This window comes from Prunus persica, chromosome G6 (genome assembly GCF_000346465.2).
Source record: "Prunus persica cultivar Lovell chromosome G6, Prunus_persica_NCBIv2, whole genome shotgun sequence".
NCBI classification, from domain to species: Eukaryota; Viridiplantae; Streptophyta; class Magnoliopsida; order Rosales; family Rosaceae; genus Prunus; species Prunus persica.
In genome coordinates, this window is record NC_034014.1 from 23517415 (window position 1) to 23654779 (window position 137365).

The 137365-nt window shown below is 37.1% G+C and overlaps 22 protein-coding genes and 1 long non-coding RNA gene across 38 annotated transcripts in view; 9 read left to right on the plus strand and 14 right to left on the minus strand.

Annotated features, from left to right (window-relative positions):
- LOC18774963 (UDP-glycosyltransferase 86A1) lies at nucleotides 15007–16900 on the minus strand. Its single transcript, XM_007206524.2, has 2 exons — nucleotides 16244–16900; nucleotides 15007–16131 (listed from the first exon to the last, which is right to left on the minus strand). Exons 1-2 carry the CDS (start codon nucleotides 16767–16769, stop codon nucleotides 15212–15214), a joined length of 1446 nt encoding a protein of 481 aa, XP_007206586.1. The 5' UTR covers nucleotides 16770–16900; the 3' UTR covers nucleotides 15007–15211.
- On the minus strand, nucleotides 16967–25117 carry LOC18773501 (UDP-glycosyltransferase 86A1). Of its 2 annotated transcripts, XM_020565200.1 has the most exons (3): nucleotides 24858–25117; nucleotides 18248–18640; nucleotides 16967–18034 (listed from the first exon to the last, which is right to left on the minus strand). In XM_020565200.1, the coding sequence occupies exons 1-3, from the start codon at nucleotides 25006–25008 to the stop codon at nucleotides 17124–17126; spliced, it is 1455 nt and encodes a 484-aa protein (XP_020420789.1). In that variant the 5' UTR covers nucleotides 25009–25117; the 3' UTR covers nucleotides 16967–17123. The 2 variants fall into 2 exon arrangements, with proteins under 2 accessions (XP_020420789.1, XP_007207842.1); XM_007207780.2 differs by lacking the exon at nucleotides 24858–25117 and having other exon boundaries at nucleotides 18248–19075.
- Nucleotides 19171–20864, minus strand: LOC18774731 (UDP-glycosyltransferase 86A1). Its single transcript, XM_007206646.2, has 2 exons — nucleotides 20300–20864; nucleotides 19171–20098 (listed from the first exon to the last, which is right to left on the minus strand). The coding sequence occupies exons 1-2, from the start codon at nucleotides 20829–20831 to the stop codon at nucleotides 19188–19190; spliced, it is 1443 nt and encodes a 480-aa protein (XP_007206708.1). The 5' UTR covers nucleotides 20832–20864; the 3' UTR covers nucleotides 19171–19187.
- Nucleotides 22107–24197, plus strand: LOC18773623 (UDP-glycosyltransferase 86A1). The gene is made up of 2 exons (XM_007205055.2): nucleotides 22107–22822; nucleotides 23036–24197. The coding sequence occupies exons 1-2, from the start codon at nucleotides 22297–22299 to the stop codon at nucleotides 23980–23982; spliced, it is 1473 nt and encodes a 490-aa protein (XP_007205117.1). The 5' UTR covers nucleotides 22107–22296; the 3' UTR covers nucleotides 23983–24197.
- On the minus strand, nucleotides 25221–27281 carry LOC109949495 (UDP-glycosyltransferase 86A1-like). Its single transcript, XM_020565201.1, has 2 exons — nucleotides 26540–27281; nucleotides 25221–26309 (listed from the first exon to the last, which is right to left on the minus strand). Exons 1-2 carry the CDS (start codon nucleotides 27069–27071, stop codon nucleotides 25399–25401), a joined length of 1443 nt encoding a protein of 480 aa, XP_020420790.1. The 5' UTR covers nucleotides 27072–27281; the 3' UTR covers nucleotides 25221–25398.
- Nucleotides 28376–31160, plus strand: LOC18772115 (UDP-glycosyltransferase 86A1). Of its 2 annotated transcripts, none has more exons than XM_007205053.2 (2): nucleotides 28376–29797; nucleotides 30007–31160. In XM_007205053.2, exons 1-2 carry the CDS (start codon nucleotides 29272–29274, stop codon nucleotides 30951–30953), a joined length of 1473 nt encoding a protein of 490 aa, XP_007205115.1. In that variant the 5' UTR covers nucleotides 28376–29271; the 3' UTR covers nucleotides 30954–31160. The 2 variants fall into 2 exon arrangements, with proteins under 2 accessions (XP_007205115.1, XP_020420788.1); XM_020565199.1 differs by having other exon boundaries at nucleotides 28377–29797; nucleotides 30043–31160.
- On the plus strand, nucleotides 33853–38930 carry LOC18772113 (cell division control protein 48 homolog D). The gene is made up of 9 exons (XM_007207226.2): nucleotides 33853–34132; nucleotides 34260–34425; nucleotides 35006–35234; nucleotides 35831–36597; nucleotides 36689–36910; nucleotides 37013–37084; nucleotides 37183–37464; nucleotides 37911–38270; nucleotides 38387–38930. The coding sequence occupies exons 1-9, from the start codon at nucleotides 34104–34106 to the stop codon at nucleotides 38678–38680; spliced, it is 2421 nt and encodes an 806-aa protein (XP_007207288.2). The 5' UTR covers nucleotides 33853–34103; the 3' UTR covers nucleotides 38681–38930.
- LOC18774189 lies at nucleotides 45456–46703 on the minus strand. Its single transcript, XM_020566919.1, has one exon. The coding sequence runs from the start codon at nucleotides 46679–46681 to the stop codon at nucleotides 46313–46315; it is 369 nt and encodes a 122-aa protein (XP_020422508.1). The 5' UTR covers nucleotides 46682–46703; the 3' UTR covers nucleotides 45456–46312.
- LOC18774805 (pentatricopeptide repeat-containing protein At2g32630) lies at nucleotides 50729–52725 on the plus strand. The gene has a single exon (XM_007207623.2). The coding sequence runs from the start codon at nucleotides 50801–50803 to the stop codon at nucleotides 52646–52648; it is 1848 nt and encodes a 615-aa protein (XP_007207685.2). The 5' UTR covers nucleotides 50729–50800; the 3' UTR covers nucleotides 52649–52725.
- Nucleotides 52850–57729, minus strand: LOC18774574 (RNA polymerase sigma factor sigF, chloroplastic). 2 transcript variants are annotated; one of them, XM_020566650.1, is made up of 9 exons: nucleotides 57209–57729; nucleotides 56417–56568; nucleotides 55944–56068; nucleotides 55618–55824; nucleotides 55256–55520; nucleotides 54933–55163; nucleotides 54310–54450; nucleotides 53748–53948; nucleotides 52850–53533 (listed from the first exon to the last, which is right to left on the minus strand). In XM_020566650.1, exons 1-9 carry the CDS (start codon nucleotides 57303–57305, stop codon nucleotides 53246–53248), a joined length of 1707 nt encoding a protein of 568 aa, XP_020422239.1. In that variant the 5' UTR covers nucleotides 57306–57729; the 3' UTR covers nucleotides 52850–53245. The 2 variants fall into 2 exon arrangements, with proteins under 2 accessions (XP_020422239.1, XP_020422238.1); XM_020566649.1 differs by having other exon boundaries at nucleotides 55256–55535; nucleotides 57209–57726.
- On the plus strand, nucleotides 58604–60373 carry LOC18771995 (transcription factor TCP11). Its single transcript, XM_020566352.1, has one exon. It carries the CDS (start codon nucleotides 59312–59314, stop codon nucleotides 59993–59995), a length of 684 nt encoding a protein of 227 aa, XP_020421941.1. The 5' UTR covers nucleotides 58604–59311; the 3' UTR covers nucleotides 59996–60373.
- Nucleotides 61057–66527, minus strand: LOC18774544 (OTU domain-containing protein DDB_G0284757). Of its 4 annotated transcripts, none has more exons than XR_002272112.1 (12): nucleotides 66347–66526; nucleotides 64456–64890; nucleotides 64236–64354; nucleotides 63774–63847; nucleotides 63588–63642; nucleotides 63351–63425; nucleotides 63166–63239; nucleotides 63030–63078; nucleotides 62867–62951; nucleotides 62470–62526; nucleotides 61807–62008; nucleotides 61057–61650 (listed from the first exon to the last, which is right to left on the minus strand). XR_002272112.1 is itself a non-coding variant. In XM_007205481.2 (11 exons), exons 2-11 carry the CDS (start codon nucleotides 64784–64786, stop codon nucleotides 61947–61949), a joined length of 981 nt encoding a protein of 326 aa, XP_007205543.1. In that variant the 5' UTR covers nucleotides 64787–64879; nucleotides 66347–66527; the 3' UTR covers nucleotides 61118–61946. The 4 variants fall into 4 exon arrangements, 1 of the variants encoding a protein (XP_007205543.1); XR_002272113.1 differs by having other exon boundaries at nucleotides 61057–61296; nucleotides 61801–62008; XR_002272111.1 differs by having other exon boundaries at nucleotides 61801–62008.
- Nucleotides 70621–74965, minus strand: LOC18772508 (probable serine/threonine-protein kinase PBL19). 2 transcript variants are annotated; one of them, XM_007205130.2, is made up of 5 exons: nucleotides 74633–74965; nucleotides 73576–73981; nucleotides 72861–73118; nucleotides 72503–72625; nucleotides 70621–71758 (listed from the first exon to the last, which is right to left on the minus strand). In XM_007205130.2, exons 2-5 carry the CDS (start codon nucleotides 73930–73932, stop codon nucleotides 71150–71152), a joined length of 1347 nt encoding a protein of 448 aa, XP_007205192.1. In that variant the 5' UTR covers nucleotides 73933–73981; nucleotides 74633–74965; the 3' UTR covers nucleotides 70621–71149. The 2 variants fall into 2 exon arrangements, with proteins under 2 accessions (XP_007205192.1, XP_020421835.1); XM_020566246.1 differs by having other exon boundaries at nucleotides 73576–73993.
- LOC18772187 (putative white-brown complex homolog protein 30) lies at nucleotides 79879–89098 on the plus strand. The gene is made up of 14 exons (XM_007207753.2): nucleotides 79879–80982; nucleotides 81070–81146; nucleotides 81467–81739; nucleotides 82319–82382; nucleotides 82489–82635; nucleotides 82881–82915; nucleotides 83491–83564; nucleotides 84123–85048; nucleotides 86007–86303; nucleotides 86738–87202; nucleotides 87613–87761; nucleotides 87974–88263; nucleotides 88364–88497; nucleotides 88635–89098. The coding sequence occupies exons 1-14, from the start codon at nucleotides 80750–80752 to the stop codon at nucleotides 88789–88791; spliced, it is 3321 nt and encodes a 1106-aa protein (XP_007207815.1). The 5' UTR covers nucleotides 79879–80749; the 3' UTR covers nucleotides 88792–89098.
- Nucleotides 89674–92418, plus strand: LOC18774704 (translin). Of its 2 annotated transcripts, none has more exons than XM_007205596.2 (7): nucleotides 89674–90107; nucleotides 90199–90295; nucleotides 90383–90498; nucleotides 91016–91060; nucleotides 91420–91445; nucleotides 91783–91918; nucleotides 92051–92418. In XM_007205596.2, the coding sequence occupies exons 1-7, from the start codon at nucleotides 89750–89752 to the stop codon at nucleotides 92155–92157; spliced, it is 885 nt and encodes a 294-aa protein (XP_007205658.1). In that variant the 5' UTR covers nucleotides 89674–89749; the 3' UTR covers nucleotides 92158–92418. The 2 variants fall into 2 exon arrangements, with proteins under 2 accessions (XP_007205658.1, XP_020422891.1); XM_020567302.1 differs by having other exon boundaries at nucleotides 89682–90107; nucleotides 91856–91918; nucleotides 92051–92148.
- On the plus strand, nucleotides 93337–98608 carry LOC18772612. 5 transcript variants are annotated; one of them, XM_020567300.1, is made up of 11 exons: nucleotides 93337–93514; nucleotides 93594–93639; nucleotides 94191–94341; nucleotides 94595–94674; nucleotides 94951–95140; nucleotides 95628–95680; nucleotides 95890–95980; nucleotides 96080–96729; nucleotides 97450–97674; nucleotides 97943–97996; nucleotides 98087–98608. In XM_020567300.1, exons 4-11 carry the CDS (start codon nucleotides 94621–94623, stop codon nucleotides 98270–98272), a joined length of 1503 nt encoding a protein of 500 aa, XP_020422889.1. In that variant the 5' UTR covers nucleotides 93337–93514; nucleotides 93594–93639; nucleotides 94191–94341; nucleotides 94595–94620; the 3' UTR covers nucleotides 98273–98608. The 5 variants fall into 5 exon arrangements, with proteins under 5 accessions (XP_020422889.1, XP_020422890.1, XP_020422886.1 ...); XM_020567297.1 differs by having other exon boundaries at nucleotides 93339–93514; nucleotides 94951–95143; XM_020567301.1 differs by lacking the exon at nucleotides 94191–94341.
- LOC18775576 lies at nucleotides 105653–106664 on the plus strand. The gene has a single exon (XM_007206658.2). The coding sequence runs from the start codon at nucleotides 105924–105926 to the stop codon at nucleotides 106467–106469; it is 546 nt and encodes a 181-aa protein (XP_007206720.2). The 5' UTR covers nucleotides 105653–105923; the 3' UTR covers nucleotides 106470–106664.
- LOC18773635 lies at nucleotides 108184–110274 on the minus strand. The gene has a single exon (XM_007205097.2). It carries the CDS (start codon nucleotides 109962–109964, stop codon nucleotides 108579–108581), a length of 1386 nt encoding a protein of 461 aa, XP_007205159.1. The 5' UTR covers nucleotides 109965–110274; the 3' UTR covers nucleotides 108184–108578.
- LOC18772157 (adenosine kinase 2) lies at nucleotides 110604–113732 on the minus strand. Its single transcript, XM_007206406.2, has 12 exons — nucleotides 113426–113732; nucleotides 113146–113199; nucleotides 112717–112763; nucleotides 112575–112606; nucleotides 112379–112480; nucleotides 112154–112221; nucleotides 111931–112007; nucleotides 111738–111835; nucleotides 111575–111645; nucleotides 111422–111488; nucleotides 111162–111345; nucleotides 110604–110989 (listed from the first exon to the last, which is right to left on the minus strand). Exons 1-12 carry the CDS (start codon nucleotides 113506–113508, stop codon nucleotides 110847–110849), a joined length of 1026 nt encoding a protein of 341 aa, XP_007206468.2. The 5' UTR covers nucleotides 113509–113732; the 3' UTR covers nucleotides 110604–110846.
- On the minus strand, nucleotides 114734–117624 carry LOC18773383 (isocitrate dehydrogenase [NAD] catalytic subunit 5, mitochondrial). Its single transcript, XM_020566436.1, has 8 exons — nucleotides 117332–117624; nucleotides 116462–116782; nucleotides 116214–116375; nucleotides 116064–116138; nucleotides 115783–115892; nucleotides 115628–115700; nucleotides 115110–115315; nucleotides 114734–115017 (listed from the first exon to the last, which is right to left on the minus strand). Exons 1-7 carry the CDS (start codon nucleotides 117536–117538, stop codon nucleotides 115124–115126), a joined length of 1140 nt encoding a protein of 379 aa, XP_020422025.1. The 5' UTR covers nucleotides 117539–117624; the 3' UTR covers nucleotides 114734–115017; nucleotides 115110–115123.
- On the minus strand, nucleotides 121886–125194 carry LOC18772065 (phenylalanine ammonia-lyase 1). The gene is made up of 2 exons (XM_007208370.2): nucleotides 124653–125194; nucleotides 121886–123949 (listed from the first exon to the last, which is right to left on the minus strand). The coding sequence occupies exons 1-2, from the start codon at nucleotides 125054–125056 to the stop codon at nucleotides 122200–122202; spliced, it is 2154 nt and encodes a 717-aa protein (XP_007208432.1). The 5' UTR covers nucleotides 125057–125194; the 3' UTR covers nucleotides 121886–122199.
- Nucleotides 133813–134697, minus strand: LOC18775310. The gene is made up of 2 exons (XR_002272157.1): nucleotides 134536–134697; nucleotides 133813–134147 (listed from the first exon to the last, which is right to left on the minus strand). It is a non-coding gene; the product is annotated as an uncharacterized LOC18775310 (long non-coding RNA).
- The window catches only part of LOC18773117 (ethylene-insensitive protein 2), a 9319-nt gene continuing 7417 nt past the window's right edge, over nucleotides 135464–137365 (minus strand). For 3 of the 4 annotated variants that reach the window (XM_007208074.2, XM_020567021.1, XM_020567020.1), the window contains exon 8: nucleotides 135522–136138. In XM_007208074.2, coding sequence (XP_007208136.1) covers nucleotides 135764–136138 — 375 coding nt within the window. In that variant the 3' untranslated portion in view covers nucleotides 135522–135763. Of the gene's footprint in view, nucleotides 136139–137365 lie in introns of all 4 variants that reach the window. The other variant, XM_020567018.1, reaches the window with a different exon arrangement.

Consider the following 137365-nt stretch of genomic DNA (forward strand, 5'->3'; position numbering starts at 1 on the left):
AATTTTTACAAAGTTAAATTTTTAAAAAACTGATCAGTGTTGTAAACTAAATAGATTATGGAGAGAATTGAGATGGAGAGAAGGCATAGAAGCCTAATATTTTCATTGAATGTTTTCTCTGTACATTACAAGTGAGGATGAAGTCTTATTTTATAGGCAACAAAATCTGGTAGTGTTATTGCCTCCTGTGGATATGTGATTGGCTCTCAAGCGATGATGGCAAACAAGCTTCATCATTTCTCTTCAATCAATTAGGTAGTGGGCTCTACCATTTTGGGATCCATCCTTGACTTTACAACACTCCCCCTTGGAGACCACAAATGGTATGGAATATGCCTCGTTAAAAAACCCTGCCAGTAAAAACCCAGTGGGACAAAAACTGGTCGAAGAGAAAAAGAGTACATAACCATGTGTAACATAAAATTCTGTGCATATTGACACGCGTGCGACACTGCCTCGTTAAAACCTTGCCAGAAAAAATCCAATGGGATAAAAACCTAGACGAAGGAAAAAGAGTACAGTGTGTGAAGATCTTTATTGACAGCACGCTCCCCCTGATGCTTGGCAAAATATCTTTAAGCCATACTGTTGATCATCTTTCTTAATATCAGAGTTGACACTGCTTCTGTGAGTCAATCTTGAGCGACACTGCCTCGTCAAAACTTTACCAAGAAAAATCAAGTGGGATAAAAAACTGGATGAAGGAAAAAGAGTACAGTGTGTGAAGGTCTTTATTAATACCACGCTCCCTCTGATGAATATCTCCCCCTAAAAACTTCATGATTAGCTTTTCCAGTAAGCGACCATAGAAATTTCCAGAGTCCGCATATCTAATTACACTTGGGCTATTTGTAAGTTCACTCAAAAATATGCTCGTATATGGTGTTATGCTGAGATAGCATCAAATATGCCTCACATCATCCCAAAATGATGGTGATGAAGTTGAGCTCTATCTGGAAAATACGATGTCCGGTCCAATATACTTCCAGAAAATCCTTAAAGTGTCCAACGAATAATCCTCATAAAAATGCTTCAATACTTTCTTCGTATAAGCAAGAATCTCGTTGGCATAATGCTCGATTTTTAAGTCGAGACAAATATTTTTTGAACTCTTCAAAAGCTTTAATGTGTTGCAAACACATTATAATCAATATACTTACTGAGGCAATTTATGCACATTAACATTGAGTACAAATTTTGTGCTTCAGGCACATGTCCTTCAGGGACTTGCTTCATGCAATTTCATCCTTTCAAGGATTTTGTTTAAAGGGATTAAACTTTATGACACATTATATAGCTTTAATCCAGCTATTTATACATCTTTAGGGAATCGCTTATGGCGATAGCTTTAACCCTTAAAGATAATATGTTGGTCTCCGTAATTGTGCGGTAAGGGGGCACAATTGAATTTGTAAATATGGAAAAACCCAATATTCCTTGTTTATGCCAGAGACATTATGTCATACAAAATAGGTATATTCCCTTTTATTCCGAACACCCAAGTATAACTTTCAGTATTAACATCTTTTGGGGTTCGTACTGTGGGTTTGTTCTTTCACGTTCATTCTCATCTATAATGGAATTACCTCATTCCATTTTGGCCAATGATATTGTCGACATTTAATAATTGAACGTGGTTCCAATCAACACAGCCCATTGATGATTTGAGTAGCTACTCTAAAATCAAAAATTGTCATTCATCAATTCATGATCTCATTATTCTCATTTGCATGCGCACGCATCAATTATAAGTATTTCTTTGCTTTTGGGTACCCAAGCCACTTCAAGGGGCTTTTATTATGTGAGAATGTGGATTATAACCTCCAATGGAGCGTTATTTTACAGTAGGGCATGGATAATCTCTATTTAGGGAGTTGGAACATTTAGAACCCATATATCTGTCATGTTGCAGGCATGCCACAGATTAATACATACATGTCAATTAATTTCTGGGACTTTAACCCATACAATTTGCTACACATTAGGCGTGCACAATATCAATATTGACATGTCAAAGGTGTTGGCGTGACTTGTGGATATTGGCTTACTTTCCTTACACACAAAAAATTCCTATTATAATTGTAATTGATTTACTTTAATTCCTGATTTCCTACTGTAAATAGATTTAGGAATTTATTATTTACTTGCCCATTCAGATTTCGTTGTATTATAAATATGACCTCCTACAAGGAGAAGAATACACAGAAAATTCCCACAAACAAATATTCTATTATAGTTTTCATATTTTAGCATGGTATCAGAGCTGCGATCTTGGAATTGCTGACTCTAGTTTCAAACTCCCGCCGCCGCTATGGGGGTTGATGATTTTTTCAACCCTCGTGGAGGTAGCACCACCGACTCCTTCTCTCATTCTCAATCAACCATCGTTGAGTTGAGTGCTCAGATGGCTTCGCCCCTATAGATGTAGACTTTGACCCCGAACTCGATCCAGAATCAGGATCCTCTTTTGACGACCCCGACCTCGACCCCGACTATGACGACGACGACCCCGACCTCGAATCCGGATACGACCGCGACCCCCACTCCGATCATGACCCCAACCCCGAATTTGTCTATGATTCAGACCCCGATCCCGATTTCGACTCCGACTCCAGCCCCGACTCAGGCTCAGATTCTGATCCAAATTCCTACTCAACCTGTATCCTGTGCATCTTCCGCTGCACAGATTATGACTTCTAGACTAACGACCCAGACACATGGACCAAATTGCGCATATTATGGTGATCCGAGACACACTTGTGAGACTTGTTTTAAATCGCATGGCTACCCCGATTGGTGGGCTAGTCTTACAGATCGAGGACAATGCAATATGACCAGTAATGGTACTGGTTATGGATTTCATACTTCCGATAAGATTGATTCCAAGAGCTGGATAATTGATTCTGGTGCAACTGATCATATGACGTTTGACCCTGATGATTTTTTGAATACTACACAACCTCGACGAACCTGTATTGCAAATGCCAATGGTGTTACTTATCCTGTGACAGGGGCTGGCACTGTTGCACTCTCATCCTATCTCACCCTGTCTAATACTTTACTTGTTCCATCTTTATCCACTAAATTGTTGTCAGTTAGTCAGCTTACTGAACAATTGAATTGTTGTGTACTCATTTACCCGAGTTTTTGTTTGCTTCAGGATATTCACACTAAGGAGATTCTTGGTCGTGGTACTAAGAGAGGGGGGCTATATTATGTTGATGACTTCAGTCTCGGCGTGGCTAACAGTGTGACACATCCCTTGGATAGCAAACAAAAGCAAATCTGGTTGTGGCATCGTCGATTGGGACATCCGTCTTTTAGTTATATGAAGCATCTTATACCAGATTTATTCTCAGGTTTCAAAGACTCCGACTTCACATGTGATACTTGTATTTTGGCCAAGAGTCACCGTGTGCCCTACCCGTTGAGTACGAACAAGTGTACTACTCCATTTACGTTAATTCACTCTAATGTCTGGGGACCTTCGCCTATCACTACTCCTTCTGGTGTTCGATGGTTTGTCACATTCATCGATAATTGTACACGGATGACATGGCTTTATTTGCTGAAGAATAAAAACGAAGTGTTTTTCCGTTTTCAGTCCTTCCACAAACAGATGAAAACTCCGTTTAATGCTCAAATCCAGATTCTTCGCTCAGACAATGGTGGAGAATTTGTCAATCATGACTTTCAGACTTACTTCCAACAACATGGAATTATCCATGAGACGACTTGTCCTGAGACACCACAACAAAATGGTGTGGCTAAACGAAAGAATTGACATCTTCTTGAAACCGCCCGAGCACTTTTGATTGGCGCTCATGTTCCTTGCCATCACTGGGATGATGCTATTGTCACTGCAGTTCACCTGATTAACCGCATGCCTTCTGGTGTATTGACCTTTAAAACTCCCTTACAGGTGCTTGCGCAACACAGACCTCTGCCCTCTGTTTTGGTACTCACACCCCGAATCTTTGGATGTGTGGCTTTCGTTCATCTCCACAAAAATCAACGTAGCAAACTTGATCCCTGTGCGCTTCGTTGTGTTTTTGTGGGTTATGCCACTCATCAGAAAGGTTACCGTTGTTATCACCCTCCTACCCAACGAACCTATGTCACTTTGGATGTGACCTTTCTGGAATCTGAGCTGTTCTTTCATTACCCATCATCCAATTCTGCGCTTCAGAGGGAGATACGAAGTGAAGAGCAGAATTGGAGCAACTTGGAAAACAAAGAAATTCTCCTATGTACAGAAATGATTGATCATCCCGAGTCTGGAGCACGAGATTACTCTCTGTTGAAAAGCGACCAATCGCCCATTCATAGCGATCAATTGCCTGACCCACCTGATCCATGCGAAGATATTTCTGATCCAAGTCTCATACCTGCAGACAATACAAAACAACAAGATGAAGACCCCATTCTAACTCAACGTACCAACAGACCAATCTCCTGAGAATATCCTTGAGGTAACTACTCCTACTAGACTTGTGCATTTAGATGATAAAACTATTGGATATCAATTACCTTTCAGGCAAAATCGTGGGAAGCCACCAAACCGTTATTCACCTGATATTGGCAAGACATCCAAGTATCCAATTGCAAATCATGTATCCACTGAGAAGCTGTCTGAACCACTCAAGGCTTTTGTGCATCAGTTGTCTGCTATCCATATTCCAACCAAGGTTTCTGAAGCATTGAAAGATCCTAAGTGGGTTCAAGCTATAAAAGAGGAGATGAAAGCTCTTGAGAAAAATCAGACTTGGACATTGGAGACTATACCACGAGGAAAAAAGACTATCAGATGTAGATGGGTGTTTACTATAAAACACAATGCAGATGGATCTATCGAGTGATACAAGGCAAGACTTGTGGCAAAAGGGTACACACAGACCTATGGTATAGACTATGAAGAAACTTTTGCACCAGTTGCAAAGTTAAACACCGTCAGAGTCTTATTGTCCCTTGCAGCTAATTTGGATTGGCCACTACACCAGTTTGATGTAAAAAATGCTTTTCTACATGGCGAACTCACGGAGGAGGTGTACATGGACATTCCTCCTGGATATAATACTATTCAGACTGGAACAGTTTGCAGGTTACGAAAAGCATTGTATGGATTGAAACAGTCACCACGTGCATGGTTTGGACGGTTCATCATGGCAATGAAGAACAATGGTTTCAAACAGTGCAACTCAGATCATACTCTGTTCTTGAAACATCGAAAAGGGAAGGTAACAGCATTAATAATCTATGTTGATGATATGATTATTACTGGGAATGATAAACAGGAAATATCACAGCTACAAGACTATCTGGCTACGGAGTTTGAGATGAAGAATCTAGGTGGACTCAAGTATTTCTTGGGAATTGAGGTGGCTCGATCGCAGCAAGGCATATTTCTCTCTCAAAGGAAATATGTCTTGGACTTGTTGACAGACACAGGAATGCTAGATTGTAAACCTGCGGACACTCCTATTGTTCAGAATCATCATCTTGGAGAATATCTGGATCAAATTCCAACTAACAAAGAAAGATACCAAAGGTTAGTGGGAAGATTGATCTATTTGTCACATACTCGACCAGACATTGCTTATGCGGTGAGCGTTGTCAGTCAATTTATGCACTCTCCAAGTGAAGACCACATGAATGCAGTTCTTCGGATACTTAGATATTTGAAATCTGCACCTAGAAAAGGACTTATGTTCTCAAAGCATGGTCATCTAAATATTGATGGTTATTCAGATGCAGATTGGGCAGGTAATGTAACAGATAGAAAATCCACATCGGGTTACTTCACATTCGTGGGAGGTAATTTGGTGACATGGAGGAGCAAGAAACAGAATGTAGTAGCTTTATCCAGTGCAGAAGCCGAGTTCAGAGGCATGACTAAAGGGATTTGTGAACTTCTTTGGTTAAGAAAGTTGCTTATTGAACTCGGGTATAAACCTACATCCACAATGAATCTCTTTTGTGACAACAAGGCTGCTATAGCTATTGCACAGAATCCGATTCAGCATGATCGTACTAAACATGTTGAGGTGGATCGACACTTCATCAAACAGAAGCTTGAGGCTAAAGTGTTTCAGTTTCCTTTTGTGAAATCCGAGGATCAATTGGCAGATATTTGACAAAGGCGATTTCCAGTAAAGCATTCCACAATTCACTGGATCAGTTGGGCATTGGCGACATCTATTACACACCAAAAATTCCTATTATAATTGTAATTGATTTACTTTAATTCCTGATTTCCTACTGTAAATAGATTTAGGAATTTATTATTTACTTGCCCATTCAGGTTTCGTTGTATTATAAATATGACCTCCTACAAGGAGAAGAATACACAGAAAATTCCCACAAACAAATATTCTATTATAGTTTTCATATTTTAGTAAAAGGATTGTCCTTTCGGGACTTCAATCCACATCATTTGCTACGCAACAGGCGTGCATCATATTGATCACTGCTATACCCATATTCTGTTCTTATGGGACTTTAATCTGTGCAGTGTATTATCAATGTATCCAACTTGCAATCTGTGAAATTTGCATTAATAATTCACGGATACATACAAGCCATTCTTTTAGAACGGACTTATCTCCCCATTTGGTTACCTTTCAAGATAAAATATCAAATAAGTATAATAGCATAAAATAACACAAGTATTGCTTACATCCTTAGGGGGGAGAAACTTTTCTCAAGTATCATTCAAGCTCGTATCGGCCCAGTAAATATAATGTAGCTCTTGATGATCTAGTTATATCCTGCAAGAGCAAAAATCACAATTCTTCTCTCTGTCAAAAACAAATAACCCTCAGAGTTAGGATCACTACATGGATTCTTTCTTCGGATGTTCGTTCTAAAGAAATAAAATCCCTTATGAACAGATAGTTATAAAAAGAAAGAAAAGATACAAAAATTGTGATATTGATTGCAAGGTAAGGTAAGCAATCAGGTGAGGAAGCTGATGAGAGCAGACAACAAACTCTCATTTCTCCTAGTCTAGAAGAACTTCAGGAGATTAGAGCATGTGGTCGCCTTCACAGTTCCCCGATGTAGCAGAAACGTGATCAGGGATAGTCTTGCTTCCTGAATAGATGATCAGAGATAGTCTTGCTTCTTAAGCACATTGAGTGCTCGCTGATATGAAAAATAAGTGGATATCGCATCTCTCGATCTGCAAAGAAAATTTCGTTAGCAACACATTTATATACAAATACAAGGAATAGGTAGAACCGGTGAATTTCAAATTAACTATAGGAAAATTACGAGATTCTCGGGGTACTTTTGAAAAAGTAGCTCCGTGAAATCCATAAAGCAAGATCGGCTTTGACGAAAATAATACTTGAAAAGGCCGAAAGTGCCGACAAACATTAATGGAGGCCGCGTGAAGTTTTGGAATCTGGAAAAGAAAAAGAGAATATGGGGATCTGAGATAATATTGGGATCCTGGAAACTGTAGCCATATTTCCTCCTATAGATATTGCCTTTGCAAAACTTGATTGGAGCAACTGCGTTTCAACTCAACTTCCTTCATTTTCTGAAACTTTAGTTTTTTCTAAGACTTTCTTCTAAACCTTCTTAAAATGGCTTCCTCTTCTTCCTGCCCAAATTATTTCAATTTAAATGATGCTCCCACACCAACCAGTGACGCCAAAGTTTGGCGTCCATCCTTTGTATCCCAAAATCGTCATCCCACAGTTAATAATTCTGTGATGATGAATGATGCTACTGCTGTCATAGTAGCTAGGAATTTCATTACTCCAATGGATGAAATACTGTTAACAGGGAGGTCTGAGGAAGAGGCTATTGATGACTCAATGACTTCTAGCATTCAGAGTGCTGCTTCTGTTTCTAACATGGCTGATCGTTTGCGTGCCAGAGCAAACGAGGTTCAGAAGCTAACAACTGAAAATTCGTCTTTTCAAAGAATGCTTCATGAGTCTCAACAGGAGGTTGAGAAACTTAAAAGAGAGAATAATGCCTTGTTGAAACTGGTGAGTTCGTACTCCGTTGATACACTGAGAAGGCTAGACATGCTGCAGGTCTCCAATGAAAGAATTTTGGGAGACCACGAGAGTCTTATGGCTAAGCTTAAGAGGCGCCGTCCTCTTCCTTCAGAGGCTTCCAGAACATGATGTAATTTTATAGATTTTACAGGGCCTGCACCTTCATTGCAGGTGGAAAAAATTTATCTGTTGTATGCTCCTTTCCTGTTATAATTATTGCGCACATTCTTAAACTTACACCTGTGGTTTTTACGTCTTTTCAAAATGACGGTTTGGAACCTTGTGTCTTATAGGTTCAAGTAACCACATCAAATCTCTCAAATTACATATTTTCATGCATTTGAGCTCGGAACTTTTGGTCTGGGTTAAACACAAACTCATAATTTATTCGCCCTTTTCAAATGGACATGAAATATGGATTGAGTAAAAGCCATGATAATATCGCAATATAGTAGTGAAGAGCATTAACTACTATATACCCACAACCTCCAGTTCGGGATCTCTCATATATCTGGATCCATGGGCTTCCAGCCCAGATATAACAAAATATGTGGGGAGCCTCAATTCATCATTTGAGGTTTATACTGATATTATCCATTTCACGGTGTATTCTTAACAACCGGAATTCACAAAATATATTTCTTCCTTGAGGTGTCGATTATAACATAATCGAACTTTATTAAATTCATCATTCTCTTATGCCAAAGAAATATATGGTGTACCATAATTTGCAATAATACCTCAAGGGTTGTTCATTTAACTGTTGGAACTTTAGGTTCTCAACACTGTTAGATTTTGAACTTCAGGCCAAAATCACATATTCTCATGGTATGGACATTTTAAAAATTTTCTATACATATTTCGGGACTTCATGCCCTTACATAATTGTCCATATTTTGAGGAACTTCTAGCATCTCATTTAATTGCTCATTCATGAGTTTAAGGAACTGCAGGTTCCCTTTTGTATATAGTGACGGTTTACCCAAAATGGTTAATATTTATGCATACGTCACTATTCATGTATCCGATACTATTCATCAAGTCATAAATACGTATCTATTCATGTGTACAGTACATTTGTCAGTACAGTTATTATCCATGTGTACGGCACTATTAACCAATACGGTACTGTTACATCATTAAGGAACCCCAGGTCCTTACTTACATGTCAAGGATCAAGGACCCTCAAGTCCAATCACATGTTTTCAAATATAGTACCAGAGAGACTGTCAGCTCTCATACCAATATCATCATCAAGGATCTTCAAGTCCTGATGTAATTGTATGATGAGGATCAAGGAACTTCTGGTCATGATCTGTATACTGAAAAAACTCATCATACCACACAATTAATCCATAAAATAAATTGCTTATAAATAAATTACTGGTATGGACGATAAACCCGCACCATACTTTAAATAAATGTAAATGTGCGGTAAAATAAATTCATAAAGTATGAGGGTTAATTCCACATCATACTTTAAGTAAAAGTAAATTTGCGATAAAGTAAACGTGCTTGTATGGGCACTAATTCTGCTCTATACATTTAAATAAAAGTAAAGGCATGGACGATAAACTCACGCTACCCTTTTAAATAGATACTGTTGTATGGGTAATAAACCTACTTCATACCATAAATAAAATAAATGTGAAAATAAAATCGCCACTAAAAATATAGGAGGTGAAACCATCCATAATATTATATATATTATTATACTATATGTTCTTATACTAATATATAATAAGAAAAATAAGGAAAGTGATTAGTGGAATATCACGCATGCTCCAGGCTTTCAAATCAGTTGCTTTTATCCTGTCCCAAAGCCAATTACTTTCTTATTATTATAATATATTAAACCAAAGTAGCTTTCCAACGTAGTTTTGTGCTGGTTTGAATCCATGCCCCTCATTTTCCACTGCCACCACTGTACCTGCACCAATTGGCTTATTAAATACTGTAGAGAAATAATAAAGTAATAGAAAGCATAAGGGGCAGAGGGCTTATTGGATTTTTATTTATTTTTCTTTCTTTCGGTGGGTTTGCTGTTCTCAAAACAGGCTTTAGCACTTCTCCTTTCTGATATGGTGCTGCTCTGGGATCTCCATAGACATGGGCTCGAAGCCTCTTGTGCACCCATACTCAATTATAGTGGCTTATTGCTAGCTCACGTGGTGTTCTTTTTGCCATTCTGTTTCCACACCCATCAATATCTGGAGAAATTAAACTGATTGGTTGCTCTAATGTGCTAGGAGCTGGAGCCGCTGATACAAACTTGGGTGTTGCCGACATAGGCAAAAGCGCAGCTACCGGAATATTCCTCTGGTTCCGGACCCTCACGGCCCAAACAATGTACGGATCAGCAATTATGGTGCTCACCGGCGTCCACGAACCCAGAAAATTCTTTTGCTCGGACGAGCTCGGAGTAGCGTGGCAAGTCGGATGTTGTCAGGTTTCGGGTCGGATCCGATGAAGCCGTACCACTCCTTGGTGGCAACGAAGGTGATGAGGGGTGTGTTGTCGGGTTTCTTTGAGGATAGGAGTTTGCAGAGGTTCATCATGGGATTGATGTGGCCTCTGCCGGAATAGGGTAGCGCCACCACGTGACAGACTGAGATCAGTTCATGATGATGATGGGGAAGAAGAAAAAAGGAATAAGAGATCTGGGTTTCATCAGGGAATTCAGCTGGTATATTTGAGAGCGAATTCGTGCTGATAATGTGTTGTAAACTAAATAGATTATGGAGAGAATTGAGATGGAGAGAAGGCATAGAAGCCTAATATTTTCATTGAATGTTTTCTCTGTACATTACAAGTGAGGATGAAGTCTTATTTTATAGGCAATAAAATCTGGTAGTGTTGTTGTCTCCTGTGGATATGTGGTTGGCTCTCAAGCGATGATGGCAAACAAGCTTCATCATTTCTCTTCAATCAATTAGGTAATGGGCTCTACCATTTTGGGATCCATCCTTGACTTTACAACAATCAGCTCCTTTCTCTCTTATTTTTTTTCTCTCCTCTCCCGACTCTTGTTTCTCTCTCTTCGTGCAAACCGGCTAACCACTTTGGCTAGTGATTTCTGTCAACTCCGGTGACCGTTTCAGGCGAGACTGGTCCCAAAATCTTCATCTTGATGTCCTTTTCGAAGCTAAAAAACCCAAGAATTTTGGATTGGAACAACGTCAAGTTTCGGCTGAAACTTCCATCGTCGCCATCAACATTTCTGGCCGCCTCAGCTGCGCCTCCACCTGGATCGGGTTCGTCTCCTCTCCCTCTTGCTTTCCTAGAGGTTTCGCAACCTCATGGTTGGGCATAGAGGCTGGCCTGAGCTCAAGAAAAATGCCACTTTTTGCCCGTGATTCACCTAGTTCCGGCCACTTTTCGGCCAGGGTCCGAAAACAAAAAACGATCCCCTAGGTGTGCTGGTTCTATGGTAGAAAGATTGGTCGATAGTTTGAAGATTTTCCGTCGCCGAAAAATCTCTCAATCCACCCATCGCTGTCGACCTGCACGGCCCATAAAATTTCGGCTCGTCGAGTAAAAACCCAGCTTGCATGTCATAGCCCTGCCCATAAACTAAAGTCTCCTGCGTGAATACCCATTAAACGGGAAAATGCTAAATTCTTTATACAGGTAATAACTTTAGAAAAGTAAAAAAAATTAAAAGGGGACAATAGAGACTGGGGTAATTGCCTAATAATAATGGATAATGCTCTAAACTACTTTTATCAATAAACGAAAATCAGGGAAAAAAATAAAAATAATGAAAAAGGGGCCCAAGTATAGCCGCATGGCAATACTGTTTAAATATAATATTCAGAGAGTATAGCCGTGCGGTGGTACTATTTAAATATATTATTCATAGAGTATGGCGTGCGGCTATACTATTTAAATATAATATTTAACGATTATAGCCTTGCGGCTATACTATTTCTTTGGAAAAAAAGATTATATCAAAAAGGGAACCTCCTAGTTATTGGGCGCCCGAATCTTCTCTTTTCCCTAGCGTAATTCCAAGGACTCTTTCCATCTACAAATCCATCTTTTTCTACACCAAGGAATTTTGATATTCTCAAGTCCCAGGTACACTGACATCATCTTCATCGTACAGTTTAATAATTTTTAATATATTTAAATAATTTTTTAATAATATGTGAAAATTTTGTTAAAAACACATATATTAAACATGAAAAATGCATACATACGTGTACAATATGTATATTGTACGTTTGCTTTTTTTAAAAACGTGTATTTTATCGAGTCTTTAAGATGTGTATGGAAAATGGAAGTATTATTGAAAAATGCATACATGTATAATATAAGTATTAAACGGGAAAAATGCAAAAATCTTTATATGGATAATAACTTTGAAAAAGTAAAAAATCAAAAGGGGACAATAGATACTCGGGTAATGGCCTAATAGTAATGGATAATACTCTAAACTACTCTTATCAATAAACGAAAATCAGGAAAAAATTTTAATAAAAATGAAAAATGGACCATAGTATAGCCAGGCGGCTATACTATTTAAATATAATATTTAAAGAGTATAGTCACGCAGTTGTACTATTTAAATATAATATTCATAGCGTATAGCCGCGCAGCTGTAAAATTTAAATAGAATATTTAATGAGTATAGCCGCACTATTTAAATATAATATTTAACAAGATTATAAAAAAGAAAAAGGACCCTCCTAGCGATTGGGTGCCCGAATCTTCTCTTTTCCCTAGCGTAATTCCAAGGGCTCTTTCCATCTACAAATCTATCTTGTTCTACACCAAGAAATTTTGATATTCTCAAGTCCCAGATACACTGACATCATCTTCATACTACAATTTAATAATTTTTAATATATATAATTTTTGATTAACTACAGTAAACCCCCCAAATTATAGGGGTAATTACAAAATCATACCCAACATTTATTGACCCGTTTGACCAGTACAAAAACTTCATGGGACCTTTCAAAAGACACCCACTATTAGGAAAACCGTTAAAAATTATGTTAACTGCTGACGTGTGTACATGTACAATACGAGTATTGTACGTTTACTTTTTAAAAAACTTGAATGTTACCAAGTCTTTAAAACGTGTTCAGAACATGGATGTATTATTGAAAAATATGTACGTACGCGTATAATAGAGTGTTACACATGAAAGTGCGAAATTCTTTATACGGGTAATGACTCTGGAAAAGTAAAAAATTAAAAGGGGACAATAGAAACTCGAGTAATGGCCTAATACACGTGTCAAAAAGCGTATAGCAGTGCGGCTATACTGTTTATTTTAAAAAAAAAGAGGATCGTCTATCGATTAGGTGCCCACGTGTCAAAATAAGTATAGCCAACCGGCCAGATTATTATTTTTTTTCAATTTAAAAAACTGAGTATAGTCATGCGACTATCCTTTTTAAAACTAAAATAAGAGGGCTCCCTAGCGATTAGGCGCCCATGTGTCAAAATCGGTATAGCCGCACGGCTATACGATTTCTTTTTTAAAAAATTGTGGTATAGCCGCGCGGCTATACGACTAGACTGTTTAACTACATTATATTTAAAAGGTATAGCCGCCCGGCTATACTATTTAATTACCCAAAAAAAAAAAAAAAAAAAAAAAAAAAGGGGACCCTCCTAGTTGTTAGCAAAGAAAGGATCGGCTAAACGAAAACAAATTTTTAAATCCAAAAAAAAAAAAGAAAAAAAAAAGAGAGATAAATTGCCGATTGATTATATGTTTAAACATTGGGAAATATGATAGAAATATTGTTCTATAGCTTAGATTATCCAAGGACCCTCCTTGTTGGATTAGTTTATACTTTATAGATATTAATTTGCTATTTTCAACATATCAAAAGCAGATATTAATCGCCCACTATATAATATTTTTAATATATATTATTTTATTCAATAATATGCGAGAATTATTTGTATACTACTTTAATTTTTTTTTTTTGTCTTATTGAAAATTTAATATGAAAACTACGTATATTAAACATGAGAAATACGTACGTACATGTACAATACGAGTATTGTATGTTTGCTTTTTTAAAAACGTGAATTTTACTAGTCTTTAAGACGTGTACAGAACATGGATGTATTATTAAAAAAATATATATACATACGTGTATAATAGAGTATTAAACGTGAAAGTGCATATATAAAGCGTATAGCCGATTTATCAAAAAAAAAATTTAACAAAAAAAACGCAGTAAAGCCGGTCGGCTATACTATTTTTTAAAAAAAATTAGAAAAAAAGTCGAGTATAGCCGCCCGGCTGTACTATTATGAAAAAATATATCAGAGTAGCCGCATAGCGCCTAGTTGCCCACGTGAAAAAAGAAATCGCCTCACGGCTATACTTTTTTTTTGGAAACATGAATTTAAAAAAGTATAGCCGCGCGGCTATACGTTTAATTTTTTTTAATTTAAAAGACCCGTTTAGCGATTAGGGGCCCATGTGTCAAAAAGACCCTTTTAGCGTTAGGGGCCCATGTGGCAAAACTAGTATAGCCGCGCAGCTATACTATTTCTTTTTTAAGACATGTGGTATAGCCGCTCGGCTATACTATTTTTTAAAATTGAAGAAAAAAGGACCCTCCTAGTTGTTAGCAAAGAATGGATAAGCTAAACGAAAACAAAATTTAAAATTTTTTTTAAAAAAAAAAACAAGTAAAGAAAAATGGCCGGTTGATTATATGTTCTGTTTGGTTCACGAGAAACGCTGGGAAATATGATAGAAATATTGTTCTATAGCTTAGATTATTCGAGTTTTCTTCAGAAACCAGGGTATTAAAATGCAGTTTGATAGTCCTTGTCTCAAGCAAAAATAATTCCATGGAGCTCTGCTACTCGCTCCGACTCTGATGTTTCATTTGAGTTGAGTATGCTAGATTGGCCATGAAAAAGAAGCGGTGCCGATGTGCCCTTTCACTTGGTCACTTTGTGCTTGCTGGATTGGGAGAGCCAAAATTGTTAAGAAAGAACCTTTCATAAAAAATTGGAAGAAAGCAACGTAAGTGTTTTATTCGGCCTAATTTTAACAGGATACAACTGAAAAGTTCGGCCACTAGAATTACAATGGAAACTTCCATGCTATGTTGCTGCATTAATAAGAACCAATCTTTAATGAGATGTGTGACCAAAAAAAGTCTTTAATGAGATGATGAAGCAGAACTACTTAGTGGCAGTGGCAATATGAAAAATCAAATTCGTGTTTGAATTTTGGCCTTTACATCACTAATGAATTGACATAAGTTCTTCTGTGATGACCCATTTACAGCCAAGCCATCCTCCAATTTTTGCCTCATCTTCTTGATCTCCTTCTGCAATCCATCACCCAACCTTCCACTCATCAGACGGTTGATCTTCTCTGCTACCTCCATCCTTGTAATGGGTTTAATCCTGTCACAAAGATTGAGTCCAATCCCCCAATCATCAACTACAAGTTTCCTATTGGTGGTTTGGTCAGTCAATATAGGATAACACAACATTGGAACACCACACCACATACTTTCCAGTATGGAATTCCATCCACAATGAGTCAAGAACCCTCCTATTGCTGGATTTGAAAGCACCTCAATCTGAGAGCACCATGGCACAATCAGCCCTCTATCTTTAATCTCATCTTCAAATCCGACAGGTAGGATCGAGGTTTCAAGTTCACCATGACTTATAGTATCAGGGCGTAGCACCCAAATGAAACTCACTCTACTAAGCAAAAGCCCATGAGCTATTTCTTCTACCACATTCTTAGTAACTTGAGCGTAGCTTCCAAATGAAATATACAGAACTGAACCAGGAGGCTTGGCATTGAGCCATTCTGTACAGTCAAACTCGGAGATGAGGTTGGTTGCCACCACCACACTCTTGGTGGCTTTACTGGGGAAGACAGGGCCAATTGCATATGCGGGTTGCTTCTCTTGCAAGGCTAGAAGGGACTGGGATTCGAGTTCTTGCACTGTGTTACACAAAATAAAATTTGCATTTATAACTTGTTGGAAGGCCTTGTATAGGATTCTGTGAGCTGCTGTTGATGTATTAGTAGCTTGGAGGTGTGATACCAAGTCCTTTGGTTCAATAGCCTGCACACCAGGTATGTAATCGATCGTGTCCTCGCGATTATCTAATAAATCAACCAGGAAAATTAGATATACATAATCAAAAAATCTTCTCTTGTCTTTTTTATCGACAATCTGATAGCATAACATGTTGGATATGAGAAGGTTATTACTTACCATGAGAACCAAAATGACCATTTTTTCTGAGGAGGTCCATGTGATAGTAGATGCACAAGACGAAAGCTGTTTCAGTCCAGAAGGAAATGTGGACAAGGTTATACTTGTTGGCTATGGTTGCTGGCCAGGTGTGGAAGGTATCAGCAATCAAGCAAGTGATTGAAGGGTCAGATTGGACTAAATTTCCAACAAGTTCATCAACATGTGCAGGGAAGACATGCAATAGACCCTCAAGATATTGATCAAGATTCTGAGACCGGTTGAAGGCTAGTGGAAAACCATCACTCACTGTTCTGTAGCGAATGTCTAGACCGGACTTACGCGCTGCAGCAAAGATGTCTTCTTGACCTTCACTGCCATTGGATTCGGATTTGGTTATCTGGTGGTGAATAATTTGGGTGTTGACAAAAGTGATGGTGAAACCATTTGAGGCAAGCTTCAAGGCCAGATGGGTAAATGGGATAACATGGCCTTGGCGAGGGAGAGGCACCATGATTGCATGAGGCTTTGAATGCTTGTCCTCCATGGCTCCCTCTGTGTCTGTTTCTCTCTCTGTTTGTGAGTTTGTGGCTCTGTGTGCTTATACAAATGCACACAAAGTTTTGTTTTCTTTCTTAGGATAAGGGGTGGTGGGGCAGAAGTCTAATTTTCCACAAACTGTTTTTAAACTATAAACAAAACAGTGTCTTTCTAAACCAATAAAATGAATCACACTTTGGATTCTTGTGGACAAAAATCAAAAGATTCACCGACAATATTCTCAAAGTAGTGGAAAGACTTATTATAATTTGGTTTTGTGCTAATTTAGAGGGTGCGCTAATGACAAAGATGACAAAGAAATGAGGAAGCAGCACAGAACCACATAGTAGCAATGTGAAAGTCACACTCGTTTTTGAATTTCAGCCTTTACATCACCAATGAATTGAGATAAATTCTTTTGTGATGATCCATTTACAGCTAATGCATCCTCCAATGTTTGCTTAACCTTCTTGCTCTGCTTCTGCAATCCATCACCCAATTTTCCACTCATCAGACGGTTGATCTTCTCTGCTACCTCCACCCTTGTGATGGGTTTCACCCTATCACAGAGATTTAATCCAATCCCCCAATCATCAACGACTAGTTTCCTATTGGTCACTTGATCAGTCCACAGAGGGAAGCACAGCATGGGAACACCACACCACATACTTTCAAGTATTGAGTTCCATCCACAATGAGTCAAGAACCCTCCTGTTGCTGGATGTGAAAGCACCTCAATCTGAGAGCACCATGGCACCATCAACCCTCTATCTTTAATCTCATTCTCAAATCCAACAGGTAGGATATAGGTTTCATCATAACTTGTAGTATTAGGGCGAAGTACCCAGATGAAACTCACTTTACTAAGCAAGAGCCCATGAGCTATTTCTTCAATATCATTTTTAGTAACTAGAACATAGCTACCAAATGAAACAAACAAAACTGAACCATTAGGCTTGGTGTTGAGCCATTCTGTGCAGTCAAACTCTGACATCAGATTGGTGGCCACAATACTTTTTGTGGGATTATTGGGGGAAACAGGGCCAATTGCATATGTGTGTTGCTTCTCTTGCAAGGCTGAAAGGGTGTTTGATTCAAGTTCTTGTACTGTATTACACAAAATAAAATCTGCCCTTTGCACTTCATGGAATGCCTTGTGTAGGGCTCGGTGCATCGGTGTTGATATATCAGCTTCTTGGAGGTGTGACATCAAGTCCTTTGGTTCAATAGCCTGCACCCCCGGTATATAATCAACGGTGTCCTCTCGATTATCTAATAAATCAACCAAAAAAATTGAGATTCGTAATAGGATGTTTTCTCTTGTCAAAATGTCAATATGAAGTATTGATCAGTGAATTCTTTTAAAACTTGTGATTCTAATTGACAATCTAGCAGCATAACATGTAAGACGTGAGAACAAGACCGCCATGTAAGAATGTAATGTTATCAAAGCTCAAGCGAATTTATGTGAAAGTTATTACATACCATGTGAACCATAATGACCACGTTCTCTGAGGAGGTCCAAGTGATAGTAGATGCTTAAGACTAGAGCTGGTTCAGTCCAGAAGGAAATATTGACAAGGTTGTATTTGTTGGCTATGGTTGCTGACCATGGGTGGAAGGTATCAACAATCAAGCAAGTGACCGAGGGGTCAGATTGGACTAAATTTCCAACAAGTTCATCAACATGGGCAGGGAAGACATACAATAGGCCCTCAACAGCTTGGTTGTGGTTCTGAAATCGGTTGAAGGCTAGTGGAAAACCATCACTCACGGTCTTGTAGCGTATGTCTAGGCCGGACTTGCGTGCTGTGGCAAAGATGTCATCTTGATCTTCAGTGTCATTGGGTTGGGATTTGGATATCTGGTGGTGAATGTGTTGGGTGTTGACAAAAGTGATGGTGAAACCATTTGATGCAAGCTTCATGGCCAGATGGGTATGTGGGAGAAGATGGCCTTGGAGAGGCATAGGCACCATGATAGCATGAGGCTGTGAATGCTTGTCCTCCACGGCTCTCTCAGTGTGTGCATGCATCTCTCTATGTCTGCGAGTATGTGGTCATTTATCGGCGCGAGAGAGAGGGTAAGTGCTGAAATCACAAAAGCTAATGGACTGATGAAAGAGAAAGCACATCTTTTGCAATGTGTGGTCAGATGAGGTGAACTGCTTTTAGCACATGGTGTGGGGCTAATGTTCCAACTTCCCACAAACTATTTTTAGAATTTAAACAAACAGTATCTTCTTTCATCAGAGACTGGAACTCAGCTCAATAATATTGATTTAAAACATGATAATAGATCCTCAGATATGCCGCATTCTTGTGTATTTTGGATTTTACATTGCTAGTGAAGCGTTTTATGCTAATGATGATCTAATGACAATGAGATGATGAAGCAGAAGCACAAGATTGTGGCAATGCGGAAGTCAGTTTCGTGTCTGAACTTTGGTCTTTACATCACTTATGAATTGAAAGAAATTCTTCTGTGATGACCCATTTAAAGCCAATGCACCCTCCATTGTTTGCCTTACATTTCTTATCTCCTTCTGCAAACCATGGCCCAATTTTCCACTCATCACATGGTTGATCTTCTCTGCCACCTCCACTCTTGTGATGGGTTTTACCCCATCACAAATATTCAGTCCAATGCCCCAATCATCAACTACTAGTTTCCTATTAGTGATTTGGTCAGTCCATAGAGGAAAACACAGCATGGGAACACCACACCACATACTTTCAAGTATGGAATTCCATCCACAATGCGTTAAGAACCCTCCTACTGCCGGATGTGAAAGCACCTTAACCTGAGAGCACCATGGCACTATCATCCCGCTGTCTTTAATCTCATCGTCAAATCCAACAGGTAGGATATTGGATTCTTCATAACTTGTAGTGTCAGGACGAAGTACCCAGATGAAGCTCACTTTACTAAGCAAAAGTCCATGAGCTATTTCCTCAATATCTTTTGTAGTAACTTGAGCATAACTACCAAATGAAATAAACAAAACTGAACCATGAGGCTTGGCATTGAGCCATTGAGTACAGTCAAACTCAGACATCAGATTGGTAGCCACAATACTCTTAGTAGTTTTACTGGGGAAGACAGGGCCAATTGCATATGTGGGCTGCTTCTCATGCAAGGCTGAAAGGGTCTCAGATTCAAGTTCTTGCACTGTATTAATCAAAATAAAATCTGCTCTTTTAATTTCATGGAATGCCTTGTAAATGATTCTGAGCATTGGGGATAATAAATCAGTAGCTTGGAGATGTGACATCAAGTCTTTTGGTTCAATTGCCTGCACACCCGGTATGTAATCGATGATGTCCTCACATTTATCTAAGAAGTCAACCCAAAAAAACACAGATACATGTAGTTATATAACTTTGCTAATGTTCATGTTTAATGGCTTAGATTGACAATATGAGACTTCACGTTCTCAAATCAAATCAAAATTTCGACCAAAAAAATATTTCAACTAGAAATCATTCCATATGTAACTTAAGAAAAAGTTGTTGAGATTTATGAGAGGGTGCATACCATGAGAACCAAAATGACCATTTTGTCTGAGGAGGTCCAAGTGATAGTAGATGCTTAGGACTAAAGCTGGTTCAGTCCAAAAGGAAATGTTGACAAGGTTGTACTTGTTGGCTATGGTTTCTGGCCAGGTGTGGAAGGTATCAGCAATAAAGCAAGTGATTGAGGGGTCAGATTGGACTAAATCTCCAACCAGTTCATCAACATGGGCAGGGTAGACATGTAAATGACCCTCAAGAAATTGGTCAAGGTTCTGAAATCGGTTGAAGGCTAGTGGAAAACCATCACTCACTGTTTTATAGCGTATGTCAAGTCCGGACTTGCGCGCCGCGGCAAAGATGTCATCTTGTTTAGTTTTGTTGTTGGGTTGGGATTTGGTTATCTGGTGGTGAATATATTGAGTGTTGACAAAAGTGATGGTGAAACCATTTGAAGCAAGCTTCATTGCCAGATTGGTAAATGGGATAACATGGCCTTGGAGAGGGAGAGGTACCAAGATTGCATGAGGCTTTGTGCATTGATTGTCCTCCTCCATGGCTCTGTTTCTGTGTCTGCTTGAGGAAGTAGGCAAGCTCTAAAATCACAAAAATCTGATATGTAGCCAGATGACTCCCATTCAGTCAAGTCAACTATTTTTAGCAGATAACATGAAGTGGTGTATTATTTTTTATTTCTATATGGTAAGACAATATTCCAAATTTCTTGTAACCTCCGGTTTGCTCCATAATTCAACAAGTTGCCTCACCTCACCTCCTTTTATTCTCTTTTTTGAATAAACAACCCAATAAACAATTCAGTGGGAGACAAACTTGGACCGCTCTTTCACAAGGTTCACTAACCACCAAGGCAACTACAAAAAGAACCCAACAAAGACTTCATATATATATCCATTTAACTCCCTCATCACACATGGAACCCATCAAGATAACCCTTTTCATATGCCACTTACGTGCTAATTTGAAACACAATTTCTTTTCAAGTTACAGATTTTTTACACCTATAAATTGAAACACAATTTATTTTCAAGTTCATGTGGTTGTTTCCATCTTTCTAAAACTAAAGTGACCATGATGAGGAAGTCATATTCGTGTCTTTTGTAATTTTCCAATCATCAGATTGGTTGGTAGGCAGTACAATCATGGATTCTGTAATTAGTATAATCAGCCACTTGTAGCTAATGATATCCTCTTTACACGTACGTCTTAAATTATTAAAACTTGACATCTCATATCTGTAATTAGGCCAAAGTACGATTTTAATCCGTGTAGTTTGATTGAAACTTCACTCTAATCTATATAGTTTCAAATTTCAATTGTTGTGATTTTAATTCAAAACGGAATTCAAGAACAATGACTTATCTGGTGAATTATTTCGACATAATTACCACGCATCACTTTTCCATTGCAAAAGGGAGGGACTTGTGTTGCACCAAAATCATACTTTGGCAATCTCATTGATGAAGTTAAGGGGTGATTCACTTTGTTTCAGAAGATTTGTCTTTCTTATATTCCTAGATGTTGTAATATTGTAGCTCACAAACTTGCTGCTCATGCTATTCTGCACTGGATGAACCCCCTTGAATTTACTCAATGGAAATATTATCCTATTTTTCACCCCGAAAAAACAATATTCATACTTCCGCCTAATAATTATGCAGTAAAACTCCAAAAGTAAAATATATATGTAAGATTCCTTTTGTCTGGTTATATCATCGATGGGTCCCTTGTCATCACTGTGACTATTATTAGACATAGTAATAATTCAAGCACATCACCTAAGCTGTATAGGGATCTGGTTGCTATATAGAGCTGTTGGCTAATCTTGATGCTTCATGCCCTGCTCTGAGCTCCAAAGTGTTTGGGAAAAATCCTTTTAATCTCTTCTTTTTCTTTTCTTTTCTTTTCTCTTTGGTTTGAACCTTCTCCCAAGTTTGAGCTGCAGATATCTTGCACTTATAGGTCATCTCTCTCTTTCTCTCGCTCTCTCACTCACACCCACAGATGGAAAACAATACATCAAAACATCCTCATGCTGTCATATTTCCCTACCCTCTACAAGGCCATGTAATCCCAGCCGTCCATCTTGCCATAAAGCTTGCATCAAAAGGCATCACAGTCACCTTTGTCAACACTCAAGCAGTTCACCACCAGATAGTAAAGTCCCACGCCATGGAAGATGATAATATTTTCAATGGGGTTCGTCAATCTGGCCTAGACATACATTATGTAACAATCAATGATGGCTTCCCGGTCGACTTCGATCGATCTCTCAACCACGACCAGTTTTGGGAGAGTGTTCTACATGATTTCCCGGCTCATGTTGACGAGCTTCTAGCAAAACTAGTCCTCTCCAACCCACCAGTCAATTGCTTGATATCAGATACTTTCTTTGTGTGGCCAACAATCATAGCCAAAAAGTATAACCTAGTCACTGTCTCATTCTGGACCGAACCAGCTCTGATCTTCAACCTCTACTATCACGTAGACCTCCTCAACAAAAATGGTCATGGTCATTTTACTTCTCATGGTAAGTACCCTTTTCTCCAAGTAACTCTCTCATACATAACTATCTCTTATATCCGACAATACAATAATACTAGCTAATCATCACTGTTATTAAGGATCACTGACTACAATATTGTGGTCCAGATTGACAGTATATCAACATAACATATATATCAAATATCTAGCATGACAACATTATTTCGTATTGATGTATATTTTGTGTGTGTAATATTAGCTAATCCTCGCCAAGACACCATCGATTACATACCGGGTGTGCGTGCAATTGAACCAAAGGACTTGTCATCGTACCTTCAACCTAGTGATTACACTTCACCAGTACACCGCATCATAGTCAAGGCCTTTGAGAAAATTAAAACCGCAGATTTCATTCTTTGTAACACAGTCCAAGAGCTTGAATCTGAGACCGTTTCAGCCTTGCAAGAAAAGCAACAAATATATTCAATTGGACCAATATTTCCCACCGGGTTCACCAAGAGCCGTGTGGCCACAAGCCTGTGGTCCGAGTCAGATTGCATCCAATGGCTCAGCACTAGGTCACGTGGCTCAGTTTTGTACGTGTCATTTGGTAGCTATGCTCATGCTAGCAAAAGAGAAATCGAGGAAATAGCCAATGGGCTTTTGCTCAGCAAAGTTGGTTTTATTTGGGTACTTCGTCCTGATATAGTCAGCTCTGACGAACCCGAAATCCTACCCTTTGGATTTGAAGATGAGATAAAAGATCAAGAGCAAGGGTTGATTGTGCCATGGTGCTCTCAGATTGAGGTGATCTCACACCCTGCAATTGGAGGCTTCATAACACATTGTGGATGGAATTCAATATTGGAAAGCATATGGTGCAATCTTCCCTTGTTGTGTTTTCCTTTGTTGACTGACCAATTCACTAATAGGAAATTAGTGGTTGATGATTGGAGGGTTGGGCTTAATCTTTGTGACCAAAAACCAATCACAAAGGAGGAAGTGGCAGAGAAGATCAGCCATTTGATGAGTGGAAAATCAGCTGATGAATTGAGGAGGAATGTCAAGGAGGTCAGAAAAGCATTGGAGGGTGCATTGGCTATTGGTGGGTCATCACACAGAAATCTTGATCAGTTCATAGATGGTGTGAAGGCTAAAGTCCAAGAGAAAACTGGGTTTGGCTTCAACAACACTGAAGTTTCCTAGTTTTTCAAAAATTCCAAATACTATATTTTGTCGATTGGATTTGATCAAATTATAAATATAAAAAATTGTAAGAACATGGTCTCTAGGTTTTTGTGAAGAAAGTAGTTTTGGTTTGTTTTATCGATAAATTATGGCCTACTGTGCCTCTTACGTAAACTGTTTGTCCATCCCATCCCATGAATGGAAAGATTGCACTCGGTGTGTCGCTTTGTGGTTGCCTTCAGTCACATTTCCGTTTTAATATTGAAAAATCTCAACTTATTGATTTCATCATAACTTGTAGTATTAGGGCGAAGTACCCAGATGAAACTCACTTTGCTAAGCAAGAGCCCATGAGCTATTTCTTCAATATCATTTTTAGTAACTAGAACATAGGTACCAAATGAAACAAACAAAACTGAACCATTAGGCTTGGTGTTGAGCCATTCTGTGCAGTCAAAACTCTGACATCAGATTGGTAGCCACAGTACTTTTTGTGGGGTTATTGGGGGAAACAGAGCCAACTGCATATGTGGGTTGCTTCTCTTGCAAGGCTGAAAGGGTGTTTGATTCAAGTTCTTGTACTGTATTACACAAAATAAAATCTGCCCTTTGGACTTCATGGAATGCCTTGTGTAGGGCTCGGTGCATCGGTGTTGACATATCAGCTTCTTGGAGGAGTGACATCAAGTCCTTTGGTTCTATAGCCTGCACCCCGGTATATAATCGATGGTGTCCTCTCAATTATCTAATACATCAACCAAAAAAATTGAGATTCGTAATAGGATGTTTTCTCTTGTCAGAATGTCAATATGAAGTATTGATCAGTGAATTCTTTTAAAACTTGTGATTCTAATTGACAATCTAGCAACATAACATGTAAGACGTGAGAATATGTTGGGTGTTGACAAAAGTGATGGTGAAACCATTTGATGCAAGCTTCATGGCCAGATGGGTATGTGGGAGAAGATGGCCTTGGAGAGGCAGGCACCATGATAGCATGAGGCTGTGAATGCTTGTCCTCCATGGCTCTCTTTGTGTGTGCATCTCTCTATGTCTGCGAGTATGTGGTCATTTATCGGCGCGAGAGAGAGGGCAAGTGCCGAAATCACAAAAGCTAATGGACTGATGAAAGCGAAAGCACATCTTTTGCAATGTGTGATCAGATGAGGTGAACTGCTTTTAGCACATGGTGTAGGGCTAATGTTCCAACTTCCCACAAACTATTTTTAGAATTTAAACAAACAGTATCTTCTTTCATCAGAGACTGGAACACAACTCAATAATATTGATTTAAAACATGATAATAGATCCTCAGATATGCCACATTCATGTGTATTTTGGATTTCACATTGCTAATGAAGCGTTTTATGCTAATGATGATCTAATGACAATGAGATGATGAAGCAGAAGCACAAGATTGTGGCAATGCGGAAGTCAGTTTCGTGTCTGAACTTTGGTCTTTACATCAATTATGAATTGAAAGAAATTCTTCTGTGATGACCCATTTAAAGCCAATGCATCCTCCATTGTTTGCCTTACATTTCTTATCTCCTTCTGCAAACCATCGCCCAATTTTCCACTCATCACATGGTTGATCTTCTCTGCCACCTCCACTCTTGTGATGGGTTTTACCCCATCACAAATATTCAGTCCAATGCCCCAGTCATCAACTACTAGTTTCCTATTAGTGATTTGGTCAGTCCATAGAGGAAAACACAGCATGGGAACACCACACCACATACTTTCAAGTATGGAATTCCATCCACAATGCGTTAAGAACCCTCCTACTGCCGGATGTGAAAGCACCTTAACCTGAGAGCACCATGGCACTATCATCCCTCTGTCTTTAATCTCATCGTCAAATCCAACAGGTAGGATATTGGTTTCTTCATAACTTGTAGTGTCGGGACGAAGTACCCAGATGAAGCTCACTTTACTAAGCAAAAGTCCATGGGCTATTTCCTCAATATCTTTTGTAGTAACTTGAGCATAACTACCAAATGAAATAAACAAAACTGAACCATGAGGCTTGGCATTGAGCCATTGAGTACAGTCAAACTCAGACATCAGATTGGTAGCCACAATACTCTTAGTAGTTTTACTGGGGAAGACAGGGCCAATTGCATAAGTGGGCTGCTTCTCATGCAAGGCTGAAAGGGTCTCAGATTCAAGTTCTTGCACTGTATTAATCAAAATAAAATCTGCTCTTTTAACTTCATGGAATGCCTTGTAAATGATTCTGTGCATTGGGGATAATAAATCAGTAGCTTGGAGATGTGACATCAAGTCTTTTGGTTCAATTGCCTGCACACCCGGTATGTAATCGATGATGTCCTCACGTTTATCTAATAAGTCAATCCAAAAAAACACAGATACATGTAGTTATATAACTTTGCTAATGTTCATGTCATCATGCTGTGAATCTAGTAGACTAAACATTCGAACAAGACTCCACGCGATCAGATGGTTTAAACTTTAGATTGACAATATGAGATTTCATGTCGTCAAATTAACTAGAAACCATTCCATGTATGAGTTAAGCAAAAGTTTGGGAGATTTATGAGAGGCTGCATACCATGAAAACCAAAATGACCATTTTGTCTGAGGAGGTCCAAGTGATAGTAGATGCTTAGGACTAAAGCTGGTTCAGTCCAAAAGGAAACATTGACAAGGTTGTACTTGTTGGCTATGGTTTCTGGCCAGGTGTGGAAGGTATCAGCAATAAAGCAAGTGATTGAGGGGTCAGATTGGACTAAATCTCCAACCAGTTCATCAACATGGGCAGGGTAGACATGTAAATGACCCTCAAGACATTGGTCAAGGTTCTGAAATCGGTTGAAGGCTAGTGGAAAACCATCACTCACTGTTTTGTAGCGTATGTCCAGTCCGGACTTGCGCGCTGCGGCAAAGATGTCATCTTGTTCAGTTTTGTTGTTGGGTTGGGATTTGGTTATCTGGTGGTGAATATATTGAGTGTTGACAAAAGTGATGGTGAAACCATTTGAAGCAAGCTTCATTGCCAGATTGGTAAATGGGATAACATGGCCTTGGAGAGGGAGAGGTACCAAGATTGCATGAGGCTTTGTGCATTGATTGTCCTCCTCCATGGCTCTGTTTCTGTGTCTGCTTGAGGAAGTAGGCAAGTTCTGAAATCACAAAAATCTGATATGTGGCCAGATGACTCCCATTCAGGCAAGCAACTATTTTTAGCAGATAACATAAAGGGGTGTATTATCTTTTATTTCTATATGGTAAGACAATATTCCAAATTTCTTGTAACCTCTGGTCTGCTCCATAATTCAACAAGTTGCCCCACCACCTCACCTCCTTTTATTATCTTTTTTTGAATAAACAATTCAGTGAGAGAAACTTGGACCACTCTTTCACAAGGTTCACTAACCAACAAGGCAACTACTAAAAGAACTCGACAAAGGCTTCTTCACACATGATTGATGGAACCCATCAAGATAAACCCTTTTCATATGGTTCACTGACCAACAAGACAAACTACAAAAGGAACCCAACTCTGACCAAAAAAATACTTTATTTAATATATTCGGACAGAAAAAAAGGACTCAACAGATGAAGTAATCTTGGATTTCCTTCAGTTAAATCAATTCATTAGATAATCGATGCTGTCCTCACGATTAACTAATAAATCAACCAGTAAAAACATAAGCATGTAAATAGTATCAATAAGTTATTGTCGTCAGACTGTCAATCTAAACTAAAAAAGTCGAGCAAGACTCAACAGAATCAAGACTTAAGGAGATTTAAATAGGGATAGGTACCATGATTGCATGAGGCTTTGAATTGTCCAAGCCAAATTATGTTTTCGGTCCATCTAGGATGGGCAAAGTTTTATTTTGGTACATGTAATTTTAATTTTTGCAATTGTTGGAATGCAAATTGAAAGACATTTGGTTATTTTCATCATATTTCAACGGAATTAGCAAGTATATGAGGTTTTTTACACCTCTAAAAGTCTAATTTATCCTAACATATGCAACTTACGTGCTAATTTGAAACACAATTTCTTTTCAAGTTATAGATTTTTTACACCTATAAATTGAAACACAATTTCTTTTCAAGTTCATGTGGTTGTTTCCATCTTTCTAAAACTAAAGTGCGTGCTAGTATTGGCATCATAGAGTTGCTGGGTTGAAAGGCCACCACCGTCTCTTCAGGGAGTGTCGGAAGCGGATGGTCTTCCAGGACCACCAAACTATTAAACTAATGTTCTTATCTATATTTTGTACTAAGTTAGCCTCTCCACTTGCTTGCTTTGGCTGAGTGTGTGCTGGCTTAAGGAAGTTCCTTTTCGTCCCAAAAAAAAAAGTGACCGTGATGAGGAAGTCATATTCATGTCTTTTGTAATTTTCCAATTATCGGATTGGTTGGTAGGCAGTACAATCATGTCTTTGGTGGGAGAAAGACTTTAATGCAATGGGAATATCCTTTTTTGCTATTCCAGTCAATGACGCAATGATACGTGAGATAACTTTTTCACGTGTCATTGTGTTTTTGGCCAAGGATAGCAAAACAGTGATATCTCTTATGCAAGTAAATTTTTTTGCTTTGGTGGGGTTTATTGGTGAAGTGACATGCCTTGAATTCTCGACTATCCCCACTAGAATCATCCATCCAATGAAATAAAAAGGGTTAATTAGTATAATTACACATCATACTTTGGCAATCTCATTGATGAAGTTAAGGTGATTCACTTTGTTTCAGAACATTTTCATCTCTTATATTCCTAGATGTTGTAATATTGTAGCTCACAAACTTGCTGCTCATGCTATTAAATATTAGGATGTTGTAATATGGGATGAAGACGTCCTCCTTGGTTGGAATTTTCTGCACTGGATGAATCCCCTTGAATTTACTCAATGAAAATATTATCCTATTTTTCACCCCGAAAAAAAATTCATACTTTGGCCTAATAATTATGCAGTAAAACTATATTTATGTATGTAAGTTTCCTTTTGTCTGGTTATATCATTGATGGGTCCTTCCTTATCATCACTGTGACTATTCTTAGGCATAGATAGTGACAATTCAAGCACATCACCTGAGCTGTATAGGGATCTGGTTGCTATATAGAGCTTGGCTAATCTTGATGCCTCATGCCCTGCTCTGAGCTCCAAAGTGTTTGGGAAAAATCCTTTTTCTTTCTTATTTTTCTTTTCTTTTCTTTTCTTTTCTTTTCTTTTTTCTTTGAACCTTCTCCCAAGTTTGAGCTGCAGATATCTTGCACTTATAGGTCATCTCTCTCTCTTTCTCTCGCTCTCTCACTCACTCCCACAGATGGAAAACAATACTTCAAAACATCCTCACGTTGTCCTGTTTGCCTACCCTCTGCAAGGCCATGTAATCCCAGCCGTCCATCTTGCCATAAAGCTTGCATCAAAGGGCATCACAGTCACCTTTGTCAACACTGAAGCAGTTCACCACCAGACAGTCAAGTCCCACGCCATGGAAGATGATAATATTTTCAAGGGGGTTCTTCAATCTGGGCTAGACATACGTTATGTAACAATCAACGATGGCTTCCCGGTCGAATTCGATCGATCTCTCAACCACGACCAGTTTTGGGAGAGTGTTATACATGATTTCCCAGCTCAAGTTGATGAGCTTCTAGCAAAACTAGTCCTCTCCAACCCACCAGTCAATTGCTTGATATCAGATACTTTCTTTGAGTGGACAACAAACATAGCCAAAAAGTATAACCTAGTCACTGTCTCATTCTGGACCGAACCAGCTCTGGTCTTCAACCTCTACTATCACCTAGACCTACTCAACAAAAATGGTCATGGTCATTTTACTTCTCATGGTAAGTATCCTTTTGTCCAAGTAACTCTCTCATACGTAACTATCTCTTATATCCGATAATACAATAATACAAGCTAATCATCACTATTAATATGGATCACTGATTACAATATTGTGATCCAAATTGATAGTATATCAACATAACATATCAAATATCTAGCATGACAACAATATTTTGTATTCATGTATAGCTTGTGTGTGTAATATTAGCTAATCCTCGCCAAGACACGATCAATTACATACCAGGTGTACGCGCAATTGAACCAAAGGACTTGTCATCATACCTTCAACCTAGTGATTACACTTCACCAATACACCGGATCATAGTCAAGGCCTTTGAGAAAATTAAAACCGCAGATTTCATTCTTTGTAACACAGTCCAAGAGCTTGAATCTGAGACCATTTCAGCCTTGCAAGAAAAGCAACAAATATATTCAATTGGACCAATATTTCCCACCGGGTTCACCAAGAGCCGTGTGGCCACAAGCCTGTGGTCCGAGTCAGATTGCATCCAATGGCTCAGCACTAGGTCACGTGGCTCAGTTTTGTACGTGTCATTTGGTAGCTATGCTCATGCTAGCAAAAGAGAAATCGAGGAAATAGCCAATGGGCTTTTGCTCAGCAAAGTTGGTTTTATTTGGGTACTTCGTCCTGATATAGTCAGCTCTGACGAACCCGAAATCCTACCCTTTGGATTTGAAGATGAGATAAAAGATCAAGAGCAAGGGTTGATTGTGCCATGGTGCTCTCAGATTGAGGTGATCTCACACCCTGCAATTGGAGGCTTCATAACACATTGTGGATGGAATTCAATATTGGAAAGCATATGGTGCAATCTTCCCTTGTTGTGTTTTCCTTTGTTGACTGACCAATTCACTAATAGGAAATTAGTGGTGGATGATTGGAGGGTTGGGCTTAATCTTTGTGACCAAAAACCAATCACAAAGGAGGAAGTGGCAGAGAAGATCAGCCATTTGATGAGTGGAAAATCAGCTGATGAATTGAGGAGGAATGTCAAGGAGGTCAGAAAAGCATTGGAGGGTGCATTGGCTATTGGTGGTTCATCACACAGAAATCTTGATCAGTTCATAGATGGTGTGAAGGCTAAAGTCCAAGAGAAAACTGGGTTTGGCTTCAACAACACTGAAGTTTCCTAGTTTTTCAAAAATTCCAAATACTATATTTTGTCGATTGGATTTGATCAAATTATAAATATAAAAAATTGTAAGAACATGGTCTCTAGGTTTTTGTGAAGAAAGTAGTTTTGGTTTGTTTTATCGATAAATTATGGCCTACTGTGCCTCTTACGTAAACTGTTTGTCCATCCCATCCCATGAATGGAAAGATTGCATTCGGTTTGTCGCTTTGTGGTTGCCTTCCGTCACATTTCCGTTTTAATATTGAATTGATTTTTGAGTTGTGTTAGAATCAATCGCTCACGCCGCACGCAAGAAATATTTTTGATATTTATTATAAGTGGGGTAACATTTGGTCGTATTAGGCTACTATGGGTGAGGAAGTCGAACACAACCCCTTGAATAAATAAATATTTTTACTATTCAATTGAAATTTTAAAAGATTATTTTAGAATAAATAAGTCTTATAGTATTAAATTAAGATTTTTAAATAATCTAAACAAGTCTTATGATATTTCATTAAGACTATTATAAATTTTAAATGAGAGTGTCGAAATCTAGTGGTATTCAATCAAGACTTTAAATAAGTAATAAAAAGTTTTATGTTATTCAAAAATTTGCTAATTTCGACAAATTTTTTTAAATATGAGATTGTGTGAGATTTTTTAATGAAATATATGAATACCAAGCCCTATCTCAAATCCCACCCTAAGCAATCGGATTTTTCATGTGGGATTTTTTTTTTTCTCTCTCTCTCTACCTGCTGAAGAAGATGAACAACAAAGCAAGCAGCAAGCAGCAAGCCCAAGCCGAGCTTTTCCCAGACACCCACCAACTTCATATGCTAAAAATAACATCAAGGAATTGTTAAACTCCTTGGCGCCAAGCCAAAGCACATGTTTCCCCGCCAAGAAACCCAAAAAACCCAATATTCCAACAAATATCAGAAACAGAAAAGAGCAAGCAGACATTTGACCCGAAAATCTGGCATGGTAGGTGTTTGTGATTATGTCCCAATGACCCAGGTTCCTTGAATTTTGAATAGTGCTTCCTTTTTGGTTGTGTTCGATCATGATTCATGAAAAGAGAGCAAATGTATTTTTGGAATGTAATTAATAGGTGCATTCTTTGCTCTGTGTCTGGTAGAGCAAGCAACATAGAAAACTATTCCAGTCAGCTTTGCTATTAGTGAACCTGCAAGCTGCAGCTACCTAGTTTGCTTTGTATATATCTTATGTATGCTCAACCGATTTCAAGGCAAGTTATTTTTTTCTCATTATTATTTGACGATTTCTTAATGCTGCGTATTATTGTTCAAATCAAATGGTGATTGTATGGGGTTTGGAGGAAGGAATGAAAAACAGAAAACACAATGACTAGGGAAAGGGTGATGATAAATTTAAAAAAAATATGAATAATGAATGGTTTCTTGATATACAACTTGGCTAGATGACTTACAGTTTGCCAACTTGGTTAGTAAGTCGTCCTATAAGTCAAATATATGAGGGCGCATGTGATGTTATTGTTGACCTTTCTACACATACCAATAAGGCTTCAAACCTATCTTCCTTCTCAAATGCAAGTTTTTTTGTAAAAGAAAATGAAACTAACGAAATAAACAACTGCTTGCACATGAGATCTGCACTGGACTAGGCGGAGGATGTTTATTTTGAGTAATCTGATTCCGATTCTGAAGGGACCTGGTGCTAGATAGTAAAAAATTTCAATTGAATACACCCCCTAAGTTACCAACTATTTATTACTCTTTTTAAGCCGTATTTGGAATTATGCAAATTCCAGCATTTACTTTTTTAAACAATAATTAAAAGATAGAACTTGATCCATCTTCTTAAATGATGGATAATTGAGGGTTCATTTGGATTAATCGCTAATACGAATTCAATGTTTTATTGATATTAAAATGGATTTGGTAATTAGTAAGATTACTTTTACAATTTTAGAATCGATGTCAATCGGTTGGGTTGATATAAATTGAATCAAATTATAGTTGTTAGTTAAGCATTCGTTCGCATCGACGGCTGTGATTGTATTTAATACAAGAAGATGATGAGAAGTTGGCCATATTTACGAGGTGTCGTCAGCACCTGGGTCACTGATCGGCCTGTCGTTTCCGATGTGAAACCAAAAAGCCCAATAACTTCACCGCCAAATTACAATAAAGAAAAGGGCTCTTTAGACCCAATAGCCAACCAGCCTGTAATTCTAGAAGAAAAAAGAAGACAAATAGTATGAGCCCAATTTGGTTGGACTAAGGTTTTGTTTTGTCAGAGTCCACCTTAAGACTCAGATGAAAACAAGAACTTGGAATAGAAGATTCTAGAAATTTTAAAAATATGCCCATTAATTTTTAAGTATTAAGATTTATTAGTTATCTTTAAGGTAATGAATGATTAATCCAAAAAAGAGAATAATTAGAGTTTCTCTCTATATCCTCTTGATTGATTTCTCCTCATCCACATGTATTTTTGTCCTCTAATTACGTTGTGGGTATTCATGGTAAAATACTTATATTTATTCTTGTTGTATTTTTATTTGTCATATAAACAAAAACCAAAAAAAACCAATTATGTTAACACATATATGTGTGCTCCTCGTGCTGTATCCGAATTTGAGCTCCTTCTCAATATTAGAGTAGTTAGAATATCATTTTGTAAAAACAAAAACTATTCGAAAAACCCCTTCATATTGTATAAGGATTTATGATATGCAAATGCATATAGAACTTCTGTATAGAGAATTGCCTATCCCTTTTTTGAAAATCCATTTTTATTATTGACCTTGCAATTAAATATTGCAAAAGAAATAAATTCCTAGCAAAAAAATTAAAGGGAAAAGAAAATATTTGTAGGTATACAAAAAGAAATAGAATTTCCATTCCAAAAATAACAATGAGAGAAAAAAAGAAAGAAAGTAGAAGCCAGAGTTTGAATAATATTCCTGAACTAAAAAGGAAGTAAACCAAAACCAAAACATTTCTTTCCTAACAAGAAAAGGAGTTACCTTCGCTTATAAATATCCCAACCCCCCATCTCTCACCAAATTGCTTTTAGCTACTCTTCCGCTCTCTCTCTCTTCGAACTCTTCAATCGACAAAACAATCTCAGACTCTCTCTCTTCGTCTACTTGGGTCTTCTCTGCTCCATCTTCACGATGACTGACAAGGCTGAATCTTCAGACTCGTAAGTACCCAGATCCCTGTTTAATTCAACTGGGTTCTACTCTGTGTTTCGATTGAATTTAAGTTATTTTCTTTTGGGATTTTCTGGGTTTTGATGCGATTTTGCTTTTCTTGTTTGTTTGTTGCAGTAAGGGAACGAAAAGGGACTTCAGCACGGCGATCCTTGAGCGCAAGAAGGCTGCGAATCGGCTTGTTGTGGATGATGCTATCAACGATGACAACTCGGTCGTCGCGCTCCATCCAGATACCATGGAGAAGCTCCAGCTCTTTCGTGGTGACACAATCTTGATCAAGGTTCGATTTTTACATCATGTTATATATATGCGAAAGATGAAATGTTGATAGAATTTTGCTTACAAGGGTTTTCTAGTTAGGGCTAATAGGAATTACGGTTTTGGGTAGTGAGTGAATGCTGTAATTGTATCTGGGTTGGCAGGTTTTCTGTATTTTATTTGGGATCTGGGAACTGGGTGTGTTCTGGTGTCTGAAGTGTTGGGATTCATGTATCGAAATTCTGGGTTTAGATGGTTACTCCTTACTTTTCTACTGATGTAGAACTCTACTATTAAAAACAATTTTATTGTATTTATTTACATGTTGGAATTGGCTTTTTCACAAGGTTCCAAAATTAGGCATTTAGAGAAGGGGTGTTGTGATTTAATAGGGATGTCTTTCTTTCTATCCTCTTCTTTTGAAACTGTGCATGCGATGTTGTGGTTTGGTTGGCTTAGTATTGTCATTGGCTGTTCAGGTCTTGGGCTTTGGTATTAATAGCATGAACTCTCCCTAAACTTTATTGTTCTGCATGTGCTTGGGATTATAAAGATAAACAGCAACTAACTTTTCGTGTTTATATATTTTTATTGGTGTTTAGGGAAAGAAAAGGAAAGATACAATCTGCATTGCCCTGGCTGATGATACATGTGAGGAACCAAAGATAAGGATGAACAAGGTTGTCAGGAGCAACCTAAGGGTTAGGCTGGGGGATGTTGTTTCTGTTCACCAATGTGCTGATGTCAAGTATGGAAAGCGTGTCCACATTCTTCCTGTGGATGACACTATTGAAGGGGTCACTGGAAATCTGTTTGATGCATACTTGAAACGTGAGTTTCTAACCCTTGTTATTCTCAGGTGCAACTGGAGCTAAAATTTGTAGCACATCATGAATTTAAAAAAAGTTTGCTTTTGTTTGAAACTCTATCTTTCCTAGTAAGCTATGTCAATATCAATATCAATTGCAACCCCAACTCTCGAAAGTTTCTGTTCAGTAATATCTGTATGCACAGGGTAATTATAATTGCACAAATGGAGAGAGTGTTTGATCGTATTATTACTTCATAGATGCTTGCATGCTGAGAAATTTGATGCTTTTTCTTTAAAGAGTTGAATCAATTTATAGTGTCCAAGTTGAAGAGGATGTTACAACTCTTAATTTAATTGGCGGTGTTCAGATTTAAAGAGTATATGATTAGGGGAAAATGGTTTAGCAATATATCCTTGTTGTGTCACACCTACTGTATATAGAGATTCAGTATATTGTTACCATTGATTTTGGATTTATATTCGATTATAAGTTTCTGTTTAAAATATATTTTAGCTATTACTGATAGTTATGAGAACTAAAATGGTTTTACCAATAAGTTCTTGTTTAATTCTTTGCAGCATGCATTTTTACCAAATCTCTTGTCTACTTTTGCAGCTTATTTCCTGGAGGCCTACCGTCCAGTGAGGAAGGGTGATCTCTTCCTTGTGAGAGGAGGAATGAGGAGTGTAGAATTTAAGGTTATTGAAACTGACCCTCCTGAGTACTGTGTGGTCGCTCCCGACACTGAAATCTTCTGTGAGGGGGAGCCTGTGAAAAGGGAGGATGAGGAGAGATTAAATGAGGTTGGCTATGATGATGTTGGTGGAGTTAGGAAACAGATGGCTCAGATTCGTGAATTAGTGGAGCTGCCACTGAGGCATCCTCAACTATTTAAATCGATTGGTGTGAAGCCACCAAAGGGTATTCTGCTGTATGGACCTCCTGGATCGGGTAAGACTCTAATTGCCCGAGCTGTGGCTAATGAAACTGGGGCATTCTTTTTCTGCATCAATGGACCTGAAATCATGTCAAAATTGGCTGGGGAGAGTGAAAGCAATCTCAGGAAAGCTTTTGAGGAAGCAGAGAAGAATGCACCATCAATTATCTTTATTGATGAAATTGATTCAATTGCTCCCAAGAGAGAGAAGACACATGGAGAAGTTGAGAGGAGGATTGTTTCCCAGCTCTTGACGCTCATGGATGGACTAAAGTCTCGTGCACATGTAATTGTTATGGGGGCTACAAATCGGCCAAACAGTATTGATCCAGCTCTCAGAAGGTTTGGAAGATTTGATAGGGAAATAGATATTGGTGTACCAGATGAAGTTGGGCGTCTCGAGGTTGTCCGTATTCATACAAAGAACATGAAGCTTGCTGAAGATGTAATATCAAATACAATCTTTTTCTTTTTCAACCTTTTTTTCCCATATTTCAGAAAGTTCTTACATAATGTTTTGGACTTTTATTGCACAGGTTGATTTGGAAAAGATAGCTAAGGACACACACGGTTATGTTGGTGCTGATCTAGCTGCTTTGTGTACTGAGGCTGCTCTTCAATGCATCAGAGAGAAGATGGATGTGATTGACTTAGAAGATGAGGAAATAGATGCTGAGATTCTGAATTCAATGGCAGTGACAAATGAGCACTTCAAGACTGCTCTTGGCACAAGCAACCCATCTGCTCTTCGTGAAACAGTAAGTATTTACATTTTGTTTCAAGTGACAGTTTTGTTTTGATTATTAGACGCCTTGTGTGCATTGGAGGAAACTCATAATTTCATGTTTTTGATTGGCCAGGTTGTTGAAGTGCCCAATGTTAGCTGGGAAGATATTGGAGGTCTTGACAATGTTAAGCGAGAACTTCAAGAGGTAATTGAGTTTACTACAATGGGTTGATCTTACAAAACATTTATCTCATTTTTCTTTGTTACTTATAATATCTATTCCTGTATTATCTCGTCATGCAGACTGTTCAGTATCCTGTTGAGCATCCTGAGAAATTTGAGAAATTTGGAATGTCACCTTCAAAGGGAGTTCTTTTCTATGGTCCTCCTGGATGTGGTAAAACTCTTCTCGCCAAAGCTATTGCCAATGAGTGTCAAGCAAACTTCATCAGTGTCAAGGGACCTGAATTGCTAACGATGTGGTTTGGAGAGAGTGAGGCCAATGTGAGGGAAATTTTCGACAAGGCCCGTGGGTCTGCTCCATGTGTCCTGTTCTTTGATGAACTCGATTCCATTGCTACTCAGGTTTGAACCACTCTTTATGTAAAATCATTTCTTGTTACTGATGCCTGGTTACTAATTTGCATATCGCAATTAACAATAAGTTTTATTTGGAAATATAAAAAAGGTTTGCACCATAATTTAACAATGACTAAATAGGAGAAAACTTAGCATTCTGTTACAGAGACAACAGTAGGTTTAATTTGGAAAAAGAAAAAAGCTTTGCACCATAATTTAGCAATGAGTAAATAGGAAAAAACTTGGCATTCTTTGGCAGAAACTTGAAATGTTAGTTCTGTTTCATAGATTATCTGGACTTCTAATTTTTACTGTGGGGCTCTGCAACTATTGGCACAGCCTCAGCAGAAAAGCTCTGTGACAAAAGAATTTCTGCAGTATTTTCCTTTGGGCCCTCATCTGATGTGTTTATCCATCTATGTGCTTATTACTTTCGTTTCTACAACTTGCAGAGAGGTAGTAGCGTAGGTGATGCTGGGGGTGCAGCTGACAGGGTTTTGAACCAACTCCTTACAGAAATGGACGGAATGACTGCTAAGAAAACTGTTTTCATTATTGGGGCTACCAACAGACCTGACATTATAGACCCTGCACTTCTACGTCCAGGACGTCTGGATCAGTTAATTTACATCCCTCTCCCTGATGAGGAATCTCGCTTTCAAATATTCAAATCTTGCTTGAGGAAATCTCCAGTTTCCAAAGATGTGGACATCAGAGCACTTGCCAAGTACACCCAAGGATTCAGTGGTGCTGATATAACTGAAATATGCCAGCGTGCTTGCAAATATGCCATTAGAGAGAATATTGAGAAGGTATGATATTGCAGTGTTCATAGATACTTGGATCAACTTTTTGTCACTTTGGAGGAATGTAAAGACTTCTTTCTCTGGATCCATTTCTGAATAATCGTTGTTTTCTAATCTTGCAGGATATCGAGAGGGAGAGGAGGAGAAGCGAGAATCCTGAGGCAATGGAGGAGGATGTTGATGACGAAGTAGCAGAGATCAGGGCAGCTCATTTTGAGGAGTCGATGAAGTATGCTCGTAGGAGTGTTAGTGACGCTGATATCCGCAAATACCAGGCATTTGCGCAGACATTGCAGCAGTCAAGAGGGTTTGGAACCGAGTTCAGGTTCGCAGACAATCCTTCTGGCACAGCCGCTGGATCCGACCCTTTTGCAACTGTTGCTGCTGGGGCTGATGAAGATGACCTTTACAACTAGGATAGTCTCTCATTACGCGTCTTTTTCATATTTGAATTTCAACTTTGCATTTTGTATTCCATTGATGATGTGGTAGAACCGTGAAAGTGCCCATTTAATCACATTATTGTATCCAGAAAGTCCTCGGGGTTTCCAGCCATTGGGTGACCCCTGGATACTACGAAGTTTAAAACAGTGTTAATTATTTTCTTTTCAGATTATAATGGATAATTAAAAAACACAGCAGGTTTTACTTCAGGTGTTGTGAACAGTGTTTGATGTTATATGCTAATTTTTCACCTTGAGTTTTACTTTTATATTTTAATCCCTATTGTTACTTTTATATTTTAATCCCTTCCCTGTTCGATTTTGATGCCTGATTGTGAGAAGTCTTTACAAGTTTTTCCTTTTCTCGGTTATTATGAATTCGGAGTAGAATAGGAGAAATTGGATAAGAACTTTGGTAAAAGATGAAGTAGCTGATTTTGGTAGAGATCTCTACCAAAGAAGAATCCTGCTATTGGATTTGGAATCATCAATAATTTTTAGCTTTTCAACTTTCAAAAACCATCATTAGTTGAAGTAGGTACCACCAATTACCTTTTGTTTTAAAACAAAAACAAAAACAGAGAAATTCTCAAACAGAGAAATTCTTCTTCCTCTCAAATCTCACACTCTTGTTCTCTTAACAACTGCATGCAGCAGCATACTCAAACCTGAGATTAACTTGACATCTTAAAACTGACCAGCTCCTCCTTAAAAGTAAGGTGGGTTTGACATGGCAAAATTGACAAACTTGTAACAGAAAAAAAAAACTGCATTAGTTATAAAAATGAGCCCCTCTTCGATTTTACGTAGCCAAAACTTTTTCCTTGATTCTAAGGATACATGCATACTCGCCCTGCTTTTTCTGTCTGGCAAAATGTGCAAAGTATGAGTTCAAATATTAGATTTCAACCGTTAATAATAATAATATCAACTTGGCTCTAATATCGTATTGAATTCTCTCTCTCTCTCTCTCTCTCTCTCTCTCTCTCTCTTGTTTTATAGCATTTGGAAACTGAGCACAATATGGATTTAAACATATCCACAACTGTATATACTCGTTTGAAATCCTGATCGAATGAACTTTTAAAAAGAGAGCTAATTTTCCCACTCTTCTTTTCTTTTCGTCACTTACACTCTCCTTTGCTTTTTAATATTTTTTAATTAATTTTGTTGTTTCTCTTTCCTATTCTATTTTTACCCTACATTAATTTCTTTTTTACTTCACTTTTATATTATTTCTTTTTCTTTCTACTTAATTTTTCAACTTACACTCCATTTTTAGTATTAAAGGGGGAAAAAAATTCTTACTCGATTAAAGGGAAAAAAAACTTAATTTCTTACTTGATTAAAGGAAAATAAAATAAAAATTAATTTCTTACTCGATTAAAGGGAAAAAAACTTAATTTCTTACTTGATTAAATAAAAAAAATATTGAAAATGGAGTGCAAGTTAGAAAATTAAGTATAAAGAAAAAAAACTAATATAAAAGTGAAGTAAAAAGAAATTAATGTAGGGTAAGGGTAGAATAGGAAAGAGAAAGAACAAAATTGATTAAAAAGTATTAAAAAGCAAAAGAGAGTGTAAGTGGAGAAAAGAGGAGTGGGAAAATCATATCCCTTTAAAAATCCATTAAAACCTCAATAAAATATCAAGAGCGAGACAAGCATAGCAGATTAAGTTGACTTAGAGCACTTCCACCATTGCAGTTTGGCTCGAGCAAAGGGGGCCCAAGCCCCATATCGCGCTTCCAATGAGCTTCAACAGTCTGAGTAGGAGGTGGATCCCAGCAAATCGGGCAAGCTCAAAGGCAAAACGAGCCCAAGCTCGTGCCTTGGGGTTGCTGACATCAGTAATGAAATTTTTAAAAAAAGAATTTACCAACCATATTCTTCACTTCTCACACTAAAACTCTATACAAATTTCTCTTCTCATATCTCATGTGAATAATGATTGCCCTTGAATTGTCATGACAATAATTAAAAACATAACAAGTCTTTTACAAGAGCTATTACTATTTACATAAATAGTAACAGAGATTGCCTTGTCTTCGCCTTTTGTTATGTCAAATGAATGGAAGTGTTGTAAGGAATGCAGGGCAATGGGAGTCAGGCCGATTAATTGTCCTTAATAAAGCAGGCATAAAACAAAGAAGAAAAGGTGGAGAGAGAGAGAGAGAGAGAGTAGTGATTAGACCATGCATGGGGAAACAAGAAATTAGTGGCACTGGCTCCTCAGTCCTCATTTGTAATGTCCTTGTGTCACGATCCATTGTTTTCTTCACTTTTTAGCTCTCTTTCTTTCTTGTCTTCGCCTTTTACAATCTAAAAAGCACTCCACACCTTTAAAATCGTACACATAATTATTTGATTTGAATTTTTTTGTAAAATTTAAAACTTTACACGTCTCTTTTAAACTTGGTTGTTTCAATGTCTTTAAAAAAATTATTATAAAGGGAATCTAGATCTTATCTTTCATGTGACAAGTGCAAAACTTTCCTGAAACAACCCCAAAAAATTTCTGATATATATGACAGGAACATGGTTAGTTGGCAATCCTCTCATACGGTATTAAAAAAAAAACATCAAATCATATCATATACCATTCATAATAATGGTGTGAAAGAAGAAGCAACACCCCATCTTCGACCTAGCTAGATCGCAATTATGTCTCTTGACAAGCCCTTCTACCCCACCACATTTCTCATCTTGCTTCATTTTTTCCTCCCATCTTCGTAAGGGTTGCCCTACACCCCTGCACCCTACACAAAAGGGTCATATACCCTAACGTTATGTGACTCAGCCAACACTTCACTCACCTAAATTCAGACACATATGTTTCATCTCTTATGCCAGATTCCTAAATTCAAACATCTTAAATTCGAAATTCTCTCAACATAAAAACAACTGAGTGTTAAGTAAATTGTCGGAGTTTTTTTATTTTAAAAAGAATAAAATTTTGAGATGGGCATAGATGGAAACTTCAAACTTGGTGATCCGTGATAGCTATTTGGTAGTTGATAGAATTTGGCAAGAAAATGAATCATGGGACAACTGAAATGGTTGGAGAAGATAACCTAAAAAGGGGTAAAGAGTAGTAGGGTTCTTCTTCACTGGCTGGCTGCGTGCTCCAGCTCTGCAGTACTTTTTGTTACAACTTTACACACACGTGCGGCTCCACGTGGTAGGTTGTGAATGGTTGTTGCACGTCAAATATTGTGGCTTTTGCCAGATGTAAACTCTGTAACATCAAATTTTCAACCATGTCAGGAATGCACGTGCAATTAGCCCCCAACCAGGCCCCACACGTAAGCATTTTGTTCTTGACTTTTACATGTACATCTTTATGTTTTGTCATTCCACCAGCCTAATGTGAAGAGACATGGTCTTTTGTTGTCTGAATGATATTTTGATCTCTTATGTGTATGTAATACTATGTATATATATATACAATCCCGATTTCTTGAACCACATGAGTCTAAGAGATTGTGGTCACCTATCTTTGGATATTAATCCAATGGTTCAAAAAAGTTTCTTAAAAGAAGTGCAAGAGTTAGTAAACCGTTGAATTTATATCCAACGGTGAGCGACCACAAATCTTTTGAACTCCTGTGGTCCAAGAGATCGGGATTGATTACAAACTAATGATAATTTGACACGTATTGACTTGTTAAAGAGAATCACTCATTGAAAGAAAAAAAAAACGAGAAATTAAACGAGCATAATGAATTGTAAATAAATACAATAAAGAATGATTTCTCACATCTTAAGAGCTAAATAGGAATACTTAAAAATATAATTTGATGTACGCACATAGGGTTTTGTGAACTAACTAATTTGCGATACCGCGCTGTCTCTTATCAATATCTATATTTATAGAGAATTAAAGACAAACTTTTCTTGAATTTTAAAAAGAATTCTAAAAGCCTTGAAGTTTTAAGTTAGTAAGAAAATGTGATGACAACTTCATGTGCAAAAACTTTGAAACCAAACCCACAAGCTATATTCCCAGCTAACTTGAGCATCGAATTATTCACATATATTAAATAAATCATAGACGACACATTTACAATCACAAAATGTGATTTCTGAGTATAAAAAAAAGTGATGAAATATGTGTTTTATAAATAAATAAATAAATAAAAACCTTATGTAATATATATATATATGTTTTTAAACCAACTAGATGGTCGATTATATGTGAAAGGAAATGTCCCTATCTAAATTCAAACTCCAAAGCATCGATTTGATTGAACTAAGGTCCTATTTGGTTTATTTTGGAATGAATTTGAGGGGAAATCATTTCTCATGTCATTCCCCAATGAATGGGAATAGAAAATTCCTTTCCCACATTTGGTAATACTGGAAAAGTAACAGGGAAATATCACTTTATTTCATTTTCCATGTTTGTTTTGAGTAGGAATGGAAAACAAAGTTTGTATAAATTTTCAATTATATCCATATTAAATCAAATAAAAAAAGAATGCATTTAATGATATATTGTAATTCTAAATTGTATAAAAAATATATATTTAATGTTAGCTCATTTTCTCAAACTTTCTAATGAGGAGGGAAAACAAAACTCAAGTTAGTAGGATGACTTCACTTTCCCCATACTTTCCTATGAGCCAAACAACAATTTCCCATATCTAGACTTACTAAACATGATAAAACAATTAATTTCCTATTCCCAAATCTCTTTTTTTATAAACCAAAATGGGACCTAAGTATGTGAATAGACGGTAAAAACATTATGCCGGGCGAAGTTAGGTCGGTGAAGAAGACAGCGGACAGTAATTTACCAATAATCTGAAGGTCAAAATTGGGTGGGACCCATCCAAACGTACCTACAGGGACAAGAGAAGGCCGCACGAGGGGGTGGGGTGGGAGGGGCACTTTTCAGCCACAGGGGATCGTACCTCCTCCCTCCTATCTCACTTTGCTATCAATGATTCTCGCTGTCTGCTGTGCTGACCTACGTAGTGGGCCCCAGCTCTACATCCATCGCCATCGGCCCATACAGTCTCTTTATAATATTCACAAATAATAATAATTATTTTTTTTTTCATATATTTTTATTTTCACTTCTTAATTCTTATGTTACTTTTCTTTTTAATGTGAATCAAATGCGTGATGAGATGATTTATGAGATCAATCCATAGGGTAGTCAAAGTGAGGTTCATTCATCTTTGAAAATGACTGTATTTATGAGTGTCTCAAGTTCAAGGGCAAATTCATGAATTTTTCAAGAAGTTGGCCAAAAAAAAATCTATATTTGGAGAGATCTTTTATAACTAGGAATTTTTGGGCTAATTAATATTATATGGTAGGATTATATAATTTTTTTTTTTATAGAAAATATGGTAGGATTTCAGTGGGTAGAAGAAAATAAAATCTAATTTGGGTGGCTAGGATAGATTGAATTTTAAAAGATAATTGAGTTAATATTTAATTGTAGTGGAACGGACTAAAGCTCAGTTAAGCCCCTTTGTAGGTCCGTCCTTGCCCAAATTTGACTATAAGACGGTCACATGTAGAAAAAATAACAAATTTTCATTTTACCTTAATGTTAGCTTAGCACAAGGAATTCTTAAATTTTTCGACAAAAAAAGAAGAAGGACTTCTTAATTCTAAATAATGCTTTTGGGATGCGCATATTATGATATTATTATAACATTATATGGTAGCTTACCAAAAAGTCTAAAATGATATGTTATATGTTAGTATAAAGGGTACTTTGATCATTATGTAATTGTGTGTCTCTTCGATCATTATGTCTTTATATCTTAATTCATAAAGTCTAATATGAGAGAGTATAAAATTTTATAAAATAAGTTGTAATGTAATTGTGTGTCACTTTGATCATTATGTCAAAGTACCTTTGGTTTTCCTTCAAAACTTAAGGGTACAAATGTCCATCCATGTTGTATATACTTCTCTAACCTCACGCTTCTCATATTTTATTTATATAGGTAATAAAATATGGTGTGAGTAGATATTTATGCTCTTAAAAATGATAGAAAAATTAATAAATTACGACGAAAGGATCAAAATGATATAACATTAAAAGTGTGAATCGAGGAATAGTTGAAAGACCATAACAGTGAGTAATTCAAATTGAAAATCTAAGTTAGGTTTGACATTTTGATAAGTAAGCATTTCTAATGCACAAGTTTTACACTCTCTCTCTCTCTCTGCGGGAGCAATCACATTTTGACATGAAAAACTTGCGTGAAATATTTTTTATTCACTTTAAAGTCGCCATGTTGGCATGTCTATTTCTTGTTTGTGATGTATAGTAAAAAGTTCTATGTTTACATCCATATTACATCATCTTCATCTCTCAACACTATTATTATTATACGACTCTAATGAGTTTATAAGTTAATATGATGTCAACTTCTCGTTTGAGGCCCCTCTTACAAAATCGTCTACTTTTTAAGTGAGCAAGTATCGCCAAATTAGCAATTGCTTTTGTTATTATAGGAAATGTATGTGGTCTTACTTCTATTATTGACAAGTAAGAGTGATCTGCATATGCAATTGCATGCTTCGTCCGGACCATAAATTCTTGTTGCATGCCAAGGAACATTAAAAAGAAATGATGATGGGCTTTGAGGACACACATGACCCTAAAAACCTAACTAACAATTTAGAATATAGTCCAAAGAAAATAATTATCCACTTGTTTCCTTGCTCCTGTCTGGTGTTCCCTAACCAGGAGGCCTCTTATTGGGATTAGACTGTCCGAATTGACAAATCAATTAGGATATTGTGGGTATTCGCTGGAATGATTATAAATGCATTAAACTATAAATTATTCCCCTTTGTCCATTTTTGGAAAAGTAATTCATATTTGCATGCATTATACCAATATTCTGAAAATAATACTATTTTTATTTGTAAATTTTTTTCTTATAAAAAAAAAAAAAGCCAAAAAGCCAAAAAGCGATGACGAATTAAGAACTGGAATAACAAGCTTGAGTAAAAGAATATAGCAGAACGCTGAGAAACAAAAAAGGACCTGTATATATGGAAATTCATAAAATAAAACTAACAGAGAATTTGGTTGAAAATCAAATCATGATGTATATAAACCTGAATTGATTTGTACGCCATCATAATATCCCTATGAACCCACCAAAAAAAAAAAGGATTATGCATTATTAATTCAGACCTGGTTTTTTTATGATTAAATATCTAAATATCATAAATCCATTCAGTTTTTAATATAATTAGGAGTTTATATAGTTCATACAATACAATGAATATAAATGGATGATGATAATTACACAAACCAAGAGAAACTGATCACCTTGAGATCATAATTAGCACCATTAAAAAAAAATTGTAGAAGAGAGAGAAGAAGAGGAAGAAGAAAAGTGAGAGAAAAACCAATATAAAAAAGCTATGATAAAATAAAAATACAGTGGACAGATCTTATTGGCTCCATCAAATTGGAAACAAAGTTCATGAACAGCCTTCAAATATACTTCTATACATATATATATTTAAGCAGATTAATAATACTAGAAAGAGAAAAAGAAAATTAATTAAGAAAAATGAACTAACAAGCTAGGTAGGTAGGTAGGTGTGCCTTGCTATTATATCAGGGTTCATTACGTTCGTGCCAGCAGAGGAGCATTGCTATGCAGCGCCGGAGGATGTAGAATTTAGTCCGCTGCTTCTTCAACAGGTGACGGCACTTTTTCCCGAACGGCGGCCTCTGGCAGCCGGATTCACACTCTCCGTTCATCATGTTCATCTGCGCATTTTGATTGAAGCTTGTAGTTGTACTAGTAGTAGTGTTACTTTCGCTTTCCTCCACCGCCAGTGCCATATTGACGAAGACTTGAAATTCAAAGGTCTGATCACTCTCACCAGCTTCTGCTGCACTGCTTCTAGATTTGTCACTACTAGTCCCACTGAGCAGTAAATATATACACATGTGAAAAGGTAATACATGTATCTGTCTCATGATTCAAACTGTTTACTTTTACGTCATTGTTGAAGCATTTAATTATCTACGTGTGACTTAATGAATAAATGAAACATAATATTTCTGATAATCAAGTGACTAAACAATCCTGACTTGGATGAAATTTTAAAAGGAAGATAATCTTTGAATGAGGAACTAAACATTGAATTGTTTGGATTATAAAATTATATTGTGAAATATGCACATTTATTCATCAAATAAGGTGACAATTTTTTCTTCTTTTATTTAAATATGAACTCATTCATTCAGAATCTCTTTTAATTCTAGTAGATAACTTACAGGTGCAACCTTAGTGAATAAATTTGATGGCTCTACAATATAATTAATTTTTATTATTGGAGATTGCGGGGCCTGGGGTTAGATTAAGTAGAAGAAATGATGGGAGCCATTGGTGCAGGCAGAAGAGAAATTTTTAATATGGGTTGGATATGAACTGTGAACACTGCAAACCCACCAGCTGTCAGGAGGATAACATAGCATATGAAACATAGAATGGGCCAAGTTTCCTGCCATTTTTGTTACCTGATATGTTTTCAATTAAAAATTCACCTTGACCCCCTCCAAAGTCCTCCACAGATCAAGTGTCTCAGTACTGCAAATATATATAGTAATTCTCTACACATTATTATCGTATGGATATTATAGTAAATAAAAAAAAAATAGAAAGGGGTAATAAAAAATATATGACGTCCGTACGATACTAACATCTAAATATCCGCACAAGAAAATTTATGTACATATATATACATATTATTTAGGGTTAACTGCCCCCTACTTCTACTACCAGTAAAAAAATTTCAAGTGAAAGAATATAACATCATGCTTTAAGTTTTCAGGTAACTTGAAGTTTAAATAGGAGACTAGTACAGTGTTACATTATTTTGGTCAAAGAATTGCAATAGAATCCTTGACCCCCACCCGACACCCATAAATGCCCTCAACTCTAGAGACTGCTGTATATATGTGTCACTTTCGTTTCATTTTATATTTATTCTTTTTGACACAGTTAGAAAGGAGGAGGGATATTCATACACGTAAACACGGTGTCATACGGAATTTAACTGTAGATCACTAGTCTGTATGTCAACAATTCTACCATTAATTAAAATCCTATTGACCACGTGTGCAAATATTTTAATAAATAATTTTTGCATATATGTCAAATTCCGATTTGCAGAAAGAGGACAAAAAGTGTCTCTAAATTGAAAACCAGAGGGGGGGCAAAACAAATTGTGGAACGATCTCCTCCGCATATATAGTCGTTCTTGGCATTAGTACCACAGGCAAGTAATGGATATCATAGTTCATTAGGGTTAAGAAAAGTGAAGCTCGGAAGTTTTTAAGAAAATGCAGGCAATCAGTGGCCAAGATACCTCAGCTTATCTGTACGACTGTGAATTGTCCTGATGACGTTGATTTTGTTTTGTGATGCCTTCTGCTGACCAAGCAAATTTAATTAAAGGCTCAAGAGCATGTACATGGGTCCAGCCATGTGCTAAGCCAGAGGGTTTTTTAAATTATATATATATATATTTATTTATTTATCTATTTTTTAAAGGCTTTGAGCTAATAAGTGTTCTTGGGCCAGCTACAATCTGCTTTGTGTATTTATGTAGATCACAGTTTTACAGTTACCTAGCCACAGAGTGCAATAGGTTAAATTGGCTAAATAGGTAAGGTAATAGGCTAAACTAGTCAATAAATTAATGATGTCATATAATTATTTGATTCTGCAGCTAGCAGCTATGCTACTCTTCCTTTACATTAAATAGAAGAAAAATTTTCATGTAGCTGATGCCACACTACAATCACGTGTTGAAAAAGCACGTGGCAGTGTGTGATTTGCCAAATGGCATCCCAAGTAAGGATGAGCATCAAGATCAGAAAACTGGAACATTGAGGCGCACTGGCAGAAAAAAATCGTGTTAACTAAAAAGTCAACAAAATAGCACCAAATCGATTCCAATGCTAATTTCACATCTTACAAAATTGGACCGGACTAAACTGGCTGTGTATTTTTTTAAAAATATTTTTAAAAATTATTTAAATCCAATGCTAAATTTATAATCCCGTAACTAATATTTCTCCAAGCACAACTTCAAAGCCCATAATCTTTCTTTGCATGAAATTGGGTCATTTATAAATTTTTAAGTCCACAAAAATAAAATTTTAGTTGAAATTGTAAAAATATATATAAAAAATCCAGTCCAAAACCGAACCCGATTTAAAATGGAACGATCAATTTTATAAATGTTCTTCACCAAAATTGGATTGAACCGCACCGATTGAATTGTATCGATTCCAGTATTAAGTGGAAACCAAACTGAACTGGACTGCGCCCTCCCTATTCCCAAGTGCAAAGAAGTTCCTCTCCTATCTCATAAGGACTTGGACACAGTTTAATGAATAAGATTTATTAGAAACCTCTCAAGCATGCCTAGAAAGTGATTTTTCCATAACAATTCTTGACTATGGCTCTCTAATTACATGCAAACTAAATTTCTTCTTACAAATCAATTACAATTTGATGCGGTGTGTGGACTCATCAAGTTGAATTACTCATTAAGAAAAGAAAAAGAAAAAACACATGACAAAATAAGAGGGAAAAAAAACACACTTCAAATTGTAATTGGTTCGTAAAGAGAGAAAAAAAAGAAAAGGAAAACACAAAAAAGGAGTGCTAAGCATCAAAATAATTAATGATGGGTAGGTACATGAGATTTCTGTTGCACCTAAAAAATGTGACTAGAGAGAGAGGAACACCCTTTAACATGAATTTTACATATTTAAATCACAGCAAATTAAATCTTCAAAAAAGACTTTTTGTAAACTTGAAGTGAGAGAAGTGTTTGGTGGGTTATTTTGTGGCCATGGTTCTCATAATAATTACAGGAGGGCAAGTCACCCCTGAGATTGAAACACCACATTCTGCAACAATTCTTGATGTGAAGAGGGGGATTGAGGAGCGTTTGAATGTTGAGGTGAAGAGGCAGACCCTGTGGCTAGACGAAATAATGCTGCAGGATGAGGACAGAGTTGGAAATTACTTCCCCCAACGATATGGTGTTTTAAGACTCAGTGTGACACCTTGGCCTGGAGACCCAAAATGCATTATTTGGGTGAGGAATAAAAACGAACATTTAGGGTTTGTGAGAATTAGAGAAACAGTCATGGTGGCTGATCTGAGAAGCAAAATTGAGAGGCGTTGGGGGATTCTGAGTGGCGTGACTATGTTCCATCTTGATACGGAAATGATCGATGACCGTCCTCTTTCTGCATATTATATAACTGACAATTCTGTAGTTGAAATTAAAATTGAGATTGAAACTCGTTAATTGAGGTATTTAAAGATAATATGGTGATAGTTAACAATAAGTCTTTGGTTTTTTGGTTAGAAGGAAGCTTGATATAATATGGAAAAGTTCAAAAATAGATGAAATCATATCATATGGAGAACTTATATATCTATCCCCTATTATAACATATTTGTATGAGATTATAATATCATATCAACATGTTATGTGGTGTTACAATTTGATAAAATATGAATTACAAATAGAGATATTTAGTCATATACCCATTCTTAGCACTAGTAATATAGATAAACCCTACATCATTTAATTTCTAATTTTGATTATTAAATCACTTTGATGTCCTATTGAGTGTTTTGAGTTTTTTTATGAGGTTTTGAGATTGAGTTTGTTTTAAGAAATCAATGGTAGTTTTGTAATTTATAAGAAGTTAAAAACCTCATTGTTATGTGTAAATGAGGTTTTGGTGTGTTTTGAAAGTCCATTTCATATAAATTTTTTAATAATTTGAGCTCCTATATTGGGTATAATAGTAAATATCTCTTAAAAATATTCATATTTGACTAATTACATAATTTTGAACCGGACCATATAAAAATCCGACCTATTGACTAGGGATAACGGGTCAAAAAATAGAAGAAGATGAACGGCCACGATCGTCTGATCGGTTTGATCAATGCAACCACATTTATACCCGCTAAAATTGACCCCTTTCTAAACAGATCTTCTAAGCAAATCGAGCTTTAGACTAAACAGAGCTTCTTCTTCTTCTTTGCTTTGACAAACAATGTCTTCTCAGAAAACCTTCAAAACCCTGAAGAAACTCTTCCCAACAGACCCCACATTGATATCCAACCAAGAAATTGCTAAGAAGATTTCTAAAACCCTAATCAATTCAGGCCTTCAACCCCTCAAATCCACCCCATCTCTGCTCTTCAATCTCAACCCCCACATAACCAACCTTGTCCTCTCAAACCCACTCGTCCCGCCCCTTTCTTGCTTGAGCTTATTCAACTTTCTCCAAACAAACCCATCTCTCACTTCCCACAAGCCCAATCTTCAAGCCCATGTAGCAATCATTTGCAGGCTCTATCAAGCTAAGAAATTTGCCCAAATGAAAATTGTATTGAATGGTATTGTCTCCAATGATATTCTTCGATGCCCTGTTTCTGAAATTGTCTCTTTGGCTGAGGATGAGCGTAAAGGAGTGAAATTTGTTGAGACATTGTGTGATATGCTGTTCAGGGTTTATGCAGATAACAAAATGTTTGAGGAGGCTGTTGGGGTTTTTGACTATGCGGAGAAGAAGGGGTTTGAGATTGAAGAAAGGTCCTGCTTTGTGCTTTTGCTTGCCTTGAAGAAATGTGGTCAGGTGGATTTATGTTTGAGGTTCTTTGATCAAATGGTTGAAAAGGGTGTTCAAATCACTGTTCATTCATTGACGCTTGTGATGAATGAGCTTTGTAAGAGAGGGGAGGTGAAAAAGGCAAAGGCTTTGATGGGTGAAATGGCTGGTAGACAAGTTAAGCCTAATGTTGTTACATATAACACACTTCTGAAAGCATACATTGAAAGGAAGGATTTTGAGGGTGTTAATGAGGCCTTGAGCTTGATGGAGAAGGATAGTGTGGGTTATAATGCGGCAACATGCACGCTTTTGATTGATTGGTTTGGTAGCTGTGAAAAGATTGAAGATGCTGAAAAGGTGTTTGAGGAAATCCATGAGAGAGGGATAGAACCAGATGTGTATCTTTATACTTCGATTATTAATTGGAATGGTAGAGTGGGAAATATGAAAAGGGCGTTGTTTCTGTTCGACGAATTAACTCAAAGAGGCCTTGTCCCGAATGTTCACACTTACGGGGCATTGATTAATGGTGCGTGCAAGGGTGGACAGATGAAGATGGCAGACATCTTGGTGAATGAGATGCAAAGTAAAGGCATTGACGTAAACCAAGTTGTGTTTAATACGCTGATTGACGGGTACTGCAGAAAAGGGATGATGGACGAAGCTCTAAGGCTGCAGGATTTCATGGAAGGGAAAGGCTTTCAGACTGATGTGTTTACTTACAGCACTATAGCTAGTGGATTGTGTAAATTGAATAGGAATGAGGAGGCAAAGAGTTTGTTGTTCACAATGGAAGAAAGAGGTGTGGCTCCAAATGTAGTGTGTTTCACTACTCTAATTGACATATTCTGCAAGGAAGGAAACTTTGTCGAGGCAAAGCAGGTAATTCAAGAGATGGAAAGGAAGGGAGAGAGACCTAACACTGTAACATACAATGCTCTAATTGATGGGTACATCAAGAAAGGTAAGATGAAGGAAGCTCACAAGCTAAAGAAGGAGATGGAAGACAAGGGGTTGATGCCAGATACGTATACGTATTCATCGCTTATACATGGCGAATGTATTGATGGCAAGGTGGATGAGGCACTGAAATTATTTCATGAAATGTATCAGCGGAATTTAACTCGTAACGTCGTCACGTATACAGCAATGATTTCAGGTTTGTCTAAGGATGGGAGAACAGACGAAGCTTTTAAGTTGTATGATGAGATGAAAAGAGAAGGCCTCACACCTGATGATAGAGTATATCATTCACTTGTAGGCAGCCTTCATACAGCCAAGTCTTAACTCTATGCACTCATATAATTTTTTTTTTATGTGACTATCCTCTCTCTACCTGAAAAAATTCAAACTTTCTTTGCCTAGTAGAGTAAGTTGCTTGAATTTGAAAGAAGGATTTAAAATATATGAACTATAAAGAATGGATGAAATAACTTTGGATTGGTAAAATATACACAAATAGGTTTGCCTAAGATTGTAAATTCGAAATGCGCAGTTCAAGGAAGTCCTTGAGCAAAATTTGATCAGTTGGCTTCTGCTGAATGACACAAGAAGCGCCCACCCCTCAATTAGGAGTGCTAGCTTTGAATAAAAATGTGAGAAATATACAATAACTTACAGTATAGAGTTTCAACTCTTCTACAGTAGAGCAAAGAAAGCCAATATTACAACTTTGGAGCATTGAAACCTAGCCTCCGCTAAGCTCCAATGTTTTTGACCCTAAAGCCTAAGTTGTTCATTTTGGACGTTCTCTATATTCCAAGCCTCAGCTTGCTGTACAATCAGCTCCAAAAACTGGGAGCTCAACAGCTGAACTCCAGATTTCCTTAAAAGATACCAGAAATCGAACCGACGGAGTAGATACCATAGCCTTGTGCTGCATTTTTAAACAAGTAAAGGACCATAAGCCCCAAGCCCTTGGCTTCCAAGGGACTGCCTGAGCTTCAAGAATGCTCGGCTCTCCAGCTGCCGCACCCGCTCCTTGGACAATCCAAACATGCCACCAATCTCTGATAGTGATCTCTGCTTGCCATCTTCAATGCCATACCTCAGCCTGATTATCTCTCTCTCTCTTAAATTGAGGATGCTTAGGAGGTGGCGCACATGTTGCCTCATCAGCTGCTTTGCTACACTCACATCTGGGATCTCAACCCCAGTGTCAGCAGTTACCTCCTGTAATTGTGAAAGAAAAAAATGTTTGCTTCTTAAACCATTGGAGAAACCATGCTCAATATAGTCCAACAAATTACATCACGTTCAAAATTGAGGTTGTATACAGCCAAATCATATACCAGAAAAGTATGAGAGAGAGAGAGAGAGAGAGAGAGAGAGAGAGAGAGAGAGAGAGAGAGGTATATAAGAAAATCGAGACAAGAAGAATCTTTACCTGAAAGGTAGTATCTTGGTCAGCCCAGACTGGTTGTTGCATTGAAAGTGGCATTCTTGTAGCATATAGCAACTTTTCCAACTTTTCAACTGTAATACCAACCCGTCTCGCTAGTTCTTCTTTGTTTGGGTTGTGATTTCCTTCCTGAATGCATGATTTCTTTGCCTCCAATACTTTGCCAAGGAGGCTGTACACATTCTCCTGTGAATAACTGTCATATTCAGTAAAGTTCTTTTTGCTTTGCACACGCTACGAAATAGTTAACTTTTGAGTATTCAGACATGGGCGAGGATTTAGTATATTAGCAAGGTAACACTGTAGATTTTCCACTATAGCGAAAAGTGGTGACGAAACTAAGAATTCAAGGTACAGATTTCAATGGCAACAGTACTTTTCCTCATCATCTGGATTAACCAATTCAATAATTTTCATTCTGTTGCAAAATCCTATGGAGACAACAGAAATTTTTCAGAACAGGATACAATCAGTTGACACAAAAGATAGATACTTAAAGAAGAATCTCATTGCAAAGTAGATGGAGACATGGTAATTTTTTCATTACCGGCAAGCGGATGGTCCTGGAATGTTGAAATATGGCCTTCCTAACTGTTTGCCTTATCCACCAGTATGCATAAGTAGCAAATCGGCAACCAGCTTGGGGCTTGAACTTCTCAACACTCTTCATAAGACCCATACTTCCCTCCTACAAAAGTGTCAGATAAACATAGAAAAGCAATTTAATTCTCAAGTCCAGGCCTTATTATAAAATCAAAATACTGCTCTTTGGTTGCAATGAAGTTTTCTGAAAAGAATTCTTGTTTAACCTCCAATACAACCTAACCAAACAATCAGATAGAGCATGTGTATAATATATGCCATCCTAGGAGGTGCTGACATTGCCGAGATGAATGCAATAATATCCATTATCTGATCATGAAGGATACAGACGAACAATAGTTGATCCGAACAGATGGCACAAATTTAAAATTTCAATCTGGCATGTAGGAGTTCCGAATGCAATTTCATGATCTAATACAATGCTTTACTGTATTCAAGTAAGCAAAAAAGAAAAAACTTTGGCGTAGAAGTCAAAATTTTGTCGGTAAGATGTGGTCTGTGTAACAAAAACCGTCAAGTCTTAGCCCTAAGGACTACATATAAGAAAGCATGTCCCAATGAAATTACCTGCATTAAGTCCTGGAGGCCAAGACCTCTCCCTTGATATTGTTTAGCAATGTGAACCACCATACGTAAGTTAGCATAAATCAGCTTTTCACGGCTGCTGGTACCAGAGCGAAGCTGTGATTTCAAGATCTGACAACTAATTCCAACAGCTTCAGCCCATTCAATCAAAGTTGGTTCACGGCCAAACTGTGTTTGAAGTCTACTCTTCACTTCTTCTAACTTGAATAAATCCTGTTACATAATTCGACACATGAATGCAGTATCAGACCCTATATAAACAAGTAATCCAAAAATCAGCAGACAAACATTACTTAGATATACACCTGAACTCGGGCAATCAATTCTGCCTCCTCTTTAGCAGTCAAAAGTTGTCTTGTTTCAGGACCCCACAAGAACAACCGCAGGGGATCATTTGGATTAAATCCTTCACTTATCTTTTTCCGCACATCTGAACCTGTAAAACTGTTTGACTCGTGACCTATAACTTTTGACTTAGGCACCTTCCTTGTCTTAATTCGCTTGCGCCGCCTCTCTAGAATCCGGGTTGACCTTACAGTTTTCTCCTCCTCAACTATCCAGTTGGCCAAACTTGTATACCCCAAACTAGACAAAAATTCTTGACTTCAGTTCCAAAGGAATTTGATAGGGAAATCATAATGAAACAAGGAAGTAACACAAAACTGACCCCAGAGAAAGAGACTCGTCAAAATCAGCTCCCATTGATTGGGAGTCTTCAGCTAATGAGGCTGCTTCTCTGGAGGCTGACAAAGCTTTCTTAGCCAGGGCAACTACGTTACATGGTTCCACATCCATATGCTTATTGGAAGCAGTGGTCAAAGACTCCAGAGTCAAAGGTGTGGATGGCTTTGCTCCTGTTTGTAAGGATGAAAATCTGCAAGGCAGAGATACAACATGAGCATCACATAAGGATGCAATTTGGTAATAAAATTGCAATCACCTGAAAAAAGAAAAAAAAGAAAAAAAAAGGAAGAGGAGTTTTATTCATCTTACACATCTAAAATATCATGGTTAAGCAATTGGGGCTTAGAGCTGTTCACCAACGGGTAAAAGTCATCAATGTCTAAATCTTCATGGACAGAGGCCCCAGTCTCTATCTGCATCCTATCTAACGCAGCCTAATTAAAAAACAGAAAATGGAAATTAATTAGGAGTTTCCCAGGAGAGAAATAGAGACAGCGTATGAGTCAATTTCTAAGAAGTAAGGAATACCAAGTAGGTGTGTGAAATGGTAAATGTGTAAGAAAGAAGAAGCCTCTCAAAATCTTGAATTATACAAATCAATGGTGGCATTTTAAAAATGAAAATTATTATCATCAACAGGCATAATTTCAAATGAGGGAAAACAGAAGTTTGAGTAAGGAGTTTTACGCCATTGAGGATTATTCAATTTATACGCAGTACACGTCTAAAGCGCACATCTGATCTAACTTATATGCAGAGCATTTCTACAACAGAAGTCTAACCTCAGATGTTTTATCTTCTTTCAGTACATGCAATAGAGGCTTGAACTCATCACGCTGCTCTTGTAAAAGAACCGAGGTAGGAAAATGGCGAGCTACAGATGTAATCGGCACAGAAGTAACTGCAGGAACTGCTTGCTCATGAAGCATCAACACTGAAAAATTAGGAGAACCAACAAGCCTGACGTTAACCAACAATCGACAATAGGGGGGGTAAACCATCCCTTACTCAAACATTTTTGTAGACAATTACTATCAGCATAATAATCTGCATCTCTTCATGAACTCCAATAGTATCAGACTCTAAAGAATTAACTTAAGTAACTCAGCATCTCAATTCTCATTCTAGAACCTTTTATCCTAGAGGGATAAACACACAATCATTCACACTCCTATGCAAGTAAGCGCAGGAAAATAATCTTTTTTGAGAACTGTTTCAACAGGAAATAGAATATAAAAAATATCCGCTACTTCCAAATGTAGCTCTTGCATTAGTATTTTACGTTGAAAAGATTTATGCTAATAGTCTTTGTTCAACAATTTAGCGCATCAATTCAAGTTTAAGGAATAAAAATCAAACACAACAATTAAATATGTAAAACCCATCTCAGAAACACAAAAGCTCAACATACACAGTTGCTGTATTGGGATTAAACACAAAGACCAATCATTCCCAACTTATGTTTAAGCACCTATGGCTGAATTCCACAAACTATAAACTTTCCCAGTAAATTATCAGCAAGCAAACAGAATAAATGAGAAAACGGAAATATTAAAGTAGTGAACTTTTTTTACCTGAAGTAGAGGGAGAAGAAGAAGGAAGAGGATGCCTGAGGTGGGTTGTTGAAGGAAAGGCTGAAGATGAAGAAAGAAAGTGTCTTCCAGCCTCCATTGGAAGGACAAAATAGTTATTTATCAGTGTAGCTAAGCTAGCCGTATATTCAAGTAAAGCGGTGTATATTCTGCCCTGCTGCTGTGTGTACCTTGCATTGGCTTCCTGTGTTTTGCAGATAATGCAGCAGGGGAGGTTCTGCTCCTGCTTTCAGAGACTATTTCACACCTCAAAATCATTTACTTTGTTTTCTTTCAAATGGATCAGGTTGGGCAATTTTTCATTTTTTTTTTTGTTCTTCAGTTTTGAATGAAAAGAAATCAATATCTTGGGCTTGACCGAATAACACAGGCCTTGTTAATGTAGGCCTATTCTTTGGGAAGTTCCTGCCCAAGTTTGAGCATAAGGGGCTTGAGCCAGAATGGCTGACGGACCTCTAGTCTAAACCTGGGCCATGAAAAGACTTATCAGCTCAAGGCTTTTCTTGTAACCCAACCCGTAGTTGATTGTCCATCTCTTTTTCTCTGTGTCATTTCTACATGTGTGAATTGTTGTTAGTCGTTGATGCTGTGTGAGATTCAATTGCATTAACATCCGGTATACAACTAACCACATGTGAATGACTGTCGCAAGCATATGACCTTTTTCTTTTGTAATATTAGTGGTGATGTTTGGTTTAATAGAAGGAAAAGGAATGGAATTCTTATAGAATGGACCCAAAATTAAGATCCAGAACAAGATATTGAGTCCGAGCCCACACCCCAAAACCCATATCCGAAACAAGGGTTGAAATTTGAACTTAAAATTTAAAACTAACAAACAAACAAGTCATAAAATGTTCTTAACAAACAAAAATATAAATGCACTAACAACGATCGCAAGAGAATTAGGTAACAAAACTATAAATTCTCTTATGACGGTAAGTTGGAAAATTACTGAGAGAGAAGTCATGCCAACACAATGTTGTGCTGTAACCCACGAGCGAGTGGATTTGGAATTGGATAGGAGGGGCCTTTGTGACATTTCAGTCTCAGTGTCCGACATTGGTCAAACTGTCAGAAACTAAACCACCAAACAAAAACCTGAAACACTGGTTACAAGCGCGTGACACGACAGAGAAAGAGGGGCCTGCATCAGGCGCTTTTTCTGCTGATAAAAAGACAAAAAATATCACACAGTATTTTCGTTTTGTTTTTATTTTTGTATAAATTATTATCTATTCATAATTTAACATAACAAATTTTATCAAATTAAGAAAATATATTTGTATACTCCTTTTCTCTTTAATACTTTTTTTTTTGGGTTAACTTTAAACAATTAAAAAGAGATGAAACATATTGAGTATTTTTCAAAAAGACTGTGACCACTAATTCTTAAAAAGGTGTGCTTATATTGATACAACTCAGTAGGCTGATTACAGAGTCATGATAATAAAGTAAAGGTTAAGACGACACCTCACATATGAGTAGCATGAGGGCATTTTAAGTTCCGAAGATGTAGAGTTATCACGAACGACAGTCGTAAATTTCATGTACTTGAAAAAGTATTATTATCATTTTCCATATTTAAATTATTATTTTCGTACAAGCCTAATTGACAAATAAATAAATAAATAAATAAAGAAGGAAAATAGTGAGAGAGAAATGAAGTGGGGAGTGGAAAAGGAAAGAGTCCAAGAAAAGACCACCGAAGCAAAACTAATTCATGCATTTATTCAATGTAAGCTCTCTCTCTCTCTCTCTCTCTCTCTCTCTCTCATCAGGTACCTGCTGCTCTCTTCAAACCAGCGCGTGTACCCCTTTTCCCAAAACAAGTTCAAAAACCATGCAAATCAAAACAAACCAAAACTCACTCTCTCTCTCTTCACTAGGACCCACCGAGCCCCGACGGGGGCCCACCATCAACCCGCTCTCGCTGCCTTATCCCCACATTTCTCACTCACACGAGAAATAAAAAGGGCCCCTCTCTCTGTGTGGGGTCAATCGAATTCCCCCACCCTCTCAAAGCCCTAATTTCCCCTCTCTCTGAGCGCCCAAACCCTAAAACCACCACCACAACCACCACCCATGGGCTCAGAGATGGCCCTTGCCCCTCTACGCAACCACGAAGACCCGACCCTCATCCCCACTGCCGTTTTGTCCTCCGCCGCCCTAGAAACGGCGTCGTCCCGTCAGCACTCCCAGCAATCCATACAATCTCTACAGCCCAAGACACATAACCAGCTCTCTCAGACCCGAAAGTCCGCGTCTTCCAGGGACCGCCACACCAAAGTCAATGGCCGGGGACGGCGAGTCCGGATGCCGGCCATGTGCGCCGCCCGGATCTTTCAGCTGACCCGGGAGCTCGGCCACCGCTCCGACGGGGAGACCATCGAATGGCTCCTCCGCCACGCCGAGTCCTCCATCGTCGCCGCCACCGGTACCGGCACTCTCCCGGCCGAGCCGATTTCGACCTCCGCCCCCTCCGTCTCCTCCCAAGTGCCCTCCCTCGCTTGCCGGGCCCACCCGCTCAGCTCCCTCAACGGCGGCGGGCAGTTCATGTACCCGCTAGTGTCGTCGGCTCATCAGGCTCAACCGAATCAGCCGCATCAGCAGCCGAGCATTCGGCTGGACTTGTGCCAGCCGGCGGGGTTGGACTACACCGAGTACAGGCAGCACATGCCGTTCACGTCGTTGCTGCTGCATCCGGCGGAGAATGAGGAGGAGGAGGATGGGCAGCAGGAGGAGGCTCTGTGTCTTGAGGATGGATAGATAAAGAAAATGCGTGGGTGTGTGTGTATATCAAAGTAGATAAAGCAAATAGGAAGCAAGCAATAGAGGGTGGGGTTGGTTGGGTACAAAAGGTGTAAGGTATGTGAGTGTTGTGTGTGTTTTGGGGTTTTACGTTAAGAAGAAGAGGAGAGAATAGGTTTTGGGTTTTTGGGTAGTTTAGACAAAGGCCCTTGCCTTTCTTTTATGATGTTGTTCATCAATGGTTTCTTCTGTGTAGTAAGTAGCAAGCAGTCTTGGTCTAGAATGGGGGAGGAAAGATTGGGGCTTTAGAGTTTGGCTCTTTAATCTGTAAATGTTCTTCTTCAAGGCGTCATCAAATCAAATTTAATAAAATGAGAGTCTGTTTTGGCTTAAAAATTTGGATGAATTTGTGTACTTTTGACTTCTCACTCATGGAGGAGGAAGGAGAGGTGGACCATGGTTAGATTTGGACCCACCATTGTTGTACTTTATAAAATTCATTGACGCAAGCTGAGAGCTGTATGTCTCAGTCTAATCTTGTAAACCAACCTCAGGGATAATAAGAAACCAAAAAGCAGAAAATCTATGTTCTTGTGCTGTTGCCAAGAAAGCAGAGAAGCGCTTTTATTCTAAGCTACAATGAAACCTGAACTGTTGGCTTGGTTGCCATTGAAACCAGAAGCAAATGGTTGATAAATCTTTTGAGCTGCTCCTAATACTCTGCATTGCCCTGAATTCAAATGTGCACTTCAACGGCCAAGCAAGTATACCACCACTCTGCACTGAAACGTATACTTCACCAATGGCCAAGAAGCAAGTGCATGATTTATTATGAAGCACAAAAATGACATAATCAATGGCGGAGCTTTCCGATTTAGTTGGAAGTCACCGGCGGCAATTCATTGAAGATTTGTAGAATTTTATTCTACAATCACACGTTTAAACCGGGAAACTAAGAGCATGAAACTGTACAAATGAGGGTACGATTATTAATAAAAGCAGAGTATCATTGGATACAAAGAACCGCATATGTGGCTTTAGCAATAGATTGATTCAACAGGAATTACTTTGGTCCAATCAATCCCACTTCTGCTATGGTCAGCAAAACATTCAGAAAACAATCCACACAAAGAAAAGTTATTCATCAACCAGTTTCAAGGATAGCCTGAAACAATTTGTATCCTTCGAATCTCTGTATGCGTACTCAAGCAAGTGCATATATTTCACTATTGACCAAACAAACGAATCAACTGTTCGAGATAAATGACTGAAAGGTTATCAAAACCTTAGTTCCCCTCTCTATATCTCCAACAAAAATCCTGAATTTAACCATATACTATATGTCAATATACAGCGCCACAATATTTCCGCAAAATTATCGTGCTTTCCGTTTATGACACCTGCCAATTATACACAATTTTTGCATAGACCATGAAGCATATATTTCACTTTTGTGTTCCTATAAAAGCATACCTGTACTATGGAATGCTTTCCATGATACTAATGCATTCATTTTGGGTATTTTTTTTTTTTTTTTTTGGGAAAGAATTCATTTCAATTATTTGAAATATCTTTGTACATTCCAAATCTACTGAACCGACCAAGCTACACGTGAAGAAAACAATAAGCCGAAGGCCGAGGAAGATTCAATGAAACCCTTTCAACTCTGTTTTCTGAAAATGTATAAATTCATAATCATATTGTAACTGGTTTGTTCCAAAAATATCAGATGGTACTAGCATGCGACTACAAAATTCACACATGCAAGCAACCAAAATAATAGAAATTTAGAAACGAAAAAATGGAAAAAGAAACTAACTTACTCTTACAATGAGATAATCCAGCCTGGACGAACATTGGAAGTGCAAAAATATGAGATCTGAGCAGGTCCTGAACCACGAATCTACATGGTTTAAGCAACATCAGCAACAACAGGAGGAGAAATGTGCCTAATGCCATCCAAACATTCCTAATGTTTATTCCCAAATATCCGCCACTTTTTCTTCTTTTTGTACTCACTTGAGGGCGAACCTGAAATAAAACCAAAACCATAAGTCATGCGTTACATTTAGAGGGATAATGTAAAATCCTAAAGCATGCATGATGGCATTAGCGTCAGACAACTAAACCTATCCAGACTTAGATATATAACAAGTCAATATGGAAAGGGCTAGTGGAAGCTAGTTGCATCTGATTGCCCACAAAAGATTCTTTACAGAAAATCACACTTGAAAGTTCTCAGATCGGATAAAGAGCCTATTATGGTGTTGCGACTTCCCCCTCCCCGTCTTATAGTTGGTATTACACATACACACCCCAAAGGAAAGGAGACTGTCAGTTAATGTTCAGTCAAAGACTGTTGGCTAATGATACAGTGTTATTGCTCCAACTGGTTGAGTTCAGCTGAACAAGTTATCCAAAATCCAAGTTTCATTTTACTCCTTATCCCTTTGCATTCTACAGATGTACATGAAGAAGATAAAAACAATTACCTCCTTGAGGATAAATTGAGTTGTAATGCACCTCTGCCCAGAAACTCAAATAAATAACTGCACAAGACATAAGAGCTTTCTGTAAAGCTTAATGGACGACAGATAACTAATATTTAAGGATATCACAATAATTTTTAATTGTTTAGCAAAAATTCCATGGGATCTGTTCATCAGAAGTATATGATTAGGCTAACACGTGGATTCAATGAGATAGTAATAAATTTGCTCATTGTAAGAGAAATGGATTTAGAAACAAGACAATAACATGTGGAATATGGAAATCTGAATCAATAACAGATCTAGAAACTATATCACATTTTAACATACAGATAACTGATTACTTCATAAATCCAACTGTCTATGCCCACAACAAAAACTAAGAGCGCAACGAGCTTACCTTGTTTTGAAGTTTGGATATTAGGAAGAATCTCTATGCAACAGTTATCCTTAAAAGAAGTCAAGACAAAAATTTTCACCCCATACTGCAAAAAATTAATCACAAGAATCAGTCATTATATTAATTACCACAAGTATCAGCCATTGTAAAAGATCTTTCATACCGAATCAGCAGCTGCCTGCAATGAAACATGGTCACCCCACTCACCATTCCTGGATTCATTCAGATTGATGGTTATTAATTTAGCCCAAAAGATTAATGACAGGAAAACAAGGAAACACTATGAGTTCGATTAATACGTGGACATCTTCTCCAAATAGTCATCATATGCCATGGGAACATATCCCTCGTAAATCTCCGGATGAGACTTCAGCTGGTAACAGTAAACCATCAAAGGATAAACCAGAATCCATGGAAGATACAAAATTTCATGGTCCTAAAGTTCAGTTGAAAGAATTAGTAGAATATTTCCAAGAGAGCAAACCTGATTTACGACTTGGCTTCTCACGTACTTGTGGTGGTCAGGTGTGTGATACAATTGGTCTGATAAAGCATGGAACTGGAAAATTAAAGCAAAACATGAGATAAACATGTGTAACCCTGAAAGATGCTAAGATCAATATACAGGAATAAAAATAAAACTGATAGGTCCAAATGAGAGCTACAAACTTGCTTTAAGGAAATAAACAACAGAAACAGACAAAGGTACAGCATGACTAACCTGGCAGTTTCCATCTCCTTCAACCTTGCGTTCAAGGAAGCCAAATATCTGCAGTCTACATTAAAAACGCAAGAAAATATTACAACAACAAAAAAAAGGACAAAACAAATAAAATGGATTCTACTAACTAGGCATTATTGAAATACATACTACTATATTTATAGAAAGGAAAAGGGCAGGTATTACCTGTCAAGCAGCCTTTGATGATCTGAAGTCGCTTCATCAAATGAAGGAATTTCTCCATTAATTCTAGGAATATGCTAAACCATATGAAGGACAAAGTTAATACTGGTGTCAACATTTGCAAATCACGCCATATGTTGGCAGAAAAGTAGCAATCCAAATATACAATTAGTACTCATGAATTTGCAAAATGTATAAGTTTCTTTTGGGTAGGGGTGGCGGGGGAGTGGGCAGGTGGGAGGAAATTCACATGATCAACCAAAATGCTATTGAAATATCTACGTAAATTCCCATGTACATTCCCTTCTCAACGTCAGATTGTCAGCTAAACTTTATAAATTGATATAGAATGGCTAACATTTCCTAAAAGGCCAATGATGACTCTTTAAAACTGTTTAATAACAAAAACATGATGAAGCATTTGAGATTACAACATGGTGAAAAATCTGGACAGCATAAACTTACAGGAACGGGATTCAAGCTCCAGTCTACTTCACCATCAAGTGCACATTCATCAGTTAGCTCCAAATGATTACCAGGGCTAGAACATAAACTAGAAGCTTCTTCCTGGCCATAATCATGGTCTGCATGGTGCCAAAAAAAAAAGGCCTATGAAGATAACTACATGGCATAGGTTACCTTAATATGTATGAAAAGAAGGCACAGGCAGCAGGTTTCCAGATACCTGAACAATAATTCCTTGTAGATACACCATGCCACTCATCTGCAAGAACGGATGCTTGTGCTTGCGCTTCTCCTGCATGTGAGTATTCAGAGGCTTCTGTTACAGATAGTCCTGAAAATTCCTCTTGAAGAGTTCGTGCAATGATCTCATCATTCTCCACATGGTTTGATTCTGTATCATAATGACTTCTGAAATACTCTTCATGGTAGATATCATTAGCATTGTGTTGTATCATGTCACCGTAGTAGTATGAAGAATTATAAACTGGATCACCATCAAGTAGACGAAGACCCCACTGAATAATATCTGAATCATGCTCATGGGAAGCCATCTCCTTAAAAATGCATATGTCGAATAAGAAAGCTTAATCTTCTTCTAAGAGCAATGACGGAATCCCCAAGAAGTTCAAGTAATAGAGTAATCTCTGCCCAAAAGCTACCAAGTATGTTTAAAAAAAATTAAAAAACCTCCAATGCTTTGAGGTTCTTTAACCACAACTTTAATTTAAATTACAATATCCATCAGCACAAATCTAAATTAAATCACAGCAAGAAATAATTTTATTAAATTAAGTATAGTGCTACCAATTTTAACATAAATCCTTATTATAATAAAGCAGTTGACTTTTTCAAATAATACTGGACAAGTATACAATAGAAGATTTAGCTGCAATTGATTGGACATCTAACAGAGGATATAATAAACATATTTGTGAAAATGATGCCTGCTGTGTGATCATAATTACAAACTTTGCTAAGTTCCAAGTATGTTTATTATTAACTTTAATAAACAGTCCCATGTATACTAAAATTGTGCTGAGATCAGCAAAAGACTTCAACCCACCATCAAAAAACTGGGAAAAAAACAGATAATTGCTGGTCTAGAATGACCGGCTGGAGACTTTGATTATCCTCAAAACATCATAAAGTGACAGACAAACCTGTTAACCTAACAACGCGTGCTCACACATTCTCAGTATTTCTGAATAAAATATCGCACAGAGAGATAATGACCTAAGGCAGCCTACTTTCCCAATATTAAACTAGCTGCATGACAACAAACACATAACTCCCGGCAAAGAAATAAGGATCAACGTTAACTCGGAGAGCTAAAAACACCTAGTGCTTAACCATTTACCTCACATGTTTAGGGGAAAAAATCCAAAAAATGAAGTAAACTTTAACTAGCACAACATTTAATCTTTACTTCAAATAAAATTTCATAGGACCCTTGATATACATACGAAAACTAAAAGATCGACTTTGCAAACAAAGAAATTTATTTAAATAATATCCAAAACAAACTACAATTACTCTCCATAACATTCATATTACTATATATTCAACCCAACATCAGATTTTGTTGATGAGTTCAAGACTAGACCTATATCTCTTTTTATTTATAAGAAACTAGATCTATATCTTTTATTTTCTTTCTCCAATCTAAACGAAATCGGTTCACCCCACAAGAACACAACAAACCATCTGAACAACACAACTGCTACATGCATATCCTTTATCAAAATCATAATATTAAAAACCACACCGCCTTGAACTACACCACTCTCCATGCTATTCATCATCAACATACTCTCTCTCTCTCTCTCTCTCTCTCTCTCTCTCTCTCTCTCTCTCTCAACACAACACAAATCAAACAAGCACCAAAACAGAACACCAAAACTACCCAGAAAACAAATAGTCCCCACTAAAACAACAACAAAAATCTCAATCTCAATCAGCAATAAAATCCCACATAATAATCCACAAAAAGAAAAACCCCAATTATAAATAAATAAATAAAGGAACACTAAACAATTTCTTCACCAATCAATATAACAATCCAACAAGATAACAGAGTTTAAAACAGCAAAATCATTAGATTAAGAACTCACCCAATCAGCTTTCGACTTAGAGCCAATAAAAGAGCTTTGAAAGCTGTCGTTTGCAAAAGGAAAACTTAGGGTGAAAGGTAGAGAGAGTTGAGTTGGAAACAAGGCCCTTCTTATTAATAGGACGGTACGAATGCATTGGCTGATGATGAAGCATTGAAAAATTGAGCAGAAAATGGAAATGGGGTGTAAGTGCACCCCATTATATACAGTTTGCCAGGCTGTTAAAGGTCGAGCAACTTTTTCATCGTACGGATGCTACGGAGACTACATTTTCTTAAGTAGACGTTAGACGGTTGTGATTTAAGCGGCAATTCCTTGAACGGTTTCTGATTGCCTCCGTCCAAAAAATTGACTAAATTATGATTTTAGTCGTTATATTTGAGCGAAGTTTTTTTTTTAATTTTTGGTTTTCACAATTTTACCGGTCAGAGAGTTCGTCCTCTTGCACCAAGTTCGATTCCCTCTCAACATAAGTGGAGTAAAAGTTTTACACAACTCTTACTTTTTACATGCTAGTTTCTTAAAAATATTGACGAAATTATAAAATTATCTTAGAATTATGATAAGTAATGAACTATAAATGAAAATTGAGAAAGTTGAAACTACATGTAATCAAGCAGTATTTCCGCTTACATTATAATGACAAAAATTGTAATTTAATTGGCAACAAAATTGTAAATTGTAACTCAAACTGTTAGAGTAATTGTTCTTCATGTCATGTGTTCGATTTTTGTATCCCCCAATGTCCACCATTCAAAACAAAAAATTCATAATTCGGCTGGATATTATGTTCTTATGTGATAGGTTGGCATGATATTGATCGCCCTTCTATGAGGAGATGGAAAATGGACGGTTGAGATTGGACTGAATTGAATGTTTGGTAGATCGAACGGATGTGATTGAAGGGATTTGGTACAAATTTGGCTGCTGTCTTCTCAAGCCAGAAGGTCCATGAGTCCATATGGGGTTGCTTTGCTTATATGAAAAAAGAGAGGAGAAAGCTTAAGATTCAATTAACGACCAAAAGGTCCACACATGGGGGCCGGTGGCGACGTGTCACAGTCGTAGTGGTTATAATTAATAATTTATTTTTAATATTAAAATTTCGGAGTGACACAAACGTTAATGTTATCGAAATTCATCAAATATTATTAGTAGTACTAGCTAAAAGGATAACAATGACACGTCCATGGCACTAGCAAGCACCAAGGATTCTCTCATTAAATTGTTGAATAAAATTAGGGGTGGTAATTTCGGACACGACTCGATACACGACTCGAAACCCGCACAATAAAAAAACAGGTTAATTTCCGATCAACCCGCTAACTCGCTATAAACAGGTTAATAAACGGGTGGGTTTCGAGTCAATCCGCTAACTCGCTATAATACCTATCTAACCCGTTTATTAAACGGGTTGTGTCACGGGTCGTGTCAACCCGTGTACAATCCGCTAAAAAATAAAAACAAATGGAGACTTTAATTTCCGATCAACCCGCTAACTCGCTATAAACAGGTTAATAAACGGGTGGGTTTCGAGTCAATCCGCTAACTCGCTATAATACCTATCTAACCCGTTTATTAAACGGGTTGTGTCACGGGTCGTGTCAACCCGTGTACAATCCGCTAAAAAATAAAAACAAATGGAGACTTCAACACACACACACAAGGGTTTCGAACCCTTATCATCTTCATTTCTCTCAAATATCTTATCCACCATGTTACAAACAACTTTGTGATTTTATGGTATGCCTTTTGATATTTATAATGTTTTTTTTTCTTTTGTGTTTTCCTTTCTTCTCCGTCTCTCTTCTCCTCTCTTTTTTCTTTTTTCTTTCTTTTCCTTCTTTCTTCTTTCTCCTCTTTTTTTTTTTCTCTCTTTTCCTTTCCTCTTCTCTCCTTTTTTTTTCTTTCTTTTCCTTCTCTTTAGTTTTATCTCCTCTCTTTTTTCTTTCTTTCTTTCCTTCAATCTTCTCTCTCTCTCTCTCTATGTTTTTTTCTTTCTTTTCCTTCTCTCTTCTCTCCACTCTCTATCTTTTTTTTTTCCTTTTTTTTCCTTATATTTTCTCTACTCTCTCTTTTTTTTAATTTAAATTTTTTCTGTTGTGAGTTTTGTAACATGCATGTTATTATTTATGAACCCGTTACACGACTCGAAACCCGCATGATAAAAGACGACCCGAACCCAACACGACACATTTATTAAATGGGTTGGGTTCGGGTTGAGCATTCTTGACACGTTTATTATCTCGACACGACACGAACCCGACACGACACGACCCATTACCAGCCCTAAATAAAATTGTCAAGCTATTGAACTGTGGCACATGCAAAGTACTCATTAGTATAGTTATTTGGAATAATTGTTTTTTCAGAAAGTGTCATGAGTTCGAGTTTTAGTATTCGTGTAGAGTATGTGAATTTATATACTATCATCTCTCTCAATACAAAATATCCTATAAATAAATAATTTTTTTTTACACATGCATGTGCAAACAGTGTGCAAGTTGTAAGTTGCCCTTATAATAATAATAGTAACAGTTTGATCCGATTAAATCGAAGTATGATGTCAAACTATGTTGATGTCTTTTAAAATGTTTAGGCTTAACTACATGTAAACCCTCTCTTGGTTGAAAATGGTACTAGACAAAACTCGGATGTTTTTTTCCCTCAATTTTAACATTCTCGATTTCGTCATATTTTGAGAGAGGCTATCATAGACTGATCATTGGCGCACTAGTTGATGTTATTAAAGATGTATTACTGAGAACAATGATGAGAGTATCTCACATTTGATTGATGAAAGTTTAGCTTAAGAACGAGTCTTTTCACCCATAACTAATTGGCCTCGAATTAAATATTCACGTTTCAATTACTCATGTAGCACATGCACTCACGACACTTAATAATAATTATCCCCATATACAATATAGAACATTTTTGCGTTTTGTTTTTTGCTTCACCAATTGACTAAAGGGTCATAAACCAGAGGAAGAAGCTCAAGCTGATTAATCTAAAAGAACTACACTGATTAGCTTTTTAACCCTACTTCAAAGTTGAAAAGTGCTTGGTTGGTACTATGGTATTGGTCGGCAATTCTGCCTTTGCGCTTTTTCTTAACTTTCGGGTGAACTTTTTACGCCAAAAAGAAGAATCAAGAACAACTTTTATAACTTATAGATGTCTATGAAAACTTTTGTTGCCAACCAACCAACCAAGTAAAATCTCTTTTTGGCTTTTAAGCTTCTTCACATATTCAGATTCAGAATTTTGAATGTCAGTTTGCCAAACGACTTTTCTTCAAGCATCTTTGGAAAATATTGTAAATTACATTGAGTTGATCTATTAAACCAAATATGCATAATTCAAAAAAAAATTTCTTCCAAATATTACTTCTCAGTCAACACAAATTCACCTCACATATTTAATGTATTGTCTAATTGTTTGTTCAAAAAAATAAAACAAGACCCTACATGTCATGGGGATAGCACTGTTTTGCTATTTCTATCTAATTACGTTCCGTCATATGAAATCTTTATCACGCATGACATAACATGAATAATTTAACCCCGTAACATACAAGTTTTTCTCCTATTTCTGCCACCCTTAACTTCTCTCTCTCATATTTTATTTGTCATTATTGATTTACCTGTGACATGTAAAAGCTAATAATCTAAGTGGCTGTTGGCTTATAAGCATGGGTTTTCCAAAATAAACCCCACGCACGTAGAGTAGCACGCAGCACGCTATATATACTGTCGTTTTATGCTGCTCCCTTAGTTTATAGAATCGTAGGCATTACAAACTCAAGTTGATGATATTATAACTTCCGTATCTGATATTATTTTTTGTTTTTTTGCTTTGATTTCTATGTGTGATCTTGAGCAAGCCAAATTCTTTATGCTCTTTTGTACCATTCAAGTTGACATGGTGTCATCTACTTCTGGATTTATCCATACGCATTGCCTTTGGGTACACGTAACAAACAAATGAAAGGTCCAAACGTATATCAATAATTGAATGATTAGGTTTATGATTCAATCGTTTTATAGCCCCAAGTTTGTCTTTTTAGTTAAATAAAAAACACTTAAGTTAAGATTAGGGGTCCTCAGGAATATTTATGAACAAGTTGAGTAACATGATTTTTTTCTCAAAAACAACATATTACAATTCTATAATTATTCTACTTTTCCGAATGATTTCCATAATATATATGTATATATATATATCTGATTTAGTAAAAGCTGTATAGATGTCTCAAAGTTCAAATCCTCGTCCAAGCAAAAATATCATCCAATGATTTTCATAATTAAATACTCAAATGTGTAAAAGCTTCCACTGCTTAAACGCACTCTAAAAATTAAAGAATGCAAAGTTAAAGAAAAGAGGTTTAACAACACAGTTGACAGTACTGATTACAAAGATTTACTAATGAAACTCAATATCTCGTATATAGGCTTCTCCGGGTACCAAAAGAACCAAGTTGTCCCTCCATGACAGAGGCCACTACAATTAGCGTCTGCTCTGAAGCTTCTTGTAAACAGGACTCACAACTTTGAAATGGAGAGAAATCCGTCGTTTATCTGTTACATTCTTGTTTAATGTCTCTAAAACTTTCCACACAAGATTGAAAATTTGACCAGATTTATACATATTGCATAGAAGAATTGGAAAGTGAGGGGGATGGTATTTACAAATTAAGTTATTTATGCAGAAGTTTTTCTGTGTTTTCCATGTCAAACCATAATTTATGCTTCAGATAAGCCCAACAACCACTATGACCAGTTTGCTAAAATGTACTTACAATCAGCATGTCCTCAAAAGTTTCGGTGTCCACACGCGAGACAACCAGCCAGTTTCTCCTCTCCTTAAATCCGCATTTCTTCTCTTGTTCACTGTTTCAACATCCCGGGAAGTTTGTATCGGTGCCAAATTCTTCAGGGGCAGTTGCGGACTTGCTGTTCCTGTTGGTGCCTCCATATTTTTCCTTTGGCTTGATGGCGCCTCCCTAATTTTCTTTTGGCCTGATGATACGTCCCTAATTTTATTTTGGCCTGATGGTGGAGCCTCTATAATTTGATTTACCATTTCCAATACCTCACTCATCTTTGGACGATTCTTGGGGAGTCTGACCAAGCATCTGTTGGCTACAATTGCAAGCTTTTGAACTGACTTGAGGGGGTATTTAGCTTCAAGCCTAGGGTCTATTATTAGGCGGAACTTCTTCAAGTCGGAAAGGTATGGCTTCACCCATTCTAAGAGCTTCTGCTCACTCTTAGGGCGGTTTCGATCTAGAGGACGCCTACCTGTGATGAGTTCATAAAGGAAGACCCCATAGCTCCACACGTCATTCTTAGCTGTTAGACGTCCGGTCTGGATATACTCTGGTGCTGCGTATCCCATGGTTCCAACAACCTGATGAAAAATCACTAGTCATGTAAGTGCAAGAGTGTAGTACATAGCTGGACCATTATAAACCGTTACTGCATTACTCTTTCATCTATGGTGAAAAAAGGCTAAAGAATTGGGTATCCAAACAAGATAAAAGCAGTCATAACTATAGGGCCTAGGCTCTGCCAAGCTGTCCATTTTACTTGAAATGAGCTTGTTTTCTTCCCACCAAAACTCCAAGGATGAATCAAGACATCCTAAAATTTAAGTAGAAGTAGCCAATAAATGCAAGACCTATCCACTTAAAGGGAAAACTAATCAGATGCAGGCCTAAGCAATAATAAAATTATGAAAGAAATTCAATGTGCTCATATTACAATTACTATTAGAGACAACTCCACTCATCTTTATCTAAAGTAAACACAATAGGCTAATTCAATATCCATAGAGCATCCAAATGTCTAGCAAAGTAATAATTTCCATTCATCAGATTCACGGCGACTAAATTTCACATTAAACACTGTCACTGATAGCTCAGCCATTGCAATATTAAACAACACAAATCTATTAACTTTACCGACACTTTCTCAATGTGGATACTCTTGATTATACTAATCAACTTGTTTCAGATGTAGATATCTTGCTTTAATAAGATCATAAACAATGAACCAAAAACTAAGAAAACAAGCTTCAAGACTAAAAGTTGATACTGGTTCATGCAATAGATGGAAGTATAAATAATTAGATCATTTTGTATGATGATCATACCGCTGTTGAGACGTGGGTTAATCCTTCTGAAGGGCCCAACCTAGCCATTCCAAAGTCTGACAGCTTTGCATTCCACTGCTCATCCAGAAGGATATTCGAAGATTTAAAATCCCTGAAAATGATCTAGACAACAAAAATAAAGAAAAATGTCAGTTTGATAAGTTGTATTACTCACAAAACTTAGCCCCTCTCCGCCCCTCTCCCCTCCCTCCCACTCTCTTTTTCTTTTTTAAGGGTTTTGCTTTTGGGTTGGGATTCTAACACTTCCGGGCGGCCTCAAACACATTAGAATATCAAATTCATCAAAAGGGACTAACAAACTTACACATATTGAAAAGGAAAACAAATGTTAAAATACCTGAAAATCCATTTCTTCATGTAAATATGCCAGGCCACGAGCAGCATCTTGTGCTATTTTCAATCTCATGGGCCATGGAAGAGGATCTGAACGACTGGATAAATGGTTCTCTACACTTCCATTAGGCATGTATTCATAAATTAGAAGTCTCTGGATTCCTCGCTCATCATCCTCAGCACAGTAGCCCACTAGTTTGACAAGGTTTGGATGCTCAACCACCCCAAGAACATTAACTTCTGTCACCCATTCCTTGTGCCCCTGGTACCAAAAAGGTGGGATCGTAAGTTTACAAGCATACAGTAGATAGATTTCATTTTTTGACATAAATGGAAAATGCATCTTATTAGACTATATATCAGTTGGATCAAAAATCTTCGTGACAAGCATAAAACAAAGTCTATTACTTTCAAGTACAGAAATATGTTGTTAGAAAGAAGCAAGTATTTGTAAACGGTGGAACGAAAGACCCAGTGTGCTAATAATCATCAGAACAAATTAAAAAGCAAATTCCTTGTGTGAATGCATCATTATCATGTGTATATCATTGTGAGCCATTAGGATTTTTTTATTTATTTATCAAACTTAATGAGGAACACTGTACTTCCTTTAGTATAAATCTCGTAATTATCATCCACTAATCTTAATTCATTTGAAGCTAACATGGGCAATGAAAAAGAATCTGTCTAAAGTTTTGCCAATAGAAAAACAGTCTTGCCTGCAAGCCTCTTTTACTGAGCTGTTTCACCGCAACTTCAAGTTTTTGAGATGGATCTTCTGCACTCTTAATCACCCCTTTATAGACACACCCAAACCCACCTTCTCCAACCATGACAGAGCGGCTGAAGTTCTTCGTGGCAGATTTCAGCTCAGAAACTGTGAATACTCTGAGGTTGCTGGGTCTCTGAGAGAAACTAGGATATTGGTTCCTCCTCATGGACTCTGTGCTCGCATCAGAGATATTCTGGGAATCCAACTCAGATCCAGATCTCTTCATTTCACCATCAGTAAATGTTGTAATTGTGCTCTTCGGTTCATCCTTTTTTTCTCCAATGTAGAATAAGAAGCACTTCATAGCTCCTAACGTTGTTAAGTGTTATGATCCCTCACCTAAGATTCAGAAGCTGAAGAGAGCCCTAGAATTAGGGAGCCATAATAAGCAACAATTCAAAACCATCAAAAGTCAAGATAAGAAAACACTTCATAATGTAGCAAACACTCAACATGTCCCTCTCCAATTCTTCAAATGTGACGACTTTTATGATCAACAGATATCACACAAAGCTCAAATTAAAAATTAAAACTTTTTACAACTGCCAGTTTTCCTCCCCAATACAGGTGTTTTGCAAGTGCCCAAGAGGATGTAACAAGTGACCAAGTTTTTCCCTACTCGGTAACTTAATCAAAAGTTAAGGAAAACCCAAATACCTTAACTCAGAAAGTAACTCATGCCTTCCCTTTGTTTTCTGTTTTTCTCCCAAAAATAACCATCAATGAAAAATCAACTGTGTTTTTCATTTTTTGCATAAATCCAACTACTTCTAACAACCCAGATTTCAGATAAGGAAACTAAAAATGTTAAACCATCCCTATTTATCATTCTTCATTAGAACCCAAGAAAAATCAAAATCAGAGATATTCTCATTTCGTTTACAAGGCCCAAGACAAAAAGTTTCAAACTGGTATATTGCAATCCAACAAAACAAGCTGAAACAGAGAAAAAGCAATGATAAAAGATGATAATTGAAATTCTGGGAAAGAAAATAAAAAAGCACCTTGCTTTACTGATCTCAGTCTGCTTGCACAAAACTGTGTCCTTGACTCCTAGAGTTCACCAATTCCTAAGTATGAGAGCAGCCCATTTAATTCATTGACACCCAAAATGACCTCTGAAGCTACAGAAAGAACGCGCAGCCCATGGTTTAAAGTTTTAAGAGAAGCTTCAACACGGCATTTAGAGTCTAGCGGTCAGCTCAAGCTTACCAACCAAAACGCCAAAATCAAAACCCACATTAAATATATATATATAAATCTACCAACATGGGCAAATCATCTTTCTTTTTTTCTTTGTTTCACAGCTAGTAAATGTAACCCCAAGTGTGAATGGAGGCTTTGAAAATTAGACCAAAAGGACAAGATGGAGAGAGAGAGAGAGAGAGAGAGAGAGAGAGAGAGTGTGTCCTTATGTAGAAGAATGAGAATGAGTACTGGTCATTGGTCAACAAGTCCTGCACACGAAAACTTTAAACAAGGTTATCCTAGTCTTACATTAACATTTGATTTGATTATGGTTTATGGGTTTTTGCTGGTGCTGTCTTTGCGTTTAACTGCAACCATGAACAAATCAAACGTCTCATGCTCTTGCAACTTGCAAGTTGTAACTTGTAACAAAAAAAAGAAAAGCGTCTCATGTTATCGACAAAGCACGAAACAAGACAAAGAAAGGTCATTCTTCGTCTTGACTTGAGGATAGGGACTGTGCTGGATAGTTTTTCAAGACGTTGGAAAATGAAAAAAATAATCCAATAATGTGAACAGGAATATTAGAAATACAAGGGCAATGCACACGCAGAGCATCTCAAGATGAATTTTAGACGTTAAAAATTAATCCAGACTTTGAACATTGATTAGATATGAAACTCTTATTATTTTATAAAGAAAGCATTTTTGGTCATAAATAATTGTAAGAAATGTATTCCCAAGAATGAGAATGACAAAGTCAAGGGCTCATGGCATGGGTTTCAAATTTCTCTCTTCTTCCTGAACATCCTATATGGTGTAAAAAGTACCTCATCTTCTCTAGTGTTCATACTAAATATGGAAATGGCATCCCATTCTCACAAACCATTTCTCTCTTCTGCATAGCATCTTATATGGTTTTCGTAATCATTACATGTTAGAATGCGAACATTTGATTAAAAATCAATTTGGTCAAGAGTTAAAAGTCCAAGATCTTTAAGTTAATTTTTTTTTATTAAGTGACGTGGGAGCTACCAAACTTGTTACTTTTGATCATCTATAATTATGTTGGTTCATAATTTCATTTGTGTTCTTCGGTGTTATTATTTCTATTAATTCCATCAACAAAGAAGAGGGTCCCTTTTAGTTTGCATGTTTGTGATTTAAATATTGTTTCCTGACCTTCATTGCAAAAATAGGAACTTTTGTTTTCACCAAATTTTTGGTCATTACAAACAGATTTTGGTCATTAAAAACATTGACTGTATTTCAAAAACCGCGTCGACATATAAACAAATAGAGGCCGACTTATGAAATTTATTTATGAAAACTTAAAATCAACTAATTAAAAAAACAGAGATGATTCTTTAAGAGGACTGCTAAACAAATTCTAAAATTAATTGAGTACACCTCACTATTAAATTATTTATTGAATTAGTACTTTATCATAATATAAAATAACCAAAAAGGATATATTGAATTGTGAGAAAAAAAAATTAATAAATACACCATACTCACCATATTCAACCATAATCAAATGTAGAGAAGTTTTCGCATTACTTGGTGCCCATGCCGAACAATACAGCAGGTACTAACATAGGCGCAATTGCATAACGGAAGGTTCTTCCATTACTTTTTATGATAATTTTTTGTTTTTGTTGTTGTATTTTTACTAGAATTTTATTCAATTTGCTTGATTAGTGTTTATTTGTAAAATTCGCTAGTTACTTTTCCGATAACTTTTGACAAAGTTTCACTCATCAATTGATGATTGCTTGTTGCCATATTTTTTATTTTCTTCAAGAAATTTTGGCCTTAGCAGTAACGGGAAATTTAACTTTAATATTTATATATATTTCATATAAATAAATAAATAAATCTATCTATATATATATGAAGCAAAAGGTAGAGAATGGTGAAATATTTAAAATACTAGAAAATGCCCTTAGTTAATTCAAACATTAAGAATTGAAATTATTAATTAAATGGGGATAATATGGTAAATTCATATTTTTTATATTATAAAAATAAAAATAAAAATAAAAATAAAATAAAATAATAGGTCCTACTTTCATGGAACATAACTACCGATATTTTCTTTTCTTAATTCTAAAAATAAAAGAAAAAAGAAAAAAGAAAACCAATTGGCACATGCGTAAGGCAGAGAATGGTGGAACATTCAAAATACCAGAAAATGTCATTAGTTAATTCAAACATTAAGAATTAAAATTATTAATTAAATGAGGATAATATGGTAAATTCATATTTTTTTTGTATTAAAAAAAAATCTATATATATAAAGCAAAAGGGAGAGAATGGTGAAACATTCAAAAAATCAAAAAATGCCCTTGGTTAATTCAAACATTAAGAATTAAAATTATTAATTAAATGAGGATAATATGATAAATTCATTTTTTTCATATTAAAAAAAATTAAAAACAAAATCAGATAATAGGTCCTACTTTTATGGAACATAACTATCCATATTATCTTTTCTTAAATCCAAAAATGAAATAAAAAGGAAAAAAGAAAACCAATTGGCACATACGTAAGCATGTGTCAAGGGGCTAGTATATATATAATACACATATTCATTAACAAATAAAGTAGCAAGTTCAACTGATTTAATAGGAATGACCTTGCAAACATTGTCAGACGAAGAGAACATAAACTTATAAGAGAGCTTCTTGCGGAATCAACAAAACAAATATAAATGGTAATGTGGATAATGGTGTGGCTGGAATTCTAGATGCAACCAATGATTACAAAGTAACAGTAACTTGGTTTAGGATTGATATTAGGGTGGTGTGTTATAAAGTGTATTATAGTGTACTAGGGATATTTTTCTTAGTTAAATAGGGTGTACTTAGTTCAAGGGTAGTGCTATGCACAGGGCAGGCTAGGTGCCTGCCTAGCCCAAAATTTTTCTTTAAAAAAAACATGTGTTATAAGTCCATCCCAAAATAAATTAAAAGCTAACTTTACACATATGTTGCCCATCCAGATGGTCCCATATCTTCTCTCTCCTTCTCTTTTGGCCATTAGACTTCTTGTTTCTTTCTCTCTCTTTGCTACCTGACATCAGCAAATTTCTCCCTTTTTTTGTGTGGTCAAATTCTCCCTCCATTGGCTACATCTCTATTATCTTGGGTGGGCAACTTGGCAACAACATCTTCTCCTCTCCTTTTGTCAACAACAAGTATTATTCTCATTCTCTCATTTGCTAGATATCTTTAATTATAGTTTTAATTTAAAATAGAATATTCTAAGGTTTAATTAGGGATGAATTATAATTTTGAGATTTTGTTGAAATTAATTAGGGCTTTGATTAGAGATGAATTATTCTAGGGCTTTGATTTGGGATTTTGTTAAAATTGATTATTCTAGGGTTTAATTATAGATGAATTATAATTTTTGGTTTGGTATTGTTGATATGCTATTGTGAGAATTTGTTTGATTCAAATTCTCTCTACATATTATTCATAGGCTATCTTTTCTTATGTCGGATCACAATCGGAATCCTAAGAGAGCAAAGAATTGTTATCTTTTTTTAAGAAAAAGAATGATGGGTCATCATCTAGTACATTGCCTTCTAGCACTTATTTATCTACTCCAATATGTGATGAGCAAAATCTTATTGAGTTTCCCATTGTCAAGCCTCCGGTTGAAAGAGTTCAATCTCAAAGAGTCGATGATGATCATGATTTTAATATCAATTATCTTGAGCATGATCTAGGATTACGTCGTCTAATATGCAAATATATGGTGAATGAACAAGATAATGTGCGAAGAGCATTTCTATTAGGACCATGTCAACCCGAGTTAGAAGATTATCCAAGCCACTTAGAAGGGCGGGACTTTCGTCGATTTAATAAAAAGTGGTTTAGCCAATTCACTTGGCTTGAGTATTCAATTGCTAAGAACAAAGTATTTTGTTTTCATTGCTTCCTTTTTGACATGAATTCAGTCACACCCAACCTTTATTGTTGATGGGTATAAAAAATGGAAGAGAATTGGTGGGAATCAATGTGTATTTCAATATCATGCAGGCAAGCTAAATTCATCACATCATCTTGCTATGCAAAAGTGGATTAGCTTGAAAAACCCATCTCTTCATATTGAAAAAGTGATAGATAAGCAATCAAAGCAACAAGTGATGGACAATCGGTTGCGACTTACGACCACAATCGAGAACATTAGGTATCTAGCAAATCAAGCATGAGTTTTTTGAGGTCACGATGAATCCGTTGACTCATCTAATTGGGACAATTTCATTGAAATAGTAAAGTCTTTTACAAGAATGAATATAGAAGTTGCATTTACTTTTGGTTTTAGTTTTAGTTTTTGTATTTGTTCAACTTTTATTTATGAATAGAGATGCATTTGAGAGTAATGCTCATTATGTCCCCTAGTGGTGGGCATCGGGACAGGAAAACCGGAACACCGAACTCGAATCAGTGAAAAAAAATCGAAAAAAAATCGAAAAAAAATCGATTGACCAAAAAAGTCAACAAATCGGACTGAACCGGTTCCAATCGATTCTGGTTTCGATTTTACACCCCACAGCACCGCACCGGACCGGTCATATATATTTTTTATTTTTACAAATTTTTAAAATCTAATGCCATATTTTAAATTTTATAATCACTATTTTTCCAAGTTCAACTTCAAAAAGTTTATAAATGTATGAATTGGATTATTTGTTAATTTTTAAGCCAAAAAAATAAGTTATTTATTATGATTTTTTTATAAAAAAAATAAAAAAATTATTATTTTTTAAAAAATAATTAAATTAATAATAAATTAATAATCCGGTTCAAAATTGGAACCGATCAGAACCAGATCGAAATTGGTCAGAACCGAACCGACCGGTTTTTGAATTTTTTTTTGTCTAAACCGGACCGGTTAAATAGTACCGATTTGAGGTAAAAACCAGATCAAACCGGACCGCGCCCACTCCTAATGTCCCCCTGACTAAGTATATCTTTTTATGTTTATTAATTAAATTCACTCGTACCATCGAATTTAATATGTAAGTTTTGCCCAACCGACTTTTGAATCCTGGAATCGCCACTGACTTAGTTAATTTTACATTTTCATTAAAATATTAGGGTATATTTAGATCATATGATATACTCAGTTAATTTTAGGGTTCATTTAACACTCTTTTTTAATTACTTTTTATTTTTTTTATTTCTATGTACGTAAGAAATGAATGTTGTCAATTAATAAGCATCTATTTTGCCGAGTGTTTAAAGAGGCACAGACACAAACAGAAAGACTCGGAACAAATTTCACGCACAAACAGTCATGTGGTTTTGACTACCTTCAATGTGGCCGCTGGCCACACATTTCTCCCCGCCATTTCCTCAGCCCAAATTCCGGGCCTCCTTCAGAATTCACACGGACCCTTTGGCCAAAAATCTTTTCCGTTTCTCAGCTCTGGTTGCATTCGAGCCCTCTGCCACGTTCATCTTCAACCTCCATCGCACCCACGCTAACTTGCAATAGTTTTTTCTTTCTTTCACTTCTCAAGATTCAATTTTTTCCTTTCGACCCAAAAAAAAAGATTCAATTTTTTCTTTCCAGCTTACCCATTTGCTTCATTCTTTCTTCTTGGTCCATAAAAACCCAGAACTTTTAGTGTACTGCACAATACCATTGGCATTTTCGATAACCCATTACTCAATTTTGTGTTCCTGGTCCACGTGGGTTCACAATTTGTCACAACATTGCATGATATGCTTGATATGATGAAGCATTAGAGAGTGTTGCAGGCAATTATGATCAATGCCTCCATGGTCAATTTTCCATGGACCACCTGCAAATTTGAATGCGATTAAAAAGAATATTCATTGAGTGTGTTATTAGAAAGTTGGATTCTTGGATGGTTTTGCTACAATGTGTGATGTGGGGAGTTCCAACTGCTAGAAATGAGAGGATTGAGGATTAATGCCTGTTGGGTTCCCCATGCTTTTCTGTTTCTTATAATTTTTTTTAACTTATTGCCTCGCACTCGGTGTGTGAATGGAGATGATTACAGCAGGACCAAAAACCCAGCTGTGCTTCCTATGGTTACACAGCTAATCTATAGCCGGCTTACAAATATCACTAAAACTTTAAGCACTGACCTTAAAGCTGATATGGGTTTCTGCATAAAGAATGTGTGAGTAAAACCCAATTGCCCTTAGTTTGTTTCTTTGCTACAAATTCCTGTTTTCAACCTAAGATGTTCTTTTTCTTGGCTTTTCAGACATGATGATTGGAATGGAGCATTCAATTTTACGGGAAAGCTGGGATTCTTGACTGATTGTATAAAGCAGACAAGTGGTACAAGCTTTAGTCAATTCCCTATTTTTTATTATTATTTGCTTTGGTGTGTTTTCATTGCTAGTCTTTCCCCCCTTAATTGTAAGTGCATATGTGTTCTAGCATGGTAACATAAAGCCAATGCCATAATAGAGAAAGGGGCTCTTAGTTCTGTTGGTGTGATGTCCATGCTTTGTTTTGTACTACCCTGATTCGTTCTAATGATGTGATGGCATGCTACATTCTTGTTATCTTTTCTCCTGGAGAACTTGTCTTTAAATGTATTCATATAGCTTATACCTCTGTAAAGTTCCTAACGAAAGATGTAATTCAATCACCAGGAGATGTCACTAATAGACTATGTACAGCAGCAGAAATAAGGTCCTATTTCAAGAGTTTCACCGCGGGTGGGATAAAACGTTCAAACTACTTAAAACTAAACAAGAACTGCAATTTGACCTCATGGGTTTCCGGATGTGAGCCTGGTTGGGGCTGTAGTCTCGGCCAGAACCAGAACGTTGACCTCAAAGCTTCAAGCATACCATCTAGAACTCGGGATTGTCAGCCTTGTTGTGCAGGGTTCTTCTGCCCTGAGGGCATTACGTGCATGATACGTAAGTATGTGATGACACCCTCATTATCATTAGTAGAGATGTGGTCTATAATGTGGTCCAAATAGTTTTATTGTTATTAATATATGTTCATGAATTTATTTATTTAACATGTCATTAATTCTTTTGGGCTGATGCTTCACTTTTTCCTGCTGCTTTTTTATTTTGTCATTTTCTTAAGCTCTGTGCTTATTTGGATCTAGGATAGGGTTTTCAGTAATTCTTTCTTCTTGTTTGAGAGGGCTGGAAGTGTTCATGCATAGTTATCTTGCCACATTCTTGTGATCTTTGTTTGAGTTCAAAATTATATTGTGTCTATAACATTTAATGTTAATGTATCTGTCTGTATATTGAGCAAAGTGAAATAAAATTCATGAACATTGCAGTTTATGATTCTTTTTGTTCAGAAAAAGATTTTCTTGATATACAATCAGAAGTATACATATAAATAACTTCAGGAATGTATGCCAAATTTTCTCAGTCCACATAATTTCAGTCTCCTGAGCTGATTTGAAAGTAGGCAACTTATTGATCTATGATCTAACACCTTTTTGTTTTGTTTTAATTTTGTTGAAAATGAAGCTTGTCCTTTAGGTTCTTTCTGTCCCAGAGCAGGATTGAACAAAACGACTGGATTATGTGACCCGTGAGTTGATATCCTAGTCTTGACAACCTTTTTGTCCTCTCCTATCTCAGGTTTCCTATGGGCTTATAGTATGCATTAGTATTCATTGGTGGATACAATTTTGCAGATATAGTTACCAAGTACCCGCAGGAGAACCAAATCATACTTGTGGTGGCGCAGATATTTGGGCTGATGTTGACAGTAAAACTGATATTTTCTGTTCAGCTGGATCATACTGTCCGTCTCCTATACATAAAAATATTTGCAGTAGTGGGTATTGATTCTCATCCCCGGAACTCAAATAACTTTCTTACTTGCTTGCATCGTACTACTCTTCTATTTTGGCCATTGCGACTTGCTACTTATTGCTACTTACTGCAAGATAAAAATAACCCTGAGGGTAAAGTCGTTCGGAAATAAATCTAATCCATCTTGGTGTTGCTGCATGATCTAAGAATTAGGCAACTAGTTGTGCTCAGCATCTGTATTCACTAAGATTGTGTTCTCATGCAATTTCAGGCATTACTGCAGGATGGGTTCAACTGCTGAAAACTGTAAGTTTTGTTATATGTTTAGTCCTTCCATTTATAGCCTTTTAATAATATAGACATTACCTTTTTCCTTATGTTCCTGCTCCATTCGTGACATTCGGTGTTAGTTTGGAGTTTTTACTTTCTTGAATATAGCTTGGTTTGGTTGGTTAAAGATGTGTCTTTGAATTAGCAAACTTTGCTCCCTTTCTCTGCTACTGAGGTTTCAGAATCTCAAATATTATAAAGAGGAAAGGGGCTCGCATATGGAGTTGTCCTTTTATATAAGTTATGAATCTGTTTCTTTACTCACAAAGTCATTATATGTTTAATGATATTTAGTTTTGCACTATTAGGTGCTTGACCAAAATACAGGAAGAGTTGCGTACCATTTTCTGATGAATGCAATAAAATAGGTTACATGCACCATATTCTCTTAGTAAAAGCATATGATATTTCTGTTGACCATATCTCTTAGCCCTGTACCATTTCATTTTCACAAATCTGTGCTCCTCTAAGATTTCTGCCGCATACTCTACGTTTGACTGAGAAGGGTTGTGGTTTGATATATTTTATTGATCTCAATTGACCATTTGCAGCGTGCTTGAAGTTGACTGCATGTGGTCGTGGTACTGCAAACCAGAAGATTCATGCTTATGGGATCATCCTTATTGTAAGTGTTTCCTACATATTCTTGGATCAAATTTTGTAAAATAAAATCATAAGCTAGTTTTGGGCAGTTCATTGTTTAAGCAGGTGAGGATCAATTTTAGTTGTGAACCTTGTGGTTTTCAATTTGGATTTAGTCCTTATTGAAGAATATAAAAATTGATACTTGCTATCTCACTCTCTTAAGATTTGTTTAATTTTTGAAACCTCTGTGTGTTTTGTCTGAATAATAAACTCTCTAAATACATTTTCTCATATTCATTAAAAAAATCCTGTAATTTTCCTTTTGACAACAAAAAAATAAAAAAAAGGCCAAAAAATGGAATGACATACTGCATGACATGAGTAAAGCAATCTCCCAAGTTTAGGTTCAGATTCTTCAGAACATGCTTCTGCATGTGCAAGACAATTTATAGATGTATTTGATGTAGGATGCTCTCGTTCTCTCTCTCTTTTTCCCTCTCTCGCTCTCTCTCTCTCTCTCTAAATATATATGCTTCTATATATATATATATTTGTAGGGCTAATTGATCAATCAGATACTGTTCACTTGCCTCTGTAGGTTTTACTGAGTCTTGTTCTGCTCGTAATTTATAACTGTTCTGATCAAGTTCTTGCCATTCGGGAAAAAAGAGCAGCTAAGTCCAGGGAATCTGCAGCAAGACATGCACGAGAAACTGCACAAGCACGCGAAAGATGGAAGTCTGCAAGAGATGGACTCAAGAAGCGCAAAACGGGATTGCATGAGCAGATGTCCCGAACATTTTCCCGCAAAAAATCTGCAAAATCAGAGCAACTGAAGGTTTTAGGCCAAGCTAAACCTGGTACAGATGACTCTTTGTTACCACCTAAGATACCAGGTACATTAAGCGGGGAGCAGTCATCAGCAGCTGCTTCAAAAGGAAAGAAAAAGGAACCAAGCGACCTTACGAAAATGATGCAATCCCTTGAGGATGATCCAAATAGTAATGAAGGTTTTGATCTACAGATCGGGGATAAAAATATTAAAAAGCAAGCACCAAAAGTTAAAAACCTGCATACTCACAGTCAAATTTTCAAGTATGCATATGGGCAACTTGAGAAGGAGAAAGCTATGCAACAACAAAGCAAGAACTTGACCTTCACAGGACTAATCCAAATGGCTACCGATACTGATGTGAAGACCCGTCCTACGATTGAAGTAGATTTCAAAGATTTAACTCTCACTCTGAAAGGAAAAGAAAAGACTCTTCTGAGGTGTGTCACTGGGAAACTTTTACCTGGTCGAGTTTCAGCAGTCATGGGTCCTTCAGGAGCTGGGAAAACAACTTTTCTTTCTGCATTGGCAGGAAAAGTAACTGGATGCACTGTTACGGGCTCAATTCTTATAAATGGAAAATCTGAACCAATGCATTCATATAAGAAAATAATAGGTTTTGTGCCTCAAGATGATATTGTGCATGGAAACTTGACCGTGGAGGAGAATCTCCGATTTAGTGCAAGGTGCAGGTATGTATGTTACAACTTCATGCAGCAGTTTAACTGCATTTTCGAATTATTTCCCTTCTACAGAGTTATACATATGTGGAGTTTTTTTATTGCTAGTTAGTAAGTATCATTTTGTCGTGGAGGATTACACATCCTCACATTTTAATACATGTCTGTAATTTCATTTGCGATTTATTCTGTCGTATACCTTCATTTCTTTTTCATGGCAGATATATGATGCAAATTAAGCATATACCATAGTCAAAACCTACTAACCCAATATTGAGAATACTAAATTCTTTTACTAATTAAAATCTGTTACAGGATACCTATTTTAAACATGGTGTTTTTATATCTAGATGTTTTTAGTATTCTTAGGTACCAGTGTACTCTTATGACAGATGAGATTCTGATTTCCGTATGACCCATTTTATTTGTTCACTTGATCGGTTATTTCTTCCATCATGCTTGAAGAACACATATTTTCTCATATTTACATCATAGCATATCTATGAATTTGTTTTATTGAAGAATTCTGACCAGCCAAGATTCATCATAAAAAGGGATATATTTCCTGGTTGTTTCTCATTTTATCCTTTATCAGACTTCTAAATGCTGGCTGAGGCTGACTCTTGATACTCTATGTTATGTTCTTATTTCACATACAATTTTTCTCATTTTACAAAAAAACTTAATGATGAGGCTACCGTTACAAGGTAATCAATGCACTCGGGAAATAAAAAGCCTCAGGCATGTACGGAATGCATGTCAAGAGGCTACCATTTATGATTTGCTCTTTATTCATATGACAACTTTTTATCCCATACTAGCTAAAAATTTATTGTTGTCAATTATGTTTCGCAATTAATTCTTAAACATACTGTGTAATTTTTGTGTTGATTTGATTGAGGTCAGCAATTTTTGTTGGCTTCATTTTGATTATATTACATCTTTGTTTCTGGGCCCCTTCATACTGCAGGCTATCTGCAAACATGCCAAAACCTGATAAAGTCCTGGTTGTTGAAAGAGTTATTGAGTCCTTGGGACTACAGTCTGTTAGAGACTCCCTGGTTGGTACCGTGGAGAAGCGAGGAATCTCTGGAGGTCAAAGGAAACGTGTAAATGTCGGCTTAGAGATGGTCATGGAACCTTCATTATTGATCTTGGATGAGCCTACAACTGGTTTGGACAGTGCATCTTCCCAGTTACTTCTTAAAGCGCTTCGACGTGAAGCTCGTGAAGGGGTAAACATCTCCATGGTAGTTCACCAACCAAGGTATGCTCTCTCTAAAATTTCAGGAAACGACCAAAAGCATGAGATATAGCGACCAGAATTTCTGAACATGTGGTCTGGTAGTTGATGTGTTAATAACAACTGGTCGTAATAATTGACGTAATAAGTATACATTAACTGCCACATCATGTAGTCCCTTAAGCATGTTCCTAAGAACAATGAACTGCCACATCATGTGGTCAGAAAATATATAGTTGTTTTAGCATTTTCCCAAGAAAGCATTGAACTTGAGTACTGCTATTTCTTTCTCTGGAAAGTTCATGATGAAAAGTATTTAATTATCAATTATCAGGTTAAAGAATAAGAAGCCGTTATTGGTTGCTTTTTCTTCTGTTATCTTTGTATCTTATTGACTTAGAGTTAGTGTTTTGATCCTTTTCTCTCTTTTTTTTTTTTTTGGGGGTCGGTTCATACAGCTATGCCTTATTCAGGATGTTTGATGATTTCATTCTTCTAGCCAAAGGAGGTCTTACTGTATATCATGGATCTGTAAAGAAGGTTGAAGAATACTTTGCTGGCATTGGGATTGTTGTACCAGACCGTGTTAATCCTCCGGACCACTTCATTGACATTTTGGAGGGTATAGAAAAACCAAGCTCAGGTGTGACTCATGAAGAACTTCCCGTTAGGTGGATGCTTCATAATGGGTACCCAGTACCTCCAGATATGCTGCATCATCTTGATGGTATTGCTGCAAGCTCAGCTGGCCCGAAACCTGTAATGAAACGAGATCAATCTTTTGCTGCAGATATGTGGCAGGATGTAAAGTCTAATGTTGTGGTGAAAAAAGATCACCTACAACATAACTTCTTCACATCTAACGATTTATCCGACCGAATTACTCCTGGTGTGGTTCGGCAGTACAGATATTTCCTAGGGAGGTATAGCATCCATTATTCATTTTTATTTAACATGCATAAGAATCCAAATTCTCTCTACTGGTTGTTGATACATTATTGGAGGTACAGTACTATCCCCAGAAGCCTATCCGGGTTTGCTAGGGTTACATATCTGTTTATATGCAACTTGCTTTTGGGTGGCTTGTTTTTGTTTGTCAGTTTTTCTGGTAATTTTGGAAACTCTCGAGTCAAAAAGGGCATTCTTTGATCAATTTTCAGCTTAATATTAGTACTCATTTGAGCGTTGCCTAAATATCTGTAAAGATGGCCCCTATTGAAGATTGAACTACAATTTATTTGGAAGAAGTGTAATTGATATTCCTTCTTTGGCTGTTGAAGTCCAAGGACGTTTTAGTTTTTAACCTGAAATTCTTATAGGTAATTTCTCTCAGGGTTGGTAAGCAGCGACTACGAGATGCTCAAATGCTGGCTGCTGATTATCTGATTCTATTACTGGCTGGAGCCATCTTAGGGACTCTTGGTAAAGTGAAGGATGAAACATTTGGTGCCCACGGCTATACTTATACTGTCATTGCTGTTTGTAAGTTTAGAAACAAACTTTCTATGTTAATATTGAGTCTAACATGGTTTCTTTAGCCTTAACTGATGAGATTGGAAAGTGTTATTTCTCTCAGTTTTCCTTGCCAAAGTTATAAAATGTTGCAATAACTATAAGTCGCAGTGTTTTAGACTAGACAATTTTCTCACCGTGTCTTCGCTCATTTGATATAATATTAATTTTGCTTATTGCAGCACTGCTATGCAAAATTGCAGCATTGAGAACCTTTTCCCTGGACAAATTACAGTACTGGAGAGAGAGTGCATCTGGGATCAGCAGTCTGGCTCATTTTCTGTCCAAAGATACGCTGGACCATTTCAATACAATCATCAAACCATTGGTTTATCTATCCATGTTCTATTTCTTTAATAACCCAAGGTCATCCTTTCAGGACAATTACATTGTCTTGCTTTGCCTTGTGTACTGTGTGACCGGCATAGCTTATGCAATTGCCATCTACCTTGAACCTAGCCCTGCCCAACTGGTATATATCGGAATATCAAGCTGATAAACTAATTACATGCTCATGAATGTATGTATGTAATACTTATATTTCTTCTAAATCTAATCATTTCTGTTTTCAGTGGTCCGTGCTTCTTCCTGTTGTTTCGACCCTCATTGCAAACCAAGTGAAAGACAGTGAAGTAGCGAAGCGTGTAGCAAACTTTTGCTACACGAAGTGGGCACTAGAGGCTTTTTTCATTGCAAATGCAGAAAGGTTTGTTGTGACCAATCCACACGTGCATGCAAATTTGTTCCGTGGAACAATCAACATTGTTACAAATTCCAGTGTTCAAAGTTTTCTTTTGTATTCTGTTGCGAATCGGGATGCTGATTTCATACTTTCTTGATCAGGTACTCTGGGGTGTGGCTGATTACTCGCTGCAATCAATTAATGAAAAGAAGCTATGACCTTGATGATTGGACTCTTTGTCTGGTCGTCCTCATCGTCATTGGCGTGCTTAGTCGTGTCCTGGCTTTCTTTCTGATGGTGACTTTTCAGAAGAAGTAGGTTGGTCTGGATATCCCCTTTCTCTGCAGATTTTCTTGTATATAGATCATACAAGTCTGATTTCAACACCCTTGTAATTTGTATCATAGTCACTGATGAAGGTGAAGCAGAATTCTTTAACAACAGAAAATTGATGGCTAACATTGTAAGCAGAAATGCTCATGCCTAGATGAGTATAGAGGGCCCACACATTTACTTAATTTTGTACAAAAAAAGGAACTGTTCAGTTTACTTTGATCTCTATGCATGCTCAGTAGTTTGACACCACATATATATTTATATTTTCTCAAATTTTGAGCTTGAATCATATTAATGAGTCATTACCAAATTTTCCTAAAGATTAAACCTATTTGATGCAAGGGAGCTAACAATTGCAGCCATTGAAGTTTTATGACACCAGTTTTGGGTTACATATATTTTGTTGTGCTTGTCATTGTGCAGAGGTAAAACTTTATATATCCTATTCAAGAGAGATCTTTTTTTTTTTTTTTTCTTTCTTTGTTAATCTAGGGAAGTAAAATCCGGATGTATTCTAATTCTAACTCATTACTCCACTCTTATTCATTACGTGAACTAACTCCAAAGCCTGAAGAGAAATCTTTCTCTCAACTATGTAAATGTGAAGTCAATTAAGAGCAATGTTTAGGTCGAATCTTGAGCCTTGATGTATGTGATGTTCCCAAAGTATTACCGGGATTCACTCATGTCATGTGTGATTGTGCTGCATTCTTTTCAAATCAATCTCAAAATAACATTTTTATTCGAAAATAAACAGATTACTTTCCCCAAACTGAAAATTTGGATTTTATCTAGGTAAAACTATTTAGAAAACCAAATACAGTGACCAAATTGAAAGAAAATAAAATTACAGCCACCAAACTGAGCAACATACACGCATTTTACGCGCGCAACACGTATCTATGAACAACAGAAAAACCCACGAAACGAAAAAGGAGTAATGAATATGAAATCAGCGTTTCGAAACGTTTATTGTACGCTCTTCCGCTCCCTAAACCCTAACCTTCCCTCCAATTTCCTCCCTCGTCGTCTTACATTCCTCATCCCTCCCTCAGCTCCGTCCATCAGAGCCCAAACGTTTCGCTCGCTCTCCCCCACTCACTCCTCTGAATCCATGCCGGGCGGTGAAGCTCACGCGGCTCCCCTGCTGGAGAAGCAGTTCGAGGACTTCCGAGCGCAGCTCGAAGAGTCTGGAACCTTGCGCGAGCGCATTCGAACTGTGGTTATGGAGATCGAGTCCACCACAAGGCTCATTCACTCGAGCCTTCTCTTAGTCCACCAGTCTCGTTCAACTCCTGGTAATTTCATTTCATGTGAAATGTAGAAAAGGATTTTCCTTGATAAATTACATTTTGTTTGTTTTTATTTTCTGGTTTTAATTTGAAGCAGAGGTTTTGGAGAAGCCCTTGGCTCAGATTGGTGTGCTGAAGGAGCTCTACAATCGACTCGCTAAGATTGTGCTCGAGTCTCCTGGGCAATACTATAGGTTAGTGAAGTGAAACAGGGGCATTGTTGGAATTTTAATTTGTGGTTTGGTTTTGGGACTGGCTTGATTGATGTGGTTTGTGTTTAGATATCATGGTGATTGGAAGACGGAGACACAGACTGTGGTTTCTCTGCTTGCTTTTATGCATTGGTTAGAGACAGGGGCTCTTTTGCTGCACACTGAAGCTAAGGAAAAACTTGGGTGTACGTTTCTACTCTCTGTTATTGTTTGTTTATGGTGAAATGTTTGTATTTTTGTCTAATATGAGCTTTTTTTTTTTTTTTTTTTGGAATTGTGATTTTGCCAAGACGGTGTGTATATATGTAGGTGTCAATTTCGTGAAATGAAATGCGTAATAATATTGACAATCAGATTTCAACCAATGGGTTGGGGTACTTTTTCATCATTAGAAGAGCAGCCATGATCATGCTTTTTAACCATTGATTTAACAATCAGGCTTCAGATTGATCTTAATCTGAGTCTAATGCAATGTAGAAACAAAGATTCGAATAGCAATGGTAACCAAAACACCAAAATCTTCTATGATCTGATTTTAGTTGAAAAACCTTGAGGCAGGGTCATGTGATGTAATGATGTCAATTACAACCCACGAGATCCATGACTGTTTATAATGTGTTATGTTTTTTTCTTTAAATAATTTAGTCTTAATTGCAGTGTATTATCTTTAGTTTCTAATATGAGTTATTTCCAATTTTGCAGTGAACGATTCAGAGTTTGGTCTGGATGTTGAAGACTATCTTGTTGGTGAGTGTTGTAAGATTTCTTTATACATGATTGCATAAGAGTGATGTTGCTGTGAAACAAGTCAAAAAAGTTATCTGTTGATACAATGTTGTTTTGTGATAATCTGGAAAGGCACAAGATTTTGATTCTTAGATATATATTTCATGGTTTCATTACCTTCTATCCAAGGTGCAAATAATATAATTTTAAATCTCCTTAACAGCACCTCATTCAAATTGTGTGGGAGTCAATTGTAGGGTGTGTATATCTAAACCATTGTGAGGAGTCCAGTAGGCTTACTTGCATGGATTATTATCGCTGCTGGTTTCTCTTGGTTAAGTTAGACGCTGATGTGATTTTTTTTTTTCCTGCTGTTGCAGGTATTTGTTTCATGTCCAAGGAATTGGTAAGTAGTATTCAGCAATTGTGATAGCTTGCTTTTTTGTACTTGTTCAAACTGCCTCAAAATGTTTTGATTGTTGTCTTGAATTTAATACCAGCAAAAATTTAAATTGATAAGAAAATATGAAAAGTTTATACTTGAATAGGTATATAGTTGGGTACAGATGTATATCTAGAAGGATGTCTTTTTTGTGGTCGGATAAGGATGTCATTGTGCTTCAACTGAGAAAATTCATGAGGTGAAAGCACAAGCACATTGATTGACATGCCATTCCGCATGTCATGAAAATAATTGATAGCTTTGTATTGAAGTAGGCTCATTATACAATACATTGCTGCAGCCGAGGTATGTGGTTAACCAAGTGACAGCTGGGGACTATGACTGCCCAAGAAAGGTGCTGAAATTTTTGACAGATCTTCATGCAGGCTTCCGCATGCTTAATCTTCGGAATGACTTTTTGCGCAAGACATTTGATGGTATGCTACTCATTGTGACTTTACTTCTCAATGTTTCTCTTTTCCTTTCAAGTTACAATCCTTGCAAGCCTCGTAATTTTTCATTTTACTTTTGCATTCCATTTGCATGAAATACTTTGTCACCTGTGGCAGGTATGAAGTATGACCTAAGAAGAGTCGAAGAAGTTTACTACGATGTTAAGATCCGAGGCTTGACAGCCAATGGTGATCCTGTGGCAGACCAAGCAGCACAATCATAGATTTCAAAAGTTGTAAACTTCCTCTTTGTTATCATGATTACTTGAAATTCCAGAGAGACAGATGACGGAAGAGGGTTTTGTGTCACAAACTCCAACCGAATCGGGTAAATCTAGAATCCTGCTACTAGTTACAGGAGAATGGAAGCAAGGAAAACTGTAACCAATGCCTTGCTTCTGATGTCATTTTCCGACTTCTGTGTAAATCAAAAAACAATGAAACATGGTTGAGGAAGAATGAAAGTTAAGAGTTTTGTGAATCCATCAGTTTGTTTGTAGAAAGAAAGGGATATATAGATGCAAGCAGAAATGATTCTGCTGCTCTGCATCGACTTCATGAAATACCATTTCCAGGCTCGCTCTTACCATCATGTGACCAATAACAAATAACTTTCAAGTGTTTTTAATTTTACAGTTACTAAATATTATTATCTTCTTTAGGGACGGAAATGGACAGAGATTTGATTTTCAACTGTTATGGTAAGTGGCATTAAAACTGGAGAGCAATATGCTCTTGTAGGAATAGGACAGGATCGATCAACTAAGGCCCCTGCCTGCAACTTGACCACATGTGGACATAACTAAATTTGCCCTCCTGTCACATCTAAAAGTTTTTTTAAAATCATTTTCCAATGCCTATCGTTAGGGGTATTGTGACTGGGAGGTCTTGACTATTGCTATCCATCCAATTTAGCGAACCTCATTTTCTCTTTTCGCGAATCAATTATCATGCTTTATGGGTAAAAGGTAATGGTGGGAAGTATAATCTGTCTTTTTTGATTACCTTATGAACTGTCAAACCTCTTTTTTCCATCACAAATTAATGTCAGATTTTTAGGTCCAAAAAATAAAAAAAATGTCAAATTAGATACACTTTGCTAAGTGTAATTATAGATAATGAGTCATTGATACGAGACCAGTATAGTGTCTTGTCTAAATCAACTGGCCTAATTCACATACCCTTTTTACAAACTAACCTAACTCACGCAGCGTAACCTTTTCAAAGACAAATTATGGCGTTCACCGGCGGTGGGGTTCAAATTCATAACGCCGTCAAAAGAGTCATAACGTGGATGACCACAAACGCAACAACCCCATTTTAATGTCCTCCACGTGTCGGTGTAGGTCACGGCGGACTTGAAACGCACCTTGAAGCGTTTTTCTTTCTTTGTGAGCAGCAGAGCGAGAAATTAAATGAAAATGACGAAACACCCCCATTTTTCACATTCATCCATTTACTTATATTTCCCTCTATCTCCTCCATTTCGTGTCGCTTTTTGGCGGTTTTGAGGCTCTTCGGTTTCGAACATTCGCACGAATTTCTCTGACCTCTCTCTCTCTCTCTCTTTCACTCACTCAGGTCAGATCTCTGCTCTCTAGATTCTGCTAGATCTCCATTTATCTTGATTTTTCAATTTTTATCTTCTCTGAGATCGCAGATCGGCAAGCTTTCAGCTCATTAGGGCTTCCGTACTCATTAATGAGGTACTGTTTCTACTTTAAACTCGTTTTCTGATCTACTTTTTTACTTACTGTTTGGCTGCTGAGAAAACGAAGCAAGAGTTGCGGATAAACTTTGCTTTCACTAGATTTTTTTTCATCATCTTTTTATGTTTTATTTTTTTGAGCTTAGCTGAAGTATACAGCTATATACTGTTTACTGCTTAACCTGTGATTTCGCTTTTTTTGTTTTTTTGTTTTTTGTTTTTGTATTTAGGGTGCTTTGCATTGGATTGCATTTTATAATTATTTATAGTTTTTTTTTTTTCCTTCACGTTCTGAATAACTGATCAAAACATATGAAATCTCTTTTCTTTGGACAAGAAAACGTTTAATTACAAGGCCTGTCTCTTATCTGCCTTTCTATTTTAGACTGGTATTAATCTGCATCATGCAGATCCTAATTTGGATGGCTACTCGTTTATCCTTGTGTGTTTTTCTTTTAAATTCTAAAACATATGTAAGCAAGTTCATCAAGGGCATGCGCCGTTCCCTACTATGTCCAATCACTAACATGGCTGCTGGTGATAATGCAGCAATCAATATTGAACCATACAATTGGCCCCCTTGCCGTGATTCTATAATCTTGAACTAAAGTTCATTAATGCCTCAGTATTGATCGTGCAATTGCAAATTCGAGTGACTGCAAACCATTTGATATTCTTTGCCGTATGAAATGCAATCCAGGTGGCTACAATAACTAGCATGGTTTCATAAGTTAGTACAAATTTGTAGACATGAACAGGCTATGTGTACAATAATCAAAATGTGAAGGAGCCTGAACGTATTAATTGAACGGCGATCTCTGGCAGCTTGGAATAGCTACTTATATCCTTTCTGTTGTCATATTGATGTACTCTGTTGATTAATGAAATCTGTATAGTTTGTCTATCTGGGTTCTTTTTGGTACAACCAAACTGATGAATGCGTGAAATTATAGGATCTGTGTTGGAAGCATGATATGAAATGGATCATGAAGCACACTCGCGTAACAAGTTCGTCAACATGAAATCCCAAAGGGTGATGATTTATTAGTTTTTCGAGGAAATGCTTTTATCATCATGCTTATGTGCACTGTACATGACTCTAGTTCTTCATATAGGCTTTGCCATCTTTTCTGAATTTCTTGAAATACTAGGCATCTTAGTTGCTATTCTTGTTGCAACTATTTAACATTAATTTTTTATTAACAGTTGATGCTTGGTCTCTGTAATTAAATTTAGTCCTCCTTTAGTTCCTTGTTTGGGATAGCCACTGGTATAATTTTTTTTCCTTCTATTTTTCAATTTTTCATAGGTGAAAGTAGAAGGTTCTTTTGCTCCTGCATTAGAAGATGAAACTGAAACCATTGAGCATTTACTAGCAGAACCTAAAAGTGAATATGTTACGGTAGATGGTGTCTTATGCTGTGGCAAGGAGAATGCAGGAAAGTGCATGGACATTGAAGATTTTTCCTGTGGATATGACTTTGGGCTTAATACATACAGTGGTAATAATACTAAATGCTACCATTCTTGTTTCTAGCGCCCTTATTAGTTAAAGTATTATATCAAGTCCTTTTGTTGTAGGATTTTTTATTCCTCTAATTTGAAGTATAGGAAATTTCCCAAGTGCCTGGGGAGCACCTTGTGTACATCGTCATGAACAGTTTTGACATGTATTAGTGGATTTCTTGACCTTTGATCCCTAGACTGAAATTCTTCCACCCCTGAGGAAGATCCTCTTGCTGAAAAAAGCAAAATATAATAGAAGAAAAAGATTATATTAGGGGTTTTTAACATCTGACACTTGCATGTAATGAAATCTTGTTTCTTTGATGATAGAATGCATTCCAAATGATTTTATTCAAAATTATTTATTGGTAACTGAATTCGAGTGACTCTACAAAGGTTTTTGGTTTCATTTTGTCAAATAAATTTTTGGAATCACTTCTGTTATCATTCTAATCCTGTATATTTTTTTCCCTTCATAAGGTGGATTGCATTCTGCTCATCCTCGTGGAAGATACGATGAATTAGAATTTGGAGTATGTATTTAACTTTATGGATAGATTTATATTATGTCAGAGTTATTCTGTACATTCTTCTTCTCTTTGTGAAAATTAGCTTCCCTTTAAGTTTTAGGTCGCATCGTTTCCCTATATTACTTGATATGACAGTTTTAGGGAATGCTGTATGTATTTACTGCTAAGTTATTTGTGGTGATTGCAATTTTGATGAGATAGTGATTTAGTAGGTTCTTGACGGATTGTTGGACGAAGTTGATGAAGTGGAGGATATTCATGCAATAAATGGTCTTGCAAGCCCCTGTGATGATTATCTTTTAGGTGAAAGTTTGTCTATACTGTCTGGTTAATAGTGACATTTACGGTGTGCTTTCTCTTTCCTTTTGTTTTCTGATGTTTTTTTTTTCCTTCCAATTGCAGATATTGGATTTACAGGAAAAGCTTCTGAACTGGGTTTTGGTCCTTGTGAAAAATCACATCTGGGAAACTCAAGTTCTGAAAGTCAGTCTCCACGATTAAGTGGCAGTAGTAACGGTGCTGTTGGGATATCCGAATCGTCAACTGTGACTATTCAAGAATTTGAATGCAAGAATAATTCTATTGACAAGGCAGTAACTCATGAATTTCATGGTGGGTTCAGGAGGAAAAAAAGACATCGAACACCTGTTGAAGGCAATGTCTATCCTGCTTCAATCAATTTACAAAATCTTGAGTTAGATAATGATGAAAAGTCTTTAGTAAGGGAAATAGTGTCTGGTGAAAATGAGAAGCTCTCTGTTGAAGCAACCAAACTTGGTGCTTTTTGTAAGGAAAAAAGACTGCGTAAGCCTACTTTGAGATATATTGAGGAATTTTCAGGTAAGAAGTCAAAAGATTCCAACGAGAGGGAAAATTGTTCTGCTGTTACTGCTACGCAGGATCGCTCAAAGGTCAGATGTCAGAATGAACATCATCATATGAGTCCTGGGATATTGTCATCAGTGCCTGAGGAGGATTCAATTTCAGAAAACCAGACACTGGCTGAATTTAGGACTCAAAGAAAACTTGCAAAGAAGCATGCATCAATTTTGGTAGGAAAAGTTTCAACCCTGCACATATTTATTCCTTCAACATTTAAATTATTTAGAAGAAAACTCCCGTCTTTTTTTTCCCATCTCTCCAGTTGTATGGTTGTTTCTCTTTCCTTGTTTGCTTTAATTTACCTTATCAGAAGTTACTAGTCTGATAAACAGTGAAATTTAAGTATGACAGGTAGTCCATGAGGCACCGTTGTCTCTGGATCACCCTCTTAAAACATGTGAGAGATTATTCATAGCCATCTGCAGATTGCTGTGTATTTTTCATGTAGACTTGGAGAATGTGAGGACTAGACTGTGAGTCTATTATTCCTTTGTGCTTGTTAAATAGTGTTGCGTTACCTGTGAGTTACCTATTATATTCTGCATCTTTTGTAGAGAATGTGTTGCTGCATTTCTGTAGTTTTAAAACCTATTGATTTCAGGGGTACTGATACATTGATTTCAGGATATGTGTTGCAACCTGTTTCTTAGGTTGCAAAACTTGTTTTTTGGATCTACCCTCTGGGTAATGGCGTTCTTTGCTTTGCATTGAAGGGCACAGCTGTTGTGATGTTCATTGACTGGAAAAGAAAAAAAAAACCATAGAAATCAGTGTGTATTATTTTTTCTTTCTTTAGACAACTAGGATTATCAGTAGTACTGTGTTTTTCCTCTTTGAGTTGTGTAATGCCACGGTTTCAGAAGTTTAATTGTCTGTATTATTCTGCACAGGCGCTTGAGTCTGATGAGCAACCTATTACATCTGAGTCTGAAGATGACCATGTACCAAAAAAAAGATCTAGAAAGCATGATCGAAGGAAGCATCAAAGGATGTGGACGCTCTCTGAGGTGACGACATTGGTTGATGGTATTTCTGAATATGGAGTTGGACGATGGACAGATATTAAGAGGGTCCTATTTTCGTCTTCTGCTTATCGCACGCCAATAGATCTCAGGGTACATTGCAGTTCTCTAACAAAGGGAATAGTATGCTCTCCATTTGCACAGAAAATGGAGAGGGCCAGTTCTTCAATCTGAACCGCCCAAAGGGGCAGGGCCCCCTGAATTGGGGACAGGCCCATGAAGGCCTGACAAGCTATCTATGGTCCAGATTTTAACTGGCTTTCTCCATTTTGTGCTGTACCGGAGAGAAACTGGATTTCAATTAAACAGGTGTCTTTGTGTTTTAATTTCTAATTCTCTTTGCTACTTGTGCACGCTACAGGACAAATGGAGAAATCTTTTAAGAGCTAGCTGTGGAAAGAAAATGAAGAAAGAGGCTAGATTTCTATCTATTTATATTTTTATATTTTGGGTACGTGAAACTGTCATGCAAACTAAACTTGTCTAGATGGTTTGGCTGACACAGGTTGAGCAAAAGGAGATGCGAGCTTTACCAAAGTCTTTGGTACGCCGTGTCCGTGAGCTGGCGATGGTACACCCCTATCCTAGGCAGCGTGGCAAGAAGTTTGCCCCTCCCATACTTCCTACTCCCAGTAAAAGTGCTTCATCTGACCTAATCAGAAAGTATGTCCGAAGGAAGAATCGATCTTGAAGTTCAATATCCCTGTTGCAGTAAATCAATAGTCAGGAATGTACCAAAGTTTAGTTGTAAAAAGTCTCTTTTCTCATCAACAATCTTCTGTTCTTAACATGGAGCAATTGGATCCTCAGGAAAAAAAAATAATGATTACAAGCTCTCTGCACCAGTTGGGCCAAATTTTCTGTTGTAATAGCGTTTTGAGATGTTTAGGTATGCTCAAGCAAGAGTAGTTTGTATTTGACATTATTGAACACACCCCTTCACCTTTCTAGGAATTTACTTTGGATAGTTTCAAAACCATGGCTGCATGCTCTGTTTGATCAGGTATTAGTTGTTTTTGGCTCTAAATGTGCTAGTGGTTACCTATAACAAGTTATTTAGAGGCGTTATAATTGCTGACAGTTGCGATTTTTCCCGGTAATGTTTTCAAATATGGTATAGGTAACTCGTGACATCATTGATGCCATTTGTAAATGGGTTGCTTTGAGGAGTTGAATTTTGCGTGAAATCCTGCAAAAGGGTATTCATTTTTGGATTTCAATTTTTCTCTTGCATCGACACTCAAAAACAAAGAAGCGAAGGAAAGAAAAAATTCAACTGCAACATTTATATACATACGAACACACACACACACATATATAAAATAATGGTTTGCAATTCCTTGCATAAGCTTCAAATTTGTTTACATCCATGTAGTTCTGATATGAGCGTTAGAACATAGCAGTTTTCCCAAAACGAGAGTTAAACACAGCAAATCTTATGTAGCCACTTGATATGAGACTTTTTAAATCCATTAAGAATTTTGACATGATCAGTCCCCAAGCTCAGTTGGCAATTTCTCACCATTTATGTGATATGGTCAGGAATTATTCTCACGCGTGGGCGACTGACTATAACACAATTCAACTGTATAAATCGCTGTCGGACTCCAGACTATACCAGATAATTTTTATAAGATTACAGGCAAAGCGCAAATCACCATCCATACAAAAGCTTATAGGAGAATATACCAAAGCCCAAGTAGAACTAATAACTAGTGTTCACACCAAACTAACATCACATAGGATTTCCCATCCATGCAGGACCAGCTTTTATTTACCCATTTCCACCATCACCACCATCTCCTTGAGAAGAGCCATTGGGGTCATTGTAATGCTGTCTAGGTATGCTGTGGTGGTTGTCGATATTGTGGTTGTCCAAACTGCTTCCTGGGTACTTTCCAATGCTATTTTCCATGGATTTTCCGCTTTCGACATGCCGGTGTGGCTGCTCTTCTTGTCCATACGTTCGTCCCAACATAGCCCTCCTTGGCGCTGCTGCCAAGCAATAGCTGGCCATGAACATCACAACCAAAAAGAATGCCACCACCTTCATTTCAAAACTTGGTGTTAGAGCAAAGGTTTTTGAATACAAACGTGTATACAACTTTGATTTTTGAGCAAAGGGTTTGTGGTAGTTTAGAAGTTCAATTTCGTCACAAAACCCAAGTGGAAATAGATGAAGAGAGAATGTGAGATGGTTTTTTTTTTTTTTTGGGAGAGTATGCTGCTTTATATAGAGGAACTGAGGAATAAAAAATAGAGATATTTAGTCATATATCCATTATTAGCACTAAAATTATAAATAAATCTTACGCTATGTAATTTCTATAAACAAACAAAAAAAAACTCAAAAAATAACAATTGGCCCTATTGAATTTAATTTTGATTATTAAATTACTTTGATGCCTTATTGAGTGTTTTAGGCTTTTTTATGAGGATTTTGGGATGAGTTTGTTTTAAGAAATCAATAGCAGTTTTGTAATTTAAAAGAATTTAAAAGCCTTTTTGTTATGTTGTAAATGGGCTTTAAGTGTGTTTCTAAAGTTCATTTTATATAAGTTTTTTCTATAATTTGGACTCCTATATTGAGTATAATAGTGAATTTTCCTAAAAAATAACGATTTCGGTTGAAATTAAAATGAGTAATTAATTATGGGTCTCCACCAAATACGGGGCAAGATTGAGTGGGTTTCTATATAATTTACCAGCTTATAAATTTTAAAAAATTAATATAAGGCTCTGTTAATGATGGTTGAGAGCACTTCTTGTCCACTTAGCTGCCTCAATAGGAAAATCCCACCTTTCAAGTGGGATTATATTATTTTATTCACCAACACAAATTAAGTCAATCCAGCATAATGGTTTTGCTGTTGGGTCACTTTAAGTTGTCAAATCATGAATATATATTGCCATACAAAATTCAGAATTAGGCCATCAGTCTAGATGTTTCTTGCCAAGTTGTCAACTGGGGATTACAGATTTTGTATTTTTTTTATTATCTAATATTGTTGTTGCAAAAGAAAATATAATAAGAGGGTGAGAACTAGTATTACATCAAGATACTGTTTGCCTCATTTTTAATAAGGAGATAATTTTATTTTATTTTTTTGTGAATTACAATTTGACACATATATAAAAATAATTTATGAAAAATACAAAAAGAAAATTTATGCACACAAATCACACTATTATTGACAGAAATATAAAAGCTCTTATTTAAATAATAAAGAATGAAACCGTAATCATTAAGAGAAGAAAGATAAGTTAATTATTTTGAAGAGAATCTCTAACTGTTAGGCTGTAGATTTGTTCCTCCACTTTGTGAAAGTGGGATAAATTTTGAAATTCATTGCCATTGAAAATTTGATAATTGGATTGGTGACAGGTAATTTTCAGATTTTACTATAGCCCAAAGATCAAGTTGGGTTTGGGAAATAAAACCACTAATTTTCTTTTTCTTTGTGAACGGTTTTGGAAAACAAATACAAAAGCAACATGTGCCCCTCGTCCACTTTCAACGTCCTAATCCCAACGATAAATATCTCCATATTCAATTTGGAAGATATTAACCACTTTCAACCTAACCAGTCCTTTGCACACACAACAAACAAAGAAAAGGGCTCGAGGAGAGCAACTTCCATGAGATTGTGATTCCTTGCACAATGGGCCACTTGATTGTGAAACTAGCCCAAAGATCTGATGATCCATTGCAGAGCAAATTCAGAAATGGATCTTTGGGCCATAACCAAGTAATGTCAAGTAATCCTGTGTTGGGTTGGGTTCTTCCCCCTTTTAATATTCAAAAGGGTAGGCACGACGATGACTAGTTTTTCTTCGGTGCAAGCTCGGAGTGGTAGTGTGTCCGCTTGGAATGGCTAGTGCATCAGGTTCAATCCAAGTGTTTGTGCTTGGAATGGCTAGTGCTAGTCCAAACTCATATATATATATATATATATATGATGATGATGATGATCCAGCTGCATTTCTACAAGACTACAACCTAGATAAGAAATCACATGTTTTGTGGATATAGAATTTGGATGGCCATATTTCTTCAAATTATGTGTTATTTGTCACATCCATTAAATTTACTTATCTGTTATGCATGCGTTCATGTTGTCAGATCATCGTGTTCCTCCCATGGCCATATAGAAACGGGTAGAGCTATCATGCACAGGTGGGACTCCACATGCATTCTAGCCCTTGACAATGTTTTTTCTCTTTCGCAAAAGATGATAAGCAAAACCTTCACAATGATTGATATAGTTGTACTTGAGGCTTTATGAAATGGTATGTTTTTTTTTTTTTCACTACTTGTATTCACTTTGGTGTATTTGAGGTTTGATGTAATTGTTCAGTCCATTTATGTGTATTGAATTTTGTGCATTCGAGGTTTGTTGTAATGATTTGTGATTGTATTAATTATGCGCGTGCAAGTAGGCGACTCTCAACCGTTGATGCATTATGAGCTCTACATGTATACTAACGAACACACATTATGAGCCAATTTTTACTACAACAGTAGGTGTGTGTGCAAGAAATGAATACAATGAAATTTGGCAAACTCAGTTACGTAATGTTTGAACAACATTAACTGAACATGTAAGCTATTATATATTGTCTCACCAACACTGCCAGAACCAGCTAACCTAATGTTCAAAATAGCTCAACATTATCACTGTATGTATGGAACCTCTTGAATGTATAGGTTTGGTCAATTCTAGCTCAACATTCATTGAGGCTGACTTGCTATCCCAGTACAAATAAATAGTCTATAAAATAGTGTAAAATGACAAAGAATACGTAGCTTCTTCTCACTAGTGGAGAGATGGGTTTTATGTCAGTGGGTGAGTAGAGTAGGTGGATTCAGTTTCTTTTCTTAACTCTCTTTTAATCTTTTTATGTGTCATTTTTTTCTTTTGTGGTCTAAGGAGAGCTGAAACCCAATTTGGGTGTAGAGACTTTATATGTACCATTTGATTGAGAGGTAATGGTATTGTTGAAAAGTCTTGTAAATTTTGAAGAGAAGCGCAGTGTGTTCTTGTCTTTCTTCATGGATGACACACTACGTAAGGAGAGAGACAAATGAAAAAAATATACACCCGTGATATGTAAGTTGTTTCCAAAATTAGGTGGGTGAAACGAGTGAAAATATCTAGTAAACACACAAAAGGAGAAAAGAAGAAGAATAAAAAAAAAAAAATCAGAGCATTGCTTCCCGAGAGGAAGCATGGGAAGGAATTAATGGGAAGGGATGGGAGGAGGTAGTTGAAAGTGAAGTCGGAAATCGAAGTGGCAGGAGTGACAGCTAAGAAGAGCTGACGACTACACATGGAGGGAGATAGATTCCAATTCAAATCAAATCATTGCTGATCTTGCCAAATATGAGTTAGGGTTACTTGAGGTGTCACCAACTTCTCAACCCTTCTCTCACTTCTCAACTTCTCACTCACCCGTGAGCCATATTGGCCCAACCTCATGTGCACCATTCCATGTCCCTTTGCTAAGCTCCCCTACCCTCATGACCCACCATCTTAATATGCTTCCAAGATGTATGATCATGAGATTTGAATTCAGGAGAACAAGTTTGTTCATAAGATTTGAATTCTCACGACAATCTTTAAGAAAGTGAAAAATGAATGTCACTAAACTCAATGTTGGTTAACTCAGTATCTTTTGTAATGTCATCACAATGAAATATATGAATAAAATGGTTTCCTACTAACAAGCACATAGCAATTTGTACAACGTAATATAACTTTCTCACATTACCTAAAGCTTGTACATGTTGATTTAAAAGTCCTCAACAAATGGAAGTTGATTTCTATCTGTACTTTTATTTTGATAGCTGGATCTTGAGAGTTTTCAAAGATATTAACTCTCTTCCACTCCCTCTCCATGTCTGCAGCAGAACTGTTGCTAGTTTTTAGTCAAAAATGATTGGACAGAGTGAGGAACTATGCCTTTCAACCAACCTAGCACAGCAAACTTTGTCTCCAGGGGGATGAATCAGTGTGCTGGCTCCTCTCTGTCTCTCTCTGTCTCTCTCTCTCTCTCTCTCTCTCTCTCTCTCTCTCTCAGCAAATAAACTTCAAACATCTGAACCCACTCAGAATCACAACCACAGGATCCACAACAAACTGCACCGTTTCACTATTTGCTTGCTTTTTCGAATTTATATTTTATGAAATGGCTTGATTTGACTGAAGTGGTCTCTTAGCTGCCTGTATGTAACTCCACAATAACTAGCCAGAGGATGCTATGAAAATCACATATATGGGTACCTAGAAAGTGTCTGGCTAATCTTTAAGCCTAAACTTGTATCTCCATGCAAGATGGTAATATTTATTTATCAACAAAGTGGTAGGACCTAATTTGAGGACTTGTATAGTTTCTATGGTAAGTTTTTCTTGCCAAACTTATGTTGTGAAAGAGATGCTTATACTATTAAGAACTAACATGATTAATTGTTCATTTTCAGAGTCTGAAAATAGAGCATTTCCCTCCACTTAGGTCATCGTTAAAATACCATTGTTTATGCATAAATATTGATCATCTTATTTCTTAGAGAAACCTTAAAACGGATCCCATTTTGGTTGGCGAGGAAATGGAGAATGTTACTACAATCGAGAATTGAATTTTCGTTCTATAAGATTATAAAATGTGAGTCCCATTTTATGCTCTGCAACCCAGGATACATCCATCCATCCCTTCTGCTACGCATAGCCCATCTCCTGCTTAGAAAGTCGGACTGCAAAGATACTCAAAAACTTATCCAAAATCTAAACAGCAAAGATACTTGTGGGAGCAAATTTCCTCACAAGAATATTCGCCCAAGATTCCTTCGTCTTTTCCGCCTCTCTTTCTCCCTGCAAAACAGATCGGAGTAAAAGACCACACCCAGGGGTGTTGGCCAAAGGCCCTCCGATACTTAAGTTAGGTAAGGTAATTCAAGAAAAACCTGGTGGCCGGAGCCGTGTGTGGTGGCCGGAGCCTTGTGTGAGAGAGAGAAAGAGAGGAGGTGGCTAGGGTTTTGAGAAATAATTTCTGCATAGTTTTAGTAAGAATTTAGGCGTACCTCAACCATTGTGTGGCTATGCTTTTATAGTAGTCTCTTAGGCTAGGGTTTCAGAGGAATAATTCCGTAGATGGAAGGGAATTATTCCTCCCCTTTTTGGAATTGATTTGATTAATTAGGGATTTGATTAATTAGGGTAAATCAAATCCCTAATTGTGGTAGGTATTAAATCAAATCCCGATTCAATTAGGCAACTCCTCATTTATTTGGGGATCGTGGTAATTAACCAAATCAATTCTCAACCTAATTAGGTAACGTTCAATTTAATTGGGTAATTCCCAATTAAATTGAGTAACTCCCAATTAGGTTGATTAATTCCCAATTAGGTCAAATAATCCCCAAATAGTAGGAATTATTTGACCTAGGGTTTGATTTAATTAGGTTCCCACAATACTCACAGGATATTAAGACTGCAGAGCAACAATGTTGTACGTACGGATGGTACATGGTGCAAGAAGTGATAAAAAAGCAACAAATTAGTGCTGCTGATCCTGATTAAATCTTGAATGCAACTAAGTGGGAAATAATTATTATTATAAAAAAAAAAAAAAAAAAAAGCAAATGCCTTAGCTCATATCCCATATATCCTACCCCAAATGTGATCTACAGCAGAGCAGGAAGGAATATCAGAAACTTTTGACTTGTAATTGGCTTTCTCATTAGCCGACCATCATCTTCAACTCACACACTAAGCAAAACAATAGGTAAAATAATATCTTGTGTTACAGCTAAAAGAATGTTGCTTGCACTTGATGATGTACTCAAAAGGCACACAATCTAATCTCTCTGCACTACTGGTTTTTTATGGAGCTGTTTCCTTTTTCTTTCTTTTTTTTTGGCAGATTCATATATTAAATTCAGCAAAAAATCATGGCATTACAAATAAGTGGGATCGCACACACTTTGTCCAAGAAGCTTATCCCATCCTTAGTTTCATATCTTATCTTTTCCACTCCCAACCTGTGGGGTCTTTAAGTTTGAGAACTACGAAAAATCACTCTCCAAGCACCATGCTTTCTTAAGAGAAAGAGAAGAAAAAAAAGACTGCTCACAGTGTGGCATGTTTATTTATGTATGATTTTATAATCTTTGATATGCATGTTCGTACAATTTCGTATCAAGATGCATTTATATTAAAGGAGTGAAGGGTACAGCACGGTAGTGCAAAGTTATATAATTTGATCACATTTAAAAAGAAAAAAGAAATATCATCTCTCTCAGCTTCCCTTCCCTCTCTTAGCTAGCCTATCATGTCAACCATTTAATGCTCCAAAATAGTGCCTCCTCTTCCACAACTATATATATACCTTTCACCTTCGTGCAAAATAAACCAACCCATCTATTTCAGTTCTTCTCTCTCTCTCTCTCTCTCTCTCTCTCTCTCTCTCTCTCTCTCTCTCTCTCTCCCTCTGTGTGTATGCATATAAACATGATGAAGGGGAAGTTTGTAAGGGTGTGTGCAAACAAGTGGAGGAAGATAGGAAGTAGAGGGAGCTTACCTTCTTCTACATGCTGTGAGAATTGCTGTCAATGGGCTTTGTGGTCTTCCATGCATGAAGAAAACTCAATCCCAAAAGATGTCCCAAAGGGTCACTTAGTAGTCTATGTGGGTGAGAACCAGAAGAGGTTTGTGATCAAAGTCACCTTACTTAATCACCCTCTCTTTAGGGCATTGCTCGATCAAGCTCGAGAAGAATACGATTTCCATGCTGATTCGAAACTCTATATACCGTGCGACGAGAGTCTTTTCCTCGATGTTGTTCGATGCGCTAGCTCTCCGGTTGATCGAAGGTTTCCTCTGTGTCTTTGAGAATTCAGTTCGGTACTAACAGACAACACTGAAGTATTTAATTGATTCATGAGGTCTGTGCTCCAATAATAATGCAAATCAGCAGATATGCAGCCTTATTGTTGTACAATATGTAGAGTTGTAAAACATTTAATATGTTCTAGGTCACCAATGTAATTCAGTTCAAGAATAGTAAATTCTGTTCTGCTTACTTGCTCAGAACTTGTGCTGTTTTTTTATAAGCACGGCGCATATGAAACAAACATAAGTGAAGTGGTCCAAACTAGGTACACCAGAGCTAAAATTTGATGCACACCGGATCTCAGCAGGACCAGAACCAACCAGCCAACTAACTGAGACCAACTTGTCACAGTTTTTAAGTGGGCCAAAAATTTCAGTTGCTCATGCAATGCAAGAGCACTCAGAAACTAGATGCATATTTGTGAGTGAGCTCAGTTTACATTTTGGCCATTGGCAAAGCGGTTGACTGGTTGCTGGTTGCATTTATTTAACCAAAAAAGACCACCAAAAAAGGAAGAAGAAGAAGAGATGGAGGTTTTGATGTCTGAATTAAATGGAACCCAACAAATTACTGGCTATATTTGAAACCATAATCATGGGAATGAGGACTTTTTAGTGATTTAGTAATTTAAAATTGCAGCATATGAACATCATATATTTGAGATTTTATGCCATTGACTTCCTACCCTGTATCAGCAGTGTTCCAGATCCCTTCTTCCTCTTTTATTCATTGTTCCATTGTTATTCCATGTGGCAGCATTGGATTTGATAATATTATTTTAACTGAGATATTAAAATAACAGTCATTTCATGTTCCATATTAGTTGGTGCCTAAAATTTGAGATTTTTTAATATATTTTTGTCTCTAGTATTATTATTATCTTTTGAAGTAAATAAATATACAGTCAGTTCTTTGTTAACAGTGTGGGATCTGCAGATCCAGTGAACAGCAAGTCATTGCCTTTAATTTTCCAGGTTTCAAGCCAAAGTTGCAAAAGACCTTCCAAGAGCTGCTTTCTTGCCATAAAATTCCAAAGAGGAAGGCTACCAATTAAAGATACTGTACATGGCTCAGATGACTTAAAAATATTGAAAACTGACTAATTCTCAAAGGCCCTTTTAGCATACCATCCAAACATAAACTCTATCAATTTAACAGGATGTTGGAAGTCAACTTCAAAGCTATAATGAATCAGATTCTATGTTAGTTTGACGAGACAGGGCATGCTATGAACCAATCAAATAAAGGCCTGGATTAAAACCCACTATTCTTTCTTGATCCAGTCTTGGTGGATCAATCCCCACGTCATTAATGGATTGTTCATCAGTCATCACCACAAGGGAATTGCTTGGCAGCAGCGAGCCTATCTATTAGGCTCTTACAAGATAAAGCCTATCCATCTTCTACGATCTCATCATGAAATTATACAAGTTGCCTCACTGCACATAATGAATATAGACCGTATAATGAAAGCTCTTGATGGCTCAATGCATATTTCATATGACCCTAGACTCATTTATATACATAAAACACCTCAAGAATGCACAATTATGTACTCTCACAAAGGTTATCTACTTTTCTCATCTCATCACATTTAGCTTACTGTAACACGAACACTAATACATACCTATACGGTGGCCCATAAAGTAAATTAAGGTGCATTCACAAATCCTGTACAATGTTTATAACCAAAATGAAAACAGAACAGTATCCTTCAAAAAGAAATTCCTCTATAACAAAAACAACCGAAAAAATGAAGGCTGAATGCTGTAACGATCTAAGTAACTCTTACAATGACGATTATGAATTGCTTTCATTATCATCAACAAAAGGAGCATGCAATACAGGGAATTAAAACAATGATTGCAATGTCATTTACACATGAAGGATTCTTGTGCAAGGTAATACACAAGTAGTATACTGCTCTCTGATACATTACATACAACAACATTGTCTAGCGACTACACTAAACAATAGCAGTGCTGAATATCAGGGAATCCAAAGCAGGAACACACAGAGCACTGAAAGATTACCAGGAATGTAGTGTTACAACTGAAGCCTGCAAGAGAAACTGCCAGCCATTTACTCACAAGTATCATCTAAGGCTCTCAATCTAGAGCTCCGATCCTATCCCCCTGAGAACTAGCATCCCTACACCTCGCCCTCGCTGCAAAGTAAAATATCAGCCAAGCCACCATAAAGTAGACTTCCACAGTTGCCTGAAAAAGCTTGGCAAAAGATTTTCCACAAATTCGAGCTACAATCCATCTTACAGATGACCCACAAAATATAGCTTCCAAACACTTAATCTGGATAGCTTGGCGCAACATTGACAGCATCAAATAACATCCTTCCTTGACAATCTCCCTTCCATTCTTCCTCGAATCCACTATGGCAACCCAAGCATCGACAGCGAATACGAATGCCACCAATGTATCCAACACGAACCACATTAACAGAAACCCAGAAATCTCCTTCTCATAACCTCGAATCCACGGAGGCATAACCGAAAAAGGCATCAACTTTAACCTGATGAAAAGTTTGAAAAATGAGTACTGGTCCTCAATTTCCCCGAAATACCACAAGCCGAGAAGCTGAGTGAGAGCATCTCTCACCGCCCACCTCATGAGAATGAACCCAGAGAGCCTCTTGACGCCCAGTCTAGACCCATCCCAAACCAGACCAACAAACGAAGTAATCCTCCCGATCAGATCATTCACAACTGTGGTAAACACAACGCCAAGAACCCATGAATACGTAATAAGAAACCCAAGAATTACCCAACCGTAAGCTGCAGATAAGAAACTCACAAGAAAGAACAACGTCGCCACATCTCGGCGACCCAGCTCCAATCCCTTGATGAAGAATTGCAAATCGACGACCCGATCATCCAATTCCTCATCACCGCCTTTCTCCTCTCCTTCACTGCTATTGCCTTCCCTATCTCCCTCTCCAGCTCTGTCATCGGAAATGGTGAATTTATCGGCTTTGAACGTGAGACCGGAGCGGACAATTTCAGAAACCCTAGTTCCGTAAGTTCCATTAAACCCTAATTTGGAGGTGGAGTGAGAGGCGGAGGAGAAAATGAGGATAGGGGCGATGCGATTGGGGCCGAATTGGGAGCGAGTGTCGCCGTCGTCGCCGGAGAAGAAGTCGTCGTCTAGGGTTCCGACTCGGGTGAGGTGGAGAAATGGACGGTGGCGGCGGCGGAGGGTGACCGGAGAAGGGGAATCCGCCGGAGATCGGGAAGAGCGGTGGTTGGGGCTGGCAGCGCCGGCGAGATCGAGGCGGGAGAGGAGGGACTTGAGAGAAGGGTCGCGGTCGATAAAGGATGTGAGGAGGTAGGTCCCATTTTCGACGACCGTACGGAAGGAGAAGATGAGGAGAGAGAGGAAGAAGAAGGTGAAGAGGTTGCCGGCAAACGACGTCGTCGCTTGTCTCAGGACTTGGGCGGTGCTGCGCAGGTGGTTCAGCCGTGGATGCTGATCGCTCATCGCGGTTTTTTTCGAAAAAAAACGTTTCTTTTTTTCTTCTGTTTTTCTCGGCGTTTTTTGTTTTTGTTTTTGTTTTTATTGTTGGTGTGAGTTGTCTTGTGACTTTGTGAGGGGAGAGAGAGAGAGAGAGAGCACGACCGATTGGTGTGTGATACAACACTCAGAGAAAAATCTACACGCGTCGTGTTGTAGAGCTACGACGTCGTCTGGAGATGAATACAAGGTGAAGGTCATATCAGCCAATTTGTCTTGTCTGATGAGGCAGTCTGTGAGTGTCACAAATTAAAACAACCTTTGCCAATGCTTTAGGACGTTCGAAAATTGATGTTTTTTTATGGGTAAAAACTATTATATTGTGGTTTTACTACGTCGAAAAAATTAAATTTGAGACATAGTAATTACCTTTTAAAATTAGCTTCTCAAACTCTTTCTTTTTTGGGGGAACCTTTCCTATTGGAGACCTAGGCCCTTTTTTTATTGGGCAAGTACTTGGACCATTTTTCATCATCCTTGATGATGGGCCAGCAGTATAATGCGATCAAATATGGGACGGTATCCCCAAAGTTTATTTTGTGAAATGCGGCCAACATAATAATTGGATGATGATAAATTGAACAAGAAAGACAAAGGGAAGATAGCTAGCATTCCTCAACACAATATAACGTATAAAATTTCTTCTCACTTGTTCAAAGAAAGGGTTGGGGGTTAAAAATCCCATACCAAATAACTAGGTTTAGTGGGCAATTTCCGGATGCATAGTCCATCCAAATGACTATAATAATTAATAAGCAAATACAAAGATAGAATACTAGAAATAGACTTCTAAACAATCAAAATTTTAAATAACACATAGGAAGTGGAGACAGACACAAAAGGAATGGCTTAATTGAAATCAGGCTTCTCTGGGTAGGTGCAGCTAGACCTTTGGATGACAACATTCGCGGCATAGTTGCCCGCTTTCACACAGTCTTCGACTGGTTTCTCTTGAACTAACTGAGATAGAAAACCTCCAACAAACGCATCCCCTAGACCAAAAACAACATAACAAGTTAATCACAATTTCAATTGTTAGTCTCTGTTATTTTAACTAATCTGATGGAGCAACATTGATAAAAGTCGTAATCTTACGTGACAAACATTTGGATGCTTATGTTAATGCTTTCAAGAATGCCCTAAAAGCTGCTACACAAGACATACCTGCTCCGTTGGTATCAACCAGTTTTTCTTTGGGCAACCTTATGACTGGGAACTTTTTCACTTTCCCATCCTCAGCAACAACTACGGGATCTGCACCCTGAGTAATAACAGTAATCCTCTTGTGTGTTCCTGATGCTTTGGGCCACTGGGAGATCTTTAGAGCTATTTGCTCGACATCATCAGTCTGTTAACTCAATCAATCAGAATCAATTAACACTATGAGTGGAAACCATTAATGTGGTCTGGCACTAGGAAATTACCTCCCAGCCATGGACTTTTGAAAAGGTTCTAGCTTCCGTCTCATTTCCAAAAACAAAGTCCATATACCTAAATTTCAATAAATAAAAAAAGGCACATCTACATCAGTATGTCCATATTACTCTATTACTGTAACAAAAAGGATAGGAACTTACGGCAAAACTTTCTCCTGAGCATCCTTGAAAAATTCACAGATAAATGGAGCAGAAAGGTTCATTGAGAAAACCTGCAGATAAAGGGAATGGTCAAGACTGTTTCTTGCAAACGCGATTGAGAGCAGAAAACAAGACGAAATTTCAAAGATATAATATTTCAAACCTTGTTAGTTGCAGCTGCATGTTCAGCAACAAGCTGAATGGAGTCTGGGGATACAGTAAGAAAAAAACCAGCAATATAGAAGTACTTGGCCTTCTCAACTGTCCAATCAAGATTTTTCAGAGAAATCGGGTCAGAAGAATGCATTACTAGAGAAATGAACCACAAACCTAAAACACAAAGGTTGAAAGGGTACCCAAAGCCCAATTTTCTGGTCTTTTTAAATGCTCAAACTTGTAGCAGTTAGCAGCTGACAAATTGGCAATAAGTGACCTGCATATACATACCACACGATTATTGTCAGTCCAATAGACAGAAAATTACAAGTATATTTTACAGCTACACTAACATTTAGAGGACAGTTAGTTAATTGGAAAGCATAATTTGAAATTTCAAAACAAGCTTGATTTTAAACTGACCTTTCACCACCTACAACACAAACAGCACAGGTTCCGGTTGGTGCAGACTCATCCTCATAATAGTGAACCTAGTTCAGAACAGCAATAGGTAATATAAGTTGGTGAGACAATTTAAGAGGAAAAAGAAGTTTTACTTTTTTTAACTGCAAAAGAGTTCCTGTCTTTGCATGTGTACCTTATTCATAAATAAGGAATAATGCAGAAGGAAACAAAGAAGACAATTACATTAACACCAGCAAGTTTTGAGTTCTTCTTCATCTCTTCCCCATACTTGTCCTTTCCTATGGAACCCATATAACTTGTTGCACCAGGTATTTGAAGCATCCACTGCAGAAGGTAAAGAGAAATACACTCAGTGGTGAATTGATGAAGGATATAAAGGATCGAATTTAATTATCACAAGAAACATTTCATGAAGTACCTGGGCAACCCGGATTGAATTTTGAGTAGCACCTGCAGAAATCAAAAGTTCAAATTCAACTCATTGTGAACGTATTTATAAGTTTAATATATCCACAACAAGACTGTTTGAAAAGCCAGGCGATGCAAAATCAATGCTGTACCTCCAGCAATGTACTCCACATTATACTTGGAAGACATTTCATCATACCTGAGACAAACATCCATGTTGGTCAAGATTTCATCCAGCTAAAGATATGTCTAACAAGAAAGTATTGTGTCACAGTCGCATCGAAGAGTGGATGACTTTAATTTTACATAAATGAAACTGTTGAAGACCTTTTAGATAAATATAGACCCTAAGCTCTCCTTACTCCTTCATAGGCGTACATGTATGATATTTGTTGAATGGAAAGAGTAACACATTTTAAATTCCAACTGGTCATGTCAATGTAGTTTAACTAACACACGGTTCACTTTCCCTCTCTTTGAATTGGCAAATTAAGCAAAAAATAATGGCCCACAAAATCTCTAACAGATTCATATCTAGTCTACAAAAGTACACATCCTAGATACAAGATTAAATTGCTTACATGGATAGGTGCTTGTCCTCGGCAAGAATCGCATTGTTGAGCTGCAGGTCATATCTGTTACACAAAAGCAAACAACATCAGGTTTCAAATCAATCCCAGGACACCAAATTACGTGTTCCTGTAGTTCAGCGTAGAAAGCCTAAGCTTAAAACATGAGCTAAAACTACGTAGTTGAGCTAGAAAAGCTCAAGCTAAGCAATAGATCAAACAGCTGGAGGGCTTGGAGAAGCTTCATGGATCTAAGGATTGAGCAAAAGGTGGTTGAGAGAAAGCGACGTACTTTTGCAAGAACTCGTCGTCGACGACGGCGGAGATGTCAAGGAGGGGGTTGCCCATCCCCAATAGAATTCCTTCGTACGCCATTGGAGAGGAGAAGAAATGAGAGAGAGCTAAAGCTGAAGATTTGGGTTTAACAAAGAGTAGCAAGTAGCAAGATTCAGAAATGAGATCAGATCTATATTGGTAATGGCATGTTGGGAGCCAAATGAGTAGGTTTATATAGGTAGAGAGGTTTCCTTCTGTGCCTTTGCAGTGAAGTGGGGTTAGTGGCTCTCTCGCTATTTCACCAAACCAAACCCACTGGGCACGCATACTTAGGAAATGCTTTTCCCACTATTTGGGATTTTTTTTTCGTTAATTATCGTATTTTGTTTAAGAATTAAGTAAGAAATTATTCTTTCTTTCTTTTTTTTAATGAAAAAAAGTTAAGGGGGTAGGGGAGGCTACCTCATCCAGGATCATGGCATATCAAAGCCTATTTGAAGACTTACAAAGAGGGTCTTATAATATAGTATAGTATGCTAGGAATCGAACTAAAGACCTCTATTTAGGGAGTAAGCAATTGCTCCGAACCACTAGTAGATCTTTCCTATTTTGCTTATTGTAGTACACAATGATGCCTAACATGTCTACTAATAATTGTTTTGGGCTTTTTTTTAATTTATTTATTATTTTTAAGAGCAAGTTGTGTAATATTTTGCTTATGGTCTCAACTCAACTAGTATGTGAACTATAATCCCTTGTTAAATCAACCACCGACACAACTGGTTAACTAGGTAATAAAAAAATAAATTTGAGTTATTATAAGAAAGATCCACATCCAAATGTGCATGAATCTATATATATAAAGCAAAAGACAGAGAATGGTGAAACATTCAAAATATCAGAAAATGCCCTTGGTTAATGCAAACATTAAGAATTCAAATTATTAATTAAATGAGGATAATATGGTAAATTCACACTTTTTCATATTTAAAAAAATTAAAAGAAAAGGAAAAGGCAGATAATGGATCTTATTTTTATGGAATATAACTATCCATTATCTTTTTTAATTTTAAAATAAATTTACTTATTTTTTAAAAAAAACCTCTCGCAAGCGCGGAAGCGCGTGCAGAGAGGCTAGTTATGAATTATGAAAAAGATCCTTGGGGTCGTTTTGCAATATAACATATTTGTGTATGTGGGGACTCGTGTGCGTTTGTTTTGACACATTTGTCCACATGGGAGAAGTGGATGAACCAGAGGTAACAGTTGAACTTGAAACACAATAAAACGAAAAAAATTTAGGATATAAGGTAAGAGGGAGACAGATAGGAAAGACATCATATGATTCATATTATTGTGTTCTTATTTCACCAAAAATTTTGACAGAACAATAAAATAATACCATAGAAGATCCATGGCACAATGATTCTCTGAGAAGGCACCTTCAACACAAAATGTTTATTTTGAGAAATATTGCATAGGAAGATGAATATGTAAATATGTGAATATGTTAGTTTCTCCACTTTTTGCCCTTCAAACCTCTCCGTGACTGGACAAATATCTTCGTAATCATCCAAGTGAAGTGATATTATTCCCCTTCAGAAACAACTGAAGAAACGCGAAACAAAAGTTTGAAAACATGACTCCAAAAGAAGTCACAATAATCTGTTGACTACGAATCCAAAAAACCCAAATCCTACCAAGCATCATCCTCTCAAAGATGATCGCAGATTGCCTTCGTAAAGTCGGAAGTTGACGATGCGCCACCAAGGTCAGCTGTTCGGAACTTCCCCTCTGCAATTGTGCTGAGGATTGCATTCTGGATCCGATCAGCTTTATCGTGAAGCTCCAAATGTCGTAGCATTGTAACAGAACTTAGAAGCAGAGCAGTTGGATTTGCCAAGTTCTATGAAATTTAAACAAAAGAAGGATGACTTAGCAGCAAATTGATACTAATACATACAAAACCTATTTCTAAACAAGCAGAGCTTAATAAGTTTACCCTTTGAAAAAAGAAACAATTCATATAAAATGTACTCAACAATATCAATCGTAATATGGCTTTCATTATCAATTTATGCTAATCCTCTTAAATAGGACCACATCAACAGTTACCAAATACCAAACGACAGGATGGGGTAGGTGAGGGTATTGAATGGACTTCTTGTGTAATTACATACACTGCAGATTGAACATCACACGGTTCAAGAATGCTCACCTTTCCAGCAATATCAGGTGCTGAACCATGTACAGCTTCAGCAAGGGCAATGCCTCCCTCACCAATGTTGCAACTGCATAGGAAGGCAATTGGTGTCAGATGATTTTTGGATCGTACTACAGAAAGGAATTAAAAATGCATATTTTAAGCCATACCTCGGTGTTAATCCCAAACCCCCTATCAACCCAGCACAAAGGTCACTAATAATATCACCATAGAGGTTAGGCATGACTAGCACATCAAAAAGTGCTGGATTCTTCACAAGCTGCATAAGGTAAAACAATTAGTTAGCGTGACCTTAGTTTTTTCCTCCAAAAACCCTCAAACTACGTGCTTAATATATAGTTTTTTCCCCTTCTTTAAAGTAAATACTAAAGTATACAAATTTTAAATAAATAAAAAAATTCCCCAAGTTTAAAGGGAAATTTATCCATACCATCATACAGCAATTATCAATGACGACTTCCTCGTATTTTATGTCAGGGTACTTCTCTGCAACCTCACGACAACACTGAAAGCAAAGATCAAACCAGTTTCGATGCGAGTATACTTGGGAAAACAATCAACTAGAATGTAGTTGGCAAACCTTAAGAAAAAGACCATCAGTTTTCTGCATAATGTTTGCTTTGTGTATCGCAGACACTCTCTCTCTTCCATGGGTTTTGGCATAATGGAAAGCATACTCAGCCACCCTCAAGCTTGCCTGACGGGTTATAATCTTGAGGCTCTCAACAACACCTCTCACCACCTACCACAAAAACAAGGAACTTAATCAAATTTATGTACATAAAAAATATCTGACTATGTTATTCTGCTTATTCGTTAAAGACTTACTTGATGTTCAAGTCCACTATACTCCCCCTCTGTATTTTCACGAATAGTGATAAGATTGACATCGTCATATCGAGTTTTATATCCAGGAAGGCTGTAACAAGGCCTGACATTTGCATACAAATTAAGTTCTTTCCTCAGAGTAAGGTTCAATGAACGATGACCTTTCCCAATTGGTGTGGCCATCGGCCCTTTCAAGCCTACCCGGTTCTTTCGTACCGATTCTAAACTTTCCCATGTTAGAAAACTCTGAGTTCTAGGATCAATTTGGTCCCCAACGTAATGCTCTTCCCATTCAATTGGCACTTCAGCTTCTCTGAATACCTGCACCCACGCAAATTGTGAACTGAATCAGAACTTGAAACCATAACAGAGTAAATACAAACAACAGCCATCACGCACCCATTAGTTATTAAACTAGGACATTGTCCTAATCATGCAAGAACTGAATTTCGGCATTTAAATTATCGACATTTTTCTGGGAAATGTGATCTCTTCTTTAAATTTGCATTTTTATGGTGAGGTAGCTCCCTGATCGATTCAGGAAAAGAAATTCCCATTGAAGCAAACTTCACAACAAATCAAATCATCAAACTCTAAACCGTTAATATTAGTACTACACGACAAAAATACTTGACCAGCCAAAAATTATTATCTTAATAACAGACTAATATCCAATGAAACATCTAAATTCCACAAAGATTTCAAAACCCTAAACTTTCAAGTGCATGCCAGTGCAAGTGTGCGCATATATGTCTGAACGCACACATACAATACATACATACAGATATTAATATACAACTCTGATGCAAAATAAAAGGCGCGCAAATGGAAAATTGGAACAGAAGAAGGCGATAGAGATCGGAGAGGGACCTGTTTGACGGACTCGGCGATCTCGGGGCCGATACCATCGCCGGGGAAGAGAGTGGCACGGATCGGAGTGGAATCAGACGAGAAAACCCTAGCTGCTTGTGATGACGGTGATGAGGAGGATAGAAGGCTAGGGCTAGGATTCGCGGCGCCGGAGAGAAACTGGGTCGAGCGGCTTCCGAGGGCGCGCCTCAATAGGTGGGAAGCCATTATCGCTGCTTGTGTAATTTGGCGATCGCAGAGAAAAACACTTAAAACCTTCTTCGGTCTATAACTAAATGAACAGACAGACTGGAGGAATATTATTATTTTGTATTTTTATAATTATTTATTCCATTGACTAGCAATAATTTTATTTTTTCAATTTCTTTTGTTGGAATAATATATTCTCCGCCAATTACTTATTTTCTTTTTTTAGCCTTAAAAGAAAACCTTTATTTTGGAAACAAAATGTTAAACTTTTTTTTAATGAAGGAGAAAGGGGATTATAATACAATTTGACTAAACATTTTGTTTGGAAATAGAAATACAATTAGACTAAAAAAAATTTGAAGCTTACAGAATTTTGGGAATAGGATGATACATGTCGAAAAAATAAAAGATGAAAGACTAATAACACTAAACCTAATGCTAATGGGTCTAGCCTAGTGGAAATGGACCTTGACTTACATACAAGAGATTTCAAGTTACATCCCCATGACATATTAGGTGTATGTGTATGTGTATGTGTGTGTGACTTACATACAAAAGACTATCACTTGTACTCAATAACACTAAACCTAATAGTTTCACAAACCTCATGAGAACTTTTTTATTTATTGTTTAACTAGTCTCTCCGTACGCGCTTCGCGCATGCGAGAGACTTTTTTTAACAAAAATTTAAATTTATTTTAGAATTAAAAAAGATAATGGGTAGTTGTGTTTCATAAAAATAGGATCTATTATTTGATTTTTCTTTTCATTTTAATTTTTTTTTAATATAAAAAAGTGTGAATTTACCATATTATCCTTATTTAATTAATAATTCCAATTCTTAGAGCCAGTTTGGCATTGCTGTACTGTGAAAATAATCACTATCAAATTTGCTGTGAGAGAAAGTAGTTTGGCGTTTGATAAAATTTTTGTTAAAAGTGTTGTTGGTATTGATTTTACTCATAATCAGAAAATGATTGCCGATTAATCATTAAACCCAGCTCCTCTTCGAAATTGATTCCTGCATAATCAGAAGATGAAAGCACCTCATTAGCTGCTTTCTTTTATAGCTTTCTCTCACAGCAATTTTTAACAATAAGTGATTTCTCACAGTTTACCAAACGAATTGGGCTTCCCAAAATTTTTAAAAAATCACTTATCACTCCAAATAAGCAATGTCAAACGGGCACTTAATGTTTACATTAACCCAAGGTATTTTCTGGTATTTTAAATGTTTCACCATTCTTTGTCTTTTACTTTATATATATATATATATATATATATATATATATATATATGAAAAACATAACCACTAAGTTGGACTTGCCCGACATAACTGAAATGGTCTCAGTTTCTGTAGCCTTAGGCCTTCTGAGAGCTTTAAACCCACCAGGAATGGCCAATGGACTTTATATGAGAGTCTTGTTATTCTCCCTTAATACTTTACCCAACTTATGAGTTGGGTTGGGTCAGGCCCAGAAGATACTCTTATGTCTTACCCAATCACTTTATTCTATTCTTGTGCACAATCTTGATGTTCGTAAGAGCATTTTTATTGGGAGGCCCCAGCCTGAGCAAGAGGCCATCTAGGCCCCCAATTCAGTTTCCAAAGCTCAAGTCTTGCCAGAGTAAGAGTTGGGCTCCATCAACTTGGGTAAGCCCAAAGGCAAGACTTGTCTGGACTGTTGCCTGGGCATGCTAACATCATTGTGACCTTAACAACCAATTTAAATAACAAAAATAATTGAAAAAATAAAGGAAAAAAATACAAAAGATTTCATATATATATATATATATATTTATATTTATATATATATATATAAATAAATACCTAGCCATATTCTTCACTTTTCACACCAAAATTCTATACAAATTTCCTTTCTTTTTGCCATGACAAATGAGTGGAAATGTTCTAATGAACATATGCTAGCTCCATTTTCTCAACCTAGGCAGACTTTGATAGTTTGTACTTTTGAACATGTGGGTTTGATTAGCAGGGAATACATACTTTCTTCTAACCTTCGATAGATAGTCATTCACACATGTTTAGACAATTGTTAATCGTGAATGCGTATGGACTTTACAATGGATTAAACATACATCAATAACAAACTGGAGTCTACATGTGCTTGAATACTTGTGAAAGCGAAACTCATACTTGGAACTTAAGTTTGGTTTTAAACAATTACTCAAGAGCAAAACTCATCTTTAGGCATTGAAGTATAAAACGAGGGGACTTAATGCTGGCACAAAATGGATGTAAGTCAGTGAACGATTCACAAGCATGGATGATTATTTCATTTGGTGGTTGGGAGCGATTGTGCAGCAAAGGCTCAGACAAAATAATGTACCAAAACAAAAGGCCCAAGAAAATGAGAAGAAAGACAAACCAGAGTCTTTCAGTGCCCCAATTGCATCCTTTTGTTCAAAATGAAGCCTTGATGGTGTCACATCTCTGAGACTAGAAGTATGAAATTCAGCTTTATGCGACAAGCAAAATAATGATAAAGCTGCTAATGGGTCAGATTTTACAACTCATGCTAGAACTGATAAATTCTTCATCCCAACCTTCTCTAGCAGTTGTCAGGCTTTCACAACCTCCTACTGCACACAATTCTTCATCCCAGCAAGCCTCAACATCACAAACTGTCCAAATAAGGAGACTAAAGTCTCCAGCAAAGGAAGGCCATGGAGAGTTTGAGATGATGTTTTATGGAACTGTAATTGGTTTTTAATGGAAGTCGTCTACGGTTTTTGATGTATGATATTGTTTTTTGATGGAAGCTTTCTAGGGGTTAAAGTGATGGAACTGAAAGTAGTTTTTGATGGAAGTCATGTAGGGGTTAATGTGATGGCACTGAATGTGGTTGATGATGTAATTGAAAGTGATTTTTTATGTATGGAGTTGGTTCAATTTGTTCATAGTGGTTGATAATTTAGTTTATTCAATTTGTTCAATGTGTGTTGTTTATAGTTCAATTTGTTCATGTTCTTCCCTTCCATTTTCAGCGCTTCTTCTTCGTCCGAAGTAAGAGATTCTTCTAGGATGTGAAAATGGAACTGTAGTTTTAGTTGAGCCCTAAACACAAACACCTATATATAAAGCCCTTCTTGCCCGTCAATCCAACAAGAAATGGAGGGAAATGGTTCCAAATTGGTGGCACATGGGTCTGAGGCGTTGAGGAGGTCAAAGGGGGTTGGTTTGACAATTATATCCTTCATAAAATGGGCAGGTGATTCACATAATGAGATTTAACGATTTTTTTGACGGAAAGTCACGATAAGGACTATTTAAGAACATACATATTAAGGTTAGAGACCAAGATTGATACAAAAAAAACTTTAAGGACGCAATTTGATAGTTTCGTGAACGTCATGAATGTTTTGTGATAAAAAACCCTTTATGTTATATCAAGATTACCTAGGACGGTTTGTTAACGAAATGATGAGACAATATATAGAATTTTTATTTTTTTTTGGTCGTATAGACAATATATAGATATTGTTGAACTATTTGTTCCAGTAACAATAATGTTATTTTAACAACTTAGTGGTAGTTAAGAGCATTTTTAGTACGATATCATGTTTTGTATGTCCAATAATTATTCATGAAATTTGAGCTCTTTGGATTATTGAAGTGGACAAGACTTGGGCAGTTGAACAGTGTCAAAGCAGCATCTCTATCTCTCTCTATCTCTCTATGTCCAATGATATTCATGAAATTTGAGCTCTTTGGATTATTGAAGTGGATAAGAATTGTGCAGTTGAACAGTGTCAAAGCAGCATCTCTATCTCTCTCTCTCTCTCTCTCTCTCTCTCTCTCTCTCTCTCTCTCTCTCTCTATGTCCAATGATATTCATGAAATTTGAGCTCTTTGGATTATTGAAGTGGACAAGACTTGTGCAGTTGAACAGTGTCCAAGCAGCATCTCTCTCTCTCTCTCTCTCTCTCTCTTTTATGGTCTCAAATTGGTAGAAGCTGACCAGGAGTTTGCATTTTCTCTAGTGCTAAACCAACCAGGTGGATCTCGAGCCATCCTTTTGGTCTTATAATGGCTTATGGTTGCTGAGTGCTTGGCCTCTCTGTATGGTTTAGACTCTGATGGGGGATTTTCCTTCTTCTTTTGTTTTTGTTTTGTTTTGATTAATTCTATTTGTTGCCAATTAGTTTTCATAATCTTGTAGGTCTAGGCAGGCTTAAAAAGGGCTAAAAAGTATTTGAAGTTCTGGTGTAAATTTTGGTAACATTTTCTTCTGCATCATCTCATTTTAACATTATGGTGGTCATTTAGGAACTCAAATGATTAGATTATCACTTGAATTGAAATCACAAAGATGAAATAAGAGAAGTGAAACTCATCAGCCTCAAGAAAATAGAGATTTTTCTAAAAGAAAATGAAGAGAATTGATAGCCTCCTGTGGGAGATGCTTATGTAACTGATGAGAGAGAGACAGACATTCAACATTTTCTGAAAAACATTTCCTGACTATTTGAATACTATTCTCACTAAATAACAAAGAAGTGGTAAAGAACTTAGAAAGAATCAAAAGGCATAAAGTAGATGGTTTTACATTTATTAGGTAAAATAGGTATAGTCACACAGGCTACCAGCAATGCAATCAAACTTATGGACACAGAAGTAGTGGAATGGAATGCAGCACTCAAAGCGTAACGAAATGCTAACAGATCGGAAGTGGCGCACCGTTCCAGCCCTCGAGGCAATCCAGAATCGGGTCGATAATCTTTCCCTCGCAGATAGCTGAGAACACCTTGTCGCATTCTTCGCCCGGTGACCTGACCTCTTCCCCTGTTAGGTACTCTGCACCCAACTCCTCCCTCACAAATTTGTACAATGGATAAGACCTGCATTCCGTAATCCTATTTGGAACTCCAGCAGTTCCACTATCCAATGCAGCCCTTGCACTATCCACCTCTTTAGGCAAAAGCACCTTCAGCTCTTCCTCAAAAGCAACAATCTTTTGGAAGATTGAAGTGCTTGCATTCTTCTCATTCTCACCATTTGTCAAAGCATGCTCAACCAGCACTTGCCTTAGTTTTTGCATCAATGGGTAAGTGGCATTGCAGGGGTCGTCGATGTAGGCGAAAACATATTCCCTATCAACCACTTTAAGCAAATCCTTCTCACAGAATCTTGATGGGTGGAGCTCTCCATTAACCCCAGTTGTCAAAGTTCTCTTAGCAACTTGGCTCACTGTGTTCTTAACTGTGTTCCTCAAGTTCTCCTCCAAATGCCTCAAATCAATGGCTTGGCAAAGTGCCACCAAAAATGTGGAAGACATGAGCTTCAAGATATCAACAGCTTCAGCTGTCTTTCTTGAAGAGATCAACCCCAAAGAGTTCACGTCTTGGTTGTGCTGCTCTGCACTCTGGACATGGTTAGTGACCGGGTTTGCGAGAAACTGAAGCTCAGAACAATAAGATGCCATTGCAATCTCAGCCCCCTTGAAGCCATAATCCAAACTTGGGTTCCTGCCTCCAGACAGATTTGATGGCAATCCATTGTTGTAAAAGTCATTGACAAGCTCAGAAAATTGAGCAAACATGAGCTTCCCAATGGATGCAATAGCCAAACGAGTATTGTCCATAGAGACACCAATTGGGGTCCCCTGGAAGTTGCCACCATGCAAGGCCTTGTTCCTTGACACATCAATCAAAGGGTTGTCATTGACTGAGTTGATCTCCCTCTCAATAGATTTGGTGGAGTACCGGATCACTTCGATCTGTGGACCGAGCCATTGAGGTGAAGTTCGGAGAGCATATCGATCCTGTTTTGGCTTCTGCAGAGGGTCCTGCTCGTGCAACTTCTTAGCAGCTTTAACATATGAGCTACCATCCAAAATATGTTCCATAATTGCTGCAGCCTCAATTTGGCCAGGGTGGTGCTTCAACTTGTGTGTCAAGTGGTCAGTAAATTCAGGCTTCCCCTGCATAACTTCAGCAAAAATTGCTGATAGAATTTCTGACAGCAATGCCAAAATGTTAGTATCGAAAAGAACCGTGGAAGCCAAGCCAGAACCAACAGCAGTGCCATTAACAAGAGCCAGGCCTTCTTTAGGCTGCAACTCAAAGAACCCGGAATTGATACCAACAAACTCAAAAGCCTCTGCAGCACTCAGGGTCTGGCCATCAGGTCCAACAGCTTTGGAATTAGGCCTGCCAGTTAGCATCCCGGCAATGTAGGACAGCGGGACAAGGTCACCGGAGGCTGTGATCGTGCCGCGTAGGGGCAAGCATGGAGTGACATTGTTGTTGAGGAACTTGGTGATGACTTCCAAGATCTCAAATCTTATGCCAGAGTAGCCCTGGAGGAGTGTGTTGATCCTAACCAACATGGCTGCTCTTGTTGCCTGGTGAGGCAAAGTGTGGCCTGACTCTTTCGTGCTCCCAAACACTCCAGCGTTCAAGAATCTGAACCAAGAAAATCAAACCACAATTATCAGCCATGGTTTGGTGAATTAAGAAAGTTATTGAAAAACAAATGTAACTAAGGAGGAGAAAAGCTGATGGCATAAATTATAAAATTCAAATCCACTTGGGTCCAAAATTATTAGTTTAACATTCAAGATCCACTATAGCAGATCTTTCACCTAATTATAATTGTCACCTCTAGTGACAAAACCCAACTTTCACCTTGTCATTCTAAAGGTTTCCTATAGCAAAATTCTCAACCCCCAAGTCCACAAAACATGTTCTTCCCCCCAAAAAAAAAAACAGAGAGAGAGAGAGAGAGAGAAAGAGAGAGGATGGGCAGTCAACCCGTCCTGACTCAGTCAACTCGCCCGTTTCAACTCGGTCCCTATATATTCCACTTGCAAGTAATTAACTAAGCAATGCCTATGACCCCCATACCCTCCACAACAACAAATCATTCAACTCGTCCGCCATACACTGGGTCAACTCAGTCGAGTCAAAGTTCTAGACGTGAGGCAAGCGGTGCAAATAAAACGATGGGAATTAGTTGGCTGAGCTACTGACTACCAATCTACAGTATATGATACGCTCACGATCGAACATCAACAGTGTACAAATAAATATCGACAATGTAGCAGATACTGTAAATTGATATTCGGTGTCATAAAACATGTTATGATGAGGAGGAGCTAGAGGTTACCTAATGAGCTCCTTCTGAAGGGCAGCCCCTTGCTTTGTTCTTCTGTGGGAGGTAGCACCAAACCCAGTGGTGACACCATAGCTGTCAGTCCCTTTGCTCATGCTGTCCATGACCCAGTCGCTGCTGGCCTTGACGCCGGCCCGGGCTGACTCAGAGAGCTCAACCTTGACCCCAGAGTCATGAGTGGCTATGGCAGCCACTTGGGAAATGGTCAGGCTCTCTCCACCGAGCTTCACCACCGGCTTCCTGTACTCAGCCACCATGCGCTTCACCTCATCCAAGTGGCTCCCTTTTAGTGTCTCTGCTGCCACACCCCAGTTCAAAGGGTCCTTCTTTATGCAGAGCTCAGAAGACTCTAACGATCTGTTTTGGTGACCATTTTGCTTGATGGAGTTGGTTGCCATGTTAATTACCAAAAACCCAGATGGGAAAATACAAAAACTGATGAGAACAAAGTGTTTGATGAATGTGAGAAGAATATGGAGGAGGAGGATGTGCAGAGTGTTTTTCTGAGAAGTGGAGGGAGAGAGGAGGGTGCTTAAATAGAGAGATGGTGGATGGAGAACAAGTGTTAAAAGGAGGGAGGGTTTTGAAACGGGTCATCTTTGGGAAGTGCTTGGTAGGTGAGCATAAGGGTGGCAGAGAGCCACACGAGGGTTGGTTGAAATTGAACGTGACCGTATGATCATCTGTGGATCCAACGGTGGGGATGCAGGCTACGTGGCTTCTAAGGTGGATGATTGGACGACCGTATTCTTGTTAGTTGCTTGGTATAGGGGTAGGAGACGACACCAGGTAAAGTGGTTGGTGAGGATTGTTGTGAGTGTGGAAAAGTAAAAGGAAAAACAAAAAGAAAAATAAATAAGTTTTTCTTTTGTTGTATTTATGCAATTTTATGGTCAACTTGTATCGGTATTGAATATGGAGGTTTTACAGCATAAGTATTATTTTTATTTTTTTTAAACAGCATTCGTAAAGTTTTCCATTGCCTTTTTTGGGTTATATTTTCAATCAAATCATTCTCTCAAAATTCGTTTTCTAATATCATTCAAGTTCTCTAAATTTGGTTATATATTGTATTTGATGAAGGTTGCTACAAATCATTCAATTATTCTTTGTCATGGTTTTTATTTTTATTTATTTGTTCACTCTTATGCACAAAATAGTTAAAATTGAAATTATTAATAAAATGAGGATAATATAGTAAATTCACTTTTTTTATATTAAAAAAATTAAAATTAAAAGAAAAATCAGATAATTGATCTTATTTTTATGAAACACAACACCCATTATCTTTTTTAATTCAAAATTAAATTTAAAAATTTTAAATAAAAGAATGCCTCTCGCAAACACGAAAGCTCGTACAAAGAGACTAATTTTTTAATCAAATATGTAGGCCTAAGTGTTGGCAACCACATGGATGAATTGTTATACCATATATTTTGTAGCATAAAATGAAAAAATTAGCAAGGATACTCGAACAAAATTTATGGTGAAGTTTTGGCATTTGAGTGTGCATGATAACGTCTTTTGGAATATAAAGGAAACTAGCAAAAATTACTTTTTTATAAAATGACTTGTAAGAACAAATTTACAACTCTCTCACACAAACACCCACATTCATATTTTTTTTTTTCTTTTGTTCAAAATCCACGCTGACCTTTCTTTCCATCCTTCTCCACCTTGCAATTTCTCAGCACTCCCATTAACTCCACCCTGCAATTTCTCAGCATTCCCATTAACTCCAACCCCAATCTTATGTCTCAATTGTAGCCCCACCCTCCCTGCAATTTCTCAGCACTCCCATTAACTCCATCCCCAATCTTATGTCTCAATTCTAGCCGCACCCCCCCTGCAATTTCTTTGAATTTCTGTACCCAAAAAAATAAATAGATGACATGGTCATCATCTTCTATTTTGGTTTCGCCAGAGGAGGAGGCGCGTGGGTCCGGTTGGGAATATCAAATTGGCGGCGGGGGTCAGTGGCCGACCCAGAAAAGTTCAGCAGTGAGGGACATAGATATGGGTAAAATCCAAATTTTTTGCATGTAGTGTGGTTATAGCCAAAAATGGCGCAGAGAAAGAAGAAGAAACATAGAGAGAAGAGATAAGGAAATAAAGAGGAAGAAGAAACGCAAGAAAAAAAAAAGGGAAACAGACAGAAAAGAGAGAAGTAAAGGAAAGAACACGAACAAATCAAAAAGAAAGAGGGGTGAGAGTTTGCTTGAATTAATAATTAAATGGAAACAAGTTCATAAAGAAAACACTGAGAATGTTTTCATAAAATGAAAATAAGTTCATGTGTACTTGTAGAAAACAAAAAAAAATTGTTTTCATTCTCATGGGAAAAGTTTTTATTAAAATAACTCACATATTATTATTTTAAATTGCATTACCAGACACGTTTTCATTGTTTTTGTTTTCTGAATATGTTTTCTAATTAATCTACCAAACTCATTTTTATTTCCTGAAAATGCAAATTTGTTTTCTTGTTTTCATTCTCTGAAAACATTCTCAAAAAACATTACTGGACGGGCCCTAAGTTTTGTGTTTTTCAAATTTACATAGTATGTGAGAAAATAAGGTAGGTGAGAAAATAGGATAGGGGGTGGAAACAGCAGCACTATTTAAATCATAAGTTTTTTCTGTTATCCTCATCCACAATATAAATAAATTTTTTACTATTATTAATCAAAGTTTTTTTTTTACAAACCATGATGCATATATAAAATGTTGGAAAATATTGCTTTTTGCATAAGACAAATATTCATATTTTAACCAAAAAATAGAAGCCAAAATATCCGAAAAATTAACACTTTTGCTCTCACTTTTCTATAATGAAAAAACCATATACTACATACAGTCCCGATCTCTTGGACCACAGGAGTCCAAGAGATTTGTGGTCACTCATCGTTGGATGTAAATTCAACGGTTCACTCAATCTTGAATTCCTTTTAAGAAACTTTTTTGAACCATTAGATTAATATCCAACGGTGAGTGACCACAATCTCTTGGACTCCTGTGGTCCAAGAGATCAGGACTGATACTACATAACTATACTACCGTATTATTGTTTTTAAGTCTCATAACACATTCAAGTGGAAATAATTAATATATAATTTTTATGTGAATTGGATTATGTTATGTTTTACATTAACTGACGAGGTGGGTCAAGCTTTTCACATTTAGAGCTCATAAATTAAAAACTCAACTCCACCTATATATCTTCTTCTTTTTTCGTTTTTTTTTTAAATTTATAAATGTAATTGGTGTATGATTAATTTTTTTTTCTTTTAAAAATAAATGTAGATGGAGCACTCAAACCCAGGGAGTCCATTCGTGGGTTGATGCTCTTTAATTGTGTCATTCTAAAGATGGATGCATAAGAATGAGTGGTGGGCATTATGTCGGCTGAGGAGGAAAGAGGTGGAGGAACAGAGGGTCTTTTACTTGATGATGATGCCAAGATGTCTGTTAAGCCAAATTCAAAGTGACTTTCTGTCAATGAAGCACCTACATGGTTGCTTCTTTTTCTTTATGATAATTTACTCTCTTCTTGAGTTTTTATTTTTATTTTTAGGACCACTTGCAAGTACATCAAAAACTTAAGTCAATTTAACTAACATTTTATTGGTGTAGCATACGTATACGTGTATATGAGGTTTATACAAATTGGGAGCCCTCCCAATTGAACGGCCTTAAGCGACTGCCTTGTCTGCCTGTGCCCAAGAGCTCCCCTGATCATGTCCAATTAAAAGCTCACATGTAAGTTCGTCTACCAAATTGTAGACAAAATGCTATAAATTATAGTTGTCTATTCACTGGCAATTTGCAAATAATGTGTGGCAATTTGAAGGACAACTTATACTCAATGTGAACCGCTCGTCTGGTCTGGATCCAAATCAATATATTTAATTTAACACTCCATTTTTGGGGAAAATTTCAACAACAAAATATCTATTTTGTTAAAGGGGGAAAACTCACTCAAACCACATATTTTGGTACTAAAAACTTTTGTTGATATTTATTTCAAAATTTGTTTGATTTTCTCATGAGTCGTATTTGGCCCGACCAAGATGGCTAGTAATGCTATTTTCCTTTTGGCTCTTTCAAATAATTTATATTCTTCTATAATTTCATTTCAATTTAAAAGACCAAGCCAACCAGGTCTAACCATTAAAAAAAAGTTCTAACTTGTAGATGTCTCAGGTTCGAATTCCAATTACATCATGGTGTGTGTGTGTGAGAAATTCTCATTCTCATACAGTTTAAACTATCACTTGTACTATAAGAAGAAAAAAAAAATCAATTGTACTAAAAAAAGGACCAAAGTTTAGCTCGGTCGTCAATCAAATAAAGAATATTAGAGATAATGTTTATGATACTTTATATATACAAATCGGGTCGAGCTACACATTTGTATAACTATATATTAGTTCTCACTGAACATTGTACTTGTAGTATTTGATCACAGATCATTTAATTAAGGTTAGTTTGTCACGTTTAGTCTTATTTTCCCCTTCAACTGGTAGCTGAAACTGAAACATTATAAAATTATAGTATATGCAACCCTATGTGTGTGACTCGCAATTGAAGGTAACAGAAACAAAGCTTATGGCATGCATTAACTACTAATTAATCATTGTTAAAAACTCAATATTCTCATTTTGTCATTTTCATATGCCTTCTCTGGATCTTATTAATTAATTACTTAATTTGGTCTTTTTTATTCAAGTCATCTTCTTTAATCTTTAAAAGCAAAATTATAACCACAAGGCGTGGTGCGGTTGGTAAACTACCACCTCCAGCTGGCAAGTTACCTGGTGCTTCAATGACCGGGGTTCGAAACCCGTTAGAAACACTTCCTGACCAGAAGCAGGTCGAAGGAAGTGTGGAAAAATAATAATTTCCGAACCAATTCTCATGAATTGCTTCGCAAGTCCTTAGTGGGCAAGGTTGTTGCCACAGTATTTTTAGCTTTCAGATTTTCCATCTCTTCATTTCGGTGCATTGCATGTAATGTATGATGTTGGTCAAGTAACTCAAGTCAAGTCTAAAGGCATCGATGATTAGTCAAAAAGCAACCCACGACAATGTGTACACCAAAATGTCTTCTAAGAAGAGTTTGACTTCAATGCCTTGTAGAGAAATTATTGGACTCTATTTTATTAGGTTGTGCTGCTGGATACAAGTTATGGATGTGTATGAACATAATAATACGTTGATAAAATACTATAACAATATACGAGTTAAAAGTAAATGGTTCATCACTTTAAGATAAAATCTCACATATATATATATATATATATGAGTATACTATTTTGAATCTTATTCAACTTAATGAGCTTAAATAATTAAATTTAAGATAATATCGGTATTGAATCGGATTTACTTGTAGATCCGTGTTGTTCTATTGGACAACAAAAACATTATATGTATTCATCAAACTAATAAAAGAATCTAGAAATCCATGACAATGTGGTCCAATATGGTCGAGCCTTCATTCCATAAATGTTAGTACTTAATTTGGTCAAAACATGTGCAAAGATTAATTGTAGGTTTGATATAAATGTTGATACGAAATTGAACAACACAACTTCTTCACTCTAATTATATAGAAGCACCACTTGTTTAAACTTTAAACAAAATGATGCAATTAGGTGATTTGACTTTAAGACCCACCAAATTTTTTCTAAACATAATTAGCAAAACTTTTCCCTTGCTAGTCGGTACAGAAGCCGATCAAGTTAAGACCACCAAACAAAGGAAAAATAAGGTTAACTTCACCTAATACTAGACTAATTATGTACAAAGACTAGGCTGCTGCATACGCTAAAATAAAACATATAATTAATTAACATATCGATTTTCTTTAGCACTCCGAAATAAAGATTATAATTAAAAAAACTATTTGTGACGCAGACATAGATTATCAAATCATAATCCTTGTTGGGTGGTTGTGGATAAAGATGAGATATATATATATATATATCTTTTGAGGTTTGACCCTTTGAAAGCTGGGGGTTTTTTGAGCTAACTAGTCTTGCTGCATGCCACCACCAACCTCCACTTTGATTTTCTTTTCCTTTCCCTTGATTTCATAGCTACGTAGGTGAAGAAGAAGAAACAAGAATATAAAATTGAGGCTGCGATGCAACTGAAAGCCGCGGACCACTTTCACAGGATGGGATCATGTGCTGTGTGTTTTGACTTGGGATAATTCTTCAACCAGATCCGATCCAATTCAAGCATGAGCCATATAAAATTCGCAGTAAAACTACTTTTTCCATTTTTTTTTTAATTTTTAAAACCTTCTTGTGTAATAATAAAAATAATATAAGCTACATGGTTTTGTCTTATTTTAAATGGAACATGTTTTTAATATATGCTTTCAAGAAAATAAAAAAAAACTATATGAGTTTTTGTTTTACTTGATAATCTTGGGCACCCACAATTTTGTTTATATATATAAATCCCTGGATATATATATATATATATATAAATGTAAGAGAACATCCCCAAGGCCTAATCTTTTGGGGATCATTTTGTATCAAAACTGCCATGAACATTATTCTTCACTTTTATGCTTTTTGGAGCTTTCCCCATGAATATGCCACAATGATGTAACTGAATTAACTTTAGAATTTTTATGTGCGTAGGCCACAGGCTCTCCAATTTGTCAATTATTATTCATGAGTAAGTAACTTTCGACAAATTTAATGAGAGGTATCTTTGTAGATATGACGATCAAAGTAATTATCAATCTTAATTATAAAATGCGCACCAACGAAAAATTAAGTTATACATACATTCTATAACGGAGTACACCGAATTTTGAATTAAAATTAACTTTCAGGATCACATCATTACAAGTGCTATTTTTATCCTCATCATTTCACGATCTATCTCAAGAGTTACGTGAATTGTTCGTGCAAGAAAATAAATAGGAAAGAGAAAAAAATAACCCTAAAAGCTGGATTCAACGCAATACATCCCCACCTACCAAAACCAAAACCAAAACCAAACCCCATAGCAAAAGCATGCATCATACCAGAGGTTCCCCTCCCACTTACCACCACACATTTTTTTAATGGAATCAAGGTATGCAACGCGTTAGGGTTGATGTGAGGATGATGGAATTTTCACGAAAAATACATATTTCCTATTGCCTACCAAACTCCCAGAGAAAAGAGAAATGCCCACTCATGATGGGTCACGTGACTTGGCCTAACACTCTCCACTCTCTCCCCTTCTACACTTTGAAACCAAAGGAAGAAACTAGATGACAGCACGTGATCTATATATATACTGTTGGACAATTGGTTTGTTTGTTCATCATGCACTTAATAAATATATATACACCTAACTCCCTGTTTAAGGCTGTCCATGCACATGTTGTTGTATCGTCGTCTGGTTCAGTTCGATTTGGAAATTGTTGTGTTTCATATGTATGTAAATGCCATGATCTTCTTGTCTACCAGAGCTTCGCTCAGGCAACCTAAAACAGGTGGTAACTGCCCATAATTCGAATTCATCCAACCAATTTATTTCCTAATTTGATTGGATATGATTTTTTTTTAATAATTTTTTTGGTATATAAAAAGAATGAAATTGTGTTTTTTTAAAAATATTTTTCTTTTTATTTTTCTTATCTAACCTTTTGGGTTGGTGCCGCCTCAGCAGATCTCAACGGGGTCAAATTGAGCCTTCTTACCAAACACCTTAATAAACATTTGTAATTAAAAAAAATCGGAAGACTTTTTTGGAGTGCGAATAACAGTTTTTAAAAAAATTCAATTACATTTAGTAAACATTAAAAATAATATTATAGATCGTAAATAAATCTCTGTCTGCTACTAAACGTTGTTATTTGGAAGGGTATTATTAACATTATCCACACCCAAAAAAAAAAAAACCACAGAATTAGAATAATAAACCTGAGCAGGAGGCTGGGCTGAAGGTGCTGGAGGCCCATAATTCAGCATGGCCCAACCCCACATGTAATAAGCCCAAGCCAGGATCAAGAGCAACGGTATACCACCGGAACTGATAACCATCACAATGCAATATCCCATTTTAGAATTTTGATGAGGTAAAAGCCCTGCGACTTGAATTAAAGAATATAATCCGGTTTCGTAAATTTGTTGACTTTGTGATACAACTAAAGATCAACATGTCTTTGGTTCGAGCCTTGGCCTTCCTGTGTGCCTTGATTTTCTAGACCAAGCTTTGTAATGAGTTTGAGGTGAAACAAAATTGATAAACTTGGTCTCAGGTGAGCTGATATCAACACGTGTCATCGATCCGACGGTGGATACTGGAGACTTGCAAATTAAGAAAGTGGAAGAAATCTCATTACTCACACTATGCTGTCATCTGCCTTTACTTGCTCCATCTGCATTGTATATTGTGTTGTGGAAATTGTTTGCTAATTTGGTTTCTCTAAAAGAGGGGCGCTATTTAAAACAGCATTTGGCTTTCTTGGTTCTTTGTTGCAAATAGAAATCTCCATGGACCCTATTGATGCGAAAAAGTGGTTCGACACGTATTTCGTCAACTTAGTTATATTATGTCTTCGGCAGGTGACTACTTTCGGAAGACGTCTTGCTTCGGAAGGGTGAGTACCTGCAAAAGGACGCTTTTGGTAAGTCCTTGGGGTACCGGTGTGGTATCGGCCGAAGGCTCTCCGATACTTTAGTAAGTACGGTTTTAGTAATGTTAACTGACAGATCAATCGGTAGCATACCATTAATTCTGATCCCCTCCTTTTGGGGATTGGGGTCTTCTTAAATAGGCCTTGGGAGGTGTGCATTGTGCTCATATTTCTGATGTGGGGCTGTGGACATGGATTGTGAGCATGATACTTGTCCGATGGTAAAAAAGGCCAAGATAGATGGCTTCGGTAGGAAGCATGCCGAAAGGATTCTGTGATCAATATCGATCCTGTCCACGTGTTCGGTGATCATAGGTCGTTTGTTTCCGGTATAAACAGTAGTCCCCCAAGTTCTCTTCCGAAGGTCCTTCGGAAGGGAATTTAGTTCTCTATGGCAGTTCGGAAGTTACACTGCCGTTCGGTAGGCTCGTTTGGGGAGAGAAAAGGATGCTGAGAGGCGAGAGGGCAGAGAGACGCTTCGTTTTTATGCTTACATTTGACGCTTCGTTTCTATAATTAATTATTTTTCAAAATTATAGAAATCAATTGTTTTATGCATACAAGTAAAATTATTTATACATTTGACGGTTTCTTTTCTTACAACAGCAGACACACAATTTTTACTCTCAGGATTTTTCAGACCTGGTCGGACTTTTCCTGGGCCTGTAGTGGAGGAGGCACTGGAGGCCCAAAATGCTGTTGAGCAGAGACAGCTTCCCTTCGGCCGTTTGCCCTACCAATGAGGTAAAAAGCAAGGGCTACAATCACGATGAACAATATCACAGGAACTGATACCACCACAACATATCCCATTTTGATTTGCAGCCAAAGAAATGTCTGCACTGCAACATCACAAACCCAGAGATAGATTCAAAGTCAATGAAAATAAATAAAATTAAACCCTTTCTTTCTTCCATTTTCAGTCTAAAATCCCATTTTACTTTCAGTGTGATGCAATTTACTTTTTTTATACAACGATATTAAGGAGGGATTCGAACTCAGGAACTTAGATGCAAGTGCGTAACTGCTTTTAACCACTTGTACAATTATTATTTCGAACTGTTTATTTCCAGACCAAGTACTAACAGGACCTTAAATATGAAACCTTTATGAGTTTTTGGGTGTACAAGTTATGGACCACAAATTAAACCTCATCAAACATCCACTATCTCTGTCTCACTGTCTGTTAATACTTGTATAGACCTAAGCAGCAAAACCACAGGGACTTACCTATTGGGTGTCTTGGTGGTGGTGTTGGGTGTGCCTTGGTTTTCCAAACAAAGCAAAAGCAAGCAAATATACCTGCCTGGAGCCTGTGAACTCTGGAAAATACCACAAAAGACCAGAGAGAGAGAGAGAGAGAGAGAGAGAGATGATGAGGAATTGTTAGACCATGATATGTATTGTCCAACCAGTCACTCGGTTGAGCTGAGGAGGTCTGTAGACCCTCCACGTGTCATAAATATGACCGTGGATACGGGACAGTTGTCAGCAATTCGCATAATAGGTGGGGAAATTTGGGGCCACGTCACGTTAGAGGAAGCAAACTAAGAAACATGTAATCCACTCATTAAGTTGAGGTTATACAATACACAAATATTATGTATATGGCCGTTTCACTCAACTTTATGGTCACTCTTAATTTGTCCATTGAATTTATTTTCTGAAAAATTTGGGTTCCATCCACCTGCAATATTATATATAGGTTGGTATTTTGTTTATCTAAAAGGTGGGATTTAAACCAACTCTTGGTTTTCTTGGTTGTATGTTGCTGATAGAGACAGACAACCTGCTCCAAATTCCCAATGAACTTTCATTCTCAAATATTTGATAGATATTGTTCATTTCTTTGATGTCAAACACCACCCTCACCATGGGAAAAAACTTGGTTGCAACGGATATAACACTATTTTGCTATCCCCAACCAATAATGCTATAACACGTGAATGTGTTATCACGCATGTCATAACGTTATTAGTCAAATATAGCAAAATAGTATTATTCAAGTTTCATGGAAGTCTTTCTCCTCACGATGGCCCAAGACCACAGAATTGGGTTGGAAACAAAGTGCAATGGAAAAAGATTATCCAAAACACTTGGGACTCAAAAATCTCCAAAAGGAGCATACAGCTTTGGATAGAGGCCCCCGCACCTGGCATTTTTCAACTTTCCATCTTATTAGAACAAGTAACAGAAGCAAGCGAGCAACACAAGAATTGCAAAACAACCAATTTTCAACCTTCTACCCATTTTCTTTGATAATGCTGCAATTACAGATCCAGCAATTCTTACCTATGCATATGTTAACATACAAGGAAATACAAATTGCAGCAATGGCTTTTGATACACTGAGAGAAATTATGCCTTAACTGAGGGTTTTGATCCAGAAGATGAGCCGTTTTCCAAAATCTAACAGCTCAATAACCCAGTTGAGACATACTGTGTTTGTCTATGAAAGCTATGACCCATAAGGAGCAGATGTCTGAACCTTGCGTGAACCAGGACCCTCGTGAGCGCCAGCAGTTTTGTTGGTTAATCGACGCTTGTAGCGTTTGAGTACAGACGCCAGATTTTCTTTTCCCTTCGGGAAAGCTACATCGCCAGCTGCTGTCCCCGTTCGGCCCTTACGACAAGATATTGCAATCTCCACATCCTTGATTATGTCTAGAAGCGTTACTGCCGTTGTGCATTTTCCCCTGGCTGGTTTTGCAGCAGGGGGTATTCCATTTGAAAAAGATGGACTTGACTTCAGCTGGTGTACTGCAGAAATTTGAAGGCAGAAGCATGGCGACATTGGAGTGCGAGGCTTTGAAAATGCTGAATCAATAATCCCCTGACATTAACAGGATACGGAGACATTAACATCACTGATTTAGAAGCTTTGGAAATATTATATGTACATATATATTAGAAGATAATCTACTTGTATACAGAAGTAGCATTACTGCAATGCAAGGAGAAAATTTCTTCTAAATTCACCAATAGAAAAACACTATATTTCACATATAACTTGGCCAAAGTCTTCCGAGAGTCACAGGAATGATAAAAGCTTATCACGCATAATTCTCATCTCGCACTAGGCAGCAATAAACAGTGCTCATGTAGAAAGCACAGTGTAGAATACAAAGCACTCAAGGTTCAACATATATGAAAAGATAGTAGGTTACCAAAATGAATTTTTTTGAGACTGAACATTGGAGGACAAACTTATAAGTTAACTAAATATTTTAGTTGCCTAAAGTGAAGGCCCATAAGTGCAAAAAGCAGTAAACAAATATTTCTGTCCGAAGAATCATCCTAGTACAAAGAAAACAATTACCTGCTTTTCAATACAAAAAATAAAAAAAATTTGCCTATTCATGACCGAAAAATGTTGTCCTGTAAATTAAGGAAAGTAACAGAACTATAGATGAATAATTTTGTTTAGAGTTCATATAGTCAGTTTTATTCACTTTCCTATATTATTTTGGGAGTTTTCCATTACCCTAAGATTCTATTTATGGTGTGATTTGATTTGATGTTAGTTTCCTTGTTTGACTTGGATTGGCCTCTATAAATACCCATTGATGCAATCTTTCATTAGGATTTTGCTACCGGATAAGGTAGACTAGCCTGACAAAAGAATTAAAGAAATAAAGTGAAATTGGCTAAAATAGCCCTTTTTTACAAATTCTATTCTAAAATAGCCCCCCTTGCATTAAAGAGAGACTATAGGTACAACAAAGAGGGAACTATAGGGACGAGAAAGCGACACTGTACGGGCAATTATAGAATAAAAGTTGTGAAAAAGGGCTATTTGAGCACAAGCCCCAAGTTAAATGTAGACTAGAAAACCCTATAAAACAGTCCTATTTCTCATCTTCTCCCTTCTTTCTTTCTTTCTTTCTTCTCTTTCCATCTACTTTATTTCTTTTCCAAGGAATCAAAAAGTATCCAGTGATGGTGAAGCCCAACGTGAAGATGAGTGTCAAGAGTATGAACAACTACTGTCATAATTCCTATAAAGGGAAGTACTGTTGAGTTAGTGTGATCCTAGATGTGAATCCAGCAGTGGTGTGTG

Excerpts from the sequence above, each read along its gene's own strand:
- LOC18774963 (XM_007206524.2), bottom strand. The coding sequence starts at position 16,769 with ATGGAGGACAAGCATTCAAAGCCTCATGCAATCATGGTGCCTCTCCCT. Across the intron at positions 16,132-16,243 it reads TGGTCATTTTGGTTCTCATG|ATAATCGCGAGGACACGATC; the intron begins GTAAGTAATAAC and ends TTGATTTATTAG.
- LOC18773501 (XM_007207780.2), bottom strand. The coding sequence starts at position 18,797 with ATGCATGCACACACTGAGAGAGCCGTGGAGGACAAGCATTCACAGCCT. Across the intron at positions 18,035-18,247 it reads TGGTCATTATGGTTCACATG|ATAATCGAGAGGACACCGTT; the intron begins GTATGTAATAAC and ends TTGATTTATTAG.
- LOC18774731 (XM_007206646.2), bottom strand. The coding sequence starts at position 20,831 with ATGGAGGAGGACAATCAATGCACAAAGCCTCATGCAATCTTGGTACCT. Across the intron at positions 20,099-20,299 it reads TGGTCATTTTGGTTCTCATG|ATAAATGTGAGGACATCATC; the intron begins GTATGCACCCTC and ends TTGACTTCTTAG.
- LOC18773623 (XM_007205055.2), top strand. The coding sequence starts at position 22,297 with ATGGAAAACAATACATCAAAACATCCTCATGCTGTCATATTTCCCTAC. Across the intron at positions 22,823-23,035 it reads TGGTCATTTTACTTCTCATG|CTAATCCTCGCCAAGACACC; the intron begins GTAAGTACCCTT and ends GTGTAATATTAG.
- LOC109949495 (XM_020565201.1), bottom strand. The coding sequence starts at position 27,071 with ATGGAGGAGGACAATCAATGCACAAAGCCTCATGCAATCTTGGTACCT. Across the intron at positions 26,310-26,539 it reads TGGTCATTTTGGTTTTCATG|ATAAACGTGAGGACATCATC; the intron begins GTATGCAGCCTC and ends TTGACTTATTAG.
- LOC18772115 (XM_007205053.2), top strand. The coding sequence starts at position 29,272 with ATGGAAAACAATACTTCAAAACATCCTCACGTTGTCCTGTTTGCCTAC. Across the intron at positions 29,798-30,006 it reads TGGTCATTTTACTTCTCATG|CTAATCCTCGCCAAGACACG; the intron begins GTAAGTATCCTT and ends GTGTAATATTAG.
- LOC18772113 (XM_007207226.2), top strand. The coding sequence starts at position 34,104 with ATGACTGACAAGGCTGAATCTTCAGACTC. Across the intron at positions 34,426-35,005 it reads GTGACACAATCTTGATCAAG|GGAAAGAAAAGGAAAGATAC; the intron begins GTTCGATTTTTA and ends ATTGGTGTTTAG. Across the intron at positions 36,598-36,688 it reads ACATGAAGCTTGCTGAAGAT|GTTGATTTGGAAAAGATAGC; the intron begins GTAATATCAAAT and ends TTTATTGCACAG.
- LOC18774189 (XM_020566919.1), bottom strand. The coding sequence starts at position 46,681 with ATGAGACAGATACATGTATTACCTTTTCACATGTGTATATATTTACTG.
- LOC18774805 (XM_007207623.2), top strand. The coding sequence starts at position 50,801 with ATGTCTTCTCAGAAAACCTTCAAAACCCTGAAGAAACTCTTCCCAACA.
- LOC18774574 (XM_020566649.1), bottom strand. The coding sequence starts at position 57,305 with ATGGAGGCTGGAAGACACTTTCTTTCTTCATCTTCAGCCTTTCCTTCA. Across the intron at positions 54,451-54,932 it reads GCCTCCAGGACTTAATGCAG|GAGGGAAGTATGGGTCTTAT; the intron begins GTAATTTCATTG and ends ACACTTTTGTAG. Across the intron at positions 53,534-53,747 it reads ACCAAGATACTACCTTTCAG|GAGGTAACTGCTGACACTGG; the intron begins GTAAAGATTCTT and ends TCACAATTACAG.
- LOC18771995 (XM_020566352.1), top strand. The coding sequence starts at position 59,312 with ATGGGCTCAGAGATGGCCCTTGCCCCTCTACGCAACCACGAAGACCCG.
- LOC18774544 (XM_007205481.2), bottom strand. The coding sequence starts at position 64,786 with ATGGCTTCCCATGAGCATGATTCAGATATTATTCAGTGGGGTCTTCGT. Across the intron at positions 64,355-64,455 it reads TACAAGGAATTATTGTTCAG|ACCATGATTATGGCCAGGAA; the intron begins GTATCTGGAAAC and ends GGCACCATGCAG. Across the intron at positions 63,240-63,350 it reads GAAGCCAAGTCGTAAATCAG|CTGAAGTCTCATCCGGAGAT; the intron begins GTTTGCTCTCTT and ends TACTGTTACCAG.
- LOC18772508 (XM_007205130.2), bottom strand. The coding sequence starts at position 73,932 with ATGAAGTGCTTCTTATTCTACATTGGAGAAAAAAAGGATGAACCGAAG. Across the intron at positions 72,626-72,860 it reads ATGAAGAAATGGATTTTCAG|ATCATTTTCAGGGATTTTAA; the intron begins GTATTTTAACAT and ends TTTGTTGTCTAG. Across the intron at positions 71,759-72,502 it reads TAACCCACGTCTCAACAGCG|GTTGTTGGAACCATGGGATA; the intron begins GTATGATCATCA and ends ATTTTTCATCAG.
- LOC18772187 (XM_007207753.2), top strand. The coding sequence starts at position 80,750 with ATGAGAGGATTGAGGATTAATGCCTGTTGGGTTCCCCATGCTTTTCTG. Across the intron at positions 80,983-81,069 it reads GGTTTCTGCATAAAGAATGT|ACATGATGATTGGAATGGAG; the intron begins GTGAGTAAAACC and ends TTGGCTTTTCAG. Across the intron at positions 88,498-88,634 it reads TTCATTGCAAATGCAGAAAG|GTACTCTGGGGTGTGGCTGA; the intron begins GTTTGTTGTGAC and ends TTTCTTGATCAG.
- LOC18774704 (XM_007205596.2), top strand. The coding sequence starts at position 89,750 with ATGAATATGAAATCAGCGTTTCGAAACGTTTATTGTACGCTCTTCCGC. Across the intron at positions 91,061-91,419 it reads TGTTGAAGACTATCTTGTTG|GTATTTGTTTCATGTCCAAG; the intron begins GTGAGTGTTGTA and ends CTGCTGTTGCAG. Across the intron at positions 91,446-91,782 it reads GTTTCATGTCCAAGGAATTG|CCGAGGTATGTGGTTAACCA; the intron begins GTAAGTAGTATT and ends ACATTGCTGCAG.
- LOC18772612 (XM_020567297.1), top strand. The coding sequence starts at position 94,621 with ATGGATCATGAAGCACACTCGCGTAACAAGTTCGTCAACATGAAATCC. Across the intron at positions 95,144-95,627 it reads TGGGCTTAATACATACAGTG|GTGGATTGCATTCTGCTCAT; the intron begins GTAATAATACTA and ends TCCCTTCATAAG. Across the intron at positions 97,675-97,942 it reads GCACGCCAATAGATCTCAGG|GACAAATGGAGAAATCTTTT; the intron begins GTACATTGCAGT and ends TGCACGCTACAG.
- LOC18775576 (XM_007206658.2), top strand. The coding sequence starts at position 105,924 with ATGCTCCAAAATAGTGCCTCCTCTTCCACAACTATATATATACCTTTC.
- LOC18773635 (XM_007205097.2), bottom strand. The coding sequence starts at position 109,964 with ATGAGCGATCAGCATCCACGGCTGAACCACCTGCGCAGCACCGCCCAA.
- LOC18772157 (XM_007206406.2), bottom strand. The coding sequence starts at position 113,508 with ATGGCGTACGAAGGAATTCTATTGGGGATGGGCAACCCCCTCCTTGAC. Across the intron at positions 112,481-112,574 it reads ATTCAATCCGGGTTGCCCAG|TGGATGCTTCAAATACCTGG; the intron begins GTACTTCATGAA and ends TACCTTCTGCAG. Across the intron at positions 112,222-112,378 it reads CAAAACTTGCTGGTGTTAAT|GTTCACTATTATGAGGATGA; the intron begins GTAATTGTCTTC and ends GTTCTGAACTAG.
- LOC18773383 (XM_020566436.1), bottom strand. The coding sequence starts at position 117,538 with ATGGCTTCCCACCTATTGAGGCGCGCCCTCGGAAGCCGCTCGACCCAG. Across the intron at positions 116,783-117,331 it reads TCGCCGAGTCCGTCAAACAG|GTATTCAGAGAAGCTGAAGT; the intron begins GTCCCTCTCCGA and ends GCGTGGGTGCAG. Across the intron at positions 115,701-115,782 it reads GGTTTGGGATTAACACCGAG|TTGCAACATTGGTGAGGGAG; the intron begins GTATGGCTTAAA and ends CTTCCTATGCAG.
- LOC18772065 (XM_007208370.2), bottom strand. The coding sequence starts at position 125,056 with ATGGCAACCAACTCCATCAAGCAAAATGGTCACCAAAACAGATCGTTA. Across the intron at positions 123,950-124,652 it reads CTTCAGAAGGAGCTCATTAG|ATTCTTGAACGCTGGAGTGT; the intron begins GTAACCTCTAGC and ends TTCTTGGTTCAG.